General features: G+C 26.8%; 8 protein-coding genes across 14 annotated transcripts; 3 read left to right on the top strand and 5 right to left on the bottom strand.

Annotated features, from left to right (window-relative positions):
• Nucleotides 1-23,424: 23,424 nt before the first annotated feature.
• On the bottom strand, nt 23,425-30,253 carry LOC114126237 (alpha-1,2-mannosyltransferase ALG9). The gene is given in 15 exon segments (XM_027990137.2): nt 23,425-25,693; nt 25,772-25,929; nt 26,054-26,184; nt 26,297-26,420; nt 26,513-26,648; nt 27,045-27,255; nt 27,877-27,999; nt 28,216-28,422; nt 28,489-28,576; nt 28,900-29,010; nt 29,072-29,185; nt 29,445-29,650; nt 29,750-29,891; nt 29,978-30,005; nt 30,008-30,253. Coding segments are annotated over 14 exon segments (1,809 nt in total). The 5' UTR covers nt 30,042-30,253; the 3' UTR covers nt 23,425-25,693; nt 25,772-25,775.
• A 692-nt stretch (nt 30,254-30,945) lies between these two features.
• LOC114126046 (gastrula zinc finger protein xLCGF3.1-like) lies at nt 30,946-33,453 on the bottom strand. Of its 2 annotated transcripts, none has more exons than XM_027989927.2 (6): nt 33,010-33,453; nt 32,746-32,925; nt 32,291-32,374; nt 31,876-32,043; nt 31,489-31,653; nt 30,946-31,412 (listed from the first exon to the last, which is right to left on the bottom strand). In XM_027989927.2, exons 1-6 carry the CDS (start codon nt 33,194-33,196, stop codon nt 31,222-31,224), a joined length of 975 nt encoding a protein of 324 aa, XP_027845728.2. In that variant the 5' UTR covers nt 33,197-33,453; the 3' UTR covers nt 30,946-31,221. The 2 variants fall into 2 exon arrangements, with proteins under 2 accessions (XP_027845728.2, XP_027845722.2); XM_027989921.2 differs by having other exon boundaries at nt 31,486-31,653.
• Nucleotides 33,454-33,604: 151 nt separating this feature from the next.
• LOC114126170 (complex III assembly factor LYRM7) lies at nt 33,605-35,091 on the top strand. Its single transcript, XM_027990060.2, has 5 exons — nt 33,605-33,847; nt 33,945-34,017; nt 34,229-34,299; nt 34,604-34,685; nt 34,806-35,091. The coding sequence occupies exons 1-5, from the start codon at nt 33,821-33,823 to the stop codon at nt 34,937-34,939; spliced, it is 387 nt and encodes a 128-aa protein (XP_027845861.2). The 5' UTR covers nt 33,605-33,820; the 3' UTR covers nt 34,940-35,091.
• A 1,541-nt stretch (nt 35,092-36,632) lies between these two features.
• On the top strand, nt 36,633-46,569 carry LOC114125864 (TBC1 domain family member 5). Of its 2 annotated transcripts, XR_007603154.1 has the most exons (16): nt 36,633-36,841; nt 37,020-37,093; nt 37,159-37,417; nt 37,733-37,903; nt 39,768-39,862; nt 39,925-39,975; nt 40,975-41,074; nt 41,158-41,285; nt 41,351-41,496; nt 41,566-41,669; nt 41,727-41,815; nt 42,089-42,140; nt 42,211-42,321; nt 42,383-42,615; nt 45,636-45,778; nt 45,898-46,569. XR_007603154.1 is itself a non-coding variant. In XM_050197260.1 (15 exons), the coding sequence occupies exons 2-15, from the start codon at nt 37,020-37,022 to the stop codon at nt 45,640-45,642; spliced, it is 1,620 nt and encodes a 539-aa protein (XP_050053217.1). In that variant the 5' UTR covers nt 36,633-36,841; the 3' UTR covers nt 45,643-46,569. The 2 variants fall into 2 exon arrangements, 1 of the variants encoding a protein (XP_050053217.1); XM_050197260.1 differs by having other exon boundaries at nt 45,636-46,569.
• On the bottom strand, nt 43,951-78,985 carry LOC114125711 (all trans-polyprenyl-diphosphate synthase PDSS1). The gene is made up of 8 exons (XM_050197262.1): nt 78,612-78,985; nt 66,977-67,129; nt 66,280-66,413; nt 65,379-65,520; nt 54,217-54,306; nt 53,993-54,124; nt 51,474-51,668; nt 43,951-45,019 (listed from the first exon to the last, which is right to left on the bottom strand). The coding sequence occupies exons 1-8, from the start codon at nt 78,771-78,773 to the stop codon at nt 44,798-44,800; spliced, it is 1,230 nt and encodes a 409-aa protein (XP_050053219.1). The 5' UTR covers nt 78,774-78,985; the 3' UTR covers nt 43,951-44,797.
• A 248-nt stretch (nt 78,986-79,233) lies between these two features.
• Nucleotides 79,234-92,953, top strand: LOC114125710 (ectopic P granules protein 5 homolog). Of its 3 annotated transcripts, none has more exons than XM_027989476.2 (37): nt 79,234-79,490; nt 81,265-81,876; nt 81,999-82,151; nt 82,272-82,561; nt 83,872-84,028; nt 84,091-84,246; nt 84,338-84,561; nt 84,623-84,807; nt 84,871-85,028; nt 85,098-85,238; nt 85,302-85,474; nt 85,592-85,718; nt 85,776-85,943; nt 86,014-86,228; nt 86,286-86,607; nt 86,661-86,909; nt 86,972-87,126; nt 87,189-87,347; nt 87,492-87,615; nt 87,676-87,836; nt 87,908-88,057; nt 88,127-88,304; nt 88,372-88,517; nt 88,605-88,779; nt 88,845-89,042; nt 89,102-89,236; nt 89,311-89,580; nt 89,684-89,867; nt 90,192-90,377; nt 90,467-90,627; nt 90,702-90,845; nt 90,918-91,087; nt 91,169-91,614; nt 91,674-91,878; nt 91,967-92,155; nt 92,213-92,338; nt 92,420-92,953. In XM_027989476.2, the coding sequence occupies exons 1-37, from the start codon at nt 79,434-79,436 to the stop codon at nt 92,634-92,636; spliced, it is 7,266 nt and encodes a 2,421-aa protein (XP_027845277.2). In that variant the 5' UTR covers nt 79,234-79,433; the 3' UTR covers nt 92,637-92,953. The 3 variants fall into 3 exon arrangements, with proteins under 3 accessions (XP_027845277.2, XP_027845279.2, XP_050053213.1); XM_027989478.2 differs by having other exon boundaries at nt 88,130-88,304; XM_050197256.1 differs by lacking the exon at nt 79,234-79,490 and having other exon boundaries at nt 81,719-81,860.
• On the bottom strand, nt 82,327-97,099 carry LOC114125712 (ectopic P granules protein 5 homolog). 3 transcript variants are annotated; one of them, XM_050197258.1, is made up of 15 exons: nt 97,000-97,099; nt 96,779-96,937; nt 96,511-96,634; nt 96,290-96,450; nt 96,069-96,218; nt 95,822-95,999; nt 95,609-95,754; nt 95,347-95,521; nt 95,084-95,281; nt 94,890-95,024; nt 94,546-94,815; nt 94,281-94,464; nt 93,772-93,957; nt 93,456-93,682; nt 82,327-82,416 (listed from the first exon to the last, which is right to left on the bottom strand). In XM_050197258.1, exons 3-14 carry the CDS (start codon nt 96,553-96,555, stop codon nt 93,456-93,458), a joined length of 2,055 nt encoding a protein of 684 aa, XP_050053215.1. In that variant the 5' UTR covers nt 96,556-96,634; nt 96,779-96,937; nt 97,000-97,099; the 3' UTR covers nt 82,327-82,416. The 3 variants fall into 3 exon arrangements, with proteins under 3 accessions (XP_050053215.1, XP_050053216.1, XP_050053214.1); XM_050197259.1 differs by lacking the exon at nt 82,327-82,416 and adding an exon at nt 86,208-86,374 and having other exon boundaries at nt 95,822-95,996; XM_050197257.1 differs by lacking the exon at nt 82,327-82,416 and adding an exon at nt 86,208-86,374.
• A 129-nt stretch (nt 97,100-97,228) lies between these two features.
• Nucleotides 97,229-98,965, bottom strand: LOC126549009 (uncharacterized). Its single transcript, XM_050197261.1, has one exon. It carries the CDS (start codon nt 98,889-98,891, stop codon nt 97,311-97,313), a length of 1,581 nt encoding a protein of 526 aa, XP_050053218.1. The 5' UTR covers nt 98,892-98,965; the 3' UTR covers nt 97,229-97,310.
• Nucleotides 98,966-109,167: the final 10,202 nt, after the last annotated feature.

Here is a 109,167-nt window from a genome sequence, read left to right on the forward strand (position 1 = left end):
ATACGGCGCCCACCAAATACACGTGTGGCCTATCTATATACGCGTTATAATACAGATATTATTATTATATTATTAGGTACCTATAGGTACTACCAATATAATAATAATATCATACTATATACGCTATGTGTGTGTATATCCACGCTGCACCATCCACCGTAAGAATTTTTTTTTTTTATATATATTGTTCCTTTGTGCAAAAGACCTTGGGTTACATATTACATGAGAAATTATAAAAAAAAAAAAAAAAAAATCAAAGAAATCGATCGTTGCAACGTCAACGGTCTCAATGCGTCCGATTCGAGTAATACGTAGATATCGATAGATATATAATAAAATAGAGTAAGTAGCGTGTATATTATTTATTATGAAATCGATCGTTCAATACCATCCTCTTTTAATCGCGATCATCAGTGCAATCGTCATCATTCATAAATCATACTGTTATATTTACTGTGTTTGTACCACATTTTTTATAATAATATACTAATTTTGGAAAAAAAAAATAATACAGTATCGTGTAAGTACCTCCTATAACGTGTGTTTTCAACATTCTGTGATAACTGTGCTAGGTATACCTACTAATATAAATTATAATGTAAAACCATTTTAGTATACCTAAATACACATCAAATGATTACGGCTATATAAACTATTAATTGATAGCAATAATGAACACTACTTTTACTTAGGTAACAATTCATATTTTGAATTATTGGTATAAACAACAAAATGCAATGCATCGTTTTTGACGATAGTTGATGCTTACTATCAATAAATTATTGTAATATATTACAAGCTCGTTGAGGATTGAGCATATATTTTAGGATTTTATGCGTAATATTAAAACGGTACATTTTTTCAGTGCCACAACTTCTAAGACAGCGTTAACTAGGTATGACCTATGTATTATAATAATATTATATATACACTATAAATTGTACATACTATAGTGCATTAGACTGCATAATATGGATTACGTCGATATTATTATTATACGATGATGATAAATATTATAAAATGTGTAACATATATTATTATCAGAATCGGTTTGGCATTATGTACAAGTTTATGGGAGGGCCGCGCGTACCTATAATAATAATAATAATTATTATAATAGTGATGAATACCGAGAAGGCCAAGGGAAAACGAACGCGCTTAGGACTTAGGTATTTATTCCATTTTTACATTTGTATATAATACCGATAATATAATACGCACACGAGTATGGTGAAGAAAAAAAAAGTAAAATTCGACTTGTTCCTCATCCTGTATAAGCGTATAATATAATATTATATTGTGTGTGTGTGTGTGTGGTAGTTGCTCCGTAGTGTACTTTCTTTCTCCAGAAACGTGTATATGCGTTGCGCTTATCTTAAATACGATAAATATATATAATATACAAACGCGTTTTATTGCGCGAACCAGAACTTTCCCTGGACCAACCCCTCTACCGCGTCCCCCGCACGGTAACCACATTACCATAATAGTAATAACCATTAATAATATAACATAATATACAGTGTCTCGAGTCTATGTGTTAAGGTATATATACTCACTACGACAGTCATTACTGAATATACAAAAAATAAAACAGGAGGTAGGTAATAACATAATATAATATTACGTTATGCTACTCATATACATAATATAATATTATACGATACGTGTTCTCGATTATACTATATATATATGTAACGATTATCGCACGCAATATATTCAAATATTATTTTAAAACAATTAATGATAATAATATCGAAACGACATCGCATATCGTGCGTAACCTAACCTAACCTAACGGATGGATACCCTTTGAGTATAACAATAACAAAGTACTACTAAAAAAACTGAAACTTAAATCTAGAACATTTTAAAATTAATATTATTCGAGACGTTTAAATACATTATTATTTTTGTTATTCTTTCAGTATAACTTAAATTATTGTTCACGGACTGGCGATTAAAAAAAAAAAATGACTATATATGGCCATATGACTATATAGTCTACAACTCCACTATAATTGAATATAAATAATTAACACGAAAATCATTCATCATCACCACGTTTTCGACGTCGTTTTTATTCACTCGGGTTTCTTTGAAAATATTACGACGTCCGTCGAGACGTCATATAAACAACGCGGTACACGGTGTCGAGTGAGTTGTGACATTGACAATTGAATCGTTTTTTAAATACCTACGTCCAAAACAATTGGTAATGAAAAAACAAACATACGGTAAAATGTAAATGACTGTTGCTAAAAAAAAAAACAAAAAATTATTTGGTTTTCGACTACAGCAATATAATTATATATTACACGGTATGGGATAACAATATGTACACAAAAACGCACTCAGGTGTGAGGGCCACGCTTATATTATTATTATTAATATATGGACATTCTACCTATCTATATGTGATAATAAAAATATATTATAGTTGTAACGCATTATTATTATATTATAAAGTCGTTGTACGAATAAATTGTGAAATTCGACATCACTGTTTATTTTGTCCTTAAACTTAACTCTCAATAGAAATCCGTGTTTTTAACTGATTGTTTTCAATAAAGTGTCTGTATAACTTGTTTGAAATTTAATTACACATGTTGTGTAAGCACCTCCCGGAGCGCAATCGCATTGCAAACTTTGATTGGGTACCCGACGTCTTACATGTTCGATTCCGTGACTCCGTTATACATTTAATAAATTTTTTTTTTTTTTAGATCTTTTAAAGCAAAATATAACAATTAACAGTCTAAAAATAATAATAATTTGTTATATATTTAATATCTACTCTTTTAAATATATTTTAATTTTAAAACACCATAATACATTAATATTGTCTTTTGTTATATGAAATAACGAATAATTTATTTTTATTTACTTCATAATAGCATGTTCTTATTGTAGACATTCTAAAGACGATTTATATTTTGTGAATGATTTAAAATACAGGTGTAAAACAAAATATAGTTAATATTGATTTACAGTTACGATTTTAATGTGTTAAAGAAAATTGATTCCCTTTTAAAATACCATCTATATCTCTCCGGGTCATCGATGATACAAAAATGATTAAAGTTAACAATAATCGGAAGTTCAAAATTGCATTAGTAATCACTAATCAGTTTTAATATATAGTGAAGCCATAATCAGTTACTAATAACTAATAAGTAATAATAAAGTGGATCTAATTAGTTAGTAATAATTATTAAAATAGTGTACCTAGCTAATCATTTAGTAACAATATGAATTTGAGTAAATATTAACTAAAGCTGGGAATTTAAAAAAAATAACTTATCAAAAGTTATTTACAACTTCCATCCACTGCTGCCAGTAGTATACTTATATTATAATCCACTAAAACTTTATTTCGGCTTATAAACCTTCAGTGACCGCTATCATACCGTATTTACTAGCTTACCTATGATACGATGTATGACCTATCAGTGTTCTATAAAAACGAAAAATATTCATTAAATTGCATCATAAATTATAAATAGTTATTAAATTGTTTTTCCATTTAGATTATAAATGTTTAATACCTAATTATTAAGCACATATCATATACAATATGATGATTATTGCGTTGGTAGTGTTGGTACTTAATAAAAAAATATCGAAAAAATTTTATCATTTAAACTAATTGTCTATAGTAATATCAATTATTATAATGTGTTCCCGTGCTTGCTTTGAAAATAGAAAAGTAACAAGTTATAACCTACTCAGTTCATCTGAATGAATTTTATGGTTCGAACAAAATTATATATTATTACCTATTACGAATAAAAATTAATTTGTCAACGTTGGTCATTTTTTAAACTATTATCTATTGTAGTACTGCGCACAATATCATAATAATATACGTGTTGAGTATTAATTTTTCCAGGATAAATCAAAAATTAATCTATGCTATAAACACGTACTATTATTTATGTAAGTGCTGAGAAGTAAACAACGATAACAAAATATATATTTATATCATGTTATTATAGGTAGGTACACACACGATGTCAATATATTATAAAAACGCAATACCAATTAATTAATGAATATGCGCAATAGATGAAACTCAGGCCCGAGGTATAATAATGATATTTCCCATTACTTACCTTATATTGCTTTTATCTATGATAGAAGAAAATAAAAATGTACAAAATTATCAATTGTAATGTATCATAAGACATCCTCCCAACGACTGGCGGACAACAAAATTAAGTACCTATGATATAATAACTAATAAGTAACAACGCACTGAATTCATCTAAATGATTAGATTAATTAAAATTTTTCTTTTATCTGATTACCTCCATTATAATCTCTAAATAATAATAATAATAATAATCCCCCGACGCGTATAATGTTGTACAACAGATAATTATCACTATATTATTGTCTGAATAATTAAGAAAAATGTAATAGCTGTACACCCACTTAAAGAAATTCCATTTTATTTTTCTACATAATTCTATACCTTGTTATTTTAGCCTATACACACACACACACACACACACACACACACACACACACACACACACACACACACACACACACACCAAACACCTCAGTCAATCGTTTTAATGTATTTATTTTTTATTAAACGTAATGTATTCAATGGAATGAATGCGAGATACGTTCTTCACTCAAGGTCGAAGAAATCTGTGAGCAAAGAGGTAGTACCGCTTTATATTACTCAGCCGCTATTCATATTTTTTCAACCTTATCGTAATTTAATAATGTAGTAAAAAAGTAATTATTTTATGTAATAACAAAACGGTCAATATACTATGCGAGCATTATCGATACGTGTACTTCTGCAATGGATTAATGCACGCATATGTCACTTAAGTCACAAATATGAAATAATTATTCATCAATGTTATTGTTTTTATTTTATGATTAATTATTTAAATTCTAAGTCTTAAAGTTTACTTGAATACTCATCGAGTTTTCAAGAATGGAGAGCGTTTAATATTTTATTTGATAAACTTAAAAAATAAAAGTGGACTTTCAAATTGTATTGTACTATTATGTGGTCTCCTCCACAATGCAATTGTCATATGACATAATATATTATAATATACAAAAAATACTATTGCCTATAGGCTTAGATTAAGAATGGCTTGGGAGAGAAATAGAAAAGAGATTAACGTCCGAGGAGCCCACTTAAGCTGGTCCACCATGTTGTCAACTTAAAACTATAATAAATAGTCATTTTTACTCTTTATATTGTAAAAATATTAAATACACTTTAAGCACAGCTATTACAGATACTATAGCATCTATAGTATCTATTATTATAGCTGTAATTTTAAGAAAAACTAAAGAAAAAAACCAGCACAATCTCTTTGTTATATATGACCACACCATTAAGTAGATCACTGTAATTAATATTTTGAATTTAAATTCAAAGATAAATTATTGTATACAATAAGAATAATTCTAAAACCATCTTTCGAGGTACTTCTAGGAATAGTTTATCAAATATTGCTATTAGTAGTTAATTTTACTATTAGTATAACAAAAGCAGTGTTTAACTGAGTTTTGCGAAAATCAAATCGCATAATATATTATATTATTATAACTAATTTACTAGCTATCATTAACTTATGAATAAGTTATGATGTATCATACCGTTGAATCATGAGAACTGATTTAAAAGCTTAAATTTAATCAACGTATATTTAAAATAAATTTATCGTGTATAATATAGTAAATAATAATAATAAGTAAGTAGTTATTGCAAAAAGTTTCATTTCCTAACCAATATCATTTTTAGAATTTTAACTAAATAACTAAAATCGTAATTATTGTTTAAAAATCCAATTTTTAAAAAAATGTTAACCTAAAAGGTACATAAAGTAACTTCAAATGGTCTAAGTATTTCGAAAACTTGATTAATCAAGTAATGTAGTGGAATTTTTCAAGTTACTACGATTAATATTTTATGAGTAATAACAAGAATCGTTGCTATATATTAGCAATACCATAGATGGTATATATTTGCCATAAAGGTATATATTTGGCATAGAGGGTATATATTTGCCATAGAGGTATATATTTGCCATAGAGGTATATATTTGCCATAGAGGGTATATATTTGCCATAGAGTGTACATATTTGCCATAGAGTGTATATATTAGCCATAGATTGTATATATTAGCCATAGAGTGTATAAACTTGCCATAGAGGTATACATTAGCCATAGATGGTATATATATTTGCCATAGAGTGTATAAACTTGCCATAGAGTGTATAAACTTGCCATAGAGGTATATATTTGCCATAGAGAGTATATATTTGCCATAGAGGTATATATTTGCCATAGAGGGTATATATTAGCCATAGATGGTATATATTTGCCATAGAGTGTATAAACTAGCCATAGAGGGTACATATTTGCCATAGAGGTATATATTAGCCATAGAGTGTATAAACTTGCCCTAGAGTGTATAAACTAGCCATAGATGGTATAATATATTAGCCATAGAGTGTATAAACTTGCCATAGAGTGTATACACTTGCCATAGAGGTATATATTTGCCATAGAGTGTATAAACTTGCCATAGAGTGTATAAACTAGCCATAGATGGTATATATTAGCCATAGAGGTATACATTAGCCATCGATGGTATATATTTGCCATAGAGTGTATAAACTTGCCATAGAGTGTATAAACTTGCCATAGAGGTATATATTTGCCATAGAGTGTATATATTTGCCATAGATGGTATATATTTGCCATAGAGTGTATAAACTTGCCATAGAGTGTATAAACTTGCCATAGAGGTATATATTTGCCATAGAGGGTATATATTTGCCATAGAGATATATATTTGCCATAGAGTGTATATATTTGCCATAGAGTGTATATATTTGCCATAGAGTGTATATATTAGCCATAGATGGTATATATTTGCCATAGAGTGTATAAACTAGCCATAGAGGGTATATATTAGCCATAGATGGTATATATTTGCCATAGAGTGTATAAACTAGCCATAGAGGGTACATATTTGCCATAGAGGTATATATTAGCCATAGAGGGTACATATTTGCCATAGAGTTATATATTAGCCATAGATGGTATATATTAGCCATAGATGGTATATATTTGCCATAAAGTGTATAAACTAGCCATAGAGGGTATATATTAGCCATAGATGGTATATATTTGCCATAGAGTGTATAAACTAGCCATAGAGGGTACATATTTGCCATAGAGGTATATATTAGCCATAGAGGGTATATATTTGCCATAGATGGTATATTTTTGCCATAGAGGTATACATTAGCCATAGATGGTATATATATTTGCCATAGAGTGTATAAACTTGCCATAGAGTGTATAAACTTGCCATAGAGGTATATATTTGCCATAGAGGGTATATATTTGCCATAGAGGTATATATTAGCCATAGATGGTATATATTTGCCATAGAGTGTATAAACTAGCCATAGAGGGTATATATTAGCCATAGATGGTATATTTTTGCCATAGAGTGTATAAACTAGCCATAGAGGGTATACATTAGCCATAGATGGTATATATTTGCCATAGATGGTATATATTTGCCATAGGGGGTATATATTTGCCATAGATGGTATATATTTAGTAAAAAATAGATATAAAAACCAAGTTGAAAAATGCAAATTTTTACCCAGGCGCGGACATTAACAGTGATCACAATCTAGTGTTAATGGAAACAAACTTAAGCCTGAAAAGAAAGAAACCCAACGAAAGTATAAAAAGAAAATGGTGCTTGTACAAACTAAAGAATGAAGAAATAAGAAGTGGTTTCAATGAAGAATTAAATAATCTATTACAAGAAGCAAATAGCAATAAGAACCAGGATAATGACAAAGTCGAATGGGAAAGTTTAACGGATACGATAACAAAAGCAGCGGAAAAACATCTCAAACTCACTAAAGAAATGCCTACGAAACCATGGATAAACAACGAAATTATAGACCTCATTGAAAAACGAAGAAAATACAAAAACGTGGTTAGTGAAGAGGGAATAGCAGAATATAAAAAGTATAGAAACTTGGTCAATAGAGAAGCGAAGAAAGCCAAAGAGGAATGGTTAAACAATATATGCAAAGATATTGATTCCTGCCTAACAAAAGGCTTGAGTGAAAAAGCGTACAAGAACATTAAACGATTTTTTAGAGAATTCAATGATAAAACCACTATACTTAGAGGAACAGATGGTAAAATAATCACTGAAGGGAAAAAAAAGTTAGAAGTATGGAAACAATTTATTGAAAAATTATATGGAAATGATAATATAAATGCGGGACAATGGGCCATAGAAGAAGAAGACGCAGAGCAAGAAAATATAGGACAACCCATTTTGAAAGAGGAATTTGAGACAGCACTAAATGAGTTGAAACACAACAAAGCTACAGGTATAGACAATATAAGTGGAGAAATGTTAAAAGCATTGGAAGGCCAAGGAAAGGAGATATTATTTAAAATAATATATGATGCATATGAAAAAGGGCTAGTCCCCAAAGATTTCGAGAAGTGCCTAATGATAGCATTACCGAGAAAAAAGAAGTCAGAAAAATGTGAAGATCATAGAACCATAAGTCTAATAACACATGCATCGAAAATATTAACAAAGATAATACACAAAAGAATAGTGTTGTATTTTAAATATAATAAACAAAATATTGTTTGACATTTTATTTTATTATAAGTTTTATTTAATACATCACAAATTTTACATCTAAGATTAATTGACAAGACTACGCGAACTGGAGAGAGTGACTGACTTATACACAGAGTAACGGAAAATAATATGATAACAAGTACAGTGTTACCTTAACACAACATCTTCCTTCTTTTTTTTTTTTTTTTTTTTTTTTTTTTTTTTTTTTTTTTTAACACAAAAAAAAATCATAATAATACAAACAAAATATATAATAGTAATTATAATTATAATAATAATGATAAAGGAAAAAAAAAAAAATAACATAAAATAAAATAGGTAGTTATAAAATATATAGTAAAACAAAAAATTAGTATAATATGTAATTACTGCATAATAATTATGGCTTATAAATCTAACCGTTTAGTTTAATTATTATTCTACCAGAACGAGTAAATTTTTTATTTATATTTGAATTTAAGTTGGGTTGTTCATAATTATTTGGTTTAGAAGTGGTTAAAGCACAAGTTATTAAATGTTTTCTGTTTTTTCTATCTACTTGCCTCCTTTTTCACCTTCAATTACATAAGATCTAGGAAATTTACCAATTTGAATCACTTTACCATTGATCCAAGGACCATTGGGTACTAATTTAAATAAAACTTTTTCACCAACTGCAAGAGGTGTTAAATTTTTTGTTTTTTTATTATAATAATTAGTTGTTTTATCTGTTTTTATTTTTATTTTATTTTGGTAATCACTTAATTCAGTTAATTTAGGTTTTAAGTTATCTATGGAAACAGGTAATTTTGTTCGAATTGATTTTGACATTAACAGTTGAGAAGGAGAACATAAATTTCCTTTAGGAGAATTTCGATTATGCATTAGAGCTATATATATATCAGTTTTACTTTCTTTACACTTTTTTAGTAATTTCTTTATTGACTGTATTGATCTTTCTGCTAACCCATTAGATTGAGCATAATTTGGACTTGAAGTGATATGTTCTATATCCCATTCAGACATAAACTGTTTAAATTCTAGTGAACTAAATGGTGGACCATTATCAGACACTATTGAAAATGGTATTCCAAATCTAGCAAACATTGATTTAAGATGTTGAATAACAGAAGTACTTGTAAATCCAGATGTTAAATGTGCAATTTCTATAAATTTAGAATAATAGTCTACCACCAATATATATTTTATCATCAAAGTGAATATATCAGTTCCTAATTTAAACCAAGGTATTTGAGGTATATCATGTGGTATTAAAGGTTCTTTAGAATTATTATTTCTATATTTAATGCATACTTCACAATTTTCAACAATATTTTTTATATCAGAATTTATGTTAGGCCAAAATATTAAATCTTTTATTGAATTTTTACATCTTTCAATCCCCATATGACCTTCATGAACTATTTTTAACATTTCTGGTCTTAAATTTATAGGTATAAGCAAACTTTTATTTTTAAATAATAAGTTGTCTATTATACATAAATCTTCTTTAAAAGACCAATAGGGTTTAATTATTTCCTCAATTAAATTTTATTTTCTGGCCACCCACTTTGTATAACTTCACTAAGTTTTTTACATACCAAATCATTTTGTGTTTCTTTTTTAATCAAGTCTAATTTATTTTTTGAAATTGCTATATTAGAAATTAAATTTTGAACATTTAAAATTATATCATCTTCAATTTCATCAACTTCAGTTATTTGAAGTGCTGCTCTAGACAAAGTATCAGCAATTATTAGTAATTTACCAGGAACAAATCTAACTTTTAAATCATAAGATTGTAGTTTAAGCATCATGCGTTGGAGACGGACAGGTACAGAATGAAGAGGTTTTGTAAATAATGTAATTAGTGGCTTATGGTCAGTTTGCACAGTAATTGTTTGACCATACAATATTGATGAAATTTAGTGCAACCAAACATTATCGCATATAATTCTTTTTCTATCTGAGCAAAATTTTGTTGACTTTCAGTTAATGATTTTGAGGCATAAGCACAAGGTTTATTGTCTTGCAGCAAAAAGCACCTACAGCATTTTGTGAAGCATCTACTGATAATGTTATAGGTTTTGAACAATCAAAATAACTTAAGACAGGAAATGTTGATATTAAATTTTTTAAATGACAAAATGCTTTTTCATAATTTTCATCCCATTGCCACAATGAATTTTTTTTTAACAAGTCACGCAAAATAGTTGATTCGGCGGCTAAATTAGGTATGTATGCACCTAGGTAATTAATCATGCCTAGAAACCTTTGTAAATCTTTTACACATTTTGGTGACGGTAAATTAGTTATAGCTTTGATTTTTTCATCATCTGGCTGAACACCATTTTTATTAAAAATATGTCCTAAAAATTTTACCTCTTGGACACCTATATGACATTTTGTTTTATTAAATTTAATATTAATTTGACGGGCTCTTTCAAATACCTTTTTTAGTATTAGATCATGTTGTTCCTTATTTTTAGCATATATGATAAGATCATCAACATATAAAAATACACCATCTATATCAGAAAATGTTCAGTCATTATTCTATGAAAAACTTCTGATGCACAATTTAAACCATAAGGAAGTCTAATAAATTTATACCTACCAAAGGGAGTGTTAAATGTACATAAGTTGGCACTTTCCTCATCAAGCGGTACCATCCAAAAACCAGAGCTAGCATCTAAAGTGGAAAAATAACATGAACCATTTAATCTAGATTAACATTTTCAAAACTAGGAAGAGGAAAGTGTGAACGTTTTATAGCCTTATTTAGATTTCTTGGATCTAAACATATTCGAAGCTTATTATCCTTTTTTATTACAATAACTACAGAATTAACCCAAGACGTTGGTGCATTTACTTTTTCTATTACTTTCATATTGACCATATTTTTCAGTTCAGATTCTAATTTATCATAAATTTTAAATGGAACTCTCCTAGGAGGATCAATTTTAGGTTGAATATTAGTGTCTAAATGAATATGATAAGTGATTGGTAGACATCCTAGACCTTCAAATAAATCTTCATACTTATTTAAAATAGAAATCTCATTATCATTATTTATGAGATTAATTCTAGATATTAAATTAAGATTATTACATGTTTCCAAACCTAGTATAGTATTACATGAAAAATCAACTATGTAAAATTCAATTAAGTAATATTTTGTTTATAAAAACATTTAATAGTGCTTTTACCTAAAGTGGATATCTTATTAGAGTTAAAAGCCATTAATTTTACATTAGATTGTTTTTTAATACTACTGAGAGAAATATTCATTTTTTTAAAAATTTCAATTGACATTATATTAGCTTGGGCACCTGTATCTAACTGACAATTCACATCTCTGTTATTAATTTGTAAGACAATTTGCCAAACATCATTTTTATTATAATCAGTTATAGAACCAATAAAAAGTAAATTATCATTACTAGAATTTTTTTTATCAAGTGTCATTTGATTAACAATCTTTGTCTTACAATATTTGGCAAAATGATTAAACAAATTACATTTATGACATTTGATACCTTGGCGGGACATGAAAATTTATGACTTTGACCACAACGACTACATGTAGGACTTAAATTATTATTATTACCGTATGACTGCTTTGAACTTTCTTTTTTGATCCTTGACGATTGACTGGACAGCGATGACTCACGAGTTTGGTTATTCTTATCTGAAGATATTGACTGACAATTCTTATGACCATACAACCCTTGATGACGACCTCGACTTTTGAACTTTTCTCTTGACTGAACTACTAGTACTTCTTTGACTGCTTCATTGCTCCCATCCATGACATCCAGTTGCTTAATCCTTTGTTGTGACAACGTCATAGACGTAGCAATTTTCAATGCTTTTTCCAATGTAAGATCATCTTCTTTTAATAGACATTGTTTAATTTTAATACTATTTGTATTCAGACCACAGATTAGCATATCTTTTATTAGACTTTCTCGTAAAGACTCAAATTCACATGACATACTTTTATTTGTTAAATCTGCTACATATTCATTAATACTTTCATCAGGTAATTGGTAGCGCGTAAAAAATTTATGGCGTTCCACAGTGACATTTTTACGTGGAATAAAATATTCATTAAATCTGTATATTAGATCATCCAATGTCAACTCTTTAATGTTAACATTAATGAATTATAGATTTTTAAAGCAGCTTTACCAATAAAATGTAAAAATATTGATATTTTACGTATTTCTGGCTGACTATCATAACCACTCGCAATCAAATAAATGTTGAACTCTTGTAACCAATCGGACCAATTTTGACATAAATTTCCATTTAAGGATAGTTGACTTACATTACCAATAAGACCTGACGACATCGTTAATGTGTTCGTAGAAATTTGAGCATCAGTGCACGTGGTTTGTTGCGGCTCGTTTATTGACTCATCATGTTGTGATCCAGATTATCTGCTTGATCCTTCTTTTTTCGACCCATAATGAATCAACACCTGACACCATGTTGTATTTTAAATATAATAAACAAAATATTGTTTGACATTTTATTTTATTATAAGTTTTATTTAATACATCACAAATTTTACATCTAAGATTAATTGACAAGACTACGCGAACTGGAGAGAGTGACTGACTTATACACAGAGTAACGGAAAATAATATGATAACAAGTACAGTGTTACCTTAACACAACAAATAGAAGCAAATATAAGTGTCAATCTAGAGGAAGACCAATTTGGTTTTAGGAGGAATAGGGGAACCAGGGAGGCTATATTATGCTTAAGGATGATCATGGAAAAGATGTATAGAGTAAACAAGCCTATGTATATAGCGTTCATTGACTTAGAAAAAGCTTTCGACAACGTCAATTGGGAAATATTATGAAAACCATAAATATCGATATTAAAGACAGAAGAATTATTCATAAGTTATATTTAAATGAAAAGGCTGTTATAACAGATAAAAGAAGCAGATCATGGGAAGAAGCAAATATTGAAAAAGGAGTTAGACAAGGGTGTAACTTATCACCAACACTATTTAATCTGTACATTGAAAATACTCTAAAGCAATTAAGAGAAGACGAAATTGGAGGAATTAAAATTAATGGTATGCTAGTACAAATGTTGCGCTTTGCAGACGACATAGCACTGATTGCGGAAAGCGAAGAAGCTTTAGGCAAAATGTTAACAAAAATGAATGATAGCTGTAAAGAATACAAAATGAAAATAAATAAGAGCAAGACAAAAATATTAATATGCAGCAAGCAGGAATTGCTTTCGAACATAGAGATTGAAAATGAGAAGCTGGAAACTGTTCAATGTTTTACATATCTAGCAAGCAAAATAACACATGATGGAAGAAGCGAAATAGACATAAAGAGTAGAATAGCACAAGCAAAACAGGCATTTTACAAAAAGAAGCACTTATTAACGGCAAACACGGTTAGCTTAAACACCAGGAAAAATCTTATAAAGAGTTTCGTATGGAGTATAGCCCTCTATGGGGAAGAAACATGGACGATACTAAAAGCGGAAAGAAAAAAGATTGAAGCATTTGAAACATGGTGTTGGAGAAGAGCACTGAAAATTGCTTGGACAGAGAAAGTTAGAAATGAAGAAGTATACCTAAGAATGAATGAACAAAAAGCAATATGGAAGACAATCAAAAAAGGAGGAAAAAATGGATCGGACATATTATGAGAAATAATGAATGGATAACGACAATAATAGAAGGAAAAATAGAAGGAAAAGCTGGAAGAGGTAGACCAAGAACACCATTTATGAAACAGATCATAGACGATATAGGGAAAACCAACTATAAGGAACAAAAAGTAGCTGTAATGGATAGGGATAAATGGAGAGCCATCAAAGTCATTTAACCAATCTAAGGATTGACAAAAAAAAAAAAAAAAAAAAAAAAAAAAAAAAAAAAAAAAAAAAACAAATATATATGACAAAGAGTAAAATATATATTTTTACTTATAACTATATACAAGCAAAGGTGGTAACTGTGTATGACTGGGGTGGTTATTGTGGAGGGTACATATTTGCCATAGAGGTATATATTAGCCATAGAGTGTATAAACTTGCCATAGAGGGTATATATTAGCCATAGATGGTATAAACTTGCCATAGATGGTATATATTTGCCATAGAGGGTATATATTTGCCATAGATGGTATAAACTTGCCATAGATGGTATATATTTGCCATAGAGGGTATATATTTGCCATAGAGGGTATACATTAGCCATAGATGGTATATATTTGCCATAGATGGTATAAACTTGCCATAGATGGTATATATTTGCCATAGAGGGTATATATTTGCCATAGAGGGTATACATTAGCCATAGAGTGTATAAACTTGCCATAGAGGGTATATATTTGCCATAGATGGTATAAACTTGCCATAGAGGTATATATTAACCATAGAGTGTATATATTTGCCATAGAGGGTATATATTTGCCATAGATGGTATAAACTTGACATAGAGTGTATATATTTGCCATAGAGTGTATATATTAGCCATAGATGGTATATATTTGCCATAGAGTGTATAAACTAGCCATAGAGGGTACATATTTGCCATAGAGGTATATATTAGCCATAGAGGGTACATATTTGCCATAGAGTTATATATTAGCCATAGATGGTATATATTAGCCATAGATGGTATATATTTGCCATAGAGTGTATAAACTAGCCATAGAGGGTATATATTAGCCATAGATGGTATATATTTGCCATAGAGGGTATATATTTGTCATAGAGGGTATAAACTAGCCATAGAGGGTATATATTAGCCATAGATGGTATATATTTGCCATAGAGTGTATAAACTAGCCATAGAGGGTACATATTTGCCATAGAGTTATATATTAGCCATAGATGGTATATATTAGCCATAGATGGTATATATTTGCCATAGAGTGTATAAACTAGCCATAGATGGTATATATTTGCCATAGAGTGTATAAACTAGCCATAGAGGGTACATATTTGCCATAGAGTTATATATTAGCCATAGATGGTATATATTAGCCATAGATGGTATATATTTGCCATAGAGTGTATAAACTAGCCATAGAGGGTATATATTAGCCATAGAGGTTATATATTTGCCATAGATTGTATATATTTGTCATAGAGGGTATATATTTGCCATAGAGGGTATATATTTGCCATAGAGTGTATATATTAGCCATAGATGGTATATAAATTAGCCATAGATACAAATATATATGACATAGAGTAAAATATATATTTTTACTTATAACTATATACAAGCAAAGGTGGTAACTGTGTATGACTGGGGTGGTTATTGTGGAAGTTTGGTTTTTCTACTATTATTTTTAAGTTTAAAAAGAGTGTGGACACGCAATATCTATTCACTTAATTATGGTTTGGTCTTCACATTTATAATATACAAATACATCCCTCGCCCTTAATGTTTAGTGTTAAGATACTTAAGGTACAAATAATTACATCTCAGTGATATGTGGTTAGGCTGATGATGATATTCTCTTATGCGTGTGAGTGTTTTTTTTTATTATTTTATTATTTTACTATTACGCGCATATTTATGTATAGGATCATACAGGGTCATTTAAATTTGAATTGGTATATTCAACGTGGATTGGAATTTCACGTTGCAACAAAACCTTGTGCAATTGTTTGTCGAACAAAGAATAAACGTATTCGTTTTATTCACGTTATTAGTGTGCGATTGAGGTTATATATATACACACACATAACATAAATATTATATATGTATAGGGAGTCTTGATTAACAACATGTCAATAGATTATCACAACAGGTAGAATTTTTCATACGGACATTTGTGTGACTGGACAATTTCAAGTGATGTTTGCAGCGTTGCCATCTTCAATACAGTTAAATGATAATAATCTTCAAACTTGTAGGTAACTAAAGTAGCCAATGTAGGTAACGAATAAACATTATATTATTTATATCCATTATAATATTATAGTATAATTTTAACTACAATATTATACATGCGTATGTACACGCCTATAAGTATAGCTGTAACTATACATGACGTAATAGATAGCTCATACATTATGTATATTTTATATGAAATTATAGCGACTTGTTTTGACGATTTGAATATTTTGTATTTTAAACGGTTTTAAACTAATAAGTACCTATTCGGGCTATCTCTATCATGAAAGTGTATGCATCCAGGAATTGGAAAGAATAAATGATTTCATCAGAAAAAGTTATAAAACAAAATAAATAATTTTGAAATAGTTCATGTAACAACAATATGTATATCAACAAATTATTATCGAGAAATATATAAAGAAAAAAATATTATCTATACTATACCTACATAATTCATATATTACTATAATTGCAGTGAATGGTGCATTTAGGAATCAATTTTAAGGGTAGGTAAGCATCAATTCCTTAAAGTCTAAATATTGAGCCAAAATATTTTGAAAACTATGTCACGTCTATGGAATGCTATTGTAAATGTTTGAAAAAAAGTGTAAGTGACAACAGTTATTCGTTTTTAAATTACAACAAACCCGATTTTATCAAAAACTGGTATTACGTATAATTGATTTTAAAATTACTGGGAATGAGATTTACCCAAAGTACCAACTAGAAACTAGATCCTATTTTCAACAGAAACCACTTTTAAAGTTTAACATTGTGCAGACGTTTTAATTGTAAAGAAAATAGACTACTACTGTAAAAGTGTAAAAGTGTAAAATAACCAATGCCAATAAAATTGTTGCTCCGATCAAAGTCTAAAATTATTTAAAATATAACTTGATTATGTTAGTTTTTAAATTAATTTAAATAATTAATTGTTGATTATTGTAGTTTGGTCAGCCAGTGGTTGATTTCCCTGGACCTAAAAGTACTTATTACATTATATTTAATTTAATATATTATAAAAACAAAATGTTAATCAAAGTTTGCCGCAAATTTTAGTAAATAATAATAATGTACTTATGAAGGGAATACGTTTCAACCACTTATTTAGAAAAATACCCGTTAAAATTGAAAATGTTTTTTTTTTAAATTAACACATTAATTAATAAATTAATAAAAAAACAATTTAAATGGTTCCATTTTTGAAATTACTATATAATTGTATTAATGCATATTTAATACAGAAGAATGATTTCTGTTAGAACATGTCAACCTTATCGCAGTATAGTTTAGAAACTTTTGATTAAAAATCAACAAAAATAAATCACTTTAAGTTAACTCTTCGTCCAGAGAAATGCACCAAACTGTTATATAATAACATCAATATATCAGTATAAAACGAAATCAAACATCTTAGAATAACCTTCAAACCAAAAGAAAAATAATCAACTCCAAACTGCACATTTTTCATCCTCTTCCAGTACCATAGCCAGTCAGAGGCGTGCGGGTTGCCACACATCCCCTCACCAAAATCTTTGTTTATTTATTTATTTTTTGCTGTGGCCTGTAATATGTAGTATACAGAAATTCCTTATAAGTTATATCGTTAATACCTATATTTATAATTTATATAATTCAAAGTAAACATTTGATAAATAATTATTCATAAGTTTTATTCATAAATGTCAAATAGTAATGATTGATGTTAAAATAAAGATCGATTTCAATTTCATTTTTAATATTATGATAGGGTGCTCGCCACACACTGTACTTAATTACAGTACTATACACATATAGATAATAGGTACCTATGAGTTATAACCACAATTCCTAAAACATATTAAACATATAAATTCAACTGTGACTTTTATCGTGTTCTTAACCAATTAAATTTGTTTAGTTGTTTTATAGTAATCTTCTTTATTTTCAACTATCTCATTTGTATAAGGTCAGCTATTGGTCGTCTTAAATTATTACCTATGTGTTTATAAAAGTTAAAAATTAGGTCTTACACTATTAATAATATTCGAATTAAAATGAAATTTCATGTTTACAATACATATTATAAATATACTTCTATTAATTAGATAATACATTAATCGATTTTTTAAATTAATATTAATACATTTTTATCTGAAATGTATACCGTAATGTAATTGGACAATCGTAAGAAAAACGTAGATGTGTCAGCAAATGTCACGTGTAGTAAACAGTTAATGAACGAAGGCATAATAAAGTAATAGGTAATACACTAATACTTAGATATCTTAGGTATCTATACAGCGTTAAAAAAATTTCCAGCTTCGTCACTGTCTTTTTCTAAAGTCTTGATTAAATATTGGAACTAAACTACACCTGAAGTACAAAGTCGTGCTCAGTTAGGTCATAATAGTAAACGTATTTAGGTCCGTGCTAAACCATTTAACATGCTCATCATGGCTCATTCAAGCTTTAATATATATATGGTATTTAATAACTAACATAATATTACGTAGAGATCTACAAATTACAGGCGCGTACACAAGGGGGGGTTTTAGGGGTTCAAACCCCCCCCCCGAAATTTCAGGAAATAAGTTTTATTATTTATAACCTTAGGTTAGATTATATAAGAATAAAAATTTAAAACCAAAACCCCCCCCAAAATATTTTTTTGTGTACGCGCCTGACAAATTATGACTGTTAATTACCAAACTTCATAACAAACCTGTTCGGCGTTCATTCCAAATTCATCTCCAACACTATAACCCTTTAGTAAAATAATACTAAGGACTCTCATATTTTTCATAACATCCTTCTTGCCGAGTTAAAAGCAAATAGAATCGGAATTAATTAAACTATAATAAATACATAATTTATTAAATTGGTTGTAAACATTATACAATAATATTATACTATAGTCTATAACCAAATTATAATTGTAATTTGTAATTTTTTATGCACACTAGTATTACTTCTACTACTATACGTCTATTATACTTATGCCTCTTACAATAAATATGAATAATCATATATCACTTATTGTAGCATGTCATTATACAGATTATTTTATTTTATATTTTTATAAAAATAAATAAAAACAGCAAATATTTAAAAAATGAATATTTTAATAACCATCAGATAAATAACACGAATATCGAATTCAATTATGTATAATTTTGTCCAAACAAAATGTTATTAAGATCAGAAGTTACATTCGAAATTACAACATTCCAAATAAATGAGGTTCTGGTAAAATGTAGGTATCATCCTTAACAACCAACACACTCGAGGAGTTATATATAAACATCAATACAATAAATCTCTATATTAAAATGAATTAGGCATTATTGTTTGCGCATACACATTTTGCATAAATAACAAACAAGTGAAAATATTTTTTATAGTCTTGTAGTTACAAGGATAGATAAACGTACCTACCGATTTAGTGTTGAAACAATATTTTAATAATTATAGTAACCAATTGACAATGATAATAAAATTTATTATATTATATTGAAATCATGATAAACCTTGAAGTCCATAGATCCGCCAGTTTCTTATAACGATGGGACAAATAATATAACAATATTGTAATAAGCGGCTTAATAAAATTGAGCATTGTCTTTCGTCTTTGTAAGAATAACACAGAACACTTATAGTGACAAATATACTGACATAATTACACTTATAATGTTGTGTAAACTGCTCAAAAAACTGATTAGCAATTATTGGAGGTGGCGAGATTTTTTAAATTTTTTTTATACAGTACCTATACTGATTGTGATATAATAATTATAATATTATTATAGTCTTATAGGTACCCATCATTATGTTAAAAAACCAATATTATTTAATTGATATTAGTAATTAAATATTTTCTATTATTAAATATTTTATTTTATAGAAAACGGTGAAATTTAACTTCTGACTCACCAAAATTCTTAACTGTTAAGAACTAGAAAACTGAATATGCGGTAGTATTGTACCACATGAGCCGATTCATAACGCTGTGTTCTCATAATAATTTTACTATATTGATACACATAATATTAGATAAGTAGGTAATTTGTTCACATGATATTATATGTATCTAGATCCTAGATTATATTATTATTTGTATTATACAAGTATCTAAGTGTAGTTCGCAATTAAATATTTCTTTAGAAACAGGGCTTTGAGTTAAATTGTATATTTACTCTTAAGTATCAAAATAAAAGAATACGAATTTTTAGTTTTGGTAATAAAATATTATAATTAAATGGGTAGGTATACGTTTTCAGATTAAAAAAAATATATATTATTTTTTAAATAGATAATAATATATGAATATTCGTATTAAAATTAATATTATTAATACTATATTTTTCTATTACCTATTATTTAACTTTTAGTAGTAGGTACGCTATTACAGCTCGAATATTATTAATAGTACCTATATATAATAACACTATTCATTTAAATTCTAAACTATAAAATAATTTATTAATCGCAACAAAACAAAAATACGAAGTCAATATACACTACCTACATAATATGAATAGTTTTATAATACATTAATACAATTAGATAAGATCCATATTATGTATACAATATAAAATATACAAGAAATATAGGAAATACAGAATATAAATAGTTAGATAATACATAATAAAATATGATATAATAAGTTATAGTTAACAACGTGAAATAGCGTAATTGCGGCAAGTAGAGATATTCATGATATAGAGTTTTATTTAGTAGGTAATGAAGTAAAAAGGGAAAGGAGAGGTTTTATGACGTTTGTGAATTAAGAAATGAAGGAGATGAATAATGTTTTAACATATTATGAAAAATATTGGGAATGGTTTTGACCGAAGGAAGTCATAAGAATGATATGAGCATAAAACGGATTGGTGGATGTGGCATAAAAAGTGAATTATTATATTATTATTGATTTAAGGATAAGTATGAAAGGATTTCGTTTATTTGGACGATTAAAACTTAAATATCAACCTTTATAATTGGCAAGGTGACTACTATCACATAGAGCACATCTGACTGGAGACTGGAGAGTCGCATGACTATAGGAACAGGAACATAAGAAGTGGTCTTCCCCATATTTAACACATCGTAGATCGTGGTGACAGCATTTCCGGTTGTACCGGTAATAGACACAATACTACCATATTATATGTATTTACTACATGCTAGCTCCTACTCAATACTCGTTAGTCGTTATTATATTAAACCATAAAACTTTTAATCCTTTGGTCTTCGTTAATAGAAATTGCAGTATTTATTGTCTTTATCTGAAATAGTATATATAGGTAGGTACGCTAATATACTGGAATACTATTACTGATACACTACAAGTGACAAGTCTACAACTATCTTCGACAAAAATACCTGAAACATAATACACGCGTAATAGTAGGTAGTTACCTAAACATTAAAGTCTATCATTTGATAAAGTGTATTGACATAAGTTAGTGTTAATTGTTTAAATAATTGAAATAAAAAATAAAATTAGAAACGGTTGAATTTTCCAATCTAGATATAGGTATCGTATTATTGTCATTGAAGTCATGTACTCATGTGCATACCTAATACATTTATTATTATTACTATTCAATACAAAATAATTTGTATTTGCGTTCTTGGCAGTTCAATTTGCTTTCAAAAAACTTAAATCTTTACATGATTATTGATTGGTAATAATACTGAAACACCTACGTGCAATAACGCGATTAATGTTGTTGCAATTCAGCTATAACAAGTAGGTATTGTAATGAATTATACCAATTTTGATTATATTTGACGTTTGACGTCAACGAACAATTTGACATTTCTATAGATTCGAAGCAAATCAGTACTTACCTAACAAACATTAATACTTCAATAGTCTATCACAATATTATCACTTATCAGTTTAGTGTAATTTTAAAATTTTGGCCGATGAGAATTTACCATTAATAATTAATTCGTGAAATCTAAACTTCTATATATAATAGCAATAATACGTGTAGGTAGGTAGCAGGTAGCATGGTCAGAACTTAAGGGGGTCAACATTTATTTTATGTCGATATACCGTATACTTAAAGATACTAAGAGACTAAATATACTTAATAAATAGGTACATTTTAATTTTTGAGGGAGGGCAGTTGCCTCCCTCAGCTTACGCCTATGCAGGTAAGATACTATAATGGATATGTCACACCAATATACAATTGCAAAAACCATAAACATACGTCAGTAGTTAATACCTACATATTACAGTCAACAGCACACACATTCACAAGTACACACACACACAACCACGGTGTAACTATAACACAACACACATGTCAAGTTCAGTAGTTCTATGTCAACAAACTCCGGATGACTTCGAAATCGCTTTAACCCATAGGCGGGACACCATATGACGTGGCTGGGTAAATATTCAATTGCATGCTCTAATGTTCGATAAAAGAGCTACTTAAAGGTTTAAGGACTACCGAGTCTAACTAATTTTTTTCCAAAACTAAATATTAATAAATACAAATACGGATTTATTTATTTTTTATCTTTTCCTAGCAGAATGGATTTTTTTTTCCCCAAAAACTATTGTATTTGTATATTCATTATTAATTATATGATGAAAATTAAATGGAATACAATTAAATAAAATTTGCTTAGTTTTAAATTCAAATAGTCGTGCACTAACTAGTTGGGTGAGTAATTTTTAGGACTAGGTACATTTTAATATGTTGTTTGCAATAAATAAGTGATAAATAACAAAAAAAAAACTAAAGTTAAAGTTCAAATTACCACATGTATTATAATTGTATTATAATTTATTCTAAAAAATAATACGACTTTTTTAATATTTAAGAAAATGGATTTCGTTATATAAAAATGGTATAAAATATTTATAAACAATAATTTATTTATTTTTTTATTTCAATAATAGAATAATAATATATATATAAATATTACTAAGTACTAAGTAGGTTAGTTAAAGTAGTTAAACTATTTATAACAATACTAACTTCACATTTATGTGTAAATTTCGATGTATAAATTAAAATAAATAATTCCAAGTTAAATGTCATCAAATTAAAAACAAATTTAATTGTAACTTATTAGATCTAAAGAACTAAAAAACAATCAAATGTCGACCAAATTACAAATTTATTTAGTTTAAACTGAGTATACAAAAGCATAAATTAAACCTGTATTAATGCTAAATGTAAAATTAATATTTCAGTATAGTTTATATATTTTATAATTTTAAGATGAATACAATTATGATTGCTTAATAATTAAATAAATTTAAAAACATAATAAATTATGAGATCATTTTTTTTACAATTATTAAAATTGTAATTAATATTTTATCTTTAAATATAAAATAAGCCAGTTTTCATGTCCAAATAGTATTATAATTTTAAACTTTGCTAAAGATAATAAAGCTGAAAAAATGTCGAGAATATAATTTTTATTTTATCTATCAAGAAAGTGTAATAATATGATAGTTGTCTGATTGGACACCTAAATTTATAAAGGAGAAAATATATTAATAATTAATTTTATTAATTTACAAATACCTTTAAATTACCACTAATTTAAAAAAGATACAACAATTATAAGCTATAGAATTATAAAAAGAAGTTTGGTTATGTCATTTTTAATTTAAAATCATATATTTGGTAAATGATAGACGTAAATTTCCTACTTATAGAAACCAGCACTTAAAAAGACATCTTACCCAATAGCATAATTAACTTACGTTCAGAAGTTCTCATCAAGCGAGCACACAAAAAAAAATATTTTGGTGAGAGAGGATGGGTTTAGGTTATACATTTTCATACCTATATAATCTAACTTAGCAAAAAGTTTATAAAATTTCAATTATGGGACTATTTAAAACATCAGTATATTTAAATATTAATTTTTAAGTAATACCTATAAAAATATGTATTTTTATAATACAAAATCTAAATTTTGGGAGGGGGAGTAAAACCCTAATCCCTACCACCATGTACACACCTGGTTCCCCTTTAGCTAATAGTTTTTAACTTAAGTTTTGATATTATGATTTAATAATAGGTACAATTTAATATTATAATACAATTTAACAAAGCTGAATGAGAACTTCAAAGCATTAATTTGTTATGTTATACACTTGTAAGACAAAAATAACAGATTTGAGTAAGAAATCTTTTTAAAAATAAAACAATGAAATTTGTTTATTATAATTAAAGATCGGATTTATATGTTTCTACATATAAAGTTTGTGAGAGTGAAAAATGTGGACAATTTGTTCAATTCTGAGTTCGTAGAATAACGTTTTTTATGCATATTTGAAAATATTTTTTATCATTTTGATAAAAAAGAATATTTTTTATTTTTTAATATAAATTACAATTTAAGTTACTTTAATGCAATTCAATTATGTAAGTGTAAGCAACAGTTAAATAATTATTGTTTAAAAAATATCTATTATTAAATAATTTGTTTTATTTTAATATGTTTTAATTAATAGGTGTATAGTACTATTAATTGTGATTTTTTTATACTGTGACTTAAGTGTTCATTACAAATTTTAATTAAAATATACCAAAGGAATAATGTTTTTATTGTTATAATATATTAAATTCTTAGTACTTAGAAGGGATTTATCCCTCTTACATAGTCCAATATTATTTCGTTTAAAATACGCAAGTATAATACTTCACTAATTAATCAAAGGAATATTATAAAAAAAAATAAATAAAAAAATTTGCATGTTATATTGATATTTATTGATTATTTTGGCATAATTTTTAAATTTTTAAGAGAATATAATGAGAACATTTGAAGGTTTTTTTTTAAAAACTATTAGTATCATATTTTAGATGTTTTAAAAGAATATAAATCCGGTCCTTAATCATAATTTATGGCTATACCGATTTATTCTGATAATGGTAATCTTTATGTACACTTGTAAAAAATTGCTAATCAAAGTTACTAAGATTCAGCAATATAACATATAAAAAACTAAAACTATAACCTATAGAATATTGTTTGGCAGTGTACTTATCAATAACTGTGTTGGTGTACAGAGATATAAATATGGTATGTATCACATGAAACCTTTTAATGCTAAGACTTCAAATAGATAATTAAACAATAGTACAATAACCTCATTGACACCTAAATATACAACATAAAACAATTTAATTTATATCATTATATTATTAAAATTAAAATTATATTTATTTATAAATTTACTTGTCTAAAACCCGTAGTTTATTGGTGAACCATTCTCTGCCTGTGGTTTAGTATTCATTTTATTAAAATCATTTCGCATAAGAAGATTATAAGAAGAAAACTTAACATTTTCTTCCCAGAAAAATGGAAAATAAAATGTCCTGTATAAAGTTGGTGTTCTGTAATGTAATAGTGAAATGATGTTAAAAAAATTGATTAAAAAATGTTAATTTTGTTTTATATAAGTACTTGATTTGTACAAAAAAATTACTATTTAAGAATATAACTGTTTTAAATTCTTACTTTTTACTATCTAAAAATGGTATGGATTTCCAAATAGTCCATTGCAAATTATTTTCAGAATAATTAGGTTCCAATTCTGAACTTTGATTGTTATTCAGATCTATTAGGAAATGACATAGTCTAATATCACTCTGAAATTTAAGTAACATCAGTAAAAGTACAATAGTTTACTTTATTAACTTGTACATCTTAAATTACATAGGTAAGGAATTAATGAATTTCAGTAAAATTGAATACACTTACATATTTATCTAACTCTTCTTTATTTTGATCATTATAATTTTCAATAACTTTGTGCAAAGATTCTTGACTAAAACGACCAGGTAAAAGTCCTCGGAATTCTGATCTAATAAAATGCATTTTCCATCTATAATAAAAAATTTACAAATATTAGGTATAACAGACTGTTTTCACATAGTATGAAATTAATAAGAATTTAAAAATATAGTATATACTTACCTATCATTTGGTAAAAAAAATGATGAAGGATATCTATGCCATTCTTTGCCAACACAAACATTTATTACATCTGATTCAGGTAGTGTAAGATAATCATTACTCAATTGTGTATATGTATCAATAGGTGCATGATATGCTAAACATAATATACAAAAAACATATTATACACATTATACATACTCATAAGCTTTCAGTACAGTGGTATAGCCAGGATTTTTGTTAGTGGGAGCTGGATAATAATTTGGTATATAGTTTATAGAGGGATCTAATTAAGACCACTCATAAGCTGGTGGTTACGTTAATGAGGTAAATACATGTTTGGACTTTTGGAGTAACCCTAATACAAATGTCATCACCAATACGTGGTAAACGTCTTCTATAATATGTTTATTGTTTACTCAAAAAATAATTATTATATTTTCCACAAATTTTTAGGAGGGTTGTTTTTCTTTATCTATCTTTAGCTACAACACTGTTTCTTGGTATTTATTTTATATTTTTTTTTTTATAAAGTTTACATTAAAAAACAAACCTTTAACTAAAAGAGTGCTTCGTGACAATCCCATTAATAAAAATACAAAGAGAAAAGGTATATAAACATTATCAACCAACTTGTTATACAGCTTTAGAAAATTAAAACGGTGAATAACACTTGAATGTAAATTCATATCTTTAATAAATTCTAATAATATAGAAGATGCCAATTGTATTAATGGATAAACAGGAAATAAAAATCTTTCTTCCTAAAAAAAAAAAAAAAAAAAAATTATAATTCATTATAAAATTATAACTGATATACATATATATATATATATTATACTATATTAAACATCCAAATATTCATAAAGAACTATTGTATATTTACAAATCAATACTGAGACCTACTTGGGTTTCTGGATTAGATATAAGGTTGTACCAAATTAAAAAAATGCAGGTATTTCAATCCATTACTCTCTATTTACAAAGCCTCTGCCCCTTAATACATTTCTAACAACTCACACCACAGTAACTTTAGCATGAAAATCATCAACATGGTTACATTTAATCACTACAAAATGTTTTTATACCAAACTAGCAACTCATACCAACCTACTTAAAATAATTCAAAGAAAAAAAAACATTGCTGAAAATCTCTCATTGGTTAAAAAGATCATGCTGGTACAAGAATTTATTAAATCCCTAACTATATACCGCTTTCTGAAGGTTCTGTCACTGAAGTCAGCTCTTTCCTTCTACTATTATTATTTTATAAATTATTCTTTATATATCATATTTGTTTATTGTACACATAATACAGATTATAATTTATCTATTTTAATTTTAATAAAATAATTATTCACAGAGTTAATAAAAACATACTTTACCTTATGTGGTTGTAATATAAATACAAAAATCCATAAATATAATGGTGATAAATACAATATCCATATTAAATTATTATTAATATTGCTTTGTTTAGAAAATCTGATCCCAAGTTTTGTAAGAATCTAATGAAACAATTTGATCAATTATATTTATATAATTTATTATAACATATATAAATTTTGTTTATAATTACTAATTAGTATTAATTAATTATCATAAATCACAAAAAAAAAACTATATTTATAACAATTAAATATACTATTACCTATTATCTATTAGTTTATTACAATAATAAATATTATAAAAAATTATTTTATTTTAAAAATTAATATACATACCTTTTTCAACAGAATAGCAATAGGAGCCATAAGTGATAGTATAAATACAACATTGAAATTAAGAATACCATTAAGTATATAAAAGCTCCAATGTTCAGTACCATACAAATCAGGACCATGACTCGTGAATATATTATAAAAAACAATATTAAAAGGAGCTATTACAAGTTTTCCATAAAAATATGAATCTGTAGCGACTTGATAAACCTATAAAGCAGTATACTTATATTATATGCTATATCATAAAAAATATAAATATTTATATGCACTTACTAAAATAGATCCTAATGATATTAAACACCATTTAATGAATAACACATACTTTTTGTTTCTGAAAATGATATCACATGCAAGTGGTAATCTAAAATTAAACACAAAATTAAAAATATATTATTTATCTTAAGACATTCTTTCTGAAGTATCATATTATTAGGAGTATCAATTTTTTAACATGTTATTTTTTTATTATTATTAAGATTTTATAACACAATTTCATCAAGTTATTATTAAATTATTACAATACACTATTCAGAATAAGAAAAGAATTTTGTGGCTGACTTGTGCGTATGGGTGTCGACGTAAACTGGTTGCCCCCCAAAGCCTCTTCTTATTCCGAATAGAGTAAAAGTAAAGTGAATCTAAAAATGAATAAATAATAAGATAAATTAAATATATCTTACTAACCCAATTAGACATGAAAAAGGCCAACTTAAAAATGTCGACAGTGCAGTTGTAAAAATTGCCAATTCATAATTTTTATTTAACCATGCACCAATAATTAAGAAAGTCATGTACCTAGAAAAAAAATGTTTTAATCAATTTATGTACTTCAAAAATATTTAAATTTTATTCTCACATAGAAAAACTTGAAGGCAAATATGCAGTAGAGGCAATGAACATTCCAGGGCTAAAAACTGTTATGAATAAGTAATAATTGCTAACAGTGGATGAAATTTTTTTTGATATAGCTCTAAAAAAGTTAATAAGATAAATATCATTATTAAATAAACAAAAATCAATCAGAAGCATGCTCAGGGCGATGATGGGATTATATTATATTAACTGCACCATTGATTTTATTTTCTTAATTGAATATAAACAAAGTCTACATATAATATATACATACATTAAATATAGAACATTTAATAAATAAAAATTGTATTAATCCGACCCTATTTAAAAAATTTGAGCATGCCACTGCATTCAATTATGTTTAATATTAAACATACTTGTAAAAGTATAGTTCACATAGAGAACTCAATAATGCAAGTACACAGCGTATTAAATAAAACAACATGATTTTTCTTGTATTAAACAAGGCTTTGTAAAGGTATACAGGGACTGCATGAATAAGTATGTATAAATATGATCGAAGTGCATAAGGAGGCGCATATTCCCAGGTTTGAAAACCACTGTTGAAAACAAAATAATGAGTCTAAAACAGAAAATTAAAAATTAATAAATCAATTTATTTGAGAATTAAGTCAAAAATAATATATCATTTTAACTACAAAAATAATGCTATTGAATTTACCGGTTCCCAGTAGTTAAATGTTTCATCACAGTCTGAAATATGAACGAGGAACGCAGCAAAAAACCTTGCAGTTAAAATAATTTTCAAAGGTGCATCAAATCGCATAAACCAATCTTTTTCGTGGACAACTACATCGTTTTTACTACACAAAATACATAGAAAAATTTAAATTCAGTCAGTGATATTTTAAAAATGTATTAATCTAAAGCAACATAGAATTTTAATTACTCGTTTTTTTTTAATTTTTGTTTCTTTGCTTCTTTTTTACTTTTGGAGTAAGCTTTGAGGCCATAATTGAAAGTCAAAATGTTAATGGTTACAAGATATATCAATTGAAAATCATTGTATCATTACATTGTTCTTCAAAACTCTTCAACGTATACAACATTCGGTACTCGAATGTCAACATTAAACTATTATATCATCGAAGTGATTATTTTGAATTTTTATTACAAGTCTCCATAATAATAATATGTATTATCAACAATACAAATTGATTTCAATGAGTGTTATCAATTACCAATCATAAATATAACGATTAGCGAATAGAATTACTCATAGGCAATAATTGTCGTATTTTCATCATCAAAAATTCAAAACCAAGGTGGCAACGTGTATTAATATTAGTAATAAATATTAAATACACGTTAATTATAACGTGAAATAGGTACCTATAAAATTATTAAATTACGAAGACTAGTGATAAGGAGTCCAAACTACCGCAAAAAAACGTCCCGTAAAACACCTCACACTAATTTCTCCACCAGTCTGCGTGACGATCAAACCGGCTCGAAGTATTAATAATTAACACTTATTAAAAAGGGACGTACTCACTACTCGACTTTATTACCATTAAAAAATTAAAAATCGTATTAAAATTATAAATACATCATCCATCAGCCCATTCAGTGAAAGTTTAACTTTAAAAATAATTTACAAAAATAGAATTTATGTTCTACATTTACGTAATAAATGTACATATAAATAGTAAAAATACGTAAACTGTTACGTTTACATCATATTATCCAATACTTGAATTGAAATGTGATTTTACTAATTTATCTACTAACTCACCTATTTTTATATATAAGTCTAAATCGGAGTGCATACCACCACCACATTTTAGCTTTGAAACAATTGTCACGAAATATTCATTTTGAGTTACACGTGTTTTAAAAACGTATACAAATATGAAATAATATAATTGTATCAGTATTTATTGCATTTAAAATACTTAAAAAATATTTATTTTTTTTCAAGACTGACAGCGACTTTCTAATTTTTGATTATAAAACCATGATTTAAATTATTTTGAAATAATGTTGTATAATAAATTATGTAAATCAATATAAGAAAACATAAATGAGGTAGAAATTAGTATAATAATAACTATAGCGGTAACATAATAATATAATATTATACAACTAATATATATATATATATATCTATAAATACTTTACACAAAAAACAATTTAAGTATGTTGAATTACTCTAACAGGACATGATTCAACCTTGTTGACAACTTTAATAACAGAAGCACGAATAACATGTTCATTTATATTAATGTTCTCGGATTCCAAGTGAGTATTTCTTACATGACGGTCCAAGTTGTCTTTACGTGTGAACTTCTTCATACATATAGGACAGTTCAAAATGTTCTTTTCTATAAAATTCCATTAAATCATAATTTCAACAATAATAATCAATATAATTAATATTTTATATTTAATTATTACTACTATGAGTTCCAAGATGTCTTTGTAAGTAACGTTTTTCTCTAAAACGTTGATTACATAAATAACAAGCAAATTGAGTTGAGAATATATGTGTCTTTTGATGTGAAACCAACGCATCTTTCAAACTAAATTTTCGTTTACAGATGTCACATGAAAATGCTTTAGTTCCTGCAACATAAAGCATATAACTAAATTAATATATATTTTTAAGGCCAATTTAAATAAAACTAAAAGAACAATAAACTTATATTGTTTTCTGAATTTAAAAATATAAAATAATTTATAGCATATTTTAATAATAATTAACATTTATTTTTATTTTTAACATACATATGTTAACTGTTTACTAATTAGTTATTACTATATACAATATACATAATATACAATTACCAGAATGTTTCCTAATGTGATGTTTTTTAAGACATTGCTTGTTTTTAAAAAATTTTAAGCACGTTGCACATTGAAATGGTTTTTCCAGAGCATGGGATTTCATATGCACTTCTAATGATCGCTTTCTTTTGAAACCTTTAGTGCATATTGCACAAAAATGAGATCGTACTGAAATGCATTAGATAATATAAACTTTAATAAATTATATTTTATTTGTAAACAAGTGATTTTCAACCTTTTTTAAAACCCAATACATTGTCCTTTTAATATGTATCAGCTACATATCAATAATATTTTATTATATTATATTTTTATTATGTATAATTAATAAAAATTCTTAAAAAAAGCTTAAGGGAATCTGTTGAAAACCACTAATGCATAACAACATAAATGATTTGAATTTTTTTAATCTTACCTGTATGTACTATTTTATGTTCAATCATTTTAGATTTAGTGAAAAAACATTTATCACATTCAATACATTTAAATGGTCTTTCGCCTAAATTTTAAAATGAAATAAAATACAAATTAAAAAGACTGAAATACTAAATATATATTATACATAAAAACTTAAGATCATAAAAGATATTTGAATTTAACTCTTAGAAAATAAAATATGATGTCAAAAAAATAATTAGAAATATATTGAAATATAGATCATAATAATTATTAACTTTTTTTTAGTTAAATAGATACAAAATATTTTATTTTTTGTATATGCAATTGGTATTTTATTTTTCATGAAATAAATTTTTAGAGAAAAAATAAAAAATTATCAATCAATAAGTAGATTTTTTTTCCATTACTAACGTTTATACAACTAGAAAACAATTTTTAAAGAAAATGTAGGTATAAAATATATAAATTTACCTGAATGTGTTAGCATATGATAATCTAAATGTGATTGGATTTTAAATGATTTATTACATTTATAACAAATCAACGGTTTTTTAATTCCATCTCCATTACATGTTAAATGATAAAAACAATTCTTTTTTGAATTAAAAGTCTTTTTGCAAACAGTACAATTATATTTAACACTTCCATCACCTATAACATTTTCAATTAAACATATATATATTATACATAATACTTAAATTTTATATAATGAATACAAAATATATTGACTATTACATTCAATTGATGAAATGTGATCAGGAATTTTAAAAGGTTTTCTTTTGGTTTCATGTGTTGTATTATCAGCTTTCGTGTCTAAATCATAAATGTTTAACTGATTTTTAATATTAATATTATCTAGCATACATGACTCGAGGTTTTGGTTATGGATTAATTCTTGGTCTTCAGTATCACAATAATACATTGTTTTAATAATGTACTGCCTATAATAATTTCATGTAACTACACAATAAAAATTAAAATTCTGCAATGTGCAATAAATATTTTGATAATTAACCTTAATTAAAAATATCTTTTCTTTTAAAGTTCAAATAAATAATAATATTAAAATTAACATATTAATATTTTGATGTTAGTAATTGACAAAACTTTTAAATAACATTGATATTTATTTCGATAGAAAATAAAATTACAGACAAGACTTGTCTATCTATTCTGACGAGTGATGACAACAGATAAATACTATAATGGTTATCTTAAAAAGTAAATATGATAAGTCGACAACCACAATTTAAAAAACTAGTTATGATAAAAAATTTGATCTATTATCAGATAACTTATCATTATTATTTTTTTTTCAAAAGTAAAAATAAATATATTCAATTTTACAAAAGCACCAATCAGTAATTTTAACTTACTTAGAATTTAGTATTCAACTTGGTACTTCTAAAGCAATAATTGTGTCATAACATTATGTAATTCATAACACATTTTAAAATTTTTATATCAAGTACTACTTATAAGTTATATTTGTCTGAAATATTTATGTTATAAATCATAAATCTTTAACAATTTTATTCATTTTAATATGGCATCAAACGAAATTAGAAAACAAGTAAGTCACACATTAATGGAAATCGTTTTATAAATGTAATTATAAATATGTATACTATTTGTACTGTATGATTAAATATGATTTAATTTTATTTCAGGTACTCACTACTTTCAAATTGGTACATAGAGCTAGACTACTATGTTTTAGAAATGATACTCAAATGTTAAATGGTACTCATAAATCATTATATAAATTTATTATAAGTAGATTAATGATAAATACTATTAAAACTATCTTAATAACGTAGCCTTTTTATTATCATTTATAATTATATTTTCACTGCTCTTAAATTTTCTATTAAACAGAATAAAAAATATTATACTCCAACAATCATAGGAAATAATTAAACAAATATAATTGATTTTTTATCATTATTTTCAGCTGCCAAACATCAAATTAATGAGGAATTCAAAAAAAATAAAACTGTCTCAGATCCTGTTATGGTTCAGAATGTATGATAATTAAAATAACTTATTAAGCTTTATAGTTTTAATCTAATTTTAAGATGTAATATAATATAAAACTAATCATTATGATAAGTCTAAATAGTTGTTAAATTTTTTTATAATATAGTAAATCTATCTGAAATTATTTTGATTTATTCATAAAATCATAAATATTATTTAAGCATTAAAAAAAAAATGTTCTTGTTTTGATTTGAGATAATATTTAAAATATCTATTTTTTTATTTATTTATTGCATTTAATTTGCATATGTCTATGAATATCATATTACATGGTTTTATTTTTGTATAGCTTTTAACCTTTGCTCAAGATGTTGAGCATGAACTAAGGACTCAAGTTGTACAAGCAGAAAGAGTTAATGAAAAAAAATTTAGTGAGTTCCTATTTCATATTAAATTACAATTTTTGTTTTATAATTTAATTACCATTTTTTTTAAATTTATACCTGGAAAATAATAATTATTATTAATTGGATTGTATTTTTATGTTTAAGAATTGAATTTAGACCCAGAACGCCATACTATGGATAACATACCATATGTTGAATTAGATGATGAAGCATATAAAAAATGGAAAGAAGAAAAAAAGAAAGGTAGCAAAAAAAATGAAAAGTGTTGCTGCGAATAGATTATACTAATTTGTATTTTGATTTTTAATTTTTAAAAATTTATAATGCAATTGAATATATGTATAGAATTGTTTTTATTGTAGATCTACTGATCAGTAGTAAATTATATATTAATATATAATAGTGTTTCCGACACACATTTTATTCACAAGTATATTTATCATTCAAATGATGTTAAGATCTGTGTAGTTACGATACATGAGCTTATATATTTTCATGAAATATTTGTCGCCATTGACTGGAAATTTAGTGAATTAGTAGATGTAAAATTAATTATAAATTTATAAAATGAAATTATATTAACAATTAATATATATATATTTATTATAATCATAATTTAAAATATATTGAAAAATAATTAAAAAAAAAAAAAAATAATTTTTATAGATAATATTATTAATACTTCTCTAAGACTTATAATTTATTTATTTATTGATGAAAAAATTAGTTTAAACAAGTTTCAGGTCTGGTCCTGGGATCATACAGGTTGAAGTAGACTCTTATATAAATATAATTGTAGAAGGTTGGAAATGTTTTTTTTTTTATTTCAGAAGTGGTTTTAAGATAAGTAGCTGTCCAGTTTTTTACATTTATTTTTAAGGTGAGGACCCCAAGGGAGTCTTGTCAAGCAGTAGACCAAGATATTTGACTACTCTTGTCTAAGGATCTGAGGTATGATTATGTTGTTAAACATTATGGAGGGGGCAGTCTCCTGGATACAGGGTAGATATGACGAACTGATTCAGTATTATTGATTATAATTTTCCATGAGTGGATGGAACCAATAGGATAGATTATTCAGATGGTTTTGCAATTGGAGGTTTGCTTTGTAGAGGTCGTGGCTGGATGAAGAGTTTCTTGATATGAGCAATTTTCCTTTAGATTTTTGTGGTTAGTAAATTTAATATAAAAATTAAAAAAAATTTTAAATATAAAATAATAATAAAAAAAATTGTTAAATACTTTGTTTTAAACATGTTTGAAATAAAATATTTTAAGTGAAGACATCCGAGTATGTAAATTAATTTATTGGAAAATTTCAGGCTTAAGTTTCATATTGTTTGTTTAGCAATGAAGAATGAAAATTTGAAATTTATGATGAATAATGATTAAAGAATAAAGACTATAAACTACATGTATTTTTTAGTTTTCTTTTTCTTAAAACTGTAACAATGTTCTAAGTGTCATTAATATTGGGTACCTAATCACTATTTAGTGCTATTTATTTTGGTAGATCAACATTTTTTTTTTTTATTATATATACATGAATTATGTATTGGTAAATAAATAACTGATTAAACACAAAAACACAACAGCCATTGGTTTGACAAATGAAACAACCAAATAGTAGATACCTAGTCAAGGTATTTAATTCCTTTTTATTTCAACCAAATTAGGAACAATAATAGAGCCAGAATTTTAGTCTTCTCTCTTTACTAGGTATATTATTTATAGAACTCAATAATTCTGTAGCCTGTATTCCTTATATATTATGATCTTTGTGATAGTTAAACAAGTGCTTGTGGTATTTCTTCCCCTATAACAAATTATCTGGATTCATTAAAAATTATAACAAAAAATAATCTTATAATATCATTGATTATCTATATTATCTTATCATAGAACCCATGGACGTTATTTTGTATCATTCTTATCCCACGATTGATGGGTGATAATGATAATAATTATTAAAAACAAATAAATTGTAAAATAGTAATACTAAACGTTTAAAAAATATATTAATATTATTAATAATAATTAATAATTATAATACTATACATAATTTATTATTGAATTATACTGCTGTGATTAATTTTTTTCTCAACTTAACGTGCTAAATTGAATGTGAATACGTAGTGATCAACAATATATATTATACACTGTATAATTAATAATTACAGGTATGAATTTTGATATTCATTTTGACTGTCAAATGCTAATGACGAGAAAAATTGTTATTATTTTATTTTTCTTGTGTGTATTAATCACCTATTGAGTTAGAACAATTTTTTATAAAATTAAAATTAAGTTAATTTATACTAAATAATACTTCTCATTCACCTCTATTTTTTTTTATAGATGTTTTATACTAACGTAGATGAGAACTGTTCTAATGATAATATTAGTCAAAATGTTTCCGTCAAACTATATGAGTATGTACTAATTTTTGTTAGAATTTTCGCTATAATTTAATTTATGTGTCTTGAAAATAATACAGAACTGAGTGGAGATACTTATTCAATATCACCAACACTAATGAACTACGGACCACTGCTATTAAAGCTAAATTGCGGACATCTAGATTTAGAAGTCTGTGTTGGCGTCTTTTACTGGAAATACTACCACCAGATTCAACTAAATGGTTGATGGCTATTGAAAAATATCGGTCATTGTATGAACAAATTAAATCAACACATGACAATGATCCTCATGCACAGGATTCTGGACCTGATGACCCATTGTCACAGCATGAAGATGTTTGTTTTTTCCCAATATCTTTAAGACAACATTCTATAGAGAGACAACCTCTGCACATAATATGTTAATGCTCATTTGAGAGCTTCGTTCAGTATTAAGTATGGCAATATATTTTTGTTTATAGTTATCACTCATTAATTACTCAGTGTATATTGAATTCAGTGTGGTCATATTATTTTATTGTATTTGTTACTTTAATTTTGCCTATAAAGTTAACAGAGTTTGTCACTACATAGAATTTGATCTTAATTGCTAGTGTTTGTTTGTGCTTGAAAATTGATTTAATTGGTTCATTTAAAAATTGTTTATTTTAGAGTATTTGGAAACAATATTTTAAAGACATTGAATTAAAGAAAGTTATTGAACAAGATGTGGTTCGAACTTCCCCTGGAGTTGAATTTTTTGGAACAGAAAAAATTCGAAAAATAATGATTGATATATTGTTTTGTTATTCAAGGGAACATCCTGATTTATGCTATAGACAAGTATGCAATATTTTAATTACATATTTTTCTTTTAAAGTAGGTAACACCCACAGTCTGATTTACTAAATATATGGCCCAGAACAAAATAAAAAAATATATAACTTTAATTATAATTATATATTTATTATAATAAATTTTTATTTCAACAAAATAATATATTACATAGTTAGTGTTAGTCATCGCTCACTGGTGGGGCCCAAGACAAATGTCTATTTTGTCCGTGCGTAAATATGGCCCTGGTAACACCTAATAATATTTGTTTTACTGTTTATAGGTAATAATCAAAATAAATAACTTATTTAGGTTTTGATAAATGATAATTAATAATAATTATATAGATTAAATAAAAAATAATAATATTTAAGTTTTAACACGCTTATGATTATTTGACAGCTTTACTTGTCATAGGGTCCTTTCATTAATGTACAAAATTAATTAACTAATGTTTATTTTAATACATATTATCATAGCATGGTTATTTTAAACACTTTTATGTATCTGATTGGTATACTTTGTTTTAAAATCTGACAACTAGTATTATTTATTGAATAATACATTATTCATATTATTAGGTATTTAGGTTTCAGAATTTTTTTTTAAATTAAATAAATTATGGATATTTTAACATATTATTTTGGATTAGAGTTAGAATTTGGTTTTAATAATATTTTACATAAAAAAAATCAAAATATGAAGACCTAATCTATAGTTAAAAATATTTCCATAGGACCAATAGATAAAAAAAAAGGCAAACTAATTAGATAATAATTAAGAAAAAAGTATAAATTCAGCAATATAAATTGTATTATTAAATTCTATGTTATATTTTAAACATTTAATTTTATGTAATTAAAAAAAAAAGTATACTATAAAAAATTGTTTTATTGATTGCAAATGGTGTGTCACAACAAAAACTGTTGTATTCCTTTTAAATGCTCTTATAACCGATTAAAACATTTCATTATTAAATAATATAACTTTTCAATCATAACTTATGAGTGTTTAAATGTATGCCTTAATATTGTTGTTTATAAAGGCAGTATAAAAGTGCTTATTTGGCAGATTAAAATTCAGATTATTTAAGGTTTAAACTTCAAAGTCTAAAATTCTTAATTCCTCTTTCAAATATATTTACTTTCTAAAGTAGATCTAAAAAAAATCTAGTAATATATACTGACTCACAAAATTGTGTTAAATTAGGTATCAAATATTATATTATATTATTATTTAATGTAAATTAAATACAAGATAAAAATAAATAAAAAGTTTTTTATTTTATGTTACATATTGCTTTAATATATAAAATTATACAACTTAATCATTTGATAGATTTGTTGTACTCTAACCTTTGGGCTTAACTTTTTTAATAATGTACCTAATGTTAATTCATGTTTCCATGATAATTAAATAATAGAATCACGCACATCTTCTGTATCACAAAATGATTATATATTAGTTGCTGGATAATCTGTTCCATTACATATTACATATTATACAATTTTTAAGACTGAATCAAAGAAAAAAAATAAGCTGCTGTTTAATCTGTACAAAAATCCTTATCAAATTTGTCTAGTATAATTAGACTTCTATTTATATATAATATATTAAAAAAAATATTGTGTGTTGTTTGGGACTTCAATTTTAATGTTATTTCTGTTACCATTTTGTGTATTTGTTATACATTTATACATTCATTAACATCTAAAAACACAGTTTATTTTTTATTTTTAATATATAAATTTGTAATTTATTAATCAATTTTTAAACAGTTTTATAATATGTATGCCAAAAATTGTTGGATTTTGTTTTTAGTTATATTTTATGCTAAAATTGTATTTATGATTACCTTTTATTTTTTATGTAGGGTATGCATGAAATCCTTGCACCATTATTGTTTGTTCTCCATTGTGATCATCAGGCATTACTTCATGTTTTGGAGCAATCATCTTCTGATGTTAGGTAAATTATATTAAATTTAAAATGTTTGATTTATTCAAATAATTTTTTGTTTTTTTTTTTAGTGATTTGATCAAGAAAATCCTTGATCCTGCTTATTTAGAAGCAGATGCGTAGTAAGTGTTTATTGTAAATTTCCACATTTGTTATTTTATATTTATTTTTTAGAAATGTATTATGTAGAAAAATTTTATTCAATTAAATACATTGTTTATTATAAGTAGAGCATGGATTCTATGCAATTAAAAATATTTTTTTCCTTTTCACATTTTTGGATTTTTTTTAGTTATCTTTACAAATCAGCTTGAAGTTACCTACACAATTTTGTTTTTTATATTTCTGCATATTTAATGGTTCTTGCATATTTGTTGCATACCTTCACAATTTTTACTGCATTTTATATTGCATGTTTCAATACTTTTTTGTGCATAAAAATCCTCGCTCTAGTTATAAGCTTAAATATGTGAATTGTCCTATATCAAACTTTAAGGTAAGAACATAATCAGTGTTTAAGCTTTGGTTGTTTTTTCAATATTTTATTTTTTTAGTAAGATATAACTATATAAGTGTTTAAATATCACAAGTTAAAAAGCATATAAAACTTAAAACAGATAATGTTCTTACCTAGGTTTGAGAATAGGTCAATAAAGTTTAATATAAGAAGGATGTCAGCTTATTATTTGTTTTTCCTTATTTGATTGATTTGTTTACCATACTTCAATTATAATGCAAGAAACAAGTGATTTTATATTGTATTATTTTACCTACTCTTTTATAAAAATTGAAGTTTTGTTAAAAAGTTTACCTAAAAAAACAGATTATGTTTTTAAAATTAAGTTTGATTTAAGTCATTTCATTTTTATGTTAAATGTAACAGTATAAAGTGGTTTGGTTTTATTGAACGCAAATTTACTTATGTCACATGTGGGTTAGATATAAAACAAATAGGTGCACTGGTATCCTCTTAAAGTTAATAACATAAAATTTGTTCTACTAATTTGCTATGTAACATAGTCTATATTGTACATTTATAAGACGATAAGACAATATGCTGATATCACTTATTAATTATCAAATTACTGTTGAAAAATAACTTTAATGATTTTTACTTTTAGTTCCCTATTTAATATTATAATGGAAGTAATGAAGGATTATTATAACATAAATGATTTTATTGTGTCTGCACCAAAACCAACTGAGCATGTAAAGACAACTGTGAGTTTACATATATTTTTGTTAAAAATTGTAATCTTTATTTTCTCACTATTGTGATATCTAATATCTGGTAATGGTTTTAGAGCTCTACATCTAATAGTGAAGTTGTTCAAAAACTTTCCAAAATTCGTGATACAATGTTAACAAAACATGACCCAGAACTATATGGGCATTTATTAGATCTGGATATTTCATTTACTACTTTTGGAGTGTAAGAAAATATTGTGACTAGACTTAATTTTTTTCCAATGGATTAATAAATGATATAATTTTTAGACGTTGGCTAAGATTATTGTTTGGAGGAGAGTTTTCTTCGATGGATTTATTAGTGTTATGGGATGCTATTTTTGCTACATCACCTCAAGACTTTGCATTGGTTAATCATATTTTTGTGGCTATGTTGGTCCTTATACGAATTCAATGTAAGTTAAATAAATCAAAAGATTTTTTTTCCCATGTTAAATATTTCTTTAAATTAATTTTATTTTCAGTACTTAAAAGTGATAATACGGACTGTTTAAAACATTTAATGAGATATCCACATGTTGATGTAATGACTGTTATTGAATATGCCTTGCATATGTTTGATCCCAAGGTAAAACTGTTATTTCCTTAGTTTGATAGATTTTGCTATAATTTTATTTTATTTCAGATGTACAAGTTACCATCTATTATAAATTCTCTCAAACACGATAAGAGTGAGAACATAAAATCTAATGTTACAGATCATCAGCCTGAACGGTTAGTATTTACCTTTAAAAACAAATAAATCAAATGGTTTCATACAAGTTATCAATTTAAATTAAACAATGTTATTTTTTCCAATTTATAATGACTGAAAAACTATTTTTTTTTTTTTTTTTAAGTGATTTCTTAGTAATTTTACTATTTTTACTAATTATTAAGAACAAATAGTAATCTGATTAATTCTAATGTATATATATATATTTAGACTACAATGCATATAATTCTATAAATAATATAAAACGTGTAAATAAATTGTTTTTATTTTAGGCCATCTAAACTTAATACTTATTTACCAAGGCCAACAAGAAATTCAGCAGATGTAATTAAAATTTAATAATAAATATTATATTTTAATCAATTTAAATGTTCATTATTTGTTTTGATTTTAGGACCTACTTGAATTGTGTAGAATTAAGTTATTGCAGTATCATTCCATTTTAAATCCAGTTGTCCCTATTCAAAATAAAGAGGCAAGACAAGCATTAACTGGAATGCTAGAGGTAAAAAAAATTAAAATATTATGTTAAGTTGTTAATTTGAATTATGTAATCTTGTATACAGTTGTGTGGAATGCTTAATTCGCGTCCAGGTATCATAGAAATGGGTAAAGATGTTGTGAGAAGCACAACAACCCCAATTGATACATTGCTTACACCTGAAACACCAGAAGGAGGACCATTGTTACCTCCTCCTGCTTCTGCCATCACTATGAAGGTATTTCGTAAGACAGAAAATTCATCTGACTCACAAATACAAGGAGCACCAACAAAAAATCCATTGAAACAAATGAAACGGTAAATACAATCTTGCATTTGCTAAATTTATTACATCTGATTAACGTTTTAACAATTTGAATTTTCTGTGATTTGATATTTTTACTACTCATTTTACATTCTCATATTAGTATATTTTAAGCATATGTTTTGTTGTCGTTGTTTTTTTTTTAATATATTTATCATGTGTATACTGTTAAAATATAGTATTTCGTTAAATATAAGTGATAACATGAATATTTTTTATCTAATAGTAACAATTATATAAAAATAAAAGCTCTTATATTTTTAATACCTTTTATTGAATCTATGGTTGTATTAGAAACAGCAATCATTTTGGAGTTGAAGTGGTTAGTTTGATATTATTTCATAAAATCATACTGAGAATAATTAGATTAACTATTTTGATTTAGGCACCGGCCCTGCTATTTCAGACACATATTCTTAAATATTACTGTTTATACTTTATAGTATCTGCTGTAGTTTGTAAATGTTTTTTTCAATATAATTTGAAGAAAAGCAAAATAATGAACACTTTAATTGAAGTAAACAGTACTATAATTCACAATTAACATAATTTTTTGAAGTAATTAATACTTATTCAGAGTAATAAAAATTATTATAATTTGGTAAATTATAATTACACATTTTTAAAATAGTTTATCTAGATTTTCAAATATTATAAATTCAAATTTAAATATTTTATTAAGTATTAAGTATTTCACTAATAAAAACTATATTTAGTTAACTTCTTGCTTAACAAAACAATAAATAGGTTCTTTAGTTTAATATTATCTATAATTTAATTGAATATATAATTTAGTTCAATATCTCATTACTACAGATTATATTAAACTAAGAAACTGAACTAAATTAATATAACCATATTTAAAAGCCCTTAATTTAGGATTATTAATGAATATATAATATTATATGAATTAACACTACTGTTAATTTTATTTTAATAATCTGATGTTTTTTCTTAATACTATTAAAAATAATTATTTTAAATGTGTTGATTATAGTTATTATTTTTTGATCAATACTGATATATATTTTTATGTATGTAAAATATTCTTGTCATCATTGTATGGAATACATGACAACATTGAAAAGATAAAAGAGTTCAAATAAATCTTATTTTCAAAAAAAATCTAAATTAAGTGTTAAAAATAAAGTAAATACGTTGTTTTAAAATATTATTTTTAATATGCTTATAAGACCCAAATACCCAAATATATATATATATGCAGATTTACAACACATTTACAAAAAAATTAAACAATTTTTTTTTTATACACAATGGTAATTTTAAATGGTAAAAAAAGATAATAATAATAAAAATAAATTAATATAAATCATAAACTAATAAAATAATATTTTTATAGATAACAAAATAATGAATTTTCTTTGGTATTTACAATTTGTTTTATCATCAAGTTTAGAAAAATAAAATATGGAGAAAAAATACGATCTTGTTAGTCAGTTGTACTGAATTTTATTTTTGTTTAATAATATAAAAATTATAGTGGATTCTATACATAGAATATAATTAATTGATACACCATAATCTTAATTATAACATCGTAATAATCAAAAGTTACAAAATGTAAGTTTTTGAAATAGGTATATATATTTTTAAAATAAATTTGTTGTGCGTTGTTAAAATAAGATTATAGTGTATAGAAAACTATGATTAGTTGTATATTATATATATATATATATATATATAATTTGTCTATTAAATTATTAAGTAAACAAAAATTTCTTGAGTTACACACAAAAATATATAGAACATATTAAATAAGAAATATAGTACGGCAATTAAAGTCTATTGACCGTCGTTACAACAGTGATACAGAAATTACTTTATTATTGATAATATGATGGTATTTCGTTGTTAAGTACTAGCATTGGAAAAAAAAATCGAGAGTATGTAATTAAATCTAATAATAATCATACATTAAAAATAAAATAATATAATAACAAAAATAAGTGCCTTTGAATTGAGGCGATTTAACTTCAAACGATATAAATTAAATCGTTAGCATAATATAGATTATATATTTTTTTTCGAATAATTGGGACTAGTTTTATATAAATAACTGGTTCACCATTACGTTTTTTTTTTTTTATTGAATCTAAAAATTTGCATACACATTATCTGTGTACCCTAAAGCAATGTGCAGCAAAGGGAATTTGGCTATTTCATGCGATTTACTATTAGGTCTGGTACGACCAACAGAGACTTTTGATACGGTGACTCGGCAATCTTGCCGGCCAGACGAGTTGCCTCGAGACAGTGCTTTTTGGCAAGGAACCGCGTCTGTTCAAGACCCTGCGACTTGTGTACTAGCTCGAAGGCACGTTCTGCATCGCCTGGTTCTTGGAACCGCCGCATTATCATGGCATTCAACTCGGGGTACTGTAAAAATAAAACAAAATAACATTATTTTAATAATACGAAGTAATTCTATTATTTTGTTTAGTCATGATTTCGATTGTAGTGTTCTACTCTACCATCGTTGTCTTGTACAACTTAATTACGTTCATCGTCAAAACCAAAAAAATTTATGTATTTGTGCTTACACGTAATATTATAATAGGTATATCATAAATATATATACAATTTTTGTAAAAATAAAAATGTTTTAAAACCTCGTCATTAATGTTTTGTACATACCAGATACCTACTATAATTTCGTTCGGTCTGTTATTGTGGGTGATGATATTTTTATTTAGAATTCGTAGTTAAATTAAAAAAAAAATCACCAGTGATTAAAATTATTTATTTCTATTACAACTATGAGTACTACTATAGTAGTTAATGTGTGTACAGTGTAGGTACACTCACTGTTCACTTTACTGTCTTAAACGAATGAAAATATAGTATATATTTTTTGGGGTATTATATTATGGTACAATTTAAGTGTTTAAATTTAATCATAATATGATTTACTGCAACAAATTATACTTAATTACCTAACTGTACATCCAACTATAACGACTATACTTATCAATTAGTTCGTATATTTTTCTAGCTTTTAATGAGACGACGACAATACTGCAGTTGGGATATATGCTCCGCAGGAGATTCGCAAAATTATCAGAGTTCACAAAAAGAGTCTCTATAATGACTTAAAAATCAAGAGGGCAGTAAAAATAAGAGTGCCTGTTCATAATAGTAGGTATAATCTACACCAAGAGAGAGAATAAAGTCAAACTTACATCCGCTGACACAAATGAGCAGCGAAATATTTACCATCTGGCTAATAGCTTTAGTAAAAACAAAATCAATTTTAGTGAGATACCGGTATACGTTAATCGGGCAGATTTGCAGAGCGATCACGCGCTGGCGGAAACTCGAAAGGACAAAAAAGTTCCAAACTGAAAAATGACTTGAACAAATGGAAATCGCTCAAAATACCACCAGAAAACTCTAAATTTGAAAAAGCTTTGCGTAAAGACTGCTGTCGGCTCTTACATGGACATAATTATAGCCAGACAAAACAAATGAGTGACTTCTGTTTGATCGAAGGACGTCGTAGAACGAAAATTGAAGAAGAAGAATACGTATTCTAGGACCGTCTTGTTCGTATCCTTGTTTAATCAGACTGACGCTAAAAACCTCACTAATTGGCCACATGTTCATTAGCAGATATTTGAGTTCGTGTGCACGCATTTTTCTTATTTCCGAAATTCAACTGAACTTTAATACTTGAGACAAAACACGTTGTTTCAGATGAGAGACGCGGAACATACCGGCGAGGTTGATTTAGAGTCCCCGTTACAGATGTAGCAGATGAATTCGTTGAGAGCTCGCAAAGTAGACGACGAGACTTATGAGACCTTGGTGCAAGGAGAGTCTTTGGCCGCGAAAATGCCATTTAAAACGCTAGGTAGTGAAAGGCCCGAGATATATGCCGAAAAGGGGTGAATATTTTGGTTGCAGGTGAATAGATGACTGTGCAAAAAGTAGTGACAGATAGATTGACCACAGTACAAAAAACGAAGGTGGCGTTAACAATGGTGGTAATAGTGGCAGAAACAGCAGTAGCAGCAGCAACAGCTGTAGCAGAAGAAAATCCTATTCGAGTTGTTGACGTTAACACTCGAAGATGTGACACATATAGTCAGAGGCAACATAGTGTTTTCGGGCATACCGGAGAAACTCAGGGGGGTTAGAATGCAAACGTCGAAGGGGAAAAAGAAATCAATCTGCAACTTTCATAGGATGAGTGATAACAGGGGAGCGAAGAAGCACAATATATGGATACCATGGAATATAAATGCGATTTGCGAGGGACGTGAACTGTGCCATTGGCTCAGGTAGATGCAGCGCTTTGCGGCGTTCGATTGCCGTATGTGCGGTTCATGAATGAAAACGTAGACCCGATGTGCCAAAATCATCGTCCGGCAAGCGATGAGACTCGAATATCGCGAATACGTCGAGTGTATGATATTTTTTTTTAGTATTTTTCCTTAAAACTTTTGTTCTTATATGTTCACCTATAAGTTATTACATTAATTGATAACCACATATGTTTATAGTGAATGTACTTTAAGTTTTAAGGTATTATTATAATAAAGTTATATATATATATATATATATATAATATATACATATACAAGATCCGATATACACATATAGTTATTTATTTATTGATAATTTACGTCTAATGTGATCTAAAATAATATTTATAATATTAATACTTAAGATATTACATTACAATAGATTTTTATAGAAAAAAGATGTAAAATGTTATGTGAAATTTCCGACAAGTTATTTTTGTGTTTATGAGATTTTACCAGTTTACATTTGTAAATTTTGATATAAGTTATATTAAATAGTAAAAAGTAAAAAGTAAGTACTTAATAAATATTAGTATATTATTTACTATATTATACCTTCTAATAAATGATTGATAACACTTATGGCCTGACCAGTAGTTAAATACTGAAGATACTGACGAGCGGGATTAGTCATCTAGATAGGTAAATAATTGCCGCACCCCAAGTTTTAGACCGAATATGCGCTTATTTACCTATACATTGATCTCAATATTGTAAAATAATCGTAGTTAAAACGAATATATGATATTACAGACCTACACAAATTATGCAGTTGTCTTGATTACGAGAACGGGACAGACGTTTAAAAATATAAAAACAGAATGAAATGATTTAACACGAATTTAATTTCAAAACTAATCACCCAATTCCTATGAGTTCTTATTTATTTGGTGAAGCATTCGCAATAATTTGAACTCTCGACGTCCCTCACACAATGTGCTGCCCTCGATGGTAATATAAGTACCGAATGTGTGCGATCGAGGCGTTAGTGTAATTAGGTTAGGCGCGGTCGTCTTACTTTCGCACAATACACATACCGCGCACGAATCGCCCCTTCCCCACGCAACCCACTGAATTAGCAGCGTTGTCGGGGCCAGGTAAATCGAGTCCCAAATGATTGGATACATAATCAATGATCAACCGGTAAATCGAGTCCGAGTGAATTTTAATACTTTACTTATGTATTACATATTAAAACGGATTACAAACCGTTTTTTTTTTTTTGTATCGAATTTAGTAAAATCAGGTATGTAATAATATTTATCATGTTCGTCTCTGGTCATCATACAGTGAGCCGTCAATCGTTGTTAGCGGAGAACGGATATAATATTAAGCAGTCGAGTAAGTTTCGGTATCGTTAAAATAAAATTGCTCAACGATAATTAATGGTTAACCCACACACAGGTTTTACTACGCCCGACCTACAACCCTAGCTGCTACAGGCGTTACAGTGTATCTGATACACGTCGAAATTCAAAGAAATCTACTCGGGAACCGACACCACGAATTGCATAGGTACATCGGGAAAAATGAAGAATATTGTACATCCAGCCATTGGTGGTTCAAATAATTTTATTCCCCCCCCCTTCATGCCACATTCGGTTATTGCAACGCCGATCGTTCTATATAACATTATGTAATATATTATGAATTGACAAAATATATTATTTTGGGCCGGTTATACATCTGATCTTTACAGTTACAATTGCAACCAAACATTAATAAATAAATAAAATACTGTTTCACTATAGTCACTACATAATATAATCGATTTTGAATTACTCGATAAGCCGTATTTTATATACGTATATTAGAATTTTGTTTCGCTATATTTGTTACATTGGAACTGCAGTGACCACTAAAAACTTACAGGTAAATGAATGATTCAATGTCTTTCAGTGCAGCGGAGAAATTATCAACGTTTTTTATGTCGTATCAAGTAGCAACATCGCTATAATAACTGTAATATATAGGTACCTATGCTCAGTCGTGAATCGTGATGCACGCTGGTTGCGGATTTAGCCGACGAAGAAGAAGCATATCCAAGAAAACTACCTATTTTCGTTTATAATATCTATAATGTAATAATATGTAAAATAGGATGAGACAATGTATCGTCGGGCTTACGCCGTTCAGTCGAGGCGAATAAAACGCGCTAATACCTAGGCGGGGGGGGGACGAAACGTTATTAGGAGAAAAAAATAATTAAATTATACTCGGAGATACGATACGCCGATGACCCTTGTTAATAAATTATTACCCACCTACTTTGTATAATTGCATACATTCTATACGACTACGGTGAACACACACACGCGCACATGACCGACACATACCTCTAATCATAACCTGAATTTCGACAACGCAACGCGCGCGCATCAGGTTCGCGTCATAAAACAACGCATAATATTATTATTACTAACTACCCATTCTCGTACACGTATGTTTTTTTTTTATTTTTTAAATGAACGCGTAGGTACCAGCTATATAATATTACAATATATTATATTATGCGTTATATTCGTCTGTAGCGAAATGCGTGAGATTAATAAACACAATTGATAGCGTTCTGCCCCGGAATTATTACATCGCACTAGAAACACAACTACGTATATGAGTTATAAGTATATATTGTTGATGCAATAAAAGAGAAAAACATATTCTCTACAACCCGACCAACTGGTTTGTCGTGCAGGATGGATTACGGTCACAAAAAAAAAAAAAATATAATAATAATAATAATACACGGGCGGGTACACCGATTCCGGCGAAATCCCATAGCAGGTCGCAAGAAAGTGGTTATTATTGTTAGGTATATTTTGGTAAAAGAAACTTGGCGCGGCTAAGGCTATGACGACGAGCGACCTCAACAGAATAATTCCACTGATTTGTACAAACGATACCTATTATTTGTGTGTTTTTTTATTTTAATTTCCGGGTCGTCCCAAATCCGTATAGATACCAGGTGTTCAATAAGTTCGAAAACTCCTAGTTATTTTATGCAAATTTTAATACCTACGTGTAGCAATAACAGATAACACTGCTGTACGTTTATAATATAAAATATTTAATAACCTAATTAGTTTTATCATATTATCATTTATCAGTCTCAATTAGTCTAATGATCGTTTCTTAACTTATTGAAAATCTGTACCTATAATATGCTACGGCGGAATTATAATACTATAAAAAATAGACACACATACACACACATGCGCGCGCGCACATATATATTATATACGGCTGATTGATTAAAAAAATTATAAATAATAATAATATAATAATTAATTATTAAAAATAATTAACAAATATTTGTTTAGTGTTTACTATTTATTTATCAGAAATATTGAAAATTACTAAAAATTTATCTATTTAAAATAATAACAACACTAGAATTTCGCATAAATTATATTATATCAGGTCACTTTGGCGATGAGATGACATTGACCACTAACTTGCCGTGTCACCAAAATCTTCGAGGATACCGAACGTCTAGTGTCACGTGTCCGAGAACGATTAAACGATTTAATATACATTATCGAAAGTGTATGATAATGAATTATAAAAACGAAATTTTAAGACATTGCATACACATGAAATGTATATACATAATTATACTACGTTAAGTAATCGGGAAGTGAGAGAAGAGACACAATCCCGTTTCTGTCTCTGTGTATTATGCATACTATACAAATTGTATAGGTACTTATTACAGTTAAAAATTGAAAATTAAAATTAACGCTTCTAGGCATAATTTTAGACCTGATGATATATTATATATATAAATTAAATATATAACTCAGTTATATTGGCATTGAAATTAGGTTGTATAATTATAGGGTACATATAGGACTAGTGTTATTTTTCGGGACGACGGCGACGATCTGTTGTAATTCTATGAATATTATATATTATTTAGTAAAAGGAGCGATCGGTTAGGTTTTAATTTTAATCGATGAACCGTAATAATTATAAGGTAGTAAGGTTACTGTAGTTAAGTACAGCATCGTTCAGATTTACATAACGTACAATTTTAACGACCTCTATATATACATAATTTTTAACGATGCTGAATATGTGGTGCCAATCGTGTGCATATATAAAATATGTTCACGAATCAATTGATTTTAAGGAATGATAAAAACCTTTAATAGGTATTATAAAAAAAATAATAACGATGAATTAATTAATTTTGCTAAAATATTCTAAAATATCAAGTCCTTCATTCATGTTGTATATTCATGATTTAACCATCATCGTTACCTTCGTTTAAATAATTTATACAATTTAAAACATTTATCACCGTATTGGAGAGCTTCAATTATTATACAATAATTAATTTAAAGTGTATTTTGGTAATATAGGTGCTTAAATAAAATATTTATTTTCGAGTTTCTTAAAAATCTGATACATCCAGCCTATTTAAATAGATTAAGTATGGTATTTTAAAACTTGAATGATTAATTATTTTAATCAAGTTTCAAAGGGTAGGGACGAGTCATAGGTAGTATCTATAATATATATACCTTTTCGCAGGCGAACAGTACTGGAGCGGTGGCCAAGCCCAGTTTCAGATCGGCTGCCGTCGGTTTGCCCATGGCATCTTTACTGGACACGAAGTCCAAAAGGTCGTCGACCAGCTGGAACGCCAAGCCTATGTTTCGTCCATACTCGAACGATACGTCAACCAATTGGTCGTCGGCGCCGGCTAACATTGCTTCCTGCGGAATAAACAACGACAAGATGAATAATAACAGCGAAAACTACGTAAAAAAACATTATTTTTTTTTCTCAACAAGTAGGTATATACATTTTATACGTTACAGTGCACGAAATACACTACGAAGTTTTTATTTTTCTCTATGATAACCAATATAATAGATGAAACAAGGCGTTTTCTTTTTATACCGACGATTTTATCTGATGAATAGTTCACACACACAAACTTGACCCCGGTCGGCGTGTGTATATATGTATATATAGATGTAGGTTATACAGTCGTTAAATGTATTAAGTACGTTTATAATTTATGTATAAATATATATTTATACATAGCCACGACGGCTCAATGATCTTGTATTAGACTCGAATATACCGTGCAAAACGTGAAAATCGCTTCTCCAAGTATCCTCTCGCAATAGCGTCTCGTGTTCTGAATAGAACAGTACATATTATAATAAGTACGCGTTCCGTTATTAGCATAGAACAATAAAATAATTTAAAAAGAATGAAAAAAAATCTCACAGACATTTCGCAATGAAACGTTTTCATTCTTGGTACATATATACATACATAAATAATAGTATTGCCGGTATACAATGCAAAAACACTATTGTTATATATATATATACTTTCCAGAAATTTCATCAAGTAAAGCTGTATAGTACCTATAATAATAATAATAATAATAATTATTGTGCCGAAAAAAATACATACATATAGGTAATATTATAATATTACATATTATTATAATAATACGTCATTGATGGATACATGATGTATATAGGTATTATAATTAGGTATGTATGCACACGTATACACATTGCGGGATCGCACTTGAGGAATTCGCCTGTTATGACGTAATATGGTAATAATTTAGGTACGTCCAGAGAATTTATTTATTTAGTACCTATATAATAATAGAAGATGTTTTAATTAATCCGGGTGGTAATATTATACGCATATGTCATGTACTATTAATATAACGCGGCAATTAAAGGTAGGGTGCACCCACCGCCACTGCGGCGTCATTGTGGAAAAGTAAATTTCGCTTTCTTTCGTAATATAACTGTACGACGTATATTTATTAATAATTAATAACTAACAATCGATGATAAAAGCATATACATTTATTATTCATGTATGCATAATACACCTACGTACCGCGACCATCATTTAATTCTGTAGATAAAATATTATTAAATAACCTACGTAACAACACATTTATACATGTGTATATTATATATACTTAAAAGTATATAATATCAATTTTATACATCTATAGCTGAACACATGTTTTTTTTTTTACTTTTGCAGCGTCCGATGCATATTTTAGTTTTACCGGACATTGTCACGACGAGTGACTCGACAAAAACAAATTATTTCGGTCCAGTTTTACCGTCTGTGTGCTCTATATATTCTTTCAACGGGTCCTTGCGATTCAGCCAGGCGTTTAAAAAAAAATGAAATTTGAGACGTTCGTTAAAAACAAGAAAGTATAGCGAAAATTAATATACGTAATGCAATTGTTTTATTCAGCGTTTAAATACACATATGTATATATATAAACACGATTCGATGGCCTATAATGGAAAATAAATGGTGTGCAAAATACTTGATACGCTTCCGAGGATTTATTCAACGTACATCCCGAATTCGGACGATACCGTGGCAATTAGTTTTGGAAATAATGCCAAGTCCGACTAGAACATTGTATACAGATAATAATATAATAATTGCACAGGAGTTGCTGTTAATTTACGAACACAGTATCTGCAGGATGATACGCTAAACCGGCTTTTGGTAAAAAGAAGACGAACGAACACGTTCACGATAATTAGGTTTTAATAATAATAATAATAATAGTTGTAAGAAATATACGGTGATATTTTATAAATTTAGTATTATATTAGTATATTATTAGGTATTAAAAACAAATTAACTGTTGGTCTAGTAAAATATTTATTTTTGTTTTTTCAATTTAAAATCACAGTACTTATACAATATATTAGGTTTGAATAATAAAATAAATATTTAATTAAGAATGAGCAGTTACTGATAATAGTATAATTTAAAATATTAGAGGGAAGGAATGAGAAATAACTAGGTTAAAAAATTTACTTATACATTTAAATACAAAACGAGTTTGTTGTAAATATAAATAATAATAACAGTTCAATTATAATTTAAAACGAACATGTTCCAAACAACTGAAAATGTAACTAAATTAGAAGAAATACAAACTATTTGTATTTGATCCTTATTCTGTAATACATACTCGTACATATAAATAAGTATAAATTGACTTATATAATTTTATACTTACAGCTTTTACTGAATTGGCTATGAGGCTGGCTGTTTTTCTGTACGTTTTCGTTAAGTAGTGAGCAAATCTTTCATTCTCAGTCTCCTTAGAGCCGAGCTGCATGAACTCTCCTTGAACCAAGTCAGTGATGATCTGTAAAGTTTTCAATTTGTGCCGTTTTTCGATACTGAATAGGATATTTTTTAAGTTTGGTTTAATATTAACATAAACAAGATTACACGTACTTGGCTAAGCGTAATTGTAACATCATTGTGGTTAAGTCTGGCGATCATCATAGACGTAACTGCCAAAATATAATCACCAGCCATGGCTACCTGAAAAACAAAAGCACAAAACAGTTAAAACATTTGTTAATAATAAACGTACATCGTTATTTTTATTTATAATATTATTATATTATTTTCTTTTAAATGATACATATATGACATAAAACCTTACTCAAGATATTAATTTATATAAAACATTTTCGAAAATGTGACGGAGAGGATATAATTTGTTGTATAATTAAATTATCAATTGTTTCTACTTTTATTAACGACGGAATAAAAAAAAAAAATTAAATATTTTTATGGGATAAGTTTTATATTGTATTGTTTAAAAATTAAGAGGGCGGCAGATTGATTATTAAAGTCTGATTGAGTTCTATAGATATAATGTGCATTACTAGACAGTCCAACGCCAAAAAAAATACTTTCTCTATAATAATTATAGTATTTATAATCATTATACCTAAATTAGACGTATACTTCTTTCAAAGAGAGACTGAAAAAAATTTAATAAATACGTATAATTTTCCATTGATTGATCTAAGTCTTGGAGGCAATAGGAGTTGCCTAACTTGAGCGCCCGGTTACGCCTCCAAGATGACCGTGTACTTATGACCCCCATTGGTCGAAAGATAATGACACAATATAATGGTCAGACAGAAACATTTGAGTTACATTTATAAAACATAGTCTAAATAATAAATTTAAAATATGTTGTTCGTTAAATGTTTAGTTTTATTAAAATTAAATTTATGAGATAAAAATAAAAAACTTAAAATTTTTATTTTATTTATGTGTTTTTGAAGAATGTGTTATTGAAAAATCGTTATGAAATTTTTTCAAAAAATATAATAGTTTCAAGGTTAATATGGCTTAAAAATTCCACTAAAAACCCCGGAATTATGTTGTGAAGAGAAAATTAATAAACGTCCACTAGAGAAATTACCATTTGTGCATTATACGAGTATAATAATAATAATATCCTAATGCAATCTTAAGGTATAAAACTTAATGATTAATATTTAACGTAAATGATTAGTGTATAATTGTTATAAACAAGGATATACATTATATTAATTATACTCCAGTACATAAAGGTGAATACATTAGGGTAAATAAAATATTAGTCTAATGAACATTTCTTTCAAATAAAATATACATTACTATGGAATTTTTCTCGTAAGAAATTCCAAAATTCATAATGAAATTGAATGTTATTTCTACTCAATCAATAGAAAATGTACAAATGTCATAATAATAACATCGGTTGATGCCATCAGGCTGTATATGTTAAGTATCAATTAATTAAATATAAAACAAACAAACTTTCTCATGTAGTTTCTCCCCAAAAATGTAATGTTAGCAACTATTTAGTTAAGTAATAAATAATAATATTTTATTGTTTAAAGTGTGGATTTCACATGTCTGTTTTTAATATAATACATGCACTTATTTATATGAAGTTGTTAATTATAAATCAACACTGTACATATTATTATATTGTATGTATACAACCAGAATTTTTTCAAACATTTGATTATAATGTTTATATAGTTTCAAGGAATCAGTTATGTAAATAATAACGAAAAACTAATAGAAACAACATATTTGTTTAAAATAAGAATTATGTTGCAATACACATAAGTACCAGCCTATGTCCAATATACTTAGTAAATAATGGAGTGGTTAAGAAACTATCCAGAAAATTGATTTCAAAATTATATCAAGAAAGAAAAACTATTAAAAATTAAGTCTCAATAATTCAAAATCTTTAAATGCAAGGGTTTTTACGGAAATTTTGTTGTAATTTTAATTTAGATTTTTTTATACTATGTATTACGATTAATATTAATGAATAAAAAATAATTTAAGTATAAAACTGTTGAAAAAAATCAATTAAATTTCCTGATTTGGTATTATTACTTAAGAAAATACGAATATTTTTATAAATACGTATTATCAACTGAAAACTATAATAGACATAATAGTGATGTAATTTAAATGTTTGGTGCAGTATTTTGAATAATTTTGAAGGCGAACATCCAATTTCTGCAAAATTCTAACTATAGGTACTGCAGACTAAAATTTTTAACCGCGTGTTTGCATTATAATAAACTATTAATATAAACAAGATAAACTTTACGTGGAAATAAATGTTAGAGGACGACGGATTTCCAAATTTTTTATTTTTTAGATCAGGTACAAACTATGCCTTTGGGTATATACATAGCTGCTTATGATACATTGCGGACGAGATCATACATCATATTATCATGTTATTTATATGTATTTTCTCAAAGATTTCACAGGATATGTTTTGAACAGACATTCAGAATGACCTTTTATTATTATACATAATATAATACGTACAAGTATGAGATGCATGATTTTCCGACGAGTTTATAGTATATACGTTTACTCATAAATAATTGATTTACCTGTCAAAGCTTTGAAACGTCTGACATAGATTTGTACCCATGTATGAAGCCGAAAAACCTTGGATATCCAAAGCCGATATACATAATATAATAATGTTCATTTACTTTCGCCCATCGGACATTAGGTATCGTCGTGTATAATTTCGCAAACTCGCGATATAGCTATTGGACGGGAGAACAAATCAAAATGGAAAGAGACGCATAATTGTATTACGCAATCTACTCAAAAAAATATATACGTTTGTGTACCTAATTCACACACACACATTAATCCGAATAATTTATGAGTAAAGCGACGTTGCTTAGTCATGTCAAGCTGTATGCCAAGGTCGGATAGTTTTTCGAAAAGAAAGAAACGTAAAACGCCCGACCGGGGCCCGAGGGGGAGGTGCGCTTAAGGAGAAAATACACACTCATCACATTATACACATTATACAAGCAGTCTGTGGTTGCATAATTCGGTAGGATGTGAAAAGAAACAGCATTCCAGCAGATAGCATAATATATAAGGAGATGATAGTAAAGGTGTGTCTTATAGGCAAAAGGATATTACCTATACGCGACGGATGCGATGACCAACCAACCGATAGAAGCGTAGCCTTGTGTCCGGTCAAGGACGAACGCTGGTCGGTTATACACGTGGACATTCGAACGTTCACCTGACAACGTCTGACAAACCCGGCAAGAGGGTTGTATACTTGGCTGTTTATATGTACAAAAATAATATTCAAAAACAATCATTAGTTAAAACCAGATGAAAAAAACTGGCCACTAATTAAAAACATGACAAATAATTAATACAATTACCTACCTACTATACAAATCGTGAAAACAATTTTGTTTACATAATATACATTCATTGTTCAAAGATGATTGATATTGGTTTAATTTTTTAGATCGTAATTTTGATTAAATCTAATAATTCAACAGGAACTTCAAAATTGTAAATTTAAAAACCAAAAAAATTGCACTAATTATATAAATACAATGAATGTTAGATAAATTAATTATTTAATAACTTTTAGGTTCAAAGTTTATCATTCTACTGAAATAATTCAATCAATACAAAAGCACTACTTATAAAATATGTATATTTATAACCATCGAAGTAATTTATTGTTGATTTTTTTTATTTATTGCTTGCATTAATTATAAAATGTAACTATCTGGTTTTATTATAATCAGTATATTTTACTTTAAGAGATAAACAACTATATTTTAAATAACACAGTAATAACTAATAAGTTTAGTTCCGGAAAAGGCATTTTTTAGTATTTAACTCTAACATTGCACATAAATGACAAAGCATAGAGAATTTTAAAGATATGTATATTTATAGAGTTATTACAAAAATGTATTCAATAACTAATAAAGTAATATCTTTTTATAGATACTTAAGTATTATTGATTAGTATGTATAACATTGTACAATATTATACAGTACACGATTAATAAATAGTCATGGGGATGGGATATTGGCGTGTTAAACTACCAATACATAAAGTAATCAAATATATACTTAATAACAAAAAAAAAAAACAGTATAAGAAGATTATCTATATTATATTTAGCGACTCACTTAGTAGCCTAGAAATCATCCAAAATACAACAAACCATTTTTGTATAACAAAACTCTTTAAAGAAAAATATTTATCCAAGAAATAGTTATAAAAAGAATAAGAAATTTTCTTTACAAAGAGTAGATTTTAATCGGAAACCAAAAATTAAATAAAGAAATTTTAAACGCAGTTACTTTGACATATTTGTCAACAGACATAAAAAGGATTTTGAAATATTAGTATATGATATGATGTCACAATCATATTATACAAATTATACTTAAAAACAGATAGGTAGAAAAAAATCAGTAAGACAAAAAATTAAAAAGAACAAAAAATTTAACTAAATTAAATAAAAACCTATAAAATATAATACAACCCAGAGATTAAAACAAAAGAAAGAAGTTAGAAAGTCTCGTATGTATTTACGTACGATAACTTTGGCAAACAAGAACTCCGCATACATAAATTATAGGAATTATAGGTGGAATCAAATAAACTATGTAGCTAGTGTATAATCACCGAATGCCGTAACAAGAAAAAACAAAACCCTTTAAGAACTCGAACAAGCACTGGACACAACATATAAAATTATATAAATACTTTTAGGCTAAAAAAAAAAAAAAATATTTATAATTTAATACAACCTATATAAATACGAAAACCTATTGTAGAAAAAAAAATGTCTGTAAATAACTTTACGAGTACACTAATGATCTTGGATGCCAGTGTATTTATTATAGATCAATAAAAAAGTACATTCATAGTTTCTCAATACTATAATATGAGTATAGTATAATTACTATTTGTATTTCGCCATCGCCGAATTTCATAACATTTTAAATAACATTACCCCAAATTATTTTTCTTTTGTCGTGACCCAGTCAAAAACAAAACAGAAAAAGCTCAAAGACCACAAAATGATTTATTATGTTATATTATGTACCAACGTTGACAGATATACACTTAACTTATCTAAATGAACATAGTATAATAACAATAATTGTGTAACAAAAAAATTCAAAGAAAAAGAAAGAATAGAAGACACTTCTAAAAAAGTATATTTTTCTATATATAATACATATATATATATTAGTCATTTTAAACCATATATTCAAAATAGTAATCGAGAATTGAGAAGGGCTACCCTATTATAATAAAATACTATATTATACTCACATATTTCTTTAAAATTTTATAATTTAATCGTAACTACTCAAATAAATAAATATCAATACTGTTATAGAGCTAGTTAAGCTTCTTAATTAGTTAAAAACGTATGTTTATAACTTTATAAGTCACATCATAAAGATTTAACAAGGTTAAAACGTGAATCTATTTCAAATATTGAATCAATAGTACAGAAAAACTCAATATTCAATAATGGTAGGTTGAACGTATTATTATAAGATATTAAGTATTAACTATACTTATTTTAATTTAACAGAAAACTATAATCACTAACTACTTTTTTTGGAATGTGACTAACTTTTTTCATAAATAATCATTATAAGTGATCAATTATTTATTGTATGGGTTGGCTTTCATAATGCATTCAAAGTTAACAAATTTATATGGGAATAATCAATTATTATAAACATACGACGACTCCAGTTTTTATATTTTTTTTTAAATAACCACTTCTTTAAAGTAATTCTATTTAAAAAAATGGTCAAATCTGTTAACAGCAAATTCTTACAAAAAAAGTGCCATTGATACTAGGAAAAATTTCCAAGTTTCTTTATTGAATTTTATAAATATATAAACAAAAAACGCATCAATATTTTATAACTAGAAAGTTAGTTCATCTTGTGCCAATACAATAATTATATTACAGGTGAAAGCAATCCATGTTTAATATTTTGTGGTAGGAATATTTTTGCAAGTGTGCCTCGGGTTGAACTTGGGTGTGTCATTTTAGAGGGTTTCGACTGCATTCCGATGCCCTTCTCTAATAATTTCACCAAAGGTCACATGATCATTCTGGGTCAATGGGTTGTAGGGGTTATAATAACAGATTTCGTTTTTGTTTTTTTCACAACCATAAAAAGGTAGGGATGTACACTTCTATCAAATTAAATTTTGTATTTTAAGAAATATTTTAAAAATATACTCTCGGATAGTAAATAGTGCTTGTATATAGCTAAATATTATTGTATAAGCTATTATACTATAGTAGATTAGTGGTTGGTGCATACCTACCTAAATGAGTTATAATATCAAGTAAGTGTAATAACTGATTGCGTAAATATTGATTTATATATTTTACACTACTTGATATAATTACTATTAATTTATTAATGTGTATTTAAATAAATAACTCAAGTTAAAAATAGTAATTCGTTGAAAATTTAAAATAATAATAAAACGTTATTTTATTTTAAACAAAATGTAATTTTATATAACAATCACGATATTAGTTATGAAACCATAACATTGTTTGATAATCACAATATAATTCCGAATGTGGAATTTATAATTACAATAATTCCATATGATAAGTGATAAATGGTCTAATGAAAATGTGACAGAATAATAACATACCCGTGAGGTTATGTAAACGCAAAAAATTATTTTCTAAACAATGTCTAAAAGGTTTACGGATGAAACGATGTTTACTCAATGTAAATTTCGTTGTCTATTGTGTTCGATGACTATGTCAAACCTATTCGTGTATTTAAGTTAATTGAAATTAACGACGGAAAAATTAGGAAATAAAATTGTAATATTAATATAGCATATAACTGTGTGTATGTGTGTGTAATAATGTATTTAATGAAGGTATATTGTTTAATACACTAGCAGTTTATACTACGAAAAGTATTCAAAGAGTAGTATCAATGCATTACATAATAAATAATGTTTATAATAATGTTATACCATGATGTACTTATATATGCATTAAACAAGAGTGTCAATGGTTTTCTGGCATAACCTTTGAGCTTCTGGGCATTTAAAAGTATATTTTCAATGTTTATTAGTTTGTTTACACTTAATTTAAGTCAAATATTTTAGATATAGTTAGCAATATAATTTAGCGAAACATAATAAACAATAACTGTATCATACATAGGTACTAATTATTTTTTCATTTATTATTTGGATAGTTTGTCATTATTCATAAATTATTATTATACTCCTCCTATATATTACTATAATTTACTATAATACCTAATGAGTTTCAAATAGTATTAAATAACAATGATTTTTAACATATACATATACATCGAGTGTAAATATAGAGTGAATATGAATTATTTCATTGGCATCAAGTTATTTAGTTTAAATATATGTCTGTATGAAAATATTTCTCAATCAATTTTTTATAATGAAACTGTATTTTATCTGGTTGTGTTTAATTACCTAAATAATTTACTGTATTGACTATTAACTGTATTTAAATAGTTGGCATAAGCAATGTCTAATATATATAGTTATAAGAAAAGTTGATTATCATCATTATTTTAAATGAAAGAATTTAATTAGTAATATTGAATGAAATAATTACAACCTCACATAGGAAAATGGTCATAATATATAATAACATCCGTTATTTTGGTAAAAATATTTCAAGGTATTCAGATTAAGAAAAAAATATTATTTAAAAATAAATTAAAAACGTGAAATAAATTCATCCACAGTTAGTACGAAACCACTAACATTTAAAAATATTTAAATAGTATATCAAATCGATGATTTCAATTATTTCGTTTAATGTTAAAACTAGTAAAATATTTAAACGGTCAATCACGTCTCGCTCTCACCAGTTACTTACACACGCCAGCCCTTCATGCTATACCTACTATAATTTATCTGGAAACCGGATCTTTGCCTGTTCAGTTCCCAGGAGTTTTGTCACAAATATATAATGTCCGAGAATCGAACGGGCTCTCTAAATTTGGACGACAGTCCATGAGTCAAAGTATTATTTATTAATGTGTGTCTATATATATAGATAAAAATGTGTTGTTTACACATTGCGTGAAAGGTCTTCCGGAACAAGCGTCTAATTGTGAAACACACACGACGCATATTCCTAACTACACAGGCTGCCTACGCACGTGTTGAACTTTCTCTATATGCACGTTGCCACCGACACACAAACGCACATACAGGGCCAAGAATAATATTATATATTACATAGTATGATATTTTGGAAAAGTTTGGAAAAATAAAGAGAGAAAGAGAGAAAAACAGAATTATTTTCTGGTAACAATACATAATATAATAATAATAATAAATTCAAGACTGTAATCCTGGCAGTCCTATTGGTATAAAGAAGGAATTTTCTGTATGTATATATTAATTTCGAGGATATTATACTCAGATGATGCAACTCACGACAGTACTGAAGTACCATTCACGAGCCAACGATACACAGCTATGATAATGAGTAATGACTACCGTGCGCCAACCGACAGACGACCTTGCCCTTTATCGTATGGAAGACGTTTCATGTGGGCCACGGGTCAAACTTGTCCGGTTGACATTTTCAATTTTTTTTCTCGATATATAATGTATATATATTATGTTTATCTTCTTTACTCTCTCTATCTCTCTTTTTCTACGTTTTCCCATAGAGATCGACAAGTTCAGCTAATCGAGGTGGTAAGTATACTTGCCTACATAATATATATATATATATATATTTATATATTTATCAACGCGACGACCGTCGTTTATAGTATACTATATTACCGAGATACAAAAAAAAAAAAACAACAAAATACAGACATCCTGAATGCGACTTTCTTATAAAAGACCACTTTCGAGAACTGTGTACGTTTGTCGGGTTGCTCGAGTGAAATTGATCGATACCCGCGTGCGCGGTATTCCTCAACCAGACATCTTTGTCGCCGCCGCGGCTCGAAGCGCGCGTAATAAGTGGGTCTCTGCGCGAACCTACCTATACCTTATTATACCTGTCTACCTGCCTAGTGCCTATATTATACAGTGAAAGTATAAGCCCACGATGCCAAACCTTCTTCATTCATCGATATATTGGTCTTAGGCGGGTCGGTTATTGGTCACCGGCGACGTGTCGGATTTAATTACCATCATCTCACCACGATATGCCACTTAAATATTATAATAATTTAGTCTTCGTTGTTATTTTTGTTATTGTTTGAGGTATTATAATCATCGTTGTCGACACTTATCGCTAAAACATGACCAGACCGCGATGTAAGTTTTCTTTATTAGCGATAGAATACACGTCGTTTTATGACTGCAGTACGTTGTCAATAATCAGCCCGCGTGCATTTTTAAAAATATATTTTAATTTTAAATATTATGTAAGAACTTTTATTAATAATAGAATTTTTGAAAAGTAAAAACAAAATAATTATAATATAGGAATAGTCATTTCTTTTTAGAATAATTTATTTTACACAAAATTTAATTAACTGAATCATACCCAATACTAATTGATCATAATTATTCTTTTAGTTCGAATGTCACATTATACAATTTTAAAACTTTCATGAATGTTTAACACATACAATTACTAAAATAACAGTTTTTCACCATTTGTTTACTACATACCATTTTTAAGGAGTAATAATAATATTATGTTAATATGCGAACTCTTCTTAATACTCAAATGGAGTGTATAATATATATATTTAAGTGACAGTAATATAGTATTTCAAAAGGTTTTAAAAATGTTCTACTTATTCATGGTAAGTAATTTTGTTTGTTATTTTGCGGTAAAATTAAAATGGGTACATAATAGGGTTAAGGTCAGTATTACACATTTATATTTATTAGATACAAATTAAATTAAATAATACAGAAGCAAAGCATAAAAGAACACAGCAATTTTCAAAAAAATGTGGAATGTATACAGAAGTAGTATATTATACATACAATCTCCATACTTCTAATTTATAACATTATTATAAGTTAGATTTTAAGGGATTAATAACAAAAATTTGGACAGCCATTCAAGATAATTTTCTTTTAATTGTAAAATATACTGGGATTTGAAATTATATAGTATTAAATAAAAGACGATCATTTTTTCGAAATCTAACTTTGTTTTTTTAGTCACTACATCATTCACGTTGTGAGGTAATAATATTGTTACAATGATTATTACTTTAGAGCTACGATCAAGGTCTACCAATTGTTTTAATGGACTGGAAAGGTTTTTACTTTCAAACAACCATAATATATCAGATGGTTTATTTAACATAAAACACTCATTATTTAAAAAACATTTATAGTCTTTGAAATAATTTTTTTACAATTTTTTATTGTTATTTTTTTTTTAAGTTTTCATTTTTGTGAATTATTATATAGGTACTTTTTTAATTTTATATTCTGATACATACAAATAAAAACGCAGAAGAGTAATTATTTAGTTATAATTTTTAAGCATTCAAAGTTTAAATGTGCGTATAGTGTAACGGACCAACATTTTGCGGCATATCCCTTATGCTTTGTGCCACTCAACAAAGCTCATATATCAACTAAAAATACTTATAACCAATAGTCCAAAATTTGATTTTTATAAATGAAATATTATATATTATGAAAATAAAAATGAAGTCATTAAAAACATGAATATGCATAAGTGTTAATAAGTGTACCTATATAATTTTTGAAATAATAAGTGTACTTTGATAAATAAACCGGGTTAAGCGTTTAACTAAAATTAGACTTATTTATAAGTATACAAATAAATTATGACATTTAAATTCGAAGACTAAAATATAAAATAGTTCAAGAAGTAATAATTATCTTTTTTACTATGAATAGAGAAACGCTTTTGTAAGCAATATGCTTAATCTTTATTTTATGCATAAATAGTTTATATTTATTTAAGTAAGAAATTATGCTATTGTGAATAATTGATGCGTAAAGTTGACTTTATTTTTTTAATCAGTTTTAGACAGTATTAAAATGTAAATAATTGTAAGTCTCCTAATAATAATTTATATTTGATTTATATATATTTTATTAGTAATAAATTATTACATTAGAGTATTTGATATGTATAATTGTATGTAACGCTTGTTATTAAATATAATTTGTAAAATATCAAAAAAAAAAAATATTTATTTAAAACTGTTGGAAAATTATAGTTTAATTATTCGAGAAAAACATGTGTGTTACTTACTTTTTTGTGACTCCAAAGTGCATTTACACTTGGCTTTCCCCGTCTAAAATCTGATTGATCAATGACATCATCATGAATTAGGGATGCAGAATGGATCATTTCCGCAATCATAGCTACTTCTCTTTGTTTTTTGTCCAAACCACTGTAAACGTACGATTACTATAGATAATATTAGGAAATCTATTTATAATCAAATGTATGAATTTAGTTTAACTAAGTCTTAAGATATCAACGATATTTAACCGAAGTTTAAAATTATCAAAATAATGTAAACACCACTGCATGAATTGTTAACACATAAGAATTTTAATAATATAACTAATAATGATTCAGTAGGTACTCCGGTTATTCATTAAATGTATAATAGGTTTATTAAATGTGTGTAAATACAATAATTGTATATTAGTTGGTATGCTCAATAATTACATTTTTAAAAAAATAGGTTCTGTTATTTCGTAACTTGTTTGTAATTTTAATAAATAAAGTACATTACCTATAGTGTATAATATATTATAGTAGATATATGATCCATAATTAAATTTTCAAAAAATAGGCAAGTAGTTATCTCGAAATTTGTTTGCAATTTAAATATAAAGTATAAATATTATAGCACATATTTTAGTTAAAGAAGCCAATTTTTTTTCACTTAAATTTCGAATAACAAAATGTGTGTGTAAGACTTGGACAAGAATACAAGTAAAACATCTAGGTTATATGAACTACCTATAACCAGTTTTAATATTCTTGATATCTTCCTGCGTAAGTACCTATCTATCAACCAGTCGTACAATTCTATCCGTATAAACATACTTGGATCTACTTTTTTCACATTTTCACTATCACGACAAACACGAATTTTAGATATAATTTTCATAATTGCTAATAAAATGTGCCAACTTACTTATTGTTCATATGGTAATTTATGGCATGAGCCATCAGGATAGCCACCATAGGCCTAAGGGCTTTTCCTTGCCCATCGAAGTAATAAGTAGCTATCGTCCGTAGCTCATCTTGATTAGTGTTCAGTTCAAGTTCCTGGATAATAAATAACAAGAATTAATTTTAAAATGATTTGTGGTCGGTTGTTATTATTATGACGTATTTTTACAGAAAAAATTACATTACAAATATTATACGTATATAATATATAACAATGACAACTTATTTCATTATAAAATTTAACATGGGATATTTGAAATTATTTATGGTTAAAACTATATGAACTTATTATTATTATTATTATTATTATTAATGCAAACTAAAATTAGTGAGTTTTTTTAAAAAAAAAAAATATATATATATACCTATTATAATTAATGTATCGATCCTATGAAATATTTATCAAATATTCAAGAATATAATTAAAGTATGTTAAAAATTAAACGATCAATAAAGATCATAATATAATATGTTTTATAATGTTAAAATTACAACTTTACATTCATTTTTAATACTTAAATACAAATTCATTTAATAATATTTTTGGGATCAATTGTTATTTTTAGTTTAAAAGATGGATTACGTACTTTCACTAATGGTAAACATTAATTAATAATTATATTAATATAGATGAAGTTTAATATTAAAATATCACAAACCCGTGTGATGTCTGTGTATACATCTCTGAGGTCATCATCTAACAGTCTGTATGGGTCGATAGAAGACAGTGAATCTGTATCTGTGTCTTGTAAAGTAGTATAACGTCGACAATGATTCCTCTGATGATCAGATCTGATTCGATTTAATTGTTTCTGTAAAAAAATTTATTGTTAATTCTTTTCTTATTTCCAAAAAAAATATTAGTTAATATTTGTAACGCCCATTATATATTTTAAGCGTGTATTCAAATACGAATGCACTTATATATTTTTAATGACCATATTATGACCGGTTTTCTATCATAAGTATAATATACTTTCCATCCTGCAGGCATTTGACCCCCTCATCATCATCATGGGTATGTGGGACATGACCGAAATACATATTATTAATCGTATCGAAATTTCATTCACAGGGAAACGAGGGTTTTATACACCAGTGTTGTTATCACATACATTTATTTTTGAATTTGGTATTTTTGTACACAATGCTTTTTCTAATAAATTTTCTAATACGTTTATAAAACATATTACACTAACTATATATTCAACATATTAATAAAATAAATTCAGATTTTATTTCAATATTTACGGATATATTGCTGAAATATATAAATTGTTAAAAATTAAACTTTTAGTTCAAAATTAAAGGTTTAAAGTAACTATATATTTAGAAACTTACTAGTGTATTATTTTTATAATACCTAATAAGGTAGTTTGTTATTTTGCACTGAAGGACATAAATACTTATTCTTATAATCTTATGATACGAAGTTCGATATCAATGAGAACTGTTCTTTTTTAATATTATATGTTATATTTTATATATTTTAAAATAATACCTAAGATCCTAAACATGTTTTAACTACTAAGCCGCAGTTAGTTTTATAATCGACCGTTTTAACTTTAACTTATATTATATTAATCTAATTTCAGAGCTCTAAAAATTCCAGTTATGCAATTTTACACAAAACACTAAATATTATTTAACGCGATAGCTCAAATTACTCATAGTATTAGCTGGATTGAAATAATACTTAGCACACCCGTGTGCTACTTAAGGATTACATATTATTATATGTCAAATACGAAGAACATAAATATATTAAGCGTAGAATAAGACCGGTTATCTAGTTTGGTATTTATTTAGACTTTCAGGTTTTTATTATAGGTGTAGACTGTAGGTATATATTGAAATAAGAAAGTGAGCTCTTCTGCATTTTAACTTAGTATTTAGTTAATCTAAATTAAAAACACGTTTAAATACAAGCATTTATAATATTATTTCAACATAAACAAACGAGATTTTAAGGTTGTACCTCAAAAAAGCTAATACTATTATTGCTTGTTATATATAGGTACTCACAAAACAGTCTTAACGTTTATTATTTTGATATTTATTACTTCAATACTTTCAAAGTATCTGCAGACTGCCGTTCGTCATAATATAGGCTAACTGACACTCAGCTTTGTATCAAACTTTTTCATGGGTTTTGCCATTTATGTGAACAGATGTTAAATTTGTGATACCACCAAGAAATAAATACTATATTTTTTTCTCAAGTCAAAAATTACTTGAAATAGGTAATATTTTCTTTAAGGACATTTTATGCCAAACATATAGATACTAAAAATGTATTATTCAATTATAAGTAGAACTTTATTTACCCAAAATCGACAAAGATTAAATTTAATAGAAATTTGATTTTAATTTATTTTTGGAGTTTTCGACAAATTTGTTGATAGTATTAATTAAAAAAAAAAAATACCTTTCTAAGTAAGTTCCTACTATTTTGAGTAATAATAATAATAAAATAATTCTAAAAGTTACATATTAAATAAAAAAAAACAAAACTTATATAGCTGATAAAACTAATAATAAACCTAATCCATAATAGCTCTATTATAATTTTAAAGTCAACGGATATTATAAAATATCGCTAACTACATGGTTCGTACAAATTTAATAAATATTTAAAATTACTAAAAAAATGTTTTTATAGCAGTATAGGATTCTATAATTTACATTTAAATTTAAAAGTTTACTTTCTTATTAATATATTTTAAAACGTATTTTCGCGCTTTCTAACGCCGTATCGGGCAATAATCGGTGCATGTCCGGATACCACTCGAAATAATTGCATATACTAACACAACCGCAAGGCCACAGCGAAACGAAGTTCAATCGCCTCGCTACTTTACGTAAAATACTTTTTGCGAATTTCAGTCAACAATTTATTGTACCTATCCAACAAATATTGTTATTTTATTATTTTTCCAAAATTAAAATATTCACACTATTATACCTACACCAATCATTTTTATTTACTAGTTATAAGTATTATAACAATGTACCTACACATATAGGTTGTAATACGATTTAAATTAACAATTGAAAAATACAATACAAATAACTATAAATAATCGAGTATAGCAATTATTATTAAATCTAACAGAAAATTAAACGTATACACAATACCAGCGTTTCCCAAACCATGGATCGCAAAATGTTTTTGATGGGTCGCGACTGGTGGTTATGATTACAATTTTACTTATTCTTTAGTATTTTTGTATTTTTTTATTTATTTATTATGTATTTATTATTTAGTATTCAAAAAAAAATTTAATGATAAGATTGATTATAGTAAAAATATTATTTATTTATGGCAAACTTGATTTTTTTTGTAGAGGTTCGCGTACCCAATAAAGATTAAACTTATGGTTGCCATTGCAAAAAGTTTGAGAAACACTACACTATACAATACTGAAAATTAAAAATATGAAGAATATAATACGTAAACTAGATTAGACAATGGGATAATTAGAAGTCGATTAATTTAAGATACACCATACCTACTCATTGCGATAAGTAATTTTGAAAAACAACGAGACAATTTATTTCCAAAAATATTACAATTATTAAACAAAAATGTACGGTATGATTGACTTAGTCTTAAAATATAGATTGGTAGAAAATTATTAATTTACGAATAGAACTATATACATAATAAAGATATATTATGCAAAAATAAACAATATATAAACATGTTGTATTGAAATCCATGAAAATATACTTTTTTTTACGATTTCTTAGGTTTAATTATTATTTATTATACAATTATCTATTACCAGATGAACCGGAAGTTTCTCGTCATAACCTTTCGTAATATAAATATATATAATTTTTTTAAATCAGTAATTTATGTGTCATCGTACCAATGTGAAAGCTGCAGGAGGTTTATATGAATTCATACACCTAAGATTATAATAATTGCAATCAGCATACGATAGAATTTCAAAGCAAATCCCCGCCAATTAATAATTACTAGTCAATACATTTTATAATGCTATTTTATTTGTTCAAGAATCGTTTTTTATAAATATGACCGAAATTAATTAAATCTAACCTGAGGTCTCGTACCACAATATTGTTCATTTTACGAGTAATCGCTAACAATCATTCATGAAATTATAAACGGCAGTTAATGACATCACACATCATAATATAATTTATTCTAAAATTGTCTTTAAACACAATTCATGTTTTTTTTTCACATATTAAACTGATTCAAAGATGATATTATTTAGACGATATCTATAAAAAATTTTAATAATAAACACCAGCTCAATAACTCAAATTAGGAACTTGTTCAGCATTGTAGCTATATTTACATAACTGATAGATAAATTTTTTTATATATATATATATAGGACATAGGTATATATATAAACGATACAATGAATATTTTATGTTACATACAATTTTTTAAAATTTTTGTATATTTCATTATATTCTAACTTTTTCATGAAAAAATGTATAGATAGCAAACTGGTTATAATTTTAATATTGAAGTATAATTCATAATAGAATTGTTTTTGTAAAAAATAAATACTAAATCTAAAATTGAAATATTTTTATTTTTAAATATAGTCTTATACCTATTAGGTTATTCAATATTTAATTCAATAAAAATGCAAGAAAATATACTATTTATTATACAGAAACTTATAACAGCAAAATAAACCGAGAATAACATTCAAGAAACGGCAGAAAGAAACGCAGTTAATATTTTTTTCGATTGGCCTCAATTTGGATATACTGTGATCGCACTGGACGACACATTCCTGAGCGTTCTTGTGGTGTTCATACAAGTGTGTAATTGTGTATACGTTTGCTTATTGGATAAAAATAGAAGAGATGAGGGAAAGGAAATAAAATAAGGATATATGCTATTAACAAATGGACTATATACAGTATATACGTCTTAACCCTATTTGCTGAATCGAAAAAATTAAATCATAGAAAACCTTTATATATTATACAGTGAAGATGTTATAAAAAGTGTAATGACTACCTATATGTGACTAATGTGTAATAATAATAAAATATCAAATACACAGGTACGACTATACGAGTAGGTATAGAATTTACTTAATAGAGAAAATTCGGCTATTATAAATCGTATGACAACAAAAATATAGAAAATTTGTTCGTCAAATTGTATTAAACATACGTTCTTAATAGTTAACAAGTATTTATTCTTTTATGAATGGTATTTAAGATTATTGTTTAATATTAAAGTAAAATAATTGTAATGCCAAAAATAGAATATAAAATAATTATAATGAACTTATAAGACTCAAATAATACAAAGTTTACAGCAGAATTCTTTTTTTAGGTTCAACTGGTTCAGGAATAATACACGTAAATAGTAAAATAGTAAATAGTTACAAATTAATTAAAATATATCTAAACAAATATTCAAATATTCTGCAACTGTATAAATAATAAATATCAACAATCAATACAATCAATATTCCTAATATACAATATACATTAGGTATACTATGTGCTTATTTTATAAATACACTTATGTAAGTATTGATTTAAAATAATTGATACTGATAAATAAATAACCGATCGCGGCATAGGTATTTATAATTTTAAGATGATTTTTCTAATTCTATCACTAGATATGTACCTAAATATTTTTTATAAATTATAATAATACTATCTATTATCTAGAATAATCTGTCCGAGATAGTTAATTTATTTTAAATTGGTATATAGTAATATTTTTATTTTTATGGCATACGTCCAAGTATTAAACTTAATTTTAAAATGTTAACATTGCGTAATAAATTTTTACAAAAACATTATTATTTAATACTTATAATTACGTAACTAGTAAATAGTAATTTGTTAAAAGTAAAATAAATCTTTATATTGAAAAAATATTTAATATTATAATATAATATTATATCACTATTAATATATAATATTGTAATAATATATAAAATAGTTACTACACTAATATATTATAAGCTACTTAGCTAATTTGAAATAAAAATTCAAATTGCGTAATAAAATTAGAATAAATAGCTAAGTTCTATGCTTTTAAGTTAGTTTAATAGTTATAATATTGTCATAACGCATAAACAATAACATTTTCGAAGTTTTCTATGTCTTGATAAAATCTTATATTTCTATGCATCTAACATCTTAATTTTTGTTAACCGATTGTATTGTTTAAAATTATTTGTTATTTTCATAAAAATATTTAATAATTTATTTAATTAATTATTTTACTGGGTCTAAATCAATTAAATATATTGTAATTATATTTTGAACAACTACTTGAATTTATATATTTTTTTTCAAGCTGAAACAGCAGCTATAGGTAGTATATTATTTTATAAAAGGTAATACATATTTATAATTTTTTTTTTTTAATTTTACGTATCAAACACCAGTTTGCTGGTCAAATATTTCATTTTTTTTAGATGTACTTACACTCATATATTATCATGTATTACGTATACATAGATTATACATACATACATATATATATATATATATAACTTAACATGCTCAAAGAGTGTGCTTTTCATCAACTACTTGCTTAACACTAATGTTTTATTAATACACAGTAGCAGCAAATTAATTTCACAAAGTAGGTAGGTACAATAAAATAAAATATTGATTTAGACACTTTCTATGCACCCTAATGTGAAAGTTTTCAGATTGAAATTCGAAAGTGACAAAATTAATCACTAAAATAGGAACTTTAAGAATGGAAAAATTAAATTTATTATGATATTTTTAATAGATACTTACACCCTTAGAATTATGGTGAGAATATAATATAACAAAATGTCATAGCCATGAGTTATCTAAATAGGCGTAGGTTTATGATCTTTAATTATCGTGTGTTAGTAATAAATAATATTTTTCATTATTTCATAATTTAATACAATACTAATTATATTAAACTAATAAGCAAAATGTTAAACCAAATTATGTTACCTTAATAAATACCTTTGAGGTATTCTGGAAATCATAATTTATAATTAGTTTATAATATGTTAAGAGCGAACAATACTCATATTAAATACATTTAATTATTTAAAGATGAGTCTTTTTTAATATAGTGTATAGTATTATTTAGAATGAATGGCATACATTTAAAAAGTAAACTATCCATGAAAATCGTATATGAGCAAGAGAGTCACGGCTTTCACCATATAATATATTAGAACAATTAAGCAATTACTTAGTTTGGAAACAAAATTAACCTATCTGTGCACTTAAGCTTATACTAAGTCTTATAGATAAGTATCTCTTTATGAAAACAATCTGGTTTTTCACTTTTAATTAATAATTTTCCAAGGAACAACTAAAATAATATTCCCCGATTACATTATATACTTTCAAATTAGATACCCATAGAAAAATTGATCCTGAACTTAAAACACAAAAAAAAATTGTCTAAAGATTATGCTGGGATGGTTTAGAAGTCTAGTACTAGTAGTCTACGTGCTGAATACCACGGCTGCAGACATCCTGGACTGGTTTGCACGTGTTTCACTTGCGCTTTCACTTAAACCACGCAGCAAAAGGGAAACACCAATTCTTGCGTGGTTAAAGTCACAAGGTCAATACGCTAAACATCGAAGGGGTCATATTATCACATGGAAAAATACTTAAATTGCACAATTCTACACTTTAAAACACAGGAAATATTTAAAAAAAATAATAACAATTTTAAATTATAAATACATATAATGGTTACCTATATGTATTATGTATATTATAATAATTAATTTGATTATACATACTTTTACAGTTTTACACTATGAAACAAACTTAATTTTTGATTGTTTAATTACTGTGAAAGGAATTACTTAATATAATTAGGTACCTTGAAGATATGACAAAAATTGTAAAAACTGATTATTTTATGATTAAAAAATACATAATTTTATGATCAAATTAACGTATATTATAAGTACTTTCTAGAGGGACTTAATATTTAAAAATATTAAGCATTGAAGTTAAAATTTTTTTAAGATTACTTAACTTATGACATATTTAAACTAAGAAATGCTTATTTTAAGATAAATCTTAAATGTATACCTATTAGTGGTAATAAGAATTATTCTTTAACCAAAATTTAATGGTTATTAAATTATGAACAAGCTTAATAATAATAAGTAACTAGTAATTAGTAAAAATTAAATAATGTTTTTAAATATTTAGTAAGTACCTATCAATCTTTTTTTTAAATATACCATAACAATAAAAATGTTAAGAATACTGTTTCATTTTATCTAAACAAATATATACACGTATATAATACGTTTATTTATTGACACAAATTAGAGCAAGCATAAATAAAAATACAATGAATTTTCAGTAGGTACGCGTAATATTATATAAGATGATCTAACAATGAAAACAATATGAATTCGAATAAAACTTTTACTATTTTTTCAGAAAAATTATAGCGTATATTTAATGTAATATAAAGTTAACAACTAAAAATATTAAGTGCTTAATATATATTTGGTAACTTGCAAGTTTAAGCGTAAAATTTAATTTAAACTTAATTTAAAAATTGTTTGTACATGTTTGTATAAATAAGTTGTACACGGTTATATATTTTGTGAATCGGGTAGGTACTTATATCCAAATCAAACTACAAGGTGCGTAAATAATATGAAATAGATAGCGGAAATCTGTAATCATAGTGATTAAAGATTACTTATGATTTTTAATTAAGATAATTTGCTTTGACTCCATTTAATCTTAAATCATAAATTTATATTTTATTTGTGAGTAAATAGTTTTAACTGGTAACTTAAATGTTTAAAATAATAATAAAAATAATTGGGGCATCAAAAAAACTGTAATAATATACTCAAATACTAAAGTAAATTTAAATATAAAATATAGATAGAAACTGTAAACGTATAAGCGATAAATCTAAAAAGAAATATATAAAGTTTTAAGGTATCTAGTAACCATTAAAATCTATTATTAATCCTTTAAACTTTAGTATCCAAATGAATTATATTAAACATTTATAGATTTAAAATTGATTTATAATATCATTACATAAATTCTTTATTAAATCACTTTTTCAATATAATCTGAAAACAACAATTGTAAGTTGTAACGTATCAACATCTCGTTGTCTTATCGATGATTTTTGTTAGACACCGTAGTTATACATGTGATAACTAATAAGATAGATACTTATATATATTATATTATATATATAATATGTTTGCTATACCTACTTAATATTGAGCTTAAAAGTATTTCGATTAAATAACACTATAACTTACTATATACCTATGCAGACATTTTAGTTGTATCAATTTGAAAAATCCTGCTTTTTAAGGGCGTAAGGTGGGTGAGGCTTAAATGTTAGGACTCACGGGTCTTATTCGGACATGGTTTGGCGATTCGACGAGCTGGCAACAACATGCTAGAGAAAGAGAGAGACGAAAAGAGACAGACACTCAGAGAGAGAGAGAGAGAGATTGACCGAACAGCGGGCTATACCAGGTTGTCGAACTTGATTAACGGTCTCGGCGGCGACTATATAGGTATACGTTATTTTTATTTTTCTTCTCTATTTATTATCGATTTTTTTCTTTTTATTTTCTTAGTAGGCCAGTAACGTGTTGCGCACAACTGGTTCATTATTATGGCGATTCACCTATACATACTACCGCCGCCGCCAATTATTATACACATGCGTGCACTCGAAAATTGCACGATGACGATACGGGTAAAACGTCACAAGGACGAATCGCATAAACACGCGACCATATTGTGCTGAGTCTGACAAGTCGGATAGTGGGTCGGCGGCGACGTACATTATCCAAGTTCAAACACCCTCCCCCCTCTACCAAACACAAAATAATTTTGTAGGTATTTATACATTATTATTATGAACCACAGTGCCGCAGCATTTACTTAATTTACACACACCAATATATAAGAATAATGTTGTTATTATTTTCAGTAAATCATAAATTAAATAACAATTATGCGCGATAAATTGTTATGCAATCAATCATTTGATAAAAATAAAATTTAATTGTCGATATATGATTAATCCTTTAATGCGTCGCGTTTAGAACTTAGAACACTCGTCAAGCTCATCAATAACCCGCCTAGCGTACCGAACGAATATAAACGGTATACCTAACGTGAATATTACGTATGTGAAGAAAATATTAAATGTATTTCCACATAACATATTATATTATTATAATATGCTTGACTTGTAGATATAACAGTTTTAACGAAACAAGGATAAGAAAAAGTACGTATAAGATCATGCGAAATTTCTGGTTTCCATACGTGGTTTAAGGAATCTACAATTATTTTAATATTAATTAACTAATGTGTCGCAATATAAATAACAGTTGCAACATATTCTATTTATGTGGCTAAATTTAAAATTATGTAGTATATTAAATTTTCAGTTATCTAGACCTATTCATAGAAATTGTACAAATTTAGTATAATTACAAGGTACCTACGCACTTTAAGTTTAAGGTATAGGAATTTATACTTAATTCAATAAAAATACATGTAATTCGTATGCTATATTAGCAAATAACAATGATATTAGCTCGGATATAAGTAAGTAACTATGGCAACAAGTCAATATATAAATTATAAACAAAATAAAATAGGTATACTAGTGAGTATTCGTATTGATAATACAGAATAAATTCTGTGTTAATATATTAAATATAAGAACAGAACAACAGACTATCTTTTAGATTCTGAGCGGAGCGAGGAATGTAATGGTTATACAATGATGTTTATTTCTTTTTTATGCTGTAAACATTTTTTCTCCCCCTAAACTTGCTCAAAAGTACAAGACGTGTAGCATATTTTCTGAAAGGTATAATGTTCTTGAGCTGGTACTTTAAAGAGGTCATTTTTCGATTTTCGAAATAAAAGCGGTTAAAGGAGAAAAAATGTACAACTTCACGATTATGTAGTATAAAATAATTACGGCTTTGTTTATCACCATAGAAACGAATGGAATTGAATAAAAAAGATCCCCTCGTCCGTTTAGAATCGTTTTTTATTGAATGCAAATCGAATACCTACAGTAAAATTACACTATCCTGTCCGAGGACCGAAGGGACGATGGACAAACATCCACCACCGAAAAGCACTGACCTACTTTTTTTTTAGTAATCATCACAGATATATAAAACATAATATATATATATTGTTTTGTATATCTGTGGTAATCATGTAAATTATTTGGTTTGATAACAAATTTTTCATAAACATGACTACAAGTGACTCTGAGAGATTTTAAATCATTTAATATTTAGTTATCTACCAAGCTATATTTGTAATGGTATTTTTATAACTTATTTATTTTACGATATTAACGTGATTTAATTTAATTTCTAGACCAAATAGAAGATAGTAAGTTATTTATATACAGAGAAAAAGAAAATTTTTTAGGAAAATGAGGTTTTTCTTAGGGATTTTTTTGAGATATATTCTTTTATTACAGAAGAAATACGTAGCATAAAAACGTAAAAATTGAAATAGATGTATAGATTTAACAATACACAGAAATCAAAGATACTGATTTATAATATAATACGTAATATGTAAAGTAAATACACTGCATATAATAAAATATTATAAACATTAGAAAATATTTAAAATTATTTTCACATTTTCTAAATTTAATATTGAGTTTTAGGTATGTTTTTAGGAAAGAATAAGAACATTTTTGTAAGAAAATAAATTACAATTACAGGCACAAAATAACAACATTGTTATTATAATATAGTTTAAATATTATACAACCTATAGGTAATTTATTTAGAATTTAGATTAGGTACGAAAATATTGGTATAGATATGAAAATACAATAATATTTGAACATAAATTGAGTTGATAATGTGACTTAGAGAAAAATTTAATGTTATGAAAAAATTGAATTCAAAATCAGTATTTTTTATCTCGCATTCCGGAAAAAAATTATAAATGTAAAACATTAAGTGCACAAGAACTACTGATATCTACTGGACCGAAAAGTAAATGGTTATCAAGTTGTAGTGTTTGTGTGTATGTTAATTTAATTGTATATTGGCATACACTCTGTATAAAATCTTGACAGGGAATTTTGCCAAAAAAAAAAAAGAATCCTCGTACTGCAAAGTCATTGAGAGGACCTTGAGTAAAGGTCTCTGGCAAGGAAGAGAAAAAAAATAACAACACAGGACTGAAGCTTTGGAAAACCGCGGACCGAACCCGCCCGTCTGACGGTGGGCCAGCGCCAAGCACAGTACTGACCTGGTAACATTGCAGCAGCCTGTCCGAGCTCCGACGGACGGCAGCCGTTTCCACTCCAGTTGTCACCGCATTGTGATGACGGTTCCTGGACAAATTGCACACGAGTCTGTCGATACTGGCGCGAACGCACAACCGAGCACCGGACGTTATACGCGAAGCCATAGCACTGTACTGGACGTGTTCAACAACATCGGCGACCGAACCGCAACGACTTGTTGGTCAGCCTTACACACGGACACTGATCGACCGGCGACTGTGGACGCCACTCATAACGGAACAATCGAGCGCGGGCCGTGCTGCACGTCAGGAAATCTCCGCGGGCCGTTCACGGTGGTATTTCCACCTTTTTCCTACCAAACTTCTGAACGACGGACCCGATATCACGGGCCAGCTGTTCGTCAATGCGTATCATTCGCGGGTGACCGGTGACCGCGATAACGAACACTGTTGCCAACGCGGTGGATCAGCTGTGTGGACGTTTCAGACAGCTGCTGCTGCAGCTGATGTTGATAAAATCCTATCGCCACTAATTAACAACGTCTTACTGCAGCAGCTGCAGCTGATTTCAATGTTATTGTTGTTATTGACAAGAGATAAACAAAGCGAAAATGATTAAAAGCAATGATAAAAAGTAAAAACAAATAATGACAAAAACAAAAAGATATTGGAAAAGTCGCAATTTGCTTATTTGCACGACAGTTGACATTGTGTTGTAACGTGGTTGTCGCTGACCGTTGGGTGTCTATATTTTTTTACAATCTGTGCTCACCGTTGTCCGTCGAACGTTTAACGCTCGAGAAAGTATGATTTGATTTCGTCGGTATGGAACGACAAAGGCCAATAAATCGTGCTCCGTCGGAGACCAAACAACCGGCCAAAGTATGTACCATGTATGACATCCTTGTAACGATGTTATTTCCGGGGTGAAATCAAAATTAGGTCGCCTTTGTACTCTATGCAATTTTCCATGTATTTTAACCAAATCAACAGTTAATCATTTTGAGATAAACAAATATGTAGCTATTGCTCGTATTTTCTCTAAGTATCTGAGTTATTCTACTTTGCCCACTATTCTCTATTTCATTTGAATTTTTTTATTTACCTAAGTACATTCAATCACACTGTATTGGCCTTTTGTTAAAAATTCATTATGTAGTATGTGTTTTCTCCAAATTTGTGATTTGATATAATAGGTAACATTATATAACATTAAATTAATGTTTACAAAATAAACATAATGAAACTCCTGACAAATGTGAAGTTTTTAATGAAAATAATCCCAATTTTCCGAACAATTGATACAGTATGAATTATGTTTATAAAAATTGATTATTTAAACATTTTTATTTATTATTATTATTATATTGAAATCCTATTTAACAAATTTTAGTTCTGTTTGTATTATATTTATAGAAATTTGTATTTATGAACAGTACAAAAATATTATCGAGTGTAAATATGTAATATTCAATTAACTATTGAAAAAATGTTTAGGCGTTAAATATACCTATTATTAATTTGCGTTGACAAATATTAATAATGAAATTAAATTTAAAAAACAGAAATATTTTTTTATTTACTTATGAAATTATATCTAATTATTTTATTTACTTATTGAAATGTATTTTAATATCACACACTGATTATTGTTTTTTTATATGTATCGAACTTAATGTTTGATTCTAATATTCTAATATAAATAATTTATCACCTGATTTGTGTAAGGTTTATTTATTTATATATTAAATATATAGACATGCATCTTAAGAGGATGTCTGCGCAATATTAGTTTTCTCTCTCAGACTTATGCGCAACATAGGTAAAACTCTTTTATCTAAAATCGTTTTTAATGATTTTTGAGCAATCTTAGAGTAAAATCACCTATTAAAAAAGCTATAGAGGATAACATTTTTGAGGGTATGATATATTGGTTTTATATTTTATTTTTATTAATTTTGTATTTGACTTAAAAAAAAAAAAAAATTAATTTAAATGATGTTTAAAATATTTTGAGACAATATTTAGAAAAATTGATATGTCATACCCTCACAAATATAATAATCTATTGTTTTTGTAGTGGGTGATTTTACTCTAAGATTACTCAATAACATAAAAAAAAAAAACGAATCTCCATAAATGTGTTTTGTCTATGTTGCACATGGGTCAGAGAGAGAGAGAAAACGAACAGTGCACTGATCCTTTTAAAACATAATTAAAAACATTTTAGTACAGAATATAATAAGTAAATTTTAGATGTATGTAAAGTAGTCTATGAACCCAGAACCACTCAATTATCTCTTATACAACATCTATACTCTAATTAGTCTTAAAGTTTTAAAGGTAAAATGTGTCTGGTCACTCTGTCAATTAAAAAAAATTTTAATTAATTCAAAACTATTTAATTTTATATGAAGTGCACAGACTGAGTTCATATAAGAAACTAAAAGTTACTTTTGATGAGATTTGTGAAATAGTTCTAAACAATATGTATTGCTGTCAGCTCAGATAATATAATATTAATAATTCTGGGTTTTTGTTCAATTTAATAAATTATATTTTTTTTTTAAACTTAATTTATAAAATATTTGAAAAAAAATACTTGTAATAAAATATGTTATTTTATGCACATTTTTAACATATTGGTTGGTTGCAGATACATATTGAAGAACCAGAGCCTATAGATGATGTGCTGAATTCTTCTACAGTAGATGATGTTGAAAATGCTCTCCACGAAGCATTTAATGATATTTTTTTGAGTACAGAACTCTCAAAAGAAGTAAATGAAAGTAATAGTTATTTGAATGGTGACTCAACTAAAACATCTGAGACAGATAATGTTGTTGAACAACTTACTGATATAAATATAACACCAACATCTATACTACCAATATCAATTCCTTGCTCTGTTGGTTCATTACCAACTCCCTGTGCTCCAATATACAATGAATTATGTAGTTCATCAGTTGATGAAAAACCTTTTGAATCTTTAACTCCATTTAATGATGAACAATTGTCAGAATATTACCGAAATACGTTATTATTCGAATTGCAAGAGTATATTGAAGAATTTAATCAAACAGAATTAAAATATTTTCAAAAATGTGAACATCCTCTTTACACATTACTTGAAGATTATTTACATGCAAGACTTAAACTTGAAAGCGCTAAACAAGAAATTGATGAATCAAAATATTCTTATATTACGCATGAGAAACATATCTGGACATTAGAACCAGCCACATATACAGAGTATGGTGAATGCCAAGTAAATATTTAAAAAATTGTTTTGTTTTTATGAATTAAATTTAATGTAATATGATATATATTTATATTTCATTAAACAATGTTTTGCCAATCTGTATTTTATTTAAATTTTTGTTGTTTTAGGATGGTAATCCAGTATCAGCCACTAAAAAATATGATATATCTAGATTCAATCAAGTAGCTTTAGACAATTTAGTGGTTTCTCTCAAACAGTTAAGAACTTTAGTTAACAATTATTATTGTGCCTTATATGATTGTCAGATGATCAAAGAGAAGGTTTGAAAGATTATAGTTATATTTATTTTCTGTAGTATTTACTTAACTATACTAAAAAATACTGTGTTTCATCAATTAAAAAACATTACTAGAAAAATATATTATTTTTTTTCTTTTTAGATTGACTATTATCTACATGTATTGTGTCAACCATTTTCTTCTTTGTCTGCGGATATTCCTGTGAGACTCTTTCTAAATTCTGATGTAAGAAGTTTACAAGGACAAAATCTTCAGTCAGCCATCCATGATCTCAAGTCTTCCATTTCTATATTATTTTTATACCAAAGAAAAATAATTAATGACAAAATTTTTATTACTGAAACTAAAAAATTGTTGGTCAAAGTAATTGGTGTTTTACTTCGATTTGCTTCATGGAAAGATCATTTCTTTTTAATGAATCACATTTTGAGGTAATAAGATTTAATTTAACTAAAAATTAAAAGTCGATAATGGTTTTATAAGTATATATTTATGTATAAAATAATAGTTAATTTTTTATTTTTATTACTACATAAACACCAAACAGTAGTTACAAATAGATACAGATAAAATAACGCAATGTGATCATAATATAAATATAAAAATACTGTTAATCAGTGAGCATACTATGTTTCAAGCATGCGGTGAAATGGATGTTTGTAACCATATGGCATACGATGCATGTGACTGGGAATAAAGAAAGGAATCTAGTTATGGGTAGAATAAAAGAGATTTTAAAAGAGACGTTTTTAAGAAGACCTGGAGCATACAGAGACCCATTTTAATAGAATTTAATAAAATTGTAAAGTGGATTCATGGAAACCGTTTGTTAGCTTTTTTACGTTTGTTACATTACATAGAAAAGGGAATTTAAATGAGGGTGACAGGAATGTTATGAATAAATTAAGTATGAGCTAAAAATCTGAGTAAAAATCTATTTTAAATACTTTTGAAGTGAAGTAGAATTATCTTTTGTAAGCAAATAAGGTCTAGTCGTCAAACAACTATGCCATATTCAACTATTCAAGGATAGAGTTGATTAATTAAAAGTACATAGTATGTAAATAAAGGGCTGATTTGAAATTTTTGATATTACATTTAGCTTATCTTAGAACTCTCTTTTAATGGTAGAGTTAATGTAATATTTAAAAGAAAGAGAAGAAAATTATTATTGTCCAAGATCTTTAATTATACTTGTTGTTAACAATTATTTAAGGAATAATATTCCCACGGATCCCAAAAAATTAATTACTTGACACTTATTAAAGTTGAAACTTAATTCAATTTTAGTGACCAATCAACTGAAAATGTAGTTCATCTTGTAAATTTTTATAATCAACAAGAGACTCAATTTTATGTCATAGCATACATTAAAATTTTTAGTTTTTTAAAACTGGCAGAAATAGAATTGATAAACATACAGAATAAAAGAGGACTTATATATTCTTATACATAATTTTATTGTTGGGTGTTACATATTATGCAGTTTTAGACAATCAATTCAAAAAATTTTCCCAAGCATGGAAAATGAATAATAAACTAACTATAGCAGAAAGTTCACCTTATTTAAAATAGCATTAAAAAATGATAGAATTTCGGAAATAAATTTAATATTTATTTAAATAGTGAGTATGAGTGTTGTTAGTTAACTATACATATAATATGTGTATTTCATTTCATTCATCGGTAAATTATATTTGTCTTGATTATAAATAATTATTTATTTTATTTTATGATCTAGGTGTCAAACAGGTGTTGGCAAATGGGCCAACTCTTTTATACAAATACCTCTGATTGATTTAAATCATCAAGATGGTAACTTTCATTTAGATTTCATGATTACATCATTGGCCAATATCTTACTGCCAGTCCAAGCTCGAGATAAATTCTTAGAACAGGTAAGAAATATTACCGACTTAGTATATTTTATTTGTACATAAATTTATATTATATTTTTTAGATTCATAAACGTGAAGAAGATGGTAATGAATCTATATGGGTAGTGGTAGACAGTGAAGGAGAAGAAGATAGTCCAGAAAATTCTCAACTAACACTTCGTGAAAGTGATATTATTGCTTTTCTCAATCAAATACCATTTTCAGTACTCTTTAAAAAAGTATTTAAATGATATACCCCACAATACTTATTATTAATTATTAAAAGGAGTTTAGATAAAAAAAAAACTTGTATTTTAATTTGTATAACAGATGATTATGTTTTCTGAAAATGAAAATGTTTTACGTATTAACTTGTGGAATGAAAATGACCTATTAAGACTGATTGCTGTTGGCAGTGTTCTAGTTAAATTATTTAAATCAGGATTAGAGACCTACAATTCGAAGAGTGCTGAATACAAACAGTTTTCTAAGCGACTTGGACATTTACTTCAAGATACTGTAAACTATGTTACTGATGTATTAGAAGAATATAAGTAAATTTTTAAATTTATATTTTTATTATTTTATATATTAATGAAATGAAATTTAATTTAGAAACCATAAGTTTGTGTCTGATAGAATACAAACAGAATATGATGCATTTTTGTTCCGCGCTGTTTGTTGTTTGTATAATAATGTTGATAAAACTACTTGGCAGTATTTAGTGATGTTGCCTTTTGGACAAGTATCTTCTAAAATGGTAGTACATCTTTTCCAATATATACTACACATTAAATCAGGTTAATTAATATCATAATTTTTAAATGTATATTTTATCTTTAAAGTTTTTATCTTGTTTATAGATTTTAATGAATGTTCATTAGAAGAACTCTCAGAATGCATTATACATACTTCTGACGATGAATGTTACTATTTATTAACAGCCATCAGTAATATGGCCTTAAGTAGATACATTAATGATATAGACTTTATAAAAGCAGTGACTATTTGTTTATTTAAAGTAAGTAAGGACAACAATAATTTACTTTAGAGCTGTTACATATATTTTATTATTATTTTTTTCTAATAGATAGGATTTGTGAGTAAAACAACTAAAGAACAATGTCGTAAAACTTGTCGAACTTTACTCACACATTTATCTGATAAACATCCGTTTCTCATTTCTGAAATTATAAGTATACTTAAACATAATTTTGATGAAGTTGGCACGGTATGTATGCTAGAAATGTAATTATTTTATCAAATTAAATTAAATTAAATATATCATGTCAAGGGTTCTATGTATCTTTTTAAAACTCTTCAATTAACAAATTGGAAAATTACAATGGACGACTTATCTTACTTAGAACATTTAATACTCAACCATCCAATTACATCTACAGAAAATTCTTTAAGTCGCTTCATATTAGCAAAGATATTTTCAGGATGCAATGAAAATGATATTAAGTATGTTTGTTTTTAAGAAATGTTTAGATATTAGATGTATCAATGCATACTCATAGAATATTTCAAAATATTGTTGATAATTATTTTTATTTTTTGTTTTTTTTCAATGCGATACAGTGATTTTATGCTGACTAAAGATATGCACTGTCGCATAGCAAGCATTATTGTCAAAGCTGTTGTACAGCACGCTCCCATCACTGTAGATGAAACATCAACTCAATATTTAGTTCATAGTATAAAACAAGTAATTTTTATACATTCATTAATAACTTAAATGTTAAAAAATAACTGATTATTTTAGTTGGTACAAATTAAATCGAATGAACATGCTTTTCGACTATGGACTTGGAAAGTATTATACACATTAAAACTCCACTTAATGGACCTACCAGATATTATAGTACGTAGTTCATTACAAGACTTGAGCTATTATTTACTTTCAGTAATAGATATTGATACTGATAATAATGTAAGTTTACAGCGTAATGTATTTTAAAATAATTCACAGATACATTGTATATACATATATATAATTTCAGGACTTAAAATATTTGCGGCATGATGACCCAATTGCTCTATACACTGCTGTCCATGTAACAACAGCTGGTCATTGTGTTCCAGTTATTCTAAGCAAGGGTTTAGATTATTGTTACAGATTATTACAATATAGACACTACACAGCAACTATAGCTTGTCTGAATAAAATTGTTCCATTTTTTTTTGAAAACACAGATTGTCTATTGGAATCAAAAAAGTAATTATATTTTTATTTAAAAATTTCAAATCTAATAAAGATTTATTTATTTCATAGGTTCATTACAATTGTGGCGGGCATCATGGCAGATAATAGGAATAGTTCCACAAAACGTGCTATGAATTTATTGAGTGTTCAAGGGCCATCTGAAATCACATTACAATTTACTAATATGATTCAATATCAAATATCTAATTATACACGGTATGGATTAATAAGTTCTCATTATGTTATGGACTTCTGGACTAAAGTAGTATGCACTGTATGGAAAGAAGCAGAGTCGGATTTGCTTGTATATGTGTTGGATACTGTATTCAGAAATGTTTTTCGAACCCAATCAATACAGTGGGCTCGAGAGATGCTTATAAGTTTGATAACTGTAAGTGTTGTTAAGAAATCCTAATATTATATTAATTTTTAATAATATTGTAGCAATTGAGTGGCTCAAAAGAAAATGTTACGGCTATTGGGTCAATCTTCAATTTTATGTTTCAAAGTCCAGAAAAACGGCCTCTCTTATTGCCCAAGTACCCTTTGGTATTGCATTATTGTCCATATTATGCTCTATTGGCATTAGAAGCTGAAGAATGGTGTATTCAAGATAGAAATGAGATTTGGAAAAACTTATTGATAAAATTGCATGTACAACAAGGAAAATCAAATGTGGATGATGCACTTAAGGTTATACAAACATTAAATTTTTTTATAATCATGATTTTATTTTGTTGTTTTTTTGTACATAGAAAGTATGTTCAGAATTAAAAGTACCCTATTTTACATCCGGGCATTTATCTTTGTACCGGTGGATGCAATACGGATTGGAAATGCCATCTGGTCATCCTATGACTGCTTTATATTGGCAAAACTTTTTTAGATTATATTTACAGCGAGTTCCAGGGTAAATATTTTGCAAAAAAATATTTATTTAAAATTATAGTTATAATATTTAATTTTATTTAGAACTCAACAATTAGGCTGTGTTGGTCGTAAATTTTTTGAAGGCATTGTAAATTCACCATATTTAAATAAAATAAGTAATAAACTAAAGGAGTGCATTGATTTTCATCGCTCTAAACTTCAAAATGAACCCAATTCTGAAATTGATTTACGTTTATCAAGGTATATTCATTATTATTTATTATTAATATTGTTGTAACTATACTGACCAGAGTATGGAAACTCTTATCTTTTAAAAAATGTAATCAACATTTATAAATTATAATTATCCAATAAAAATATTAAAATAATAATTCATAATTATAGGTACTATGAAGCTTGTACCCTATGGTTAACTGATGTTCGAATCCTTGAATCTACCTTATTCATACCTTCATTGGATTCAATGTACGAACCCAATGATCTAACGCACATTATTAATGGGTCTCATGTAATGAAATAATTATAATATTTTTGCTTAAAAAATATTAATTTTATTATTGTTGAATAGGAGTGGTTGTCAGACCTAATCAATCATAAATTAATTGAAGAAAATAAACTTGAGTGTGTACAAAATTGGTGTGATTTATTTGGTAAAAATATTCTAAATAGCAGTCAATCTAATAGAAGAATACCTCTAGAGAAGGATCCTATAACTAGAATTATTAACAGGTTAAAAATTAAATTATTTTTTTTACTACTATTGACAAAGTTCATATTATATTATGCATTTATACTTTTAGGTTGAAATCTTATGATGATCCTATAAAAAGTCCAGATTTTGTATTACGACTGTCAGATATCCAAACAATATCTACTAATATGTTGTATCATAAAGATCATTTGCAAAATATTGTACAATTAAATATTAAACAAATTGTACAATTTATTAAGTTGGTGTTTATTATATTTTCTATTTAAATATATTTGTTTACCGGGAATTAAATAATCCAATTTTGTAGCAGAGTTTACCGAATGCAAACAGTTTGTCATGAAAATTTAGACAATCGTTACATTGATGGTGTTAAAATGGTTTATGTCCAAGTAGATTCTACTACCAGAGTTCAAGCAGTTTGTGATTACAAAACAAAAAAAGGCAGTACAAGTAGTTGTGCTGGAGCTGCTGAAATTACTTTTCAAGTACGAATTTTAATTTTTTTTAAAAAAATGAAAGTAGCATACTTAAAGTATATAATATAATTTAAAGATTCGAGAAGCCAAGTTGAATTCAGATGTAGTTGAAATTAATTCTAATAACAGATCAGAATTGGACACATTAATTATTGATATTTTGGAAAATTTGTTGCCACGTTCATTAACAACGGCATGTACTACAATGAATCTAATTATTCAGTAAGTTAATTAATATTGGGGCCACAGATCTATTAGATAAATATATATTATTGTTAAAATGTGTTTTTAAACTGATTAAAATTCCAGGTTAATATTCAATGAATTCAATGCATTAATAAAAATTGGAGATATTGCACTAGTTGCTGATATTCAATCATCAGGTGTTTGGTTGTTTTATACACTTATGTCTGAATATGCAATTCTAAAGACGTGTCCATTCATTGAAAAATTTGTGTTAAATATGCTTCAATCAATTGGAAATGTATTTATTATTTTAATCATTGTTTAAAATATTAGAAATCAGTTATATTTAATTCATATTTTTAGGTTTTTATACTGAATAATGAAAATGAATGTTTACGTGTACAAAATACAGCATTGAACTACCCTGAACTAGCTGATATACTGATTCCTTTATTTTCACCATCTAGTGCATCTACAAATACATTTATGCAAGCTTACAAAAATATTGTTGACCATTGTAATGCTCAATATGAGCCTATTGCATTAAGTTTACTCTCTAAAGTAAGTGTTAAGTAACATTTTGTAAAATGAAATATGATATTAACTTTAAATTTTTATAGTTCAGTGTATCTGTTTGTTTATCAACCAAACAGCCTTTACTGCAAGAAAGGTCGATATTAATGGATTACTGCATAGGAGCTTTAATATTAGTTAAACAACAAACACGATCAGATTATACATGGTCTTTACATGAAGTAAGTAAATTGAATATTTTTATATTGGTGTTTTGTTATTATAGGTTAATTATTTATAACATTTTTATTTACAGATTTTTAGTCAACATCTATGTGAAATAATGGATCATGACTTTCCTGAACATTATGGTGAAATATTACTAAAACTTTTAGATCATTCTAAAGAAGGTCGCATTTATTGTCAAGTATGGTTCAATATTCTCAATACAATTTTGGCTCAAGCTGTACCTACAACACAAACTAATGCTGTGAGAACAATTTTGTTGCCAGGAATGTCAACAGATCAACTAAGAGATGTAGTTAGGCGTTATGCAACTGATCAACGATCTCTAAGCTCACAAGAGGTATGTTATGACTTGTTATAATATTTTATATCATTATATAATGCTTAGTTTGTATTTTTTTTTTTTTTTTTTTTTTTTTTTTTTTTTTTTTTTTTTTACAAAGCTTCAAGAAACTTTACATCTTTTGACTACACATTTTGCTAATGAAAGACTAAAATCTGCTACTGGAGAGCTATATTCAAAATATAATGTATATATTGAACCATTAGTTGGTTTGTACGCTATGGTTAGCCATGCATTAGTTGTAGGAACATTACAATCTTATCGTGGAATGTTAGCAAATAAAAGTAAGTACATTATAATCTAAAATAAAACAATTCATATGAGTTTTTTTATCTACTTATTTTATAAAGTTTTTATGTATTATAAAATTAATTGAATTAACCTAAAATTTATAATTAATTAATTTTAACTAAAGTTAATATTAAATAACAAATAAATCAATTCAAATCAAATATATTTCAATAAAATATGAATCTATTGTAATTATTTTAAATATATTTAAATTTTCATTTATATTAAATAGAAAAATGTTTTAAGATTACAACAAATATATATAGATATATATATAGCTTAGATTTTATTTTTAAAACTAATTTTTACTGTTTTAGTATGTGAGTTTTTAGTTCCAACATTAATAAGTATGTTTGGTCCATGGTTAGAACCATGGTATGAGGGTTGGAACACTGATCATAGATCATTGAAACTGCCTTGGTTGGCTACAGATACCTCAATATCTGCTTTGATGATTGATGCATTAGTGGAATGTATTACATTTGTTTTGGACACCATGCCTGGTGAGGATACGTTTATTCAAAATAATAAATTATTATTTCTTATGTTAAAATTCAAAAAAAAAAATTCATTGCTAATTTTTTATTTTTAGCTTGTGATAATGTCTTAAGTTATATCTGTCAATGGTACATAAAAATGTTTGCTCATATTCAGACAAATGATTACATTTTTGAAACAATTCACTCAAATCTTGAAAAATTACCTTGGCAGAGATTTATACCAACACCTATTGATTTAGATTTGATTATGAAGGTTATTGTTGAGATTGTTAATTTAGTTGACTTTTAACAAAAATAATTAATAGGCTTATGTAACATTTATTACAGGTCATGGACCAATTTTTACCTCAATCACAATGTTTTTTGGCAAATGTAATTTTGGAAATACCTTGGCCGTATGTTCCAAATATTGATCTACGTGTATTGTTATCACTGTTTATAAAACTATCGAATCAACCTAATATGAGAAAAGTACTTCCGAGTTTACAACAATCTAATTTGTTTTTTAGTTTTTTGTAAAATGATAATTGTTTTTTCCTATAGGGTGGAAAAATTAGGCCCCTTTTATTAGAAGCCCAAAAATTTGCATGGTACCAAATTGATGGAGAAACATATGAAAACATTCTCAGTTGGTTTGTTTCAAAATATGATCCAATGATTGTACTTCAATTAAGTAATGAAGATTGGTGTGGCACAGATTCTGCTGTGCTTGAGTAAGTCATACACCTCATAATATCATTTAATATTTATTATTTGGGATTTTAATATTTATTATAACAAGTTTTAATTTTTAGCCTTTTGAAAACAGCAGCTGGTTATAATAATGTCGATAATAATGCACCTTATGCTGAACCCATGATGTACAAAAGAAGAATATTTATTCGTGCAATGGTAAGGATGTTTATATCGTTGGCTTCACGGTACAGGTCAGTGTTGGGCAGTCATTACAAGAATCTTAAATGTGCTTTTCATCGCTTACTGGATGAAACTGAAATGGTTACTAAACATGGTGAAGAGGCTAAACTATTGGTCTTAGAGTTGTTGGTGTTAGTTAACCAACCTACAGGTTCCATACTATCATCCCTCATGTTACAATCTATTCAAGAGTGGATTAGCCAAAGAAAAGCTGACTGTGTAGTATTGCAAGGTTTTTTGATGGTTACTTGGGCTCATGTTACTGATCAGCAACATAAAGGTGATATATTTGAAGCTTGTTTGACATCTTGGTTTAAACATGTTGGTGAGTTAATTATGCCTATTAAATAATATGTATATTAATTTGTTAATTATTTAAAACAGGAAATGAAGAAGATTTTAAATGGGATAAAGTGTTATCACTGGTTCAGCCTGTGCGTCTTCACTATCAAGGTATAGGTGAAGTATTAATGACTTCTAGTCATTTACTTACATTATATACTCTGGCTCTAAAAGAATCCCAAAATCGATCAGCATATCCTGACATACTAAATACTCTAGTACAGTGTCTAGAATCTGTGAAACCTAAGTAAGTAGTTATTTTGTATAGGAAAATCTATAGAACATAAAATAAAAAAAAATTCTAAATTAAATTGAATATATTTTTTTTTATACAGTAATATTACTGAAAATAAGTTGCCACTATTGTGGTCTTTGGTCTTACGATTGAGCACTGTTGAAGACGATCAAACAGCTGAATATCTGTTACGAGTTGCTAATTCAGCTGCTCAATTAGCCCAACATAAACAGAGTTGGAGCTTGTTTGATGCCATTAGATTACAAAAACAAACCAGTATATCCCCAAAGTAAGTTGCTCATTAGTTTTTAACTTAATCATTTTTTTTAACAGTTTAAAATTATAGATGTCGTGTGCTATGTCGTGCTTTGGTAGCTTTTATATATTCACAATTACCCGAAAACAAATCCAGCCGTAAACAACATATAAGACAAGAAGACAATGCACCTGGTGGTTTCATGTGTAATGACAAGTAATAGCTCTCATATAATTTAATATAATTTATAATATACCTATGGATAAAATATCAAAATCTAAAATTGTTTTATTGCAGTGATTTTACAACATCTATAGAATGCTTGAAAGCAATCAGTCTTTTAGAATCTTTAAAACAAGATAAACAGTTTTCTGATTCAATTGTAGCCATCGATATGGCATTAAAAATGATTAAAGGACCACAGAGTTCCATGAAAACTGGAGAACTATTCATAATTAAATTAGCTAAATGCTTATATACTGATAATTTTATATACCGTATGGATCCCATTTGATGACAAGTTGACTTGTTATTGGTTCTTATTATATGTGTTGTCTGTGATATACTTTATATAGAATATTGTTTTCATTTTACTGACTGTTCGTTTTTGTTATTAATAATTATTATTATACTTTATAACTGTACTCTATTTATTCTAATTGAATTTTAATTAGTAGGTACACATTTTATATTTTATGCTTAAGTAATATTATTATACATATTATATACATTTATTGTAAAATCAACTATTTTATTAATGGTGATGTTAATTATGTTTATTATTCTTTATTTAAACTTATTATGAACAAGAATAAAATTGTTTTCTTTAAAGAGGCGTTTTAACTTTTTTATTTTTCAAGTTATGGGCAATTTAACTTTTTTAAAACAAAACCAAACCTACAACGTATTTATCTGTGTATATAAAACAGTAAGCTGATTGACTGCTATCAACACACAGCTCAAACCATTGGACGGATCTGGCTGAAATTTGGTATACAGATAGCTATTATGATGTAGACGTGAGCTAAGGAAGGATTTTTCGAAATTTTGAATTTAAAGGGTTGCTCAAACGGAGATTTTGAGATTTACGATGGAAATTTTGTTTATAAATAGTTGCTATAAAAAAAAAAAACACACATAAATCAGGTTGTTATAGCAACAAAATTTCCATCGTAAATAATAAAAAATAATAATAATAATACCACTTTTCGTACATACACACGTGTAGGAACGTTGCACGTCGTCGTCACTGACAACGGATTAGTTTTTTAGATTTTTCCGTGTTTGGTTTTTTTGTTAGGAGGATTAATTTAAAGTTGTTTAATTTAATTACCTAATAAATGGCTAAAGAAAGTCTTTTAGTTAATGGAAAACTTGAACAACATTCTGTTGTCCCCATTGTTGGCGATGGTGCCTGTTTATTCTGACTTCTTTCTTTTTTAATACACGGAACACAAGACAATGCGATGGAAGTGCGATCAAAAATGTAATCATTTGTCTGAATATGAGCAAACATTTTTATGTACCATTGACAGATATAACTTAAGACATTATCACAAGCTAAAAATAAAAAATTAGCAATGAATTTTTTTTTTTGAATTCTAACATAAGAAATAATAATTTATTATTTTGAATAAAAGTATCCTCACCAGGCATGGTGTCCAAAACAAATGTAATACATTCCACTAATGCATCAATCATCAAAGCAGATATTGAGGTATCTGTAGCCAACCAAGGCAGTTTCAATGATTTATGATCAGTGTTCCAACCCTCATACCATGGTTCTAACCATGGACCAAACATACTTATTAATGTTGGAACTAAAAACTCACATACTAAAACAGTAAAAATTAGTTTTAAAAATAAAATCTAAGCCATATATATATATCTATATATATTTGTTGTAATCTTAAAACATTTTTCTATTTAATATAAATGAAAATTTAAATATATTTAAAATAATTACAATAGATTCATATTTTATTGAAATATATTCTTGAGTTGATTTATTTGTTATTTAATATTAACTTTAGTTAAAATTAATTAATTATAAATTATAGGTTAATTCAATTAATTTTATAATACATAAAAACTTTATAAAATAAGTAGATAAAAAAACTCATATGAATTGTTTTATTTTAAATTATAATGTACTTACTTTTATTTGCTAACATTCCACGATAAGATTGTAATGTTCCTACAACTAATGCATGGCTAACCATAGCGTACAAACCAACTAATGGTTCAATATATACATTATATTTTGAATATAGCTCTCCAGTAGCAGATTTTAGTCTTTCATTAGCAAAATGTGTAGTCAAAAGATGTAAAGTTTCTTGAAGCTTTGTTACAAAAAAAAAAAAAAAAAATACAAACTAAGCATTATATAATGATATAAAATATTATAATAAGTCATAACATACCTCTTGTGAGCTTAGAGATCGTTGATCAGTTGCATAACGCCTAACTACATCTCTTAGTTGATCTGTTGACATTCCTGGCAACAAAATTGTTCTCACAGCATTAGTTTGTGTTGTAGGTACAGCTTGAGCCAAAATTGTATTGAGAATATTGAACCATACTTGACAATAAATGCGACCTTCTTTAGAATGATCTAAAAGTTTTAGTAATATTTCACCATAATGTTCGGGAAAGTCATGATCCATTATTTCACATAGATGTTGACTAAAAATCTGTAAATAAAAATGTTATAAATAATTAACCTATAATAACAAAACACCAATATAAAAATATTCAATTTACTTACTTCATGTAAAGACCATGTATAATCTGATCGTGTTTGTTGTTTAACTAATATTAAAGCTCCTATGCAGTAATCCATTAATATCGACCTTTCATGCAGTAAAGGCTGTTTGGTTGATAAACAAACAGATACACTGAACTATAAAAATTTAAAGTTAATATCATATTTCATTTTACAAAATGTTACTTAACACTTACTTTAGAGAGTAAACTTAATGCAATAGGCTCATATTGAGCATTACAATGGTCAACAATATTTTTGTAAGCTTGCATAAATGTATTTGTAGATGCACTAGATGGTGAAAATAAAGGAATCAGTATATCAGCTAGTTCAGAGTAGTTCAATGGTGTATTTTGTACACGTAAACATTCATTTTCATTATTCAGTATAAAAACCTAAAAATATGAATTAAATATAACTGATTTCTAATATTTTAAACAATGATTAAAATAATAAATACATTTCCAATAGATTGAAGCATATTTAATACAAATTTTTCAATGAATGGACACGTCTTTAGAATTGCATATTCAGACATAAGTGTATAAAACAACCAAACACCTGATGATTGAATATCAGCAACTAGTGCAATATCTCCAATTTTTATTAATGCATTTAATTCATTGAATATTAACCTGGAATTTTAATCATTTTAAAAACACATTTTAACAATAATATATATTTATCTAATAGATCTGTGGCCCCAATATTAATTAACTTACTGAATAATTAGATTCATTGTAGTACATGCCGTTGTTAATGAACGTGGTAACAAATTTCCCAAAATATCAATAATTAATGTGTCCAATTCTGATCTGTTATTAGAATTAATTTCAACTACATCTGAATTCAACTTGGCTTCTCGAATCTTTAAATTATATTATATACTTTAAGTATGCTACTTTCATTTTTTAAAAAAAAATTAAAATTCGTACTTGAAAAGTAATTTCAGCAGCTCCAGCACAACTACTTGTACTGCCTTTTTTTGTTTTGTAATCACAAACTGCTTGAACTCTGGTAGTAGAATCTACTTGGACATAAACCATTTTAACACCATCAATGTAACGATTGTCTAAATTTTCATGACAAACTGTTTGCATTCGGTAAACTCTGCTACAAAATTGGATTATTTAATTCCCGATAAACAAATATATTTAAATAGAAAATATAATAAACACCTACTTAATAAATTGTACAATTTGTTTAATATTTAATTGTACAATATTTTGCAAATGATCTTTATGATACAACATATTAGTAGATATTGTTTGGATATCTGATAGTCGTAATACAAAATCTGGACTTTTTATAGGATCATCATAAGATTTCAACCTAAAAGTATAAATGCATAATATAATATGAACTTTGTCAATAGTAGTAAAAAAAATAATTTAATTTTTAACCTGTTAATAATTCTAGTAATAGGATCCTTCTCTAGAGGTATTCTTCTATTAGATTGACTGCTATTTAGAATATTTTTACCAAATAAATCACACCAATTTTGTACACACTCAAGTTTATTTTCTTTAATTAATTTATGATTGATTAGGTCTGACAACCACTCCTATTCAACAATAATAAAATTAATATTTTTCAAGCAAAAATATTATAATTATTTCATTACATGAGACCCATTAATAATGTGCGTTAGATCATTGGGTTCGTACATTGAATCCAATGAAGGTATGAATAAGGTAGATTCAAGGATTCGAACATCAGTTAACCATAGGGTACAAGCTTCATAGTACCTATAATTATGAATTATGATTTTAATATTTTTATTGGATAATTATAATTTATAAATGTTGATTACATTTTTTAAAAGATAAGAGTTTCCATACTCTGGTCAGTATAGTTACAACAATATTAATAATAAATAATAATGAATATACCTTGATAAACGTAAATCAATTTCAGAATTGGGTTCATTTTGAAATTTAGAGCGATGAAAATCAATGCACTCCTTTAGTTTATTACTTATTTTATTTAAATATGGTGAATTTACAATGCCTTCAAAAAATTTACGACCAACACAGCCTAATTGTTGAGTTCTAAATAAAATTAAATATTATAACTATAATTTTAAATAAATATTTTTTTGCAAAATATTTACCCTGGAACTCGCTGTAAATATAATCTAAAAAAGATTTGCCAATATAAAGTAGTTATAGGATGCCCAGATCATGGTTTCTAAAAAAGTTTTGCCAATATAAAATAGTCATAGGATGCCCAGATCATGGTTCTTCAATATGTATCTGCAACCAACCAATTTGTTAAAAATGTGCACATAAAATAACATAATTTATAACAAGTATTTTTTTTCAAATATTTTATAAATTAAGTTTAAAAAATATAAAATAATAATTTATTATATTGAACAAAAACCCAGAATTATTCTTAATCTGTTATAACAGAAACAGAAAATTACTCGTCATCATCTTCCAACTCCTCTTCTTTCAAAAATTCCTCGCCATTTTCCAAAAACATATCGTAATCGTCGTCTGAATCGTCGAAGTAGAATCCAAACAAATCAAATAATTCCCGAGCTTCCGCTTCGACTTTACAATACATGTTTTTTTCTTCTTGATATGTCCATTGATTACAGCCTTTCATTTTGTATCGTGACTCATATCTTTTTGGTTTTGGAAATAGTTGAAACAACCTCTTCGTTCGACAAATAGCCATATTCATTATAGCAATTTCTATGTCCAAAGAATCAACATTTCGATTTGATTTTCGGCTCAACCATTCAGCTACTCCAAAGTGGTGAAAGCCCTCTTCAAACCTTTCTTTTTTCTGTGCTTCCATTCCAAGTGCCACGCTTGTTTTAACAAGCATTCGGAGATTTAGCCTTTTTATCGCTTCCTTTTTCAACTCCAAATAAGACCAGTTTTTGGGTGGGCACCGAGAGATTTCTGTAACCATGAACTTTGCCATCAGATCCAGTTCATGGTGTTCATTTTCTGCAAAATCTATGCATTTACGGAAAGCATTTATCGAGCTCTTGATTGAACCCAAGGCTTTGTACTTGAGGCCAAGCTCGTAATATACTTTTGCAATTAGAACCCGTGGCATGTTATCCGGTTCATTTGATACTTTTAACAGATTACGGGCGTGATATAGTGTCCTCACCGCCTTCTTCGGATCTTGATGGATAGTGGTATTTTTCAATATATCGCTTTGGTGCAGACAAGTCAATGTCCATACACTGTATGGCTCTTTAACAAACCGTTCATATTGTTTAATTTCCATTTCTTTATGCAAGTCTGAAGGTACAAATGGAAATATCAGTTTACTAGGGTTATTGCTAATTTTTCGTGCTTTCTTAAAGTACTCCATAGCAATCTCCGTATATCCGTTACGGCTGTAAAATACTCCCCCTGCGTACCAAAACACCGCAGATTCTGGTCTATCATCGTTACCGTCGTTTAAGTGACTATCCATCGCACGAGCAGCAATCATAATAAGCTCGACCACCCATAACCAATTATACTCTGGTATATCAAACCATTGGTTTGATATTGATTTTATGTTATTTGTCTTGTACCGGTTGACTATAAATGCAACGTGTAACATGTCAATAGGCGTTTTGCTTAGCTTGAGTAAATCATGTAGGGTTGATAGCAGAACTGGTTCCGTTCTGATAGAGGGACCATATTTGTACTTTTTGTACTTAGCCTGTCGTATGTCGTCTATAGTGAGGATCACATTTATAAAACTCGAGTACTCATCATAATAGTCATAATCCAGCAGTTCAATGTAACACTTATCAGGCAGTGATATGCGTTGTACGCGTTCCATTTTTATCTTTTCGCTGTCTCTTTCCGTGTCTTCTAATGTCGCGTTGGAATCCACTTTTTTAGTTTTCGTTAGATAGCTATGTTTCGGTATATCTTGTAGTTGTTTCTCAGTTCTACTTTTTTCCAGGTATCGGCTTTTGACATGTTTGTATGTTAAGTTTATGTTTCGCTTAGAGCGCACTTGCTCTACTAGTTTTTGATTCATTTTTAACTTAACTATTACAATATTATATATATAATAATAATATATACAATCATTTATTGTTTATTAATGGTTGCTATATGCTATACATAATTCAATTATAAATGTTATGATATTTATTTAAACTTATTCAAGCCATATAAGAAATTATACCAAGCACAAAATAGAAAACATTAAAAATAATTTCGTCAATTATGATATGTTATTCAAAATACAGTTAACTTATTAAAATATTTAAAATATAATATATTGCCTAACGCTATTTGAATATTGCTAACTAAGTATGAATTTGAGAGATATCTATCAATTTATCAATTATTTTAATTTATACACGAAATCTAGTTATCAATTTTAATAACTGTTAATCGGCATAATTATTGGTCCGTTAAATGTACTGCGTTAACAACACTGTACAATACTTAATAATATGTAGGTATAACACAATGTAATGAATCAGTTTTATTTAAGGTTGAAGATGATACCAACATTATCAACTGCCAAATGTGAAATTATCATAAAAAAATCGTATGCATTATCGTAGTGAACCGGCGCCGCCGCTTTACTATACAATATTAATTTTTCTAGTATTTATCACTTATGATGTGTTGTTGCAGAATGTAAATATCATTATACCTTCATTATATAAATGTTGTATTGTTGTATTATACTATTTATTTATCAAGATGAAACACAGGCAAACATGACCGAAACAGCGTGATGATTCTAAAAAAAATCATCAGAAGCGAACAAGATTACTTGGCGAAATGTCTACGTAGTTCAATATAAAAATCAAAGGATATCTTACAACAAGTCAACAACAAATTTTCGACTTATTAACTACTGTGTATTTAGTTATTAGTTATTACTTATTAATTATTATCATATTAAGCTACTTTTATACGAGCGTTTTCTTGGTCGAAATCAACTCATTTTAATTTTAATCGTACTTTGGAACGCGTTTTCAAAAACAAATTTTAAAACCAAATATTGATTTTTAATAACTTATTTAAAGTATGGATCGGAGTACATTTTTTCTTTTCGTTTTTAAAGTTGTTGTAAAAATGGTTCAAGCATTTGAATAATTAATTTTTTTTAAGTAGAAGTAATAAATTAGTTAAAAATATATTTGAAAATTTGTCACTATTCATACCTTAAATATGTTGTGGAGAATTCAAATATATTTTCAAAATTAAAATTAAAGGATTTTTATGAAAGTTCTATTTAAATTAGAATTATGTCTACAAGTTCAATAATGAAAAAACAAAATATGAATTTATGGTAGTAATGTGCTGCTACTGTAACTATAGCAGCTATGTTGTAAACTATAGTTTATCCCTCTATTTCTATCCCTCACACGCTAGCATCCCGCAACCGATCATCCATCGCGGCGGTGAGCGGTAAATACCAAAATATTGTCGATACAAAAATAATTATACTGGGTAGGTATTGGCCATACTAATAATGTATTATAATTTATAGTTATACATTTATAATTATAATTTATTTGATATTAACATAATTAAAGGTATAAACAATAACACTATTTAGTGTAAGTATATGACAATTAGTTTCGAGGTTTTGACTTGAGTTCTTTGTCATCGCCCTAAATACCATTTTTTTTTTTTTTTTGTAGGTATTACAATGAGTAGTAAATTTAGGCCTAAATGTAGGAAATCTTTATATCAAAGAAAAAAACATAAAGGAAACATAAATGCTTTTACTAAACGGTTGAATCATAACTCCGTGAGCTTCATTTTATATGATTAAAATATTATAGCTAAAACGAATCGTTAGAAAGTTTAACACAAGAGTCACTTAATGTTACGAAAAAATTGGGTATTTTGAATATTAGACTTATATTTTAAAATATTATAATTTTTTTTTTTTTTGGTCGTAGGTAAATTATATAGCTTTTTTTGTTCGAATAAATAAACGCCATGAAACATTGGAAACTCATCTAATTGAAGATGTTTAAGTAAAAACTTATAAGTAATAATAATTTTATAATACGAATAATAAGATATGATTTAATGTTATACCTAATTATTTATACATAGTTTATAATTAATTATTAATTATTATATCCCTAATGATTAATTTATTAATGATGTATTATTAGTATATTTTATTAATACTTATAAGTTATAATACACCTATTATAAAATATTAAAATAAACTATTTTTTTTTCAAATATAAAAAAAGGATTTAAATACTAAATATGTATTGAAATATGTTAAGGGTAGACTAATAATGTAATTAAAAAATATCTTATACAGTTAAAATATAAAACACTATTGGCTATACTCAGTAAAAAAAAAGGTCTGATACCTATAGATATATCATCCAAGTTATTTAAAACGTTCATGCATATTACGTGAGCACGTTTCTATATAGCTGATGTGTATTTTAAAATATTAAAGCTAGTAACCTTTTTTGTTTTAAAGAAAATATTGTATACAATATAACAGAAATAACTTATTTAGACATATTTTAATACCAGTTTTATCTAAACCTAATGAACTCTACCTATGTAATACATTTTATTAATTGAATGTATCTAATATTGTAAGATTGTTAAAACATTGTATTCAATAATTTAAATTAATATGATTATTATAATTAATTATACATTTAAAAAATAAAATTGGCAGTTATTTCATCAGTTACTTACCACGGTTGGTTAGTACACAGTATACCTAATTATTATTTTAATATAAAAGCTTTTGCATAACATACATAATACACATAATATGTAATATTATATTAGGTATACGCATTACACGTTATTGTACTGCAAGTTGAGTTCGGCAATTAGCTCGTGCGTTGTAAAACACGGTTTACTTCAAAGCGAAATTTCCGCGAAATGATATATTATTAAATATTAATTATTATTAGCTAGTATATAATGTTCGAGCGAGTATTATAATATAATATAAAAGTTCCAAGATATTTTTCGTATTATTTTTCACGTGCCATCAGAAGGGCATCGTATCAATGCAGACAATGCTGACCTTCCGGGAAACACAACCATCCCATTTTCACCCTTATCGTTTCGTAGAAACAAAACTGCATCTCTTTTGTTTTATATAGTTACATCGCATAATATGAAAAAAATAAATATATTTATAACCACAGCTGCTGTAAATTCTAGAGGCTAAACTTACACTGAGTAACATTAATAATTTTATGGTAATTAATTTATTACAATATTATTACTGCGTAATGCTGCCAACTAGACACAATTCTAGACTGTGGGCCCGTCTCTGATGACTATCATAATATTAGATTAGATTGGATAAAAATGAAATCTTGTCCGTATTTTTTCCACATTAATAATATTATATATAATAATATTATATTTTCTAGTAAGAAAGTGAATCTAGTTAGTATTTTTATGAGGTCAAAATTACAAATGCTCAACTAAAAATAGGTAACCCCTCTATTGCACAGCGCTGTAACTGTAACGTGTTAAATTTGAATTTAATTATAAATCACTATTCATTACATACGAAGGACGATTCTAGCTGAGCGGAGAAAATATGTCGGCCTATTATCATATAATATGTATATTGCTATTAATTACTAATCATCTATGATTCCGGCGGAACAATTCGGTCAACGGCTATTCCAGAATTCCAGGGGTTTTGAATATTCTCTAGTTTGAGAGAATGTACGGTAGTATGTTTGATGTTGATATGAACCCTGTGGCGTATCTAGAATTTTCTACCAGGTAGTTACAGATTTTAACTGATAAAATCATATTTCTTCATTAAACACATCTATTCATAAAATTATTATACCTATACAATATTTATTATATTACTATACATGTTGCTTATATACAAACATTTGTCATGTATGTAGGTACCTAAACATTTTTTTTTTGGTTTCTTAAAAGTACACGTTTTTGTATTGAAAATGTTCTTTTAAGAGTGGATAATGAAACAGCGGTATTGTGCATATAATTTTTAATTATTTATTTATGTTGGAAACATTTGTCGAATCACAAAACAAAAATGTTTCAAGGCTACATTTTGGAGTACCACGGAGCTTAGAAAGTTTAACTTTTCGCAACTTTAATTCTGCTATTGAATTATTGAAATCTAATAAAGCCGTAAAAAACTCTAATAAATGGTGGCAAGATTCCAGTTCTTTTTTCGATTTAAGGAATTAATAGAAAATAAATATTCAAAACCTGCAAAATAATAAATTATTAGTTTACATAAAACCACATTTTATACAAAAAATTACTTAACTATTACTTTTAATATTTTTTATGAACTAGGAATCTCAACTTTAGTCAAGAAATAAAATTATCATTGTATAGTATATATATATATTGAAATTCTTAAAAAATTAAATATTTAGCTAAATGTTTATGCTTATCTATTATTCTTTATATTTTGATCTCTATATTAATAATGTTTGCCATTTATCAAGGCAAAAATATGAGTTTATTTTATTCAAAAATTTATAATTTCATTTAAAATAAAATATTTACCTTCACTCCACTGAATTGTATACAATATGAAATTCTGTTTCTACAATATTTTCTCTTATGTTTTTTTAAAGAAGTTATTATATTTTCTGTAAGTTATACAGTACCTTTGAGATAAATTTTTTGCAACTGTAATTTCAGATCTTGCAGTGTAACCACTGTAACACTTATTTGAGTAGGATAACGATTATATTAATAACTATAATATTGCGGATGGCACAAAATTTTGAATTTTTTATTGAATCATAATCGATAAAATGTAAATTACAAATTGTTTATTCAATATTGGATTTAATATCATTTGTTTTCGTTCAAACAGTTATTGAAACATCGCTTTGACTAACCTATTAGTAGGGGGATACAGGAAATGTACGTTAGGAAGTTCTTTGAGCATTTAAGAAACTACGTGATATTTTCGTGTGACTAATTCTAAGTCTTGTAATAATTACTTCAAACTTTCTAACGTATTCTGCGAGAGGGAAGTATCGTTATAAGATATTTTGTTTGATTTTAAGTGTATAGTGGTCAGTGGAGACAACCATTGTTGTGCTGTGTAAGTGTGTATTTATTTTTTAATTAGGATAAAGTATATCTACGAATGTGATAATTTAAAAAAGTAGATGATTTAGTAGTTTAGTTAATTGAGTACATAGAATCGAAATTTTGGTTAATTGATCAAAGTGGTACTGTACGTTAGTTTTCTTATGTTTTACTATTTGAATGGTTGAGAAACCAGAGTATTTTAGTTTATTAGCTAGGTACTATTATTTTAAATATTTAAAATTATTATTATTTATTTAAATTTAAAATACATAAATTTATAGACTCTGTGGGTTGTTGATATTTGCAGTATTATCGCAGCTCATTTTAATTTAATTTTTTTTTATTGATTTATTTTATATTTTAATTTTATTGAACTATTCGCATACGACCATAATAATAATTATGTGTTATATTACGTTCAAGGGTTCTGAGATTGTGTTTTTTTTTTACATTTACCATTTTGTTTATTTATTGGACAACGACTATAAGTACGTACATTATATTGCAGGTATACGATGCAATGCGACACGCGCAGAAACAGCGGTTGCTGCGGGGACGACAAAAAAGAGCCGTTTACTTTAAGCTCGCGCAGGCAAGGACATGACGTGTACACGTCGGCGGTCGCTTTAATTAGTTGTCGGGGTGAACCGCGTGGTGAAACAAGCTTTATTCTGAGGTGAATAATATCATAACCACTCTTTCGCGGTAGTGACGCTGTTGTAGTGGGAAACGGACGAAGTGAGTATAGGTATATAAATAATAATAATGAAAAAAAAAATAACCGTTTTGCGGGCCTTTGACTGCCCGACCATTTGGAATTTGACGGCGTGGAGGCGATGAGTCACATCTAAAAAAAATACGGGGTGGTCTATTTAACATAAGACCCTCTTAAATTTTTAGTTTCATGTTCTAGAGCATTAGTTGGAGTAGGTATCTTTAACTTTATACTGTTCAAATTTTAGACACATATCTTATTATTTAAAAATATTTAAAGTTTTTACTCATCATCTACTCGTCCAAAATTCGATGTTTTTGTATAGAAGTCCTCCAATTAACATTTCCAATTAATATTCCATTTAGGATTAAAAGATTAAAAAATGTTATTAAAAAAAATGTTTTCAAAAACACTAATAGTTATTGAAATAAAGAGTGTGTTACATTAAATGCATCACCCGATATGTACACACACACACACACACACACCTACCCACACACTCTATATTATACAAGCACATATAATGATACGCTTGCCACCGCTTGCCGCATTTACTCTTGTACTAGAAAGACTGCGAATGTCAATTATTAATTATATTTTTTTAAGCCACTGATTTCGCGGGTATAACATAATTATACCTGGGGGGATTCGCATCTCATTCGAGTATACATTTGCAGTAGACAAAATTGTATTTACATTACTATTCATATAATATACCTACCTACTCAACTCTTGTGAAAATCTTATTATTTCATTCTTAAAGGTTTATTTTAATGCTTTTTATAAAGCTTATTATTATAATTTACATAAAATTATTATTTCGATGTATTCCAATAGTTTTTTTTTTTTTTATATATAAAAGGTGATAAATCGTAGTTATTTAAAAGAAAATGATTTAAAAAAAATATATTTTCTATGCCGAGGCTTTAAATTGTAGATTGTTTACTTTTTAATGTAGTCAAATTCGTGTAAATTATAATAGAATATGATTATATGGCCAAAACGTTCTACTCAAAAAAAATGTATCAAAAATGCCTATCTATAACGCCGCGTTAACGTAAATTAATGATAAAAATTTATTTACATATTATATTATATACATATATAAATTAAATTAAGTAATAAATATATTATTTTGATTTTAAAAACGTGTCAGAGTAACAATAATTTCATATTATGCATCTTCTCAAACAATTTTCGATTTATTTTGATAATTTATCATAGAGTAATTTATTTTAATTGTATGATTGATTATAACCAAACACTAGTCATTCCAACATAAGTGCATATTATTACCTATAATTTATTGTTGTTGTCGTTGATAAAATTAAAATGTATACTATCTAAAAAATATACGAGTATATAATCTTTCTAAAATAAAGCACAAATTGTTTTAAAATCCGATTTCTACTTTTAACAAATATAACTATAGAACAATGATTTTTCTATACTATGTATTATGAATCATTATTTATCTTTATGCTCTATACTATTTTTTATATGGCGTATATATTGAATATAGATTGAGACTAGAGGCACTTTATTTTTGATGGATATAATAATTGTCCAACGCGTAAAATGTATAATATTCACACATATTATCATAATTTATACAATCAATATTAAGCTAGAATAAATGTTGCACAGCTTGTATGTTATATTATATTTAAGATTTCGAATGACATAGATTGATCTAGTATCTACTACCTGATAGTCACCAATCTATATTGTATATTATATCATATACACGAGCGTACTAGGTTTTATTTCTAACACTTGTTATTTAATTGTATTATAGAGACACTCAATAGCAGCCCAATAAAAAGTAGTCGGGTGAAGGAAAATATCAAGTGTAGTACAACGGAGAATAGAAAAATATATGTATATATAGGTATAAGTTACGCGTGTGTCCGACCATGAGTAAATAGGGTCTTTGCTTTTCTTTACTTTTTATTTTATTTTCCATCAAAGGCAATCGGGCGCACTGATCCGTTACAGATATCTTTTGAAAAAAATATTATAAAGCTACTGGATAATATTATTGTGCTTTTACCCAAAACGATATGTGGAGTAGTGGAAATATACGGTGGAACGTTGGACGAGGGGAGAGAACTAGACGGCCAGCAACGAAATTATATTAGGTCCAGTAGACGTCTTTATATTATTATTACGTACCGGTCCTTCTCCCGTATTACTGACGCGTTGACGAGCATTGGGGAAATATTTTATTTATTACTACTTATTTGTCCCACCAAACGGTATAATATTTCTCGACGCTCACTATTGTCAGCATGTACCTATACCTAATGTATAATGTACGTACAAAATATTAATGTTAGATATTGATTTTTTTTTGTTCACTATATATTATGGAAATGTGTAAGAAATATTCCGTGAGTACACATGTACACTGTATGGCATAGGTACACCAATATAATACTTAAAATGTGGTAACAAGACTTAATTTAATATAACTTAACAATCTTAACGATAAATTGCAGTGATTAAAATTATTATACTACATAGACCAGGCAATCGATTTTTCACTCTCCAGTAATTATAATAATTTAATATTTAAAAAATGTTACAATGTACATATTATATAAAATAATTCATATTGTTATATTATGTTCTACTTTCTTAAGTAGTAAAGTTGGTTATATATAATAATAATAAAATATTAATAAATAAATATAATATTATAATATTTAAGGAATGACTATATCAACTAGGGGTTTTTTTTTAAATGAATATGTTTCAAGTAAGTTGTGAATCAAACGATTTTCTGAAAATTTTAACAAAAAGTTTTTGAGCCAATCTACCAAGGAATAATGATAATAGTTTATTAAATACTTTATAAATGGATACAAACTCGGTAATTATAATCACGTATACAGTGTAAAATATTTATTAATAATTTTTGACAATTTTTGTAATATAAAAAATGTATTTAATTATACTTGACTAATTGACTAAGTCATAACTCATAATATTAATAACAAATATTTCATAATTTGTACCTAATTTTAATTAATAAATTAATATATACCTATCATCACAGGGTACACTTTAAATGTTATAAATAATCTAAGTATACAACAAAATCGTACTTAACTTAAAATTTCAAAAATTGAAATTTGAATAAATTCATAATTTAATTATTAAAATGTAGTATGTATTCTTAATAACACTTTGTACTTACTTTATTAGTAATAATAATATGATAGGTCAGAGTAATTTTTGTTAAAATTAAATCGTACATGAGTATTAAATAATAATTTTTAAATTATTTCATATTATATTAATAGTGACATTTATAGTTTTAGTCTATTAAGTAGAAATTATATGACACAATGAGAAGATTCTTTGAATAATATTTTTTTGAATTATTACAAGATATTAAACTAAAATTGTTATTTTTTGTTAAAATGAAAATTTTTTTTCTAAATTTGAACTTATAATGTCTTAAAATAAAAAATTAATTACCTATTGTATTTTTGATTTCTTTAGGTTGATATGAAACATTTCTTATGATTAAGCGCTTAAGCTATTAAACTGTGAAGCATGTATAAGATATTAAAATTGAAAATCAAACAAAATAACTCACATACATCCTTGTAGAATCAATACATTAATCTAAAATTAGATTTACTGAAAATTAGTCCTCACTTTTATATCATTATAATATTACAAAACGTTTTTAGATTTAATCATAATTGTTTAATTTTAGCTCATTTCTATTCAGTTTTAGATTTTTTGCTTCGTGTCTTATAATTTTGAAAAGCTACGATTTCTTTTCATAGAATCAAGTCGTAAGAAAAGTCTGGGAAAACGACACTTTTGGGAAATTGAGGAAAACCATGGGTACTTTTTTGTTTTTCAACTCCCTCTAAAAACAAAACAAAAAAATAATACAGTAATAAACGCTTTATTACCACGAGACAATGACCGTATAATAATAATGGCAACGATAAAAGGTGACCGTAGGGCTAAAAGCAAATCCTCGTCAAGAAACAGCTCTGGGGACTCGAGTGTTAACGGCAGCTGATTAATAATACACAGCCGTTTTCCACCTGTATAAGACAAGACTGATGATCGGTTGCGATTCGAGTGAATATCCTTGTATTAGCCTTTAGCTCCTCGGGGGACACAATATATATATACATATACATAGAGAAGGAGAAGGGTGGTGATTACTCCTGGTATTTTTTATCATAATTTTGTATTTTAGTTGTTTATAGTAATAATAACTTTTTCAGGTAAATATATGAAGATTAGGTATTTCAATTAATTTCCCGTTGATGTACAATGTAATAGATGATTTTTTAATTTTTATTTTTTTGTCAGTTTTTGGTACATTTGGTGTGCATTACAATATACTATTTATTTAAGGATGCTTCTCTGTACTTGAAATTAACAATTTTATTTTATGTTTTTGATTGATTATTATTGTTAAATAGTATTTTTATTAAATAGATTAATATAATACATCAATAAATTATTATTATGTTTTATTAAAAAT

Source organism: Aphis gossypii, chromosome 1 (assembly GCF_020184175.1).
Source record: "Aphis gossypii isolate Hap1 chromosome 1, ASM2018417v2, whole genome shotgun sequence".
Taxonomy (NCBI): domain Eukaryota; kingdom Metazoa; phylum Arthropoda; class Insecta; order Hemiptera; family Aphididae; genus Aphis; species Aphis gossypii.

What these genes read in the sequence shown, in the direction of transcription:
- LOC114126046 (XM_027989921.2), bottom strand. Translation starts at nt 33,196, where the DNA reads ATGTATTATTGTGATACTGAAGACCAAGAATTAATCCATAACCAAAAC. An exon ending in TCACATTTCATCAATTGAAT is followed by an intron (nt 32,926 to 33,009) that starts GTAATAGTCAAT and finishes AAAATGTTATAG; the next exon opens with GTGATGGAAGTGTTAAATAT. An exon ending in TCACATTAGGAAACATTCTG is followed by an intron (nt 31,654 to 31,875) that starts GTAATTGTATAT and finishes TTTATGTTGCAG; the next exon opens with GAACTAAAGCATTTTCATGT.
- LOC114126170 (XM_027990060.2), top strand. Translation starts at nt 33,821, where the DNA reads ATGGCATCAAACGAAATTAGAAAACAA. An exon ending in CAAACGAAATTAGAAAACAA is followed by an intron (nt 33,848 to 33,944) that starts GTAAGTCACACA and finishes ATTTTATTTCAG; the next exon opens with GTACTCACTACTTTCAAATT. An exon ending in AGTTAATGAAAAAAAATTTA is followed by an intron (nt 34,686 to 34,805) that starts GTGAGTTCCTAT and finishes TTTATGTTTAAG; the next exon opens with AATTGAATTTAGACCCAGAA.
- LOC114125864 (XM_050197260.1), top strand. Translation starts at nt 37,020, where the DNA reads ATGTTTTATACTAACGTAGATGAGAACTGTTCTAATGATAATATTAGT. An exon ending in CTGATTTATGCTATAGACAA is followed by an intron (nt 37,904 to 39,767) that starts GTATGCAATATT and finishes TTTTTTATGTAG; the next exon opens with GGTATGCATGAAATCCTTGC. An exon ending in CAATCATCTTCTGATGTTAG is followed by an intron (nt 39,863 to 39,924) that starts GTAAATTATATT and finishes TTTTTTTTTTAG; the next exon opens with TGATTTGATCAAGAAAATCC.
- LOC114125711 (XM_050197262.1), bottom strand. Translation starts at nt 78,773, where the DNA reads ATGGCTTCGCGTATAACGTCCGGTGCTCGGTTGTGCGTTCGCGCCAGT. An exon ending in GGCTGCTGCAATGTTACCAG is followed by an intron (nt 67,130 to 78,611) that starts GTCAGTACTGTG and finishes ATTTTTTTACAG; the next exon opens with AAACAATTAAATCGAATCAG. An exon ending in TAGCCAATTCAGTAAAAGCT is followed by an intron (nt 51,669 to 53,992) that starts GTAAGTATAAAA and finishes TTTATTCCGCAG; the next exon opens with GAAGCAATGTTAGCCGGCGC.
- LOC114125710 (XM_027989476.2), top strand. Translation starts at nt 79,434, where the DNA reads ATGGAACGACAAAGGCCAATAAATCGTGCTCCGTCGGAGACCAAACAA. An exon ending in GATGTATTAGAAGAATATAA is followed by an intron (nt 84,562 to 84,622) that starts GTAAATTTTTAA and finishes AATTTAATTTAG; the next exon opens with AAACCATAAGTTTGTGTCTG. An exon ending in GATCTCTAAGCTCACAAGAG is followed by an intron (nt 89,581 to 89,683) that starts GTATGTTATGAC and finishes TTTTTTACAAAG; the next exon opens with CTTCAAGAAACTTTACATCT.
- LOC114125712 (XM_050197258.1), bottom strand. Translation starts at nt 96,555, where the DNA reads ATGTACGAACCCAATGATCTAACGCACATTATTAATGGGTCTCAT. An exon ending in ATACATGGTCTTTACATGAA is followed by an intron (nt 94,816 to 94,889) that starts GTAAGTAAATTG and finishes TTTTATTTACAG; the next exon opens with ATTTTTAGTCAACATCTATG. An exon ending in TGTTTTGGACACCATGCCTG is followed by an intron (nt 93,683 to 93,771) that starts GTGAGGATACTT and finishes TTTTATTTTTAG; the next exon opens with CTTGTGATAATGTCTTAAGT.
- LOC126549009 (XM_050197261.1), bottom strand. Translation starts at nt 98,891, where the DNA reads ATGAATCAAAAACTAGTAGAGCAAGTGCGCTCTAAGCGAAACATAAAC.